This window comes from Oryctolagus cuniculus, chromosome 15 (genome assembly GCF_051225735.1).
Source record: "Oryctolagus cuniculus isolate XC-2025 breed Fujian yellow rabbit chromosome 15, ASM5122573v1, whole genome shotgun sequence".
NCBI lineage: Eukaryota > Metazoa > Chordata > Mammalia > Lagomorpha > Leporidae > Oryctolagus > Oryctolagus cuniculus.
The window spans coordinates 50,417,604-50,561,782 of record NC_142881.1 but is presented as its reverse complement, the minus strand read 5'-3'; the positions used below and the strand labels follow the sequence as shown (position 1 = coordinate 50,561,782).

At 42.5% G+C, this 144,179-nt stretch overlaps 3 protein-coding genes, 4 long non-coding RNA genes and 1 other non-coding gene across 12 annotated transcripts in view; 3 read left to right on the top strand and 5 right to left on the bottom strand.

Moving 5' to 3' along the window:
- Positions 1-15,046, bottom strand: part of LOC149121989 (uncharacterized) — a 473,114-nt gene extending 458,068 nt beyond the window's left edge. Inside the window, exons 1-3 of one of the 3 annotated variants that reach the window (XR_016222198.1) lie at positions 14,705-15,046; positions 13,036-13,148; positions 12,517-12,733 (exon numbers count right to left, since the gene is read on the bottom strand). This is a non-coding gene — a long non-coding RNA (uncharacterized LOC149121989). Of the gene's footprint in view, positions 1-12,516; positions 12,734-13,035; positions 13,149-14,704 lie in introns of those variants that run through there. The other 2 variants (XR_016222197.1, XR_016222199.1) reach the window with 2 other exon arrangements.
- Positions 15,047-26,637: 11,591 nt separating this feature from the next.
- TFAM (transcription factor A, mitochondrial) lies at positions 26,638-39,333 on the bottom strand. The gene is made up of 7 exons (XM_017348769.4): positions 39,117-39,333; positions 38,428-38,546; positions 36,746-36,816; positions 35,710-35,859; positions 34,167-34,262; positions 30,568-30,624; positions 26,638-30,056 (listed from the first exon to the last, which is right to left on the bottom strand). The coding sequence occupies exons 1-7, from the start codon at positions 39,215-39,217 to the stop codon at positions 29,910-29,912; spliced, it is 741 nt and encodes a 246-aa protein (XP_017204258.1). The 5' UTR covers positions 39,218-39,333; the 3' UTR covers positions 26,638-29,909.
- A 327-nt stretch (positions 39,334-39,660) lies between these two features.
- On the top strand, positions 39,661-51,630 carry LOC149121988 (uncharacterized). The gene is made up of 2 exons (XR_016222191.1): positions 39,661-39,797; positions 51,429-51,630. It is a non-coding gene; the product is annotated as an uncharacterized LOC149121988 (long non-coding RNA).
- Positions 51,631-66,227: 14,597 nt separating this feature from the next.
- UBE2D1 (ubiquitin conjugating enzyme E2 D1) lies at positions 66,228-110,629 on the bottom strand. Of its 2 annotated transcripts, XM_002718482.6 has the most exons (7): positions 110,420-110,629; positions 76,025-76,088; positions 75,901-75,932; positions 73,581-73,658; positions 72,434-72,539; positions 68,950-69,043; positions 66,228-68,245 (listed from the first exon to the last, which is right to left on the bottom strand). In XM_002718482.6, the coding sequence occupies exons 1-7, from the start codon at positions 110,441-110,443 to the stop codon at positions 68,200-68,202; spliced, it is 444 nt and encodes a 147-aa protein (XP_002718528.1). In that variant the 5' UTR covers positions 110,444-110,629; the 3' UTR covers positions 66,228-68,199. The 2 variants fall into 2 exon arrangements, with proteins under 2 accessions (XP_002718528.1, XP_089170990.1); XM_089314864.1 differs by lacking the exons at positions 75,901-75,932; positions 76,025-76,088; positions 110,420-110,629 and adding an exon at positions 73,787-73,849.
- LOC127484330 (small nucleolar RNA SNORA74) lies at positions 70,793-70,996 on the bottom strand. Its single transcript, XR_007911196.3, has one exon. It is a non-coding gene; the product is annotated as a small nucleolar RNA SNORA74 (small nucleolar RNA).
- On the top strand, positions 105,985-122,233 carry LOC138845360 (uncharacterized). 2 transcript variants are annotated; one of them, XR_016222190.1, is made up of 3 exons: positions 105,985-111,040; positions 112,782-113,013; positions 122,114-122,233. XR_016222190.1 is itself a non-coding variant. In XM_089314863.1 (2 exons), the coding sequence occupies exons 1-2, from the start codon at positions 110,113-110,115 to the stop codon at positions 111,445-111,447; spliced, it is 936 nt and encodes a 311-aa protein (XP_089170989.1). In that variant the 5' UTR covers positions 105,985-110,112; the 3' UTR covers positions 111,448-111,759. The 2 variants fall into 2 exon arrangements, 1 of the variants encoding a protein (XP_089170989.1); XM_089314863.1 differs by lacking the exons at positions 112,782-113,013; positions 122,114-122,233 and adding an exon at positions 111,223-111,759 and having other exon boundaries at positions 105,985-110,823.
- A 5,777-nt stretch (positions 122,234-128,010) lies between these two features.
- On the top strand, positions 128,011-129,385 carry LOC127484210 (uncharacterized). The gene is made up of 2 exons (XR_007911035.3): positions 128,011-128,293; positions 129,170-129,385. It is a non-coding gene; the product is annotated as an uncharacterized LOC127484210 (long non-coding RNA).
- Positions 129,386-139,296: 9,911 nt separating this feature from the next.
- LOC149121987 (uncharacterized) lies at positions 139,297-143,010 on the bottom strand. Its single transcript, XR_016222189.1, has 3 exons — positions 142,881-143,010; positions 140,187-140,389; positions 139,297-139,867 (listed from the first exon to the last, which is right to left on the bottom strand). It is a non-coding gene; the product is annotated as an uncharacterized LOC149121987 (long non-coding RNA).
- Between the last annotated feature and the right edge of the window lie 1,169 nt (positions 143,011-144,179).

Here is a 144,179-nt window from a genome sequence, read left to right as displayed (position 1 = left end):
TATGATATGATGTAACATAAAGCTTTTTAAGAAGTCACCTTGGGACCAGCGCTGTGGTGCAGCGGGTTAACACCCTGGCATCCCATCAAGGCGCCGGTTCTAGTCCCAGCAGCTCCACTTGCAATCCAGCTCTCTGCTATGGCCTGGGAAAGCAGTAGAAGACAGCCCAAGTCCCTGGGACCCTACACCCATGTGCGAGACCTGGAAGAAGCTCCTGGCTACTGGAGCCAGCTCCGGCTGTTGAGGTCTTCTGGGGAGTGAACCAGCAGATGGAAGACCCCTCTCTCTGTCTCTCCTCTCTCTGTATAACTCTGACTTTCAAATAAATAATAAAATCTTAAAAAAAAAAAAGTCATCTTTTTGGGGCCGGTGCTGTGGCATAGTGGGTAAAGCTGCCATCTACAGCGCCGACATCCCATATGGGCACCAGTTTGAGTCCTGGCTGCTCTACTTCCGATCCAGCTCTCTGCTGTGGTCTGGGAAAGCAGTTGAAGATGGCCCAAGTCCTTGGGCCCCTGCGCCCCTCTGGGAGACCTGGAGGAAGCTCCTGGCTCCTGGCTTTGGATGGGCCCAGCTCCAACCATTGCAACTATCTGGGAAGTGAAACAGCGGATGGAAGCCTCTCTCTATCTGTAACTGCCTTTCAAATAAATAAATAAATCTTTTAAAAAAAATGAAAGTCATCTCCTTAGACATGCTACAACATGGATGAGCTTTAAAAACATGATGCTGAGTGAAGCAATCCAGACACTCCATGGTTCCACCTATAAGATTACCGGAGAGGCTGGTGCTGTGATATAGGGGGTAAAGCTTCCACCTGCAGTGCTAGCATCCCACATGGGCACCAGTTTGAGTCCCAGCTGCTCCACTTCTGACCCAGCTCTCTGCTATGGCCTGGAAAAGCAGAAGATGGCCCAAGTCTTTGGGCCCCTGCACCTGTGTGGAAGATCCAGAAGAAGCACCTGGCTCCTGGCTTCAGATTGGTGCAGCTCCGGCAGTTGCGGTCATCTGGGGAGTGAACCATCAGATGGAAGACCCATCTCTCTTTCTCTCTCTCTCTCTCTCTCTCTCTGCCTCTGCCTCTGCCTCTCTGTAACTTTGCTACCTTTCAAATAAATAATCTTTAAAAAGAAAAAGAAATTACTGGAGCAGTTCAATTCATAAAGGCACAAAGTAGACTAGAGGAGAGGAGGGATGATATAAAAGTTCTAGAGATGGATAGAAGTAATGGATGCACAACAGTGAGAATGCAATTAATGCCACCAAACTGCACATTTTAAAAGAGTTAAACTGAGCAATTTTATGTATATATTTTATCGCAATAAAAATTCATCTCACAGCAGACTCTTCTGATCACCATATATACATAGTACTTAACATATAGATTCTCACTAAACATTTGATGAAACAACAAATTTTCCAGGTGATGTGAAAAGTTATGAAGCACTTTTACAATTCTTCTATTTTCTTCTTTATTTCTCCATCCATCCATCCATTCATTCTACAAATCTTGGTAAGCATTTGTATACATATTGTGGGGTGCTCAAAAATGAAGTGAAGCAACATGTTCTTCCAGAAATGGAACTAGCTCTTGCAGGTAGCAATGCATGGTTAGTTTTTGGCTAGCTCTTACATGGAAACTAGATGAGCATAGCACCATAGATTTCAATTTAATGTGACATACCATATTGTTTAATATGAGCTGCTTCCAGAGTTTGATAAAAGGATTTGGAGGCCCATCTGGGCTCAACAGAGAAATAAACATCATAATGAATTAGTGATATCTACCATGAGCCCTTGAGAGACATGCCTAGAAGAGCTACTGTGGATCGTGCCATCCTTGGTTCTGCTGGTCTCTCATGAAGGGAGCAGTAAATATGAATCAGGGGAAGGACCAAACCTGAACTTCCAGATGACTTCAGCCTTGGAGCTCAGGGGCCCAGTAATGAGTCCAAGTGCTCACTGGTCCTTATGGAGCTAAATAATGGGCTACTTCTTCTCTTTCCATCAAGAAGGGGGATTATTACTGCTACTTTAATGTTCAGGCTTATAAACATATCATGGAGATAAAATCCCAAAGTTTTAAATGAAAACATACTTGGACATCATGTGAAGCCTTAATGAGAGCAAAGGGAATATACAAAAGATAAGAATAAGTACTATGGGCTGCACCTTGGCTCACTTGGTTAATCCTCTGCCTGCGGCGCCGACATCCCAGATGGGCAACAGTTCTAGTCCCAGTTGCTCCTCTTCCAGTCCAGCTCTCTGCTGTGGCCCAGGAAGGCAGTGGAGGATGGCCCAAGTGCTTGGGCCCTGCACCTGCATGGGAGACCAGGAGGAAGCACCTGGTTCCTGGCTTCAGATCAGCGCAGCGCTGGCTGTAGTAGCCATTTGGGGAGTGAACCAACAGAAGGAAGACCTTTCTGTCTCTCCCTCTCACTGTCTATAACTCTACCTGTCAAATAAATTTTTTAAAAAAGAATAATTACTATACCTGATATTTCTTGAGAATTTACCATGTTCCATGCAATACATTAAGTACTAATGTCCATTTTAGAATTTTTATCTTTACAACAAACTGATTAAGATAGGAAGATAGGAACTCTCATTCACATTTTATAAATAAGAACACTAAGTCACAGAAAGGTTTAAAAACTTGCCCCAAATCACACTGTCAATAAATGATTGATTGCAGATTGAAGCCACGCCTTTTTTGACTGCACAGCATTGTTCAAAGGACTTGGTACAGTGTCTGACATTTTAATCCACACAAGGGCAGGGTAAGACTTACTAGTAAAAAAGCTGGCGCCGCGGCTCAATAGGCTAATCCTCAGCCTGCAGCGCCGGCACCCCGGGTTCTAGTCCCAGTCGGGGCGCCGGATTCTGTCCTGGTTGCTCCTCTTCCAGGCCAGCTCTCTGCTGTGGCCCGGGAAAGCAGTGGAGGATGGCCCAAGTGCTTGGGCCCTGCACCCGCATGGGAGACCAGGAGGAAGCACCTGGCTCCTGGCTTCAGGCTGGCACAGCACGCCAGCCGTGGTGGCCATTTGGGAGTGAACCAACAGAAAAGGAAGACCTTTTCTCTGTCTCTCTCTCTCTCACTAACTCTGCCTGTTAAAAAAAAAAAAAAAAAGTTGCAAGCACTTCTCTGAAGACCTCTCAATTCCTGTGCTCCACCACCCATCACATTCTGCCTGTCTTTGTTTTACATGGTGGGCTCCTGTTAAGCTGAACCATGGGAAATTACTGTTATTCAACCATTTTACTCACAAAAATATCAATTTCATATAATTCAACCCAATCCATAAGTGTTTCTTTAAACAGAGTTCTACAGCTAAATAATTGGCAAACCATTGCTCTAGGCTTGTCAGGGGCCTGACATTTTCCTTGGCCCATTAACGCTGAACTCTCTCCCTTCCCAGACATCTCCAGTGAGAGTGCAAATGGGTCCAAGCCCTTTTCATGGTAATTTGTCAAAGTACGTTTTTTAAAGACTTTCCAATTCTTCACATTTATTGAAGCAGAAAATTTACTCCTAGGCATTTATTATGAGGAAATAGCCAAAGAACTAAAAATATTTAGCTACATGAATGTTTGCATCCTTGTATTAACAATGGAAAAAATGAAAAACACACCCACCCACACAACTAAAAATGCCCATCAAGGGACCAGTTAATTAACTTATGATCTTTGTTTATAACATAGTGCTGTACTTGCATGAAAAATAACATACTGCCAACAAGACAAGAATTCAGTGAAATTAACATTGAACCATATAACTAATAGCTTTACTACTCATAAATGTGAACCAGATAGAATATATTGTGACGAGATCTCACTTAAAATAATTACCAAAAGTACCCAGGGAAAAAACTCTAACAAGAAACATAAAAGTCCTATATGAGGAAAATTCTAAAGCACTTCTGAAAGACACAGGGAAATATGAACAAATGGAACACACACTGTGCTCCTGGATAAGTAGATGCACCATCATAAGCATGTCAGTTCTCCTAAAGCTAGTCTATTCATTTACTGCTTCCAACAAAAATGCCAACAAGAATTTTCATCAAGACAATATTATTCTCTTTTTATTAAAGAGGCAGATGGAGCTGACAGACGGAGCTCCCACCTGATGTTTCCTTCCCCAGATGCCCACAGTGGCTGGGGCTGGGCTTGCCAAAGCTGGGAACTTCAGCTGGGGTCTCCCACATAGGTGGCAAGGAAACCCGCCATCACCATTGCCTCCTAGGGTTTGCATTGGCGGGAAGCTGGGATTGGGAGCCAGAGCTGGAAATCAAACCCAGGTATTCTAACAAGCAGTTTAACCACTACATTAAACATCCACCACAACAAGATTATTGTAAAGTCACAAGAAAAACAGGAGCCAAGAGCCAGGAAAGACGAGGGCAATGTGGGGCAGAGGGGCACAGCCACATCAGACATGGAAACAGCACAAAGCCTTTATAATTAAGTCAGTTACTGCACAATTAGACACATCACTGGGATAGTATTTTTAATTCCTAAGCTAGGCCCAAACACCTACATTAATGTAATATATACTTCATAAATGTAATACACACATCTCAGATCACTAGGATTGTGTGATAAAGATAGAGAGAACGGACATTCGAATGCACTATTAGAACAAATGAATGCTACTGAAAAAAAAATAAACTCATACCTCATACCATGCACCAGTGTAAACTCCAATTCAGATCACTACATGCGAAAAAAAAAAAAAAAAAAAAACTCACTCCAAGAAAATACAGGTAAATTCTTTTACAACCTAGGAAGAAGGAAAACTTTTCAAATCATGAATCAAAATCCATAAACAACAAATTATTGAGAAGTTTCACTACCTAAAAAAAAATTTAAATACTTTTGCATGTCAACAGTTACCTAATCAAAATACAAATTCCCAATAAGCAAAAAATACTGGCCACTTAAAGCACAAAGGACTCATCTCCCTAACATAAAGACCTCTTAAAGCATTAGGATATAAAAGCTTGATAGAAAAATGTGCCAAAGAAAAGAACTGCAGTTTACAGAAAAAGAAGTAAAATGGCCCTCAAATATATGGACAAAGAGTTAATCTCTCTCAAAATAAGAGAAACGTAATATAAAAGTCATACTACAATTATTATTTCTCACTACCATAGTTGGAAAAATCCAGTTTTGATTATAAGCTATTATTGGAGCTATGGAGAAACAAGTATTTTCATATACTGCTGCTGAGAATATTGAAAAAAAAAAAGCACAGTCCTTACAGAGAGGAATCGAGCAACAGCTAAACATGTGCATATAATATAATAGGTAGCAATTGCATATGCTCTTTAACCCAGCAAAGCCACTTCTAAGAATACATCTTGATGATCAACCTCCACCAATATGAAAAACATATTTTTAAGGGTTTTCCTTGTGATTTTACAACAGCAAAATACTAGAAACAATCGAAACAATCTAAATATTTGCCAATAAGAGACCCAATGTGTTAACAATGATAGAGCTACACAATGGAAGGCAGAGCAATTTTTAAAAGAATGAGGAAGTGGGGCCAGCGCTGTGGTGCAGTGGTTTAACGCCCTGGCCTGAAGTGCCAGCATCCCAAATGGGTGCCGGTTCTAATCCCTAGTCCTGGCTGCTCCTCTTCCGATTCAGCTCTCTGCTATGGCCTGGGAAAGCAGTAGAAGATGGCCCAAGTACTTGGGCCCCTGCACCCACGTGGGAGACCTGGAAGAAGCTCCTGGCTCCTGGCTTCAGATCGGCACAGCTCCACCCACTGCAGCCATCTGGGGAGTGAACCAGCGGATGGAACACCTCTCTCTCTCTCTCTCTCTCTCTCTCTCTCCCTCCTTCCCTCCCTCCCTCCCTCCCTGCCTCTCCTCTCTCTGTGTAACTTAGACTTTCAAATAAATAAATAAATCTTTTTAAAAAAAAAAATGAGGAAGTTATCTGTTTTAATCTGAAGTAATCTCCATGATTTTTAAAACTTTTATTTATTTGTTTTTTATTTATTTATATTTGAAAGTACACACACAGAGGATGGGATGGGAGCAGGCAGGGCTTTCATCCTTCAGAGAGAAAGAGAGAGAGAGAGAGAGAGAGTCTTTCATCCTTTGGTTCACTCCCTGAATATCCACAACAGCTGGGACTGGGTCAAGCTGAAACCAGCAGTCCAAAACTTAATCTGGGTCCCCCAAGTAGATGTCAGGACCCCAAGTACTTGAGCCATCACCTGTTGCCTCCTAGAGTTGCATTAGCAGGTAACTGGAACTGGAAGCAGAGCAGGGACTTGGATATGGGATGTAGCCTTCCCAAGTGGTGTCTTGACCCTATCCCAAATGCCCACCCTGCTCCATGATATATTAAATAAAAAATGTACTTTATCAAACAGCACATATAGTTTACTATTATATTTTGTGTTAGAAAGGAGAGAAATAAAAACATGTATTGTGAGTGTGGTATAGCAGTTGAGAGGCCTGCATACTATAAGTGTGTATCTGGGTTCCTCACAATGCAGAGTCCGGGAGTCAGCAGTGATAACTCAGGTGATTGGGCCTGCCACCCACATGGAAGACCTGGGCTGCGTTTCTGGTTCCCAGTGTCAGATAGGCCTAACCCTGGCCATCGTGGGCATTTGGAGAGTGAACCACCAGATGGGAGATCTCCACCCGTCTGTCTGTCTGTCTCTCCCTCTTCTCTGGTTCCCAGTGTCAGATAGGCCTTAACCCTGTTGTCATTTGGAGAGTGAACCACCAGATGGGAGATCTCCACCCATCTGTCTGTCTGTCTCTCTCTCTCTCTCTGGTTCCCAGTGTCAGATAGGCCTAACCCTGTGGGCATGTGGAGAGTGAACCACCAGATGGGAGATCTCTACCTGTCTCTCTCCTCCTTTCTTTTTCTCTGTGTGTGTGTGTGCATGTGTGTGTGCCTCTCAAATAAATTGATGTTAAATATATATGTATATTTGCTTATTTTTATAAAAAAAAACTTCAAGGATAAACCAAAAAAAAAAAAAACACCAAAACACCAAGAATGATAATCTATAGAAGTGGGAGGTAAGAGAGAACAAGAAAGCAAATAAAGTGGATAGGCATGGAACTAAGACTTCTGCTACTATAAGTTTTGACTTTGGAACCATGTAAATATCTTATATGTAATAGATAAACACGAGGGGGAAAGAAGCAAAAGTCAAATTTGAAGATAAGCTGAAACAAATGAATCTGGTACTCTTTAGGGACATTGCTGTTAAAGTGTTTTGCCCACTGCTCTTTTTATGAGGCTGCCTTTCTCCTTTCTGTAAGAAAATAGGACGACTTCACATACATGGGTGAGTCCTTCATGGAGCATGTGCCACTGCAGACATTCTCTCCCAGACTCAAGCTTGCCTTTACATGCTCCATGCTTTTTGCTTGCATGTTTTGAAACCCTAAATGCTTAATTTTATTTAAGTCCAATTTATAAGTATTTTCCTTTTTGGTAAATATGTTGTTGCTTTTTAAAGAAATCTTTGCTAATTGAAAATGAATCTTGATGTGAATGGAATGGGAGAGGGAGCGAGAGATGGGAGGGGTGCAGGTGGGAGGGAAGTTATGGGGGGGAAAAGCCATTGTAATCCATAAGCTGTACTTTGGAAATTTATATTTACTAAATAAAAGTTTAAAAAAAAGAAATCTTTGCCTACTCCAAGGCATCAAAAATATTATGTTTTCTCCTGAGTTTTACATCTTATAATTTACATATAATCACATATAATTCACATTAATATAATTCACATACAATCACATATAATTCACAATAATCAATAAGTAATCTGGATTTATTTTTCAATATAATTTGAGGAAGGATCAAGATATATCATTTTCCATATGGATATCCAATTGAGGAGAATCATTTATCAATAGGATCATCTGTTGCCCCCTCACTGTACTGCAGTGCCATCTTTGTCATAAGTCGGGGGACTACAGATTCATATGTTTAGAGTTGTTTTTAATCTTTGCACCAATCACACTATCAACCTGTATTTTTACAAGATTGGCACAAATAATATTGTTTCTCTCTGTTACTTCATCTCTGGAAGAGAGCTAGATGGCATTTTGATCAGACTTGGGACGTATGGCCTTGGAGTGCCTCACCTCATGGAATTCTACACAATATAGGTCTGATCAGGAAACCCACTGAAGGTATAGAAGAGAAGGAAGTATAAGAGTAAGCCATGACCAGAAGACCTACTGGTTGTATCACATACTGCCCCATGCAGGGGCTGTCAGCCTGTGCAGAGAATGACAAGTTTCTCACTCACAGATAATGCTCTGCCAGGATGGCTACTACTGAACAAAATGCAGTGGACACACCAAATCAAACAATTCCATAGGCTGCTGTCTCCAGCAGGAAGAATGAATGGGTTGAAGAACCAATATGTTGGAGAAGAGGTTCCTCTTAACATCATTTGCCATGTTCCATTAGGGAATTTTGTGCTTTCTGTCCCTATAACTCTATCATCTACAGGATTGGAGGTCCTGGTTCCAAAGGGGGACATACTCTTGCCAAAGAACATAGCAAGGTTTCCTTTAAACCAACACCCACTGCTTCTCTCTGGGCACTTTAGACTCCTTATAACCAGGACAAGCAGACAAGAACAGGAGTCAACTTGTAAATATCAGGAGGAGGTAAGACTACTGTTAACACAACTGGGACAGGAAGGAATATGTATGGAACTCAGGAGATCCACAGGAGCAATTCCTGCTCTCTGCTTGCCCAATGACGACTGTGAATGGACAAGTACAGTCACTCTGACGTGGGAAGAGTATGGTTACCAGGGGCTCTGACTCTTCAGGATGAGAGAATGGATCAAACCAATAGGTAAGCCACTGAGGCCAGAGATGGTAGCTAAGAAGCAGGAAATTTAGACAACAGGTAGGAGTGGCAGGGAGAGACAATGAATACCAATTGGAGCTGCTAGCCCTCCTCTCTCAGTTTCCCCTTAGGAAGAGAGGCTCATTGGAGCCCTGGAGGAGCTACTCCACAATCATGCGGAAAAGCAGAGCCAGGTAGTTCAGCCACATAGTCTGGGGCAGCCATGAAGGTTGACCACTCGTTATGTCCTTCAAGGAAGAACTTGCTGGCAGCCTCAGCTGTTAATGCTTCTAGATCTGCCTTAACTCTCGAACCCAAACCACACTCTTCCAAGGTAGCCCCAGCCAATGATGGGGCGCAGCAAGTCCCCAAGGACGAGGCTGCTCCTGCATTTCCTCTGGGAGCAATCACCAGGTGGGCTGAGATTGTCAGATCTTCACCAAGGTCTGAGGCTGTTCCCAATCCTGCTTCTTCCTCCCTCCCTTTAAGACTGTCAGAGCTACATCACAGTGGCGTGAAGGCTCTCCCTGCTGGATCCCACTCTTCCTGTTTTATCTTTCACAGACATTCCTCCCCAATAAACTTCTTGCTCTCCTCACTTTTTCTGATGACCTACTTCCTCTGGGATCCAACTGAAACAAATGGTTTCAAGTATAAGCTCCATATTTAGTGTCACAAGGACAAACCCTGCAAATCACAAGTGTGATGAATTGGAAAACTATTTCATCAACAGCTCTATGTAGTGGACTCCAGAATAAGGGGCAGCAGGGATTTATTTCTTTAGTGATTATTTACAATTTTTTGAGAAGTACATGGAAAGCCAGCTAGAAATGAAATATAAATACAATCTATTGAAGAGTTACTATGTGCCCAACTCTCCACATGCAATTTCCCACTTTTTCCTCACAACACTATTTGAGGTGTGTAATGTTTTTATTATCCCTTTTTATAGATGAGAAAATGGAGATTAATTTGATTGCCTAGCTGACAGAATTAGTAAGCCAGAGTCAGAATTTTTCCCTAGGAAGGTCTATTAACTATTGCACCTTGCTGATTCTCCAGAATTGATTTATGTATGTCCTTTACAACTGAAGAATCCTAAAAGATGAATACTGATTCCCAGGAGCAAGTCAAGTCATAGGGCAAAGAATTGTGCATGTGTGGCAACAAACGTAGCCCTATCTAAAATTGTCATCTATGCTCCTGGGCCAGGTTGCCTAAAAGTACTGGTCCAGGGTTTTTTCTGATGCAAATTAGCCAATACTGCAACGTTTTCAGAACATACATTTTTCTCTTAAAGTGTCTGGTTTTGTCAATGACCCCAGAGGGGGAAAAATGGGATGTGGTCCTAGTCCCCAGCCTGTGGACAGTTGGCAGGAAGGCATAATTAGCTTCTTCCTGAAAGACAGCTCCCAGGACGGAAAGAGAAGTTTCTGTAGATCATGATGGTGGAACCACCCTTACGCAGCTAAATTTCAGTGAGGAGGATGAGAACACTTGGAAATCTCTGATCCTTTTCCAGTTCTTACAGCAATCATAGCCTGCTGCTGTAGGAATTAGGGCTTCTTGTAGCATGTTGGTCACAGAAAATTGAGAAATTTCTCTTTGTAACTTCCTAAAAAATAACATTCCAAGGCTGATTGGTTATAGATTGAATTTCTCATCTTGCCAAATACAGAAAAATCTGGACATGTATCAGGAGAGTTCACTATACAATATACCATTCATGAAAGTGGACATTTAAGAGTGGCCAATAAATTGGGGATCCATGGGAAGGGTCCTTGGACTTCAAACACCCCAGGGGGAGCTGCTGAAAGGCATAAATCAGTGGAATACACCCTGTGACGTCAAATGGGTTTAGATGTTTCTCATGCTAATGTGAGAATAGCATCAGGAAACAGACCAGCTAACACAGGAAGGACTCTAGTAGAATTAGCTCAGCTGCCAGCAGTCATCCTCAGATCTACAGGGCCCTTGGGCCACTGATCCAGGATCCATTAGCCAGTCTGTCCCTGAAGGACCAAGGACACCACACAGCACTAATGTCAGTTTGGGCTATTCCTAATTAGCCTTTCTAACCTGTCTCACTGTCATCTGCTATGGAAATGCTTGTTGAATGAATTATGGCTCTTAGCTTGTGTTCAGCCTGCCATCAGCATTCATCACACATCTGTTATACAAGTAGCAGCGATGGGATCATAGCCATGTACTTTCAAAGTGGGGCAAGGCTCTTGGAAAGAACAAACTTGCTACACCTGAGGTTTCATGGTACTTTCATTTTATTGACAGGCAGAGTTAGAGAGAGAGAGACAGACAGACAGACAGAGAGAAATGTCTTCCTTTTCCGTTGGTTCATCCCCCAAATGGCCACTATGGTCAGCGTGCTGTGGCTGATTGAAGGCAGGAGCCAGGTGCTTCCTCCTGGTCTGCCATGCGGGTGCAGGGACCCAAGCACTTGGGCCATACTCCACTGCCTTCCTGGGCCACAGCAGAGAGCTGGACTGGAAGAGGAGGAACCAGGACAGAATCCAGCGCCCCAACCGGGACTAGAACCCTGTATGCCGGCGCCGCAGGCAAAGGATTAGCCTAGTGAGCCACAGCGCCAGCCTCGTGGTACTTTCAAAGTGGGGCAAGGCTCTTGGAAAGAACAAACTTGTTACACCTGAGGTTTTATGGCTCGTTTCTTTGCAATTCACCTGTAAGCTATGAAAATTAGATGGGACAGTAGCTTTGCTTATCTTCAGCCAGTATATCATACAGGGGTCAGTTTTAGAAACAGAAACCACTTTGCCAATTTTAGGCAAGAAACCGTTTAACAAATGCAAAGGATTGGGTGTGTATAAAATAGTGGAAGGGGGCCTGAGCTGTGGTGTAGCAGATAAAACCGCCACTTGCAGCACCAACATCCCATATGGGTACTAGTTAAAGTCCCAGCTGCTCCACTTCCAATACAGCTCTCTGCTATGGCCTGGGAAAGCAGTGGCAAGTCCTTGGGCCCCTGCACCCACGTGGGAGACCCAAGGGAAGCTCCTGGCTCCTGGCTTCAAACCAGCGCAGCTCCGGCCGTTGCAGCCATTTGGGAAGTGAATCAGCGGATGGAAGACTTCTCTCTCTCTCTCTGCCTCTGCCTCTGTAATTCTGCCTTTCAAATAAATCTGTCTTTAAAAAAATAAAATAGTGGAAGGTCTAAAGAACAAATTTGATCCTGAGCCTCCAGAAGCAGCTTTCAGAACAGTATTACCGACTGACCTATCTAGGAACCTGCTACCCTCACCCTAATCAAGAAACTGGAGAGGGCCAACGTTGTGGTGCAGTGGGTTAAGCTGCCACTTGAAACACCGGCATCCCACGTCATCCATTCTGCTCCACCTCCAAACCAGCTCCCTGATAATGACCCTGGGAAAACAACGGAAGATGGCTCAAGTGCTGGGGTCCCTGCCATCCATGTGGGAGATACAGATGGAGTTCTAGGTTGCTGGTTTTGGCCTAGACTAACTCAAGCCATTATGTTCTTTTTGGGAAACGAACCCGTAGATGGAAGATTTTCTGTGTGTGTATGTGTGTGTGTGTCTCCCTCACTGTCACTCTTTCAAATAAGTGAATAAATCTTTTTTTAAAAGATTTATTTATTTATTTATTTATTTATTTGAAAGTCAGAGTTACACAGAGAGAAGGAGAGGCAGAGAGAGAGAGAGGTCTTCAATATGCTAGTTCACTCCCCAATTGACTGCAACGGCCAGAGCTGCGCCTATCCGAAGCCAGGAGCCAGGAGCGTCTTCCCAGTCTTCCACGTGGATGCAGGGGTCCAAGCACTTGGGCCATCTTCTACTGCTTTCCCAGGCCACAGCAGAGAGCTGGATTGGAAGAGGAGCAGCCAGGACTAGAACCGGCACCCAAATGGGATGCCGGCGCCACAGGCAGAGGATTAACCTACTGCGCCACAGCAACCAGCCCCAAATTAATATATCTTAAAAATTAAAAAAAAATTAAGAAACTGCTACTTGAACTGAAGCTCCAAAAAACTCACAGCCCACACAGAAATGCAGCCCCACTGCTGCTGTTCCCACCAACACCCTGCACCTTGACCCCATGGGAGCTGGTGACCAGAGCACATGAAGCTACACAACGCCTAGCCCTCCCACATCCAGCTTGCCCACAGTAACAATGCTCCTCCATGCCTACCTGTCTTCCAAATGTCCCACGAGCCGGTGTGATTGGCCAAACTTAAATCACATATGGGACCTTAACAATAAAGGAACTGGGAGATGAGGCGTTGGCTCAGTACGTGATGTATCCTGCAAGGGGAACAGAGACTGAGCAGTAACCCCCTGCGTACCTACATCGCTGGAGAAAGAAGGGACTAATGGATTGTGGAAAAGCCCAGGTGAAGGCACTTCCTGGCTTAAAAACAGAAGAAAAACCAGGAAAAAAAAAAAAGAGCGAAAAGCAGACTGGTGAGCATTCAGGCAGGTCCAACGTGAAGACCGGGTTTGTCTTTTTGAATCCCTATCAAATGCTGCCCTCTGATGTTTGTGGAATAAACTACGTTTGAAAAATCCTGAAACACAGGCTGCCTGATGAGAGAATGCACCCGGGCTGTTGTTTTCTGAGATTAAATAGCTATCGATGTCTAAACCTAACAGAAATATTGGAAAATTCACTAAACTAGACACCAAAACTACTTCCAAGTTATTTGGTCAACTGACATCCAGATCAATTTGTGCCAAGGTGTAAGGGACTCAGACATTTACATACAAGTTGTTTTCCTTCATGATTAGAATGGAAAAATGTTTTACATTAATTAATTTCTTTTTGAAAGGCAGAGAAAGAGACAGAGATACCTGCCATCTGCTGGTTCTCTCCAAAACTATCCACAACAGCTGGGACTGGGCCAGAGCCAGGACCCAGGAAGTCAATGCAGGTCTCCCATATGACTGGAAGGACCCAAGTGCACAGGCCATCACCTGCTGCCTCTTAGGGTGTGCATCACCAGAAGCTGGACTTGAACCCATGGACTCCAGTATGGGATGTAGGCATCAACTGATATCCTAACCACTGTGCTAAATGCCTACCATTAGGTGGGAAAGATTTATGCATACCTTATTGTTCATGAAATTATGGGAAAGCTTAAGTGGAGATTTCCAATAAAGTATTGCCAGTATCGTTCACGTGACTTCTTTGTAACCTATAGTTACAAGCACTGTCTTCCACCCAACCCAAGCCATACCACCATAGTAGGTGACAATTAGGAAGAGTGACATTCCTGATTTTCTTAATTTTATGTGCCAGTAGGTCATAAGTATGTCAACAAAACAAATTTCATACATAAAATATTAGTCCAACCAAGAAATGCATGTCACTATGTTAAAATTAATAAATACACAGCTATCAATTGTTTTTTTTTTTTTTTTTTTTTTTTGACAGGCAGAGTGGACAGTGAGAGAGAGAGACAGAGAGAGAAAGGTCTTCCTTTGCCGTTGGTTCACCCTCCAATGGCCGCCGCTGCAGCCGGCGCACCGCGCTGATCCTGGCAGGAGCCAGGAGCCAGGTGCTTTTCCTGGTCTCCCATGGGGTGCAGGGCCCAAGCACCTGGGCCATCCTCCACTGCACTCCCTGGCCATAGCAGAGAGCTGGCCTGGAAGAGGGGCAACCGGGACAGAATCCGGCGCCCCAACCGGGACTAGAACCCGGTGTGCCGGCGCCGCAAGGTGGAGGATTAGCCTATTGAGCCACGGCGCCGGCTACACAGCTATCAATTGAAATCCAAAACACCTTCCAGAATTATAGCCTAAACGGTAAAATCCAAGGCTCATGCACTCCACCTTGGCCATGACAGGCTCAGTGCCCTTACCCTTCTCCACAGAACAAACTTTCCCCCAACAACATATCCCCAACAGCACAGTTCTCTTGTGTGGTCCTCTGCACTGCTATTGTGGTCTGAGATCACAATTAAGTAAACCTGAGTCAGCTCCTCTTCTCTCGTCTTTCCTTAGGTCAATTTGTGGTCATCTGGAACTCTGGTTTGAGGTCTCTGGGTGCATGGAAGTGGGTTAGGTCTCACTTTCTGACTTAGCATCTGAGTTGCCAGGATCAGAGGTCAAAAGCACATTTATAAAAAAGAAAAACACATTTATCAATTTTCCTACGCTAGCCTTCCTTTAGTTAGTAAATGCCTTCCTTTGTTAGCAGCATTTAAACATTCACAGTCACTGGCCCAATTAACTTCTAATAGAACCTCAACTGATTTCCGATGGGATTCAGGATAGAGAAGTTGAGCATATTAAGGAACAAGGCCATCGTGGTTGGAACTGTAACCCTCCTCCTGAGAACTGTCTCTACCTAAGACCACCATGTCTGAGAACCTCTAAATGTTTGCAAACTCTCTGACAAACAGTATCAAACCTTCCAAGTTTGAGGCTAGAGTAGTAAATAAACTACAACTAGCTGGAGATCCTCAGCAGAAACCAGTTCTCACATTCTGCTTACGCAGCTAAACCTTCAGCTTCCAGGTGCCAGAGCTCATTACATTCCAACTTCTCCTAGCACCAAGGGAAAGGCACTTACAAACAAGACAAGGCAGAGATCAGAGTGTCCCCCTCGGTACAGCCTGGGGGACGTGCATCATGCTCAGCCACTCTACTGTTTGCTTTCCCACTAGGGAAGAGATGGACTCATCTTCAAGAGGCCAGGATGAAAGGCTGCAGTAAACAAGCAGCTTGGAGCTATGTGTGGGGTCAGCGCTATGTGTAATCAGTCATTAGGGGGCCCCGATCTGCTGGTCTACTTCAAGGCCTTGGAATTTGTGTTAAGAGAGGTCATCCTGCTGTGTTCACAGAAGAAATTCCCAGGGGCTAGAGGTGAGGTCTAGCCACAAAAATGAGATCATAGATGTAGAAACACTTAGAAAAAGGGTTCATGGTGCTGTTGTTATGATAATGAGAACAATAATAAGCCAACCACAAGGATCCTCCCAAGACAGGCCAATCTCCCATGTCAAGTACTTTAGTCATATGACAATAAAACAGTGTGGTTTTGAGAGCTAAATAAATGTAGGAGAGAGAAACAATTACAACGATCACAAGCAGAAGATAGGTTAAACCAATTATGGTAATCCCTACAACAGAGTAATTTGCAGTCATTAAAACATCATGCAGTCCACACGCATTACTAGATGGTATGTGATTAGTACACCTCTGTGGAGGACAACTTAGGACTACAGTTCAAAATTACAGATGTATATATCTCTTATCTAGCATTCTGCTTTAAGGAATTAACTTACAGATATATTCAGAGAGGTGCAAATGATTGGACGGGACTATTTGTCACAGCATTCTTCGTAACACCAAGATTTTGGAAACCATCATTAGGCAATCTGTTTTTAAAAAGTCATGGTATAAGCCACACAACTGAATACAATGCAATCTTTAAAAAGGGAAAGAAAAAGAGAAGCTGCAATTATGTCCTGATCTAGGAGTATAAACCAACAACAAAAAAATCAAGGACTGTATGTTATACTAGATCAGAGGCTAACTCAAGAGCTAGCACCTGAGGTGAACTAAAGCCTCCACACTGAGTTGAAATTGGCTCCAGAATCCAGGAATCTACTCAGGCCACTTGGCCTCACCCTCAGCTAAATTTCTTTATGGAAGCAAGACACTGTCCCACAAATAGCAACATTCTGGCCTTCTGATTGTGAGGACATATATCTGCATCATTTTCTAAGAGTTACAATAAAACTGCAGCAGGGGCAACTGCTGATCGCCGTTATTCAGATGGAAAGCTGGATGTACAAGAACAAAATTGGTTGTCTAGTTACGGCTTAAGGATGTTTCATCTACTTCTATTTATACGGTGAAACCTTTCTTCACAGAGAGCAACATAGATAGATATTTCTTTAAATGATCATTCATGTAATTCCATACAATTCCATGTATCCAGTAGTTCAAACCTACCTTTACTTCTTGTAGTTTACTCTGGTAATAGCTGTCTTTTGTCATTTCCATATTTTTGTTTTCTTCTTTTGTTAATTTTAGATGTAATTCAGATAAAATAGGAGTGGGAAGATACCTGCAATATTTATACATTTTTCCCATGCCAGTATTTATCATGCTTTTCATTAGTTCTGTTGGTATATTTCCAAAGTGGGGCCAGCAGGGTGGCATAGTGGGTAAAGCCACTGCCTACAGTGCTGGCATCCCATATGGGCGCCAGTTTAAGTCCCAGCTGCTCCACTTCCGATCCAGCTCTCTGTTAATGGCCTGGGAAAGCAGCAGAAGATGGCCCAAGTCCCTGAGCCCCTGTACCCGCATGGGAGACCCAGAAGCAGCTCTGGCTCCTGGTTTCAGACTGGCCTAGTTCCAGCCACTGGGCCACCTGGGGAGTGAACGAGTGGACGGAAGACCTTTCTCTCTCTCTACCTCTCTGTAAATCTGCCTTTCCAATACATAAATAGATCTTTAAAAAAAAATTCAAAGCTACCAATATTAATAGTTGCACATATAATTTTAAAAAGTTGTGATTACTGGCTTTCTGAAAATTTTAACTTATTCAGGAAAGTATTTGTAACCTTCGTTACATATTAGATAGGTAAGATTTAGGAGCCCAATTTCACTAAATTTTGTTCCAAGACATGGAACAAAATTTATGTTCCTTATACATATTTAATGCTTACTGTGTAACATGTTGTTCTAAATGATAAATACTAACTTTTTTTTTTTTTTTTTTTTTACAGCCAGAGTGGACAGTGAGAGAGACAGAGAAAGGTCTTCCTTTGCCATTGGTGCACCCTCCAATGGCCACCCCGGCAGGCACGCTGCGGTTGGCACACCACGCTGATCGAAGGCAGGAGCCAGGTGCTTCTCCTGGTCTCCCATGGGGTGCAGGGCCCAAGCACTTGGGCCATCCTCCACTGCACTCCCTGGCCATAGCAGAGAGCTGGCCTGGAAGAGGGGCAACTGGGACAGAATCCGGCACCCTGACCGGGACTAGAACCTGGTGTACCGGCACCGCTAGGTGGAGGATTAGCCTAGTGAGCCGCGGCGCCGGCCCCTAAGGATTTAATCTACAAAATAAGACTGTAAAGTAGGGGCTGCTATCACCATGCCACATTGACTCTCTTTATTTTCTTCTATCTGAGATTTATTTATTTATTTGAAAGTCAGCATTACACAAAGAAAAAGAGAGGCAGAGAGAGAAAAAGAGAGGTCTTCCATCCACTTGTTCACTCCCCAGCAGGCCGCAACGGCCGGAACTGTGGATCCGAAGCCAGGAGCCAGGAGCTTCCTCCAGGTTTTCCCACACGGGTGCAGGGGCCCAAGGACTTGGGCCATCCTCCACTGCTTTCCAAGGCCACAGCAGAGAGCTGTATTGGAAGTAGACACGAACCAGCACCTATATTAAGGGATGCCGGCACCGCAGGCGGTGGCTTTACCCGCTATGCCACAGCGCCGGCACCCATGTTGACTCTCAATGCTGCTTTCAAGGTTGGACTTCTAATGCTAATCAAAATCCATCTTGAATTGAAATCTCTCTATACTAGTGTCTCCAACTCCCTTAATTCCAAGAGTAAGGGCTCTCAAAATCTGAATGTTTCCTGGTCTCCTAGTGCTCTCAGACTTCTTGACATATCTTACTACTCCACATCAGCTCCTGCAACTGCATGTGGACTTGTTAATTGCTGTCTGAGGTGGGGCCGCTAACAGAATCCTGGCCCCCCAGGCACCTCACAGTGCCTCTGTACTAGAAACCCTCCCTTAGGTGCTTGTCCAGTCTGGCCCCCAGCACGGTGAGGCATTACGGCTGCTTCTACTTGTCTGTAAGTATTGTCCAGGCCGGCGCCGCAGCTCACTGGGCTAGTCCTCCGCCTTGCGGCACCGGCACCCCGGGTTCTAGTCCTGGTCGGGGCGCCGGATTCTGTCCCGGTTGCCCCTCTTCCAGGCCAGCTCTCTGCTGTGGCCAGGGAGTGCAGTGGAGGATGGCCCAAGTGCTTGGGCCCTGCACCCCATGGGAGACCAGGAGAAGCACCTGGCCCCCGCCATTGGATCAGCGCAGTGCACCGGCCGCAGGGCGCCGGCCATTGGAGAGTGAACCAATGGCAAAAGCAAGACCTTTCTCTCTGTCTCTCTCACTGTCCACTCTGCCTGTCAAAAAAAAAAAAAAAAAAAAAAAGTAAATATCGTCCGTTGTCTGCTTCTCTGACCCCTGCACATCTGCCTTCACCCCATTCTTCACTGGGCCGATAAACTGAACCTCCTGGAGACTGTTATTCACTTTATCTAGTCCAGACTTTGCAGGCCCTTTAAATGCTGACAGTAAACACACAACCTCTTCTCAGTTCTGAGTTTCTGTCTCCATTTGTTGATTCAGGTGCTTAACTAAGCTAAGACACTAAGCTATGGCAATCTTCTGTCAAAGGTGCACATACTTCGATTTGGAAATAATACAGGCACTGACAAGCTAGGTGTCCATGATGTGTCTGAAAGCTCTCATGTTACCCAAGGATGGGGTTGAGATGTGTTAGCATCGATGGGAAGAGGAAGATTAAGCAGACATCTCCTTAACCCTGATTCAATTGCTTCCTATTCATTTTTTTTTTTTTAAAGACTTATTTATTGGGGCCAGAGCTGTGGCACAGTGGGTAAAGCCGCCGCCTGCAGTGCATCCTATATGGGTGCCGGTTCCAATCCCAGCTGCTCCACTTCCGATCCAGCTCTCTGCTATGGCCTGGGAACGCAGCAGATAGCCTAATTCCTTGGGTCCCTGCACCCACGTGGGAGACTCAGAAGAAGCTCCTGGCTTCAGATCAGCACAGCTTTGGCCATTACAGCCAGTTGGGGAGTGAACCAGAGGATGGAAGCTCGCTCGCTCTCTGCCTCATCTTCTCTGTGTAACTCTTTCAAATAAATAATAAATAAATCTTTATAAAAAAGACTTACTTATATATTTGAAAGTCAGAGTTGGAAAGGGCAGGAGCGCCAGATACAGAAATCTTCCATCTGCTGGTTTATTTCCCAAATGACCAGCAACGGCCAGAGCATCTCCTTCATGGGTGCAGGGGCTCAAGTACTTGAACCATCTTCTGCTGCTTTCCCAGGTGTTAGAAAGGAGCTGTATAGGCCGGCGCCGTGGCTCACTAGGCTAATCCTCCGCCTAGCGGCGCCGGCACACTGGGTTCTAGTCCCGGTTGGGGCGCCAGATTCTGTCCCGGTTGCCCCTCTTCCAGGCCAGCTCTCTGCTGTGGCCAGGGAGTGCAGTGGAGGATGGCCCAGGTGCTTGGGCCCTGCACCCCATGGGAGACCAGGAAAAGCACCTGGCTCCTGGCTCCTGCCATCGGATCAGCGCGGTGCACCGGCCGCGGCGGCCATTGGAGGGTGAACCAACGGCAAAGGAAGACCTTTCTCTCTGTCTCTCTCTCTCTCACTGTCCACTCTGCCTGTCAAAAAATTAAAAAAATAAAAAAAAAATTAAAAAAAAAAAAGGAGCTGGATCAGAAGTGGAGCAGGGGCTGGCACTGTGGCGTAGCGGGTAAAGCTGCCACCTGCAGTGTCAACATCCCATTTGAGTGCTGGTTCGAGTCCCAGCTGCTCCACTTCCAATTCGGCTCTCTGCTGTGGCCTGAGAAAGCAGGAGAAGAGGGCTCAAGTCCTTGGGTCCCTGCACCCGCATGGGAGACCCAGAGGTAGTTCCTGACTTCAGATCAGCACAGCTCCAGCAATTGTGGCCAGCTGGGGAGTGAACCAGCAGATGGAAGACCTTGCTTTCTCTGCCTCTGCTTCTCTCTGTGTAACTGACTTACAAATAAAAAAAATCTTAAAAAAAAAAAAAGTGGATCAGCTGAGACTCCAACCAGCACCCATTTACCCTCTATGCCACAGCACCAGCCTTGTTCTAGTCTGATCCACATTTCATCTACTCTATTTAAAGAGCCATCTAGGCAGGCGCCACGGCTCACTAGGCTAATCCTCCACCTAGCGGCGCCGGCACCCCGGGTTCTAGTCCCGGTCGGGGCGCCGGATTCTGTCCCGGTTGCCCCTCTTCCAGGCCAGCTCTCTGCTGTGGCCAGGGAAGTGCAGTGGAGGATGGCCCAAGTGCTTGGGCCCTGCACCCACATGGGAGACCAGGATAAGTACCTGGCTCCTGCCTTCGGATCAGCGTGGTGCGCCGGCCGCGGCGGCCATTGGAGGGTGAACCAATGGCAAAAGCAAGACCTTTCTCTCTGTCTCTCTCTCTCACTGTCCACTCTGTCAAAAATAAATAAATAAATAAAAAGAGCCATCTATACAGATGCTGAAAGAATTGTCTCCCCCTACCCCTCAGACAATGGCCCTACATATGTACATCCTTCTAGTTGGGCCACTGAACACAACAGGCCAACCATCCTAAATTACTGTTCCTCCTAGGTATGGCATTCTCATAGTAAAAGAAGAGCAAGTGCTTAGCTCTATATCATCTAGTCTCACATTCTAGAGTCTGTGTTATCATTCGAGTTACAATACTCAATGTTCCTGAATTCCAGAGTACTTATAACCTGCTAGTTTTTTCTCAAAAACACTTAAATTAGCCTCAGAACTGAAGGATTTTTGTTTCTATTTCAGATGAGGTACTCTCACAGAGGCCCCTAAAAGGGTCAAGTTTTTAATGAGTGATCTTACTGATCTACATAAACACTAACATGCAAAGTCTTCAGTTTTAAGGCTAATTTCATTGATTTTTTTACTTGACTAAGTACCAGACACAATTCTAGGTGCAGGGGTACAACAGAGAACAAAGATTTCTGTGCAGAGTACACATCCTAATGGCAACGAATTACAACCCGAATGGGAAAATCATGTAGTATTTAGATGTGTGAGGATCTATGGAATGAAGAAAAAGAAGTAATTTCACTGGAGGAAAGAGATAAGAATGTGGGCAAGGAAGTACAAATTACCATGTTAAAGGATGCTCAGAGAAGCCCCACTAGGAAAGAAGACATTTAAAAAAAAACAGTAAGGAATGAAGAAAAGCATGTGGCAACTGGGGAACAATTTCAGGAAAAGCCAGAGCAAAGGCCCAGAAGTGAGTACCTAAATCTGGCATATGTGAGAAATAGCAAAAAAGTGGAAGGAATGAAGTCAGGGACAGAGTAATAAAATAACAAGGTCACTTTTGGGGAGGGAGAGTGAATTTTTAGTTCTCATAGCTGTGGTTCAAAAACAAGTAAAAGATTTTTACTCCTTTGGGTAGGGGTTTGTTCTTCCATATACTTCCAATAAAAATTTTATTTGATATTTATAAGAACCTGAATCCTGTTTTTATCAACTTCACCCAAATATAATTTATGTACAAAAAGATACATTGATTGAAACCGTGCAACTCCTGAATTCTGACCAATGATTACACTCATGAACTCACTGCTGCACTCAAAAACAGAACAAAATCACCACCATGCCTAACAGTTTCTTCCTAACCTGTGCAATCTGTCCCTTCCTCCACCACCAATTCCAAGGAGCAACTTGTCTGCTTTTTGTCACTACACGTTGGTTTGCTGTTAATATAAATGGAATCATACAGTATATACTCTGATACCTGGCTTCTGTCACTCAGTACAACACTTTCAAAATCCACAAATGCTCATGTGTATATAAATAGCTTGGTGCTTTTTATTGCTGAGTATTCCATTGTATAAACATACCATATTTAATTTTTATCATCTATGGAAGGAAACTGGATTTTGCACCCCCACACCACTGTAATACATTACTGTTGATTTTAGTGACTGCATTCTAACAGTAAATTACAGTGATTATATATTCCAGAAATTTTAAGTACTTAAAGATTATGGACATGGAAAATTTTAAAAGTTCAATTCAAATTTATGTACATATTTCTGCTTCAGAGAATTACAACAAGGTAATAAATAAAGAGGCATCCAAGCACAAAAATACATTAGTAGATAAAATCCTGTCGAGGTTGTGAAATGGAATGGTGCAAAAATTTCCCATTAAGTTTGTTATACTATGGTGTTCAGAAAGCATTATATACATTTGTTTTTAAAATAAATATTTATTTCAAAGGTAGAAAGAGAAATCTAAAAACTGGTTTACTCCCCAGATGCCTGCAACTGCCAAAGCTGGGCCAAGGCTCAAATGCCCATTTTATGTATACACACACACAGACACACACACAAAGTGATGTAACTTCCACTTTCTAAGTCTATATTTACTATGTTAGAAGTGTAATTCCTTTTTTTTTTTTTTAAGATTTATTTACTTTACTGAAAGTCAGTTACACAGATAGAGAAGGAGAGGTAGAGATAGAGGTAGAGGTAGAGGTAGAGGCAGAGGCAGAGGCAGAGAGAGAGAGAGAGAGGTCTTCCATCTGATGGTTCACTCCCCAACTGGCCACAAAAGCCGGAGCTGCGCCAATCCGAAGCCAGGAGCCAGGAGCTTCTTCCCAGTCTCCCATGTGGGTGCAGGGGCCCAAGGACTTGGGCCATCTTCTACTGCTTTCCCAGGCCATAGCAGAGAGCTGGATCGGAAGTGGAGCAGCCAGGACTAGAACCGGCACCCATATGGGATGCTGGCACTGCAGGCAGCAGCTTTACTCACTACACCACAGCGCCAGCCCCTGAAGTGTAATTCTTCATAACCTTTTAAAGTTGTTCTATCAACTTATATTTATGTATTTTAGAGGTAGAGACAGATAATGAGCTTCCATTCAACAGTTCACTCCCCAAATGCACTCAACAGGCCAGACTGAAACTGGGAGTCAGGAACCCAATGACTTAAGTCATTATAGCCAGCACCGCGACTCAATAGGCTAATCTTCCGCCTAGCGGCGCTGGCACACCAGGTTCTAGTCCCGGTCGGGGTGCTGGATTCTGTCCCGGTTGCCTCTTCCAGGCCAGCTCTCTGCTGTGGCCAGGGAGTGCAGTGGAGGATGGTCCAAGTCCTTGGGCCCTGCACCCCATGGGAGACCAGGATAAGTACCTGGCTCCTGCCTTCGGATCAGCACAGTATACCGGCTGCAGTGCACCGGCCGCAGTGGCCATTGGAGGGTGAACCAACGGCAAAGGAAGACCTTTCTCTCTCTCTCTCTCACTGTCCACTCTGCCTGTAAAAAAAAAAATAAAATAAAAAAAGTCATTATCATCGGAGGATCTGCATTAGCAGGAGAGTCAGAGTCCTGAATCCAGGCACTCTTAAACCCCTAAGCTAAATACCCTCCCCTTTACATCAATTTTAAGATATGAACTTAAAAATAAAAAATAAAAAAATAAAGTTATTTGAGGACCCCTTCTCTCAGGCCCCTCATTAACAGGTCTAAGGTAGACAGGAACATCAATTTTTAAAAATCGCCAGTTATCAGGGCTGACATCGCGACACAGCAGGTAAAGCTGCTGCCTGCAGTGCCAGCATTCCATATGGGCGCCAGTTTGAGTTCCAGCTGCCCCACTTCCGACCCAGCTCTCTGCTATGGCCTGGGAAAGCAGCGGAAGATGATAAAAGTCCTTGAGCCCCTGCACCCTCGTGGGAGACCTGTAAGAAGCTCATGGCTCCTGGCTTTGGATCAGCCCAGCTCCGGCTTTTGTGGCCATTTGGGGAGTGAACCAGTGGATAAAAGACCTCTCTCTCTCTCTCTCTCTTTCTCTCCCCTTCTCTCACTCTGTAACTTTCAGATAAATAAATAAATTTTAAAAAATAGAGAAAACAATAAAACCAGAAGTTGATTATTTGGAAATATCAACAAATTTGTCAAACTTTTTAGCCAGACTGACCAACAGGAAACAAGATACAAATTACTAGAATCAGAAATTAAAAGAGGGAATACTATGAACTATATACAGAAACAAAAAGGACTATACAGGAATACCATGAACAATTTTATGCCAATAAATTAAGATAACTTAGAAGAAATGGACAAATTCCTACAAAGACACATGTCACTGAAATAATGATACAGCTGATAATCTGGCAGCTCAACAAAGAAGGTAGAAGGAGCAACAGGCACAGTATCTTTTGGAGTTTAGAGATATTTTCTAAAGTTGATGATCAAGGAAAAAATTTAAACATTCAAGTTATTCGGCCTATGGAAAAACTAAAACTCAGAAAAACTGCAGAAAGTAGTAGTGATAAAAATATTCACCTTTTATGGAAGCAATGTTTATATATAAATTATAGAGGTAGAATCATATTTCAGAGTTGTAGATGTAATCCATCATTAACAAATGAAACCTGAAGTCAGGATTAGTTCATATGACAGGGTAGAAACGGGAAGGAGAGCAGGAAGTATTAAGTACTTCAAGTTCATAAATTACTTACATTAATTTATTTATTTACTCCTCACTACAACCTGGTAATGTGGGTGCTATCATTTCCATTTATTGCAGATGAGAAAATGGAGTTACCAGATGTTGAGTGACTCTCTTAAGAATGGCAGAGAGGTGGGCATTTAGCCTAGCAGTTAAGTTGCCAGCAACCCACCTGGGTTCAACTCTCAGCTCTGGCTCCCTCTTTTACCTTCCTCCCAGTGCAGACTCCAAGATGGCAGCAGGTAATGGCTCAAGAAGTTAGGTCCCTGCCACCAATGTGGGAGACTTGGATTGAGGTCCTAGCTCCTGGCTTCAGGCCCACCCAGCCCAAGCCTGGCTGTTGCAGGTATTTGGGGAATTAACAAATGGGAACTCTGTCTCTGTGCCTCTCAAGTAAACACAGTTAGAAATTTACAATGACAAAGCCACAATCTGAATCCAGCTGACTCCAAAATCCTTATTCTTAGTTATCATTTTGAAAATGGACAAAATTTCAAGATGCCAACAATAATTACTGTATATAAAACTAAAATTTCTTGACAAGTACATTTGTCAATCCAAAATTCATCTTTAGTATTATTTTTAGACCCGGAAGGAATCTACAATTTCATCTACTACAATATGAATATATTTCTCCTTGATTTGGTATGTAAATCTGTTACCTATACATAAAGGTGATTTAAATGATGTCAAAATGATTTTAAAATGTTTAGTTTATTTAAAATTCTTGTTTAATGGGAAAATAGTAGAAGATGGCCCAAGTGCTTGGGCCCCTGCACCCACATAGGAGATCCGGAGGAAGCTCCTGGCTCAGGGTTCCTGTCTTCGGATCAACAAAACTCCAATCATCTGGGGCGTGAACCAGTGGATGTAAGACTTTTGAATCTTTTAAAAAATAAATAAAATAATAATAATAATATTAAAAAAAATAAAATTCTTGTTTAGGATCAATCTTTGTATTTAGCTCCTCAGTAAAACATTTGGAAATGCACTAGAGAATGGTTTTTAAGTATTTCACATTAAATATAATCAGTGATTTAATAAGTTACCTGAAGTACTTTATTTGCAAAAAATGTAAGAAGGATGACACTAGTCTTTAGTAGTTCTACTTCCTGTTTAGAAAGCTTCACATAGTTAAAGTAATAAATATATTCATTTTCTTATACTTTCCAGAAGCTCAATTTAAAAAAGTATTATTGTTATAAATTTTCAAAACATATAAGAGTCTGTGCTTACAACACTTCTATGGAGAAGAGGGACTGTAGCTGTGAGGTGAAGGATATAAGATTATTCTTGAAGTAAATATTAGTAAAATTTAGAGAAATAAGGGATACTATCACTTCATTATATACAAATTGCTGTTTTAGCACAACCTTGTGTTGATAAGTTATAGGTAACAGTAAATGTCAGAAAAATCACTACAATTTTCTAGTTACTTTAAATCCACTTACAGTACAGTAATATCAATTCTTAAATTCAAAAATCCAAACAGAGGCTCATATATTAAATTTTCATATATTCAAATATTGATTCAGAGAATAACATATGCCTTTTAAAAAATTGAACTTCCAAAAAAAAAAAGAGCGACAGCAAAATTATACAATTATAGCATATTTAATTTGTACATAATATTCACTAAGTAAATATCAGAGAGTAAAATAAACATAGAACCTTCTCTCCCCTCATCAAATTATTTCAAGAAACCTAATATTGGCACACCAATGAATTAAAGTATAAAAATCTTTAGGACTGATTACTCCTCTAAGAGCATACACCCTGCTTTATTTCATTTCCTCATTATCTTTCCCTCTAACACTCATTTTAATTCACTCATCAACTACTTTGTTAAGTCAAATTACGAAAACTCTAAAGAGCAAAGCCATATTATGTCTACTGGTTTTGATGTGGAGTTTTTAGTCTTCATAGCAAAAAATCTGTGTATTGGTGCAACTGGAAGGAATTTTATATAAGGGTTGAATCTCCAATCTGTACCAAAGTTTTTAAAGAAAGGCTTGGAAATCAGATTATTCTGGTTTAAAGTACTAACAACAACTTATTTTTAAAAACAAAACCAAACAGAATTCGATATTATCATTTATGCTTCTGCTCTCTTTTGCTGTTTTATACCTTTCCCTCCTATATTAGGTTCTAACTACTTGAGAACCTACTAACCTCAGCTCCTCAGTTTATCTTGGAAGGTACGATTTGAATGTTAAGTATAAAATCGTCCAGGTATTTAAATGCTGAGAGAGTTCAGAGGAATTTCCCCTGCAGAGTAACTACAAACATATCTCTTATGCTACATTGTCCTGTAGATATTTACATAACTCATTTTTCTAATTCAACAATCCACAATGCTCATTATATACACTGACTTTGTTTCATTCCCTGAGCATCTGAAGTAACAGTCAAGGACTTGAGCTGCAATTTTCTACACTATCCTGAGATGGCCCATGATCAAAATCATTTCAGATGCCATGGGGTGTTAGGTCATTATTCTCTCCTGCAAACCTACTTCAGACTATGACAGATACTGGCACACCTCCTCTTTCCCCTTACCTCTAAACTACCCTGGCCACAAACCTCTGGTTGTCTGTTACCAATAACAGACTTTCTTCAGTACTCATATCTATAAGAGAAAGTTTTATATATTTAAAACTTTATATATTTAACTGTACATCTCCTCTTAAGATATATTTTTCTCTTCAGTTCCTATCTTTTGTCTAATTTTTAAAATTTTTTTCTTAAGATTTTTATTTATTTGAAAGAGTTAGAGGGGTCTTCCACCCGTGGTTCACTCTCCAAATGGCTGCAATGGCCAGAACTGGGCCAATGCAAAACCAGGAGCCAGGAGCTTCTTCTGGGTGCAGCTTCCACTCAGGTGCAGAGGCCCAAGCATTTGGGCCATATTCCACTGCTTTCCCAGGGACATTAGCGAGGAGCTGGATGGGAAGTGGAGCAGTCTGGACATGAAGCAGTGCCCACAGGCAGCAGTTTAACTGACTGAGCCACAGTACTGATCCTCTTTTGTCTAACTTAACATATAAGACAACATCTTTATGACATTTTACTTGTTTTCCATCCACAAACAACAAAAATCTTCCAAGTCTTTCTGGAGGGCTAGAAGCTACAATTCTTAAGTATTACGCATAACATACTAAGTACACATAAATTCTGAGTTGTCCTATACCTGCAAACTCATGAGGAAAGATTATTCTGTTCAAAAGGTGGTGTGGATTTTGAAAACCTTTGCTTAACTGTCCTCAGAAAATAAATAAATGGTAAAGAATGAAGATTCCCAACTACAATGAGGTTTCTGTGATAAGTACTAGCAGAAAAACTTTTAAGGTACATTTTACTGAACACAGCAAATATTAAGAGAATCTCATTCCATACTATGTGATCTTTTTCCTTATACTCCAACATAATTTGAGACTCAAGATTATTTTCATTGTAACATTGAGAAGCAACTTTTTGCCTTATGTAGTAGCAACCTTTTTCTCTTAAGGAACACAATGATTCACCTGAAACAGATGAAAAAAAATACTCCAACCTATCAGTTCATTGGAAGGGTAGTCACACTATACTATACTACCAAACACAAACTGACAAAGTTGATCTGTAAAAGGCCAGATATATATTTTAGGCTTTGCACACTACAGTCTTGGTAACAGCCATTCTGTCACTGTAACACAAAAGCAGCTACAGATACTAAGAATGAACAAAGCTGTGTTCTAATAAAACTCTGCTTATGTGCACTAAATTTCCTATTAATTTTCATTTATCATAAATCTTTTTTAATGATATAAAATAAACAATTTTTATCTCACCGTGAAAAGCAGGAAGTAGGTTGAATTGTCAAGACCATATAGTGGCTATGTTTTACAAAGGCCTTTATATGTTAGGTAAAATTTTTGACATTCCCAAGACTTTGGAGACTTAGGTTTTATTAAGTTTCTCATTTAAAAATTTACACAAGTTTTCTTTGTGCTTAAATATATTCATACAAGAGAAAGAAAATAATCCAGAAAAAGATGAAAGATGTAAAATAAATGTTTCCCCTTAAAATGTGTAATTCACAAGCATAAAATTAAAGATTAAAATGTTATTCTATGCAATATAAACAACATGCATAGGTCTGGTACAGAATTTCTTAGTTTTTAGGAAAAAGAAAAAGATGAGAAAGGTTTATAAATTTCTCAGTCCCTTTTATAAAAAGCAGCAACTGAAAACAATGATCAACTTGCATGTACAACCATCCACTCAAAATGCTGTATGAATTATACTGCGGAACTGCAATTGACCTCGTTGAGTTCTGGTTGCTTTTTTAAAAATGCACAATTGTATCATAGAACACTATGGCTTCTACAATTTGTCACAATTTTGGAAAGGGAACTCCTGTCTCCATAATATAAGGAAACAAGAACACTCTTCCCATCATCATCATACAGATAAAAAACTTCACAGTCTGGTGTACCTTTATCAAAGGTAGAATGATTCACTGCTACACTTGCACGGATTATTTTCATCCTCAGTAGTTCTTAACATAAAATAAATTTTGTAAGAACTTTCATCTATTTGGGTTTCCCAAAGAAAGATACTAATACAAAATGAATTAAACTGGCAGAAGTCCATGGGCTAAAGAAAAAGGATTTGAATATAAAATGTTTACCAACTTTATCCTTTCTAATCTTACAACAGCATCAGGTATTATGACTTAATCAGCTTCTCAGGCCTATCCATCATGAATGCAACTCAATCTTCTATTTTAACTCTCCTCAGATCCATCTTTTGCATGGTGCATCATTTTGCGACGTATAAGATCACTTCGTCCAACTTCAACCATTTGTTCTTCCCAAGATTTCATTTCATTATCATAACGAATTTTATCATCTTTAGCAAGTTGAATATATACCTGAGAAAAAGGGTAATTTTTAAAAATAATTTATTCAGAAAAGAGCAATTAATTTCCAGAATGCTTCTATGTATACTTTAGAAACTGCATCACTATTCTACATATATAAAGGGGGATTGGAGAAGAAAAGTTTCTGTGAGATAAAGTTAGATGAGAAAAAGCACAGATGAGACAAAGAGATAAAAATTTAAGTATTAATGAGATCGTTACAAATTCAGGGATTAGGGTGTGGGGAGAGGGTGGAATCAAGATAGGACTATCACTCAATACAATAGAAAATCTAAGCTTAAAGATACCAATCTAAGCATCTAAATACCAATTTTACTTACAATCAAAAACTACCAGGAGAATAAGAGCAAAACTGGGTCTAAAGACCTGAAAATAATTTTAAATTACTTTAATTGTGCTATCATTGATACAAGGCCGTTTTCATATGAATCAACCTTGCCTAAATATGCCCTCTCACAGACACTCTAATTGCATGCTTGAGACTAAAATCTGTAATACTTACTTGTTTTTGAGAACTAGGCAGATTTTTCCAGTTATCATTTACAGCCTTCAGCTTTGCCTGCAAAACACATGTTTAAATAACAACACAAATGGGGATTCAAGGTCTTTTATTATTCATTCCAACAACAAAAACTCAGGTATCAATAACTTACAGGCAAAGCCTCACCAATTCTCAACATGTTTGCTTTCTAAACAAAAGCTATTAAACCATTAAAATCTCCAAAAATGGGAGCAAGCATTTGGCTTAGTGGTTAAGACACTGGTTAAGAGACATGTATCAGGGCCAGCGCTGTGGCCTATGGAATAAAGCTGCTGCCTGCAGTGCCCGCAGGATGCTGGTTTGATGCCAGTTCGAGTCCTGGCTGCTCCACTTCCAATCCAGCTCTCTGCTACGGCCTAGGAAGCAGAAGATGGCCCAAGTGATTTGGTCCCTGCAGGATACCAGGAAGAAGCTCCTGACTGCTGATCAGCTCAGCTCTAGCCATTGCAGCCATTTGGGGAGTACATCAACTGATGGAAGATACCTACCTATCTCTCGCTCTCTGCCTCTCTGTAACTCTGCCTTTCAAATTCAAATAAATAAATAGATCTTAAAAATAAAATAAAATAAAAGCATGTGTCCCATACCAGAGTGCCTAGCTTCAAATTCCTGGCCCAGCTTCCCATCAATGTAGACATTAAGAGCATGGGACACGTAGATTGAGTTTCTAGCTCCTGGCTCCAACGCTGGCCCAACCCTGGTCATTGGGCATTTGGGGAGCCAATCTGTAGATGGGAGCTCTCTCTATCTTGTCTAGCTGTCTCTCTGTCTCTCTAAAAGTAAGAGACAATCAGTGGATGGCAGCTCTCTCTGCTTCTCAAAAAGAAAAAAAAATCACAGAAATGAATTGAATGAAAATATTTTGTGATTCAAAAACATTAATATTGTATAATCCACATTCTGTTAGACTAACTTTAAAGATTTTTTATTTCTTCCTTGTAGCTTTTTTTTTTTTTTTTTAAGATTTATTTATTTATTTGAAAGTCAGAGTTACACAGAGAAGAGAGGCAGAGAGAGAGAGAGGTCTTCCATCCTCTGGTTCACTCCCTAGTTGGCCACAACAGCTGGAGCTGTGCCGATCCAAAGCCAGGAGCCAAGATCCAGGAGCCAGTAGCTTCCTCCAGGTCTCTCACATGGGTGCAGGGGCCCAAGGACTTGAGCCATTTCCACTGCATTCCCAGGCCATAGCAGAGAGCTGGATTGGAAGTGGAACAGCCGGGACTTGAACCAGCACCCATATGAGATGCCAGCACTGCAGGCAGCAGCTTCACCAGCTATGCCACAGCGCCCGCCAGCCCCTTTATATTTTATTCAAAAATTTGGACCTATGCATTTAGGTGTAGTCACAGGAATAATGCAACAAAAGTCCCTAATTCTGGTTAATTAAACTTGATTATGTGATCTTGGAAAAAGGCCATTTTACCACCAGTTCGCTTGGTCCTTCTATCCATAAAATTAAAATGACAGAAAAAAAAATTTACTTTTGCTATCTCCAAAAACCCTATTAAACAAAGGTAGAATGATTCACTGCTACACTTGCATGGATTATTTTCATCCTCAGTAGTTCCTAACATAAAGTTATAAATCCACATTGACAAAAACAGCAAGGGAAGGGAAAACCAACAGAAAATTTGAGAAGCTGAAAAGCAGATGGAGGAGTTTTAAGTGATTCAACTAACCCAAGAAACCTAATTCCTAATTTGGCACTCAGGAAAACCTAAAAACAACTTGATTTACAATGCAGAATTCCCAAACAGTACAGAAAGTGGCAACACCAGACAGAGGTGAAGATAAGACTAAACATAGACAGACTGGCTGAAAGACTGTTTAGAAAGGTTAAATTCCCACTATGGCAGATTCTAGGACATTTTATCCCCTTTAGAGAATAAAATAGAATTATTCTATAAAAACCAGGTATAGCTGAGAGCTATGGTACTGTGTTAAAAACAGAGAGTAAGTCAAAGTATATACAGTATAATAGGAGGAAAAGAAAATTAAGAGAACCAGTTCAGAAGAGCTATATGTAAATATCAGGATTCTAACAAGTGAGAAGAAAAAGAAGCAGCGGGAAAAAAAGAAGTCAGATCACACTCAAAGGACCAACAGCCAAAACTGTTTTGGGATGGATGCTCAGCACAGCAGTTAAAATGCTGATTGGGCCGGCGCTGCGGCTCACTAGGCTAATCTTCCGCCTTGCGGCGGCCGGCACACCGGGTTCTAGTCCCGGTCGGGGCGCCGGATTCTGTCCCGGTTGCCCCTCTTCCAGGCCAGCTCTCTGCTGTGGCCAGGGAGTGCAGTGGAGGATGGTCCAAGTCCTTGGGCCCTGCACCCCATGGGAGACCAGAAGCACCTGGCTCCTGCCATCGGATCAGCGTGGTGCGCTGGCTGCAGCGCGCCAGCTGCGGCGGCCATGGAGGGTGAACCAACAGCAAAAGGAAGACCTTTCTCTCTGTCTCTCTCTCTCACTGTCCACTCTGCCTGTCAAAAAAAAAAAAAAAAAAAAAAAAATTCTGATTGGAATGCCTATATCCCTTACTGGACTATCTGGGTTCAAGCCTTGGCTCTACTTCCAATCCAGCTTCCAGCTAACACATACCCTTGGAAGGCAGCAAATGACAGCTCAAAGTAATTGGGTCCCTACAGGGACCCACTTGAAAGAACCACACTGAATTCCAGGCTCCTGGTTTGGGCCTGGCCCAACCCAACTGTTGCAGACATTTTGGGAATGAACCAACATATAAGGGATCTCTCTCTCTCTCTCAAACAAATAAAAATTTAAAAATACACAAACACACTTACATTTCACTAATGTAGAGCCACAGAAATTGAATTTAAAATCTCAGGGGGAATAATTAAGTGAAAATATGTAGCCAATGAAGACTATGTCACATAAACACCTTTATTTAATCAAATGTTAAACAGGATTTGTGACATGAACTGCAGATACAAATGACCCCAAAAAGAAAGAGTGCCAAACACTTCATCTTTTCAGACTAAGGCTAAAGATCTGAACATCTTCTTCTTGTATCACAAGAAAAAAAATACAATTACCCATTTAGAACTAACTCCTAAGAAAAATATGAAAAAGCTAAGCTACAGCAGTGACTGACAAACTATCTGACACATTCACATTATGACATTTACATGTGTAACACATCCCACCTGCATACCCAAAATTTTCCTGAAGGACTCAACAGGAAACAACACGTTACATTAAATTTCTAGCTCAAAACATTATAGCTCTATTCTCATTCCTCCCAGTGACTGTAAAACAGAAAAGTCTCCAAAAGAACTTCAATAAATTTGAAAATATTACGTTTTTTAAATTTAAAAAGCTAGCAATGTATTGACAACAACATACTCAAATTAACTGTATATGGTAACAAAAAAGGATTTTTCTTTAAAAGAAACCTAATAAAGAAGACCCTATCAACAGCTTTAACTTCTGTAAGTCACTACTTTCTTTCACCAGTTGACATGACATCCCTAGAATTTCATCTCTAAATATTTACTAAGTTAAATTAAGCAAAAAACTAAGAAATAAACACAGTTCTGTTTACCTGTGATGAACCATCTTTAGCTTCTTGGAAACTTTCAGATACAAAAATGTTATAAGCTGAGCGAGGTCTTTTTGGTTTTCCAAGCATTGTTAACTCCTGAATATCGACAACAGAAAGGTAAAATAAAGCTTTAACCTCATGTGATTAACTTTACCCACAGAAATTTATTCACTACTATGCGTTATAGAACATAATTTAAACTGAATGTTACAATTCTTAACATAAAGTATGGAATGCTTATCTCTTAGGGTATGAATTTTTTTAACTGTACTATGCTTTGAAAAATAAAAGATTTCATCAACTATTTTCCATACAAAAACATTTCCTTTAAATATTATTTTCAGAAACTGAGTGGGCATAAATGAACAAAATCTTTTAAAAAGACAGACTGTGGGCATTTTCATCTTTTTGTTAAACTTAACTATTCCCCCCTTTATTTCCTGAACTACTGCCAAGGATTTTCTCCTAAATGCTTCACTTGCAACTTTCTGGATCTCAGGCTTCTCAGCTGATCTCTGAATTAAAAGGCACTGGGAGCCTTTAATGGGAAAAAAATTCAAGAAAGTGAAAATTAAAAGATCTCCTATATATCTGTCCAATTCTCAGTTCTGCTCCTCTTCACTCAGCAAGGCTGAGTACTATAAGGATAAAAGGAGAATGAAAAAGGGAGAAAATGCTACAGTAATTACCCCTCCAAATGCCATCCCCACTTATACTTTCTCACTGTTACTGTAGCTTCTGGCTCCTGTGGGTCAGCAGCCCTGAATTACCACTACTGGCTTAGAACTAAGTTACTCTAGTGCAGGATAGCTTAAAACGATGTGTTATCTCACATTCAAGGCTGGAATCTATTTTTTTCAGAAAAACTGCTTTAACCCTGATGACCATTTTCTTACAGTATATGTACTAGTCCACAAGCTCACCACCTCACAACTGTACTAATATCAGATTCAATAGAAAAACAATGGCATATACATAGATTAATATTTTAAATGGAACAACAAATTTCAAACCATGTAACGGTTTTTAAAAGATATTTCCTTGAGGAAAAACAGAATACCATCCTAAAGGCATTTCTTCCTTGATTAGATAAATTAGCACTTTCCCCTGATGTCCTAATGAGTGAATTCAGTCTATTCAGCAATTCAGTATCAAATTTACCTTATCTAATTCACCATTACCTATAAAACAATTCAAATTACTAGGTTATTCTACACAAGACTCAGAAGCAAAGATTCTTACTATTCTTGATTAGGCTGTTTCCTAATTGTTCCTGTAGCTTTCATGCTAGTCCTGTAAATTGTATATCCGAAATCTGGATACATCTGAGAGCAGTTAAGAATCAGCAAGATTCTCAATAGCAAGCAGTTCTATGGGCAGAAGACAGTACATCTTTGTCCATCTTTGCCTAACTGAAGTACACCTGATGATACCTAACACATCATATCTATGTATTATCAAAATAAGGGAAATCTACATATAGTCATAGTTATATAAACCTCAGTTCTTTGCAATTAGAAAAGAGTATTTCAATGATACTCACTCTCTTTTTCATTAATGCTTTCTTTTTTAAACGTTTTTGCATGATTTCTTTTTCCATAGATAGCATCTGACTTGGAGTTAGATGTTCTTGAATTCTGCTAATCTCTTCTTTGTAGGCCTCCCACTCTACCCTGTAAGCATCTTCATATACCTATAAACAAAAGAAACCCAAATAAGAAGTCAGTAAATTGTTGCTAGCAAATTCAACATAACACATCTGCCAGAGAAAGACAACTGCATGACTTCAAATAAAGGCAGGCGGGACCACTAGATGAAAAATGTGCTCTTAGATGAAGTATGCAGAGATTAAAGTTTATTGTGGTGCAAATAAAACCAAAATTCATGCACAGGTGTCATTAAAAATTTCACAGAAAATACACAGTATGAAAAAACTACAAATAGATTTCAAATTTTTTGCACCAAAATAGTTTTAATTCCATTTTCTACGAACTTTAAAGTATTCTCATGCTGACCAATGTAAGAATCTAGCAATTAGCTTCCATTTTCTAATGGCTGCAACCTCTCATCTCCACCCCCATACATCCATATGTATCACCACTTAAGGATATCAGAAAGTATAAAGTTCCTTTGTAGATAATTAATGTTTAAAAAAAAAAAGCCCCTGGGCCAGCTGGTTCTAAGACATGGAGGCAGGCGTTTGGTGCAGCAGTGAAGCTGCCACTTGGGGTGCCTGCCTCCCACTTGGGGAGGTACAGGCGGCTAAGATGCCACTTGGGGAAACCCAGAGTGCCTGGGTTTGAGTCCCGGCTCTGCTTCTGATTCTAGTTTCCTGCTAACACATACCCTGCAAGGCAACAGGAGACGGTTCAAGTACTTAGGTCCCTGACACCCTGGTGGGAGACCTATATTGGGTTTTGGGAACCTGGCTTTGGCCTGGCCCAGCCCAACCGTGGTGAGCATTTGGGGAGTGAATCTATGGTAGAAGATCTCTCTCTCTGTCTCTGCCAACTGTCTCTATCTGTCTCTTCCAAACTGTAGAGTAGCAACTGCAGGTATCTGAAAACCTGTGTGCTTACCTTTTTCTCTGAATCAGGAAGTTCCCTCCACAGCTCGGCAATTCTTTTAATTAGCTCTGAATTTTTTGCCTCTATGGATTGGAATATAATGAAAAGAGATGTCACAATTTTATGGCTCAGGATGAATTGCTATAGATTTCCAAGAAAGCACAATCCATGAGCTCAACAAAGCAAGTTACATTACACACACTTAATACAACAGGTTAACTTCATCCCATTAACTTAAATATTATAAATACTGGGACAGCGCTGTGGTGTAGTGCGTAAAGCTGCCGCCTGCAGTGCTGGCATCCCATATGGGTGCTGTTTCAAATCCCGGCTGCTCCATTTCCAATCCAGCTCTCTGCTATGGCTGGATCGGAAAGCAGTGGAAAATGGCCCAAGTCCTTGAGTCCCGGCACCAGTGTGGGAGACCAAGAGGAAGTTCCCGGCTCCTGGCTTTGGATCGGCGCAGGCCCCTCCATTGTGGCCAATTGGGGAGTGAACCAACGGATGGAAGACTCTCACTCTCTCTGCTTCTCCTTCTGTGTAACTCTTTCAAATAAATAAATAAATCTTAAAAAAGAAAAAGACCTGATTTGCAATCTCTAAAAAAAAAAGAAATACTTTACAATTTTGTCCAAGTTTGTTAAAAGCCGATTATCCAATCAGAAAGGAGTATTTTCTATACTACCCAAAATTGTCCTCAGAAATTACCAGTTTAAATAGGCAGATAATTAATTGCTTAAGTTTTTTACTTCCCTATTTCAATCTTAACATTTTTCAAGTCTTTCAGGAATTATTAAATTCAAAAAATCTGACTAAACTATATTATAGTCTTGATTCATAAAACACGATCTCATATTGCATATTACAGAACAATATCTGGAAACAAACTATTCTAAAAATCAATCCATAATCTCCACTTCTTTCCTCACATTAACTGGAATGTTGGAGTGCAACTGATTTAACAAACCATCTGTTAGTTCCAAATCTGACATTTAAAAGATGTGGGTACTTGAGTATGTCTCTTAAACTAACTCCTGACCTAAAATGCAAGGATTTTTATTGTAACTAACTTGCTTTTCACAAGTCCCCTATGACTTATTTGATGTAAAGGGGCTTCGGAAATCATAAGCAGAAACGAACTCTTAATCTACCTATTACCTTTATACCATAACCCCCAAATCAAAGTCCTATAGCCTTTTGAAGCAGTCAATAAACATCCTAGCTAGAAATCTTTTTTCAAGAACTCTAAACAAGCAGAATTTTCACTCAAGAAAGCTCTTGAAATGAGCCTAAGTTGCACAGAACTTTACAGACCATTCCCACATTATGTTATTTCATTAGAGCTTTGTGAACAATCCTCCAAGGCACAAAGAGCAGCAGCTATGCACGATTCATAAGCAGCACTCCAGGCCTAAGAAAGACAATCAGACCCAAACTTCGGCTGTTTCCTCCTCTGCCCAGGGAGCTGTCCGCTCCACATGGTATCTTTAAAATACCTTTCATCCTTCCTCATTTACAACTAAAGCATTTCTGTTAGGTATAAAATGCTGCACTTCGTTTTACAGACATCACACAAAATGACAGCTCCTGCAAACGCCGGAAGCTTTGAAAGTGCAAAGCCAGTATTCACCTTAACTGTTTAGTGGCCTTTTTATTACATCAGAGAAGAGCAGAAGCCCCCCCAAATTCCTCACCTGGGTTCTTAGCTTTAAATATGGGTAACTGTTCTTTAGAAAATCGAAGGTATGAAGTCATAGGTTTCTTTGGATAGCTGCCAAAGGTGGATGAACACCATCTCGGAATATACGAAAAACTACACAGAAATACAAAGAAAACAAGCAAAGTCAAATATGGAACTCCCAACATTTACATGCATATAAACACGGCTCTCAAAGAAAATGTCATCAAGATGCTTTCTACCCGTCTCCTTTGATAAGAATGCTTAGGCCTTATTTAAAACCCTGTCCTACCCAGAGGGAAGTGCCTGTAGGGCTCAAGTCTCAAAGCCCCGACTTCCCAGGAAGGACAGAGAACGAAGCAAAGCATCCAAACGCTGGCTCTGGAGCCCCGCCTCCTCCACACCTATAGGATGGCGGGAGACGAGGCGCGATTTCGCAGAGGACCCCGCCAGGTGCGCCCAGGCTGGACGGCAGGGAGGAGCGGCTGCAGGGGTGGGGGGAAACAGGAAGCAGGGCACCGGGGACTACCGGAGGAGGGCCCGGGCTCGCAGCCACCATCTCCTCCGCAAGGTCGAGGTCTAAACCAGAGGGCCAAGGTGGCCCTGACCGCCTAGCAAGAGCAAAGAGTAAGGGACGGAGTCCCCATTGCATGCCCAGGGACGTCCAGGGCCCCCCCCCCGGGGGGGGCAGGTGAGTGGTCCTACCTGAAAGGTGAGCGCAGTCGACTCCCACAGCCCGCGCACAGGTCCGCTCCAGACTTCCCCAGGGTCCTCAGCGCGCCCCACATGCCCCGGAGAAGCGCCATCGCACCGGCGGACTAGGCAGTGCCCGTACCCCAATCTCCGAAAGAACAGGCACAACAACAGCAACAACCCGAACCCGCGTGCTACCCTCCTGGATCTGTTATCATGCCCGCCACTCGCGAGGTACTATGGGAAGCCTGCTGACATCCGGTCGGGAGACGAGGGGCGGGCCGGGGCAGAACGTGCGCAGGCGCTGTAGTCAGTCCGGGGTGGGCGGGGCTGCGACGAAGCAGGAGGGGTCACCGGGGCGGGCGAAGGGAAAGCGCAGCCGGCTGACCTGCGGAGGGCCCTGACCTCGAGGAGGCGCTGCGGCGCCGCCTCTGCCCCCGGCCGCCTCCCGCAGTCGCTTCCTCCTCCGGTCCAGGAGGCTGGTGGAGAGCCGGCGCAGGCCTCACCCCGACCGGGCACTGGCAGGCGCGGCGTCCGCACTGACGGCCTGGACGGCCTGTACGTAACAGACAGTCCGGCCACGGGGACGCGGGCCTGGTGTGCGTGGTTCTGGCTGTTGTGCGCCGCAAATGGTGGTCAGAGCGCTGGCGATTCGCAGATCCCCGGGCCTTCCCTCAGAGCCTGAGCTAGCAGGTGTGTGGGGCCCCGCGTCTGCGTTTTTAACACGAGTTCATTGCCGGTGGGGCTGGAACCACACTGAATCTAGGTTTAGACCAGCCTCCCATCTAAGGCACACAAGCGTCAACTCTGACCTCCAACCCTGCCTGCTTTGAGTGGCGAGGACATAGTCCGCCCAGTTAGTTGTCCCAGAATCAACCTGAAGGTCTTGCCCTGGGACTGTCACACCCCCGACATAAGATTCCTTTACCCCCTCACCAAGTGAGAATGTTGGACTGGGGCAGAATTTTCTCAACCGAACTCTTGAGACCATGTGAAAAGAACGTCTGGAGTTATTGAATGATGGGCTGTACAGTTTAAAAAAAAATTATAGGCCTGCGCCGCGGCTCACTAGGCTAATGCTCCGCCTGCGGCGCCGGCACACTGGGTTCTAGTCCCTGTCGGGGCGCCGAATTCTGTCCCGGTTGCCCCTCTTCCAGGCCAGCTCTCTGCTGTGGCCCGGGAGTGCAGTGGAGGATGGCCCAGGTCCTTGGGCCCTGCACCTGCATGGGAGACCAGGAGAAGCACCTGGCTCCTGGCTTCAGATCAGCGCGGTGCGCCAGCCTTAGCGGCCATCTGGGGGGTGAACCAACAGAAAGAAAGACCTTTCTCTCTGTCTCTCTCACTGTCTAATTCTACCTGTCAAAAAATTATTTATTTACTTGAGAGGAAGAATTGGAAAGAGAGGCAGAGAAATCATCCATGCGCATGTTCACTCCCCACATAGCCACAGCGCCAGAGCTGGGCCAATATGCAGTCAGGAGCTGCTTCCGGGTCTCCCACGTGGGTGCAGGGGCTGAACGACTTGAACCATCTTCCCCTGCTTTCCCAGGACACAGCAGAGAGCTGGATCTGAAGTGGAGCAGCTGGAACAACCGTTGGCGTATGGGATGCTGGCACCACACATGGCAGCTTTACCTGCTATGGCACAGCGCAGCCCCACAGTTTCTGTTTTGTGTTGTACGAATTCCATTTTTCTATTTAGGCAGTGGTGTGAAAAATTATGAAGATCTAAAGACATCGAGGCTCTCCCAGATTTTAAATACTAGATATTTCCAAGATATCAGTTCTTCTTTCTGGCCTTTCTTCTTTCCGACTATAATTGTTAGAAAATTCTTCCCAGTGTAATATAGAGCTCGGAGACCACACCTTTTTGTAGTTTCAGAACTGCCCCTTTTGAGCTACAAAGGGCACAGCCCACTTCTTTTACGTAGTAAATAATAATCAATCACCATTTCCCTTTACACGGAATCTCAGGGCTAAAAGAGACCTTGGAGATCATCTGTGTAAACCTGCCATTCTGTCATGGAAAAAGCATTTCTTCATTTATTTTTTATGACCATATACCATGTTCAAATCCCAAAATGTAGATTCATAATATCTCTCCCTGCCCCCAAAATCTAGAGGCAGAGGCAAAGAAGTAAACAAAAATGACTCCGTGCCAAGATAGACTTAAGTATGGGCTGGAATGTCTTAGTTACGTTTAAGGTGATTTCTAAAATAATGCATTTCCCCTTCATTTCTCTGGAATGTTTTTGGTATTTCAGGTGTTTGATATAAAGTTAAACTTTTGGATATTTAAGCAATATTTTGTGATTTTCAAGGGTCATTTTAATAAATTTTGCTGTTAAGTTCTTATAAATCAAATGTGAAACATTTCAGGTTTTTTTTTAATTTTATTATTTATTTGAAAGTCAGAGTTACACAGAGAGAGGAGAGGCAGAGAGACAGAGAGAGGTCTTCCATCCGATGGTTCACTCCCCAAATGGCCACAACAGCTGGACCTGTGCCAATCCGAAGCCAGGAGCCAGGAGCTTCTTCCGGGTCTCCCACGTGGGCGCAGGGGTCCAAGGACCCGGGCCATCTTATACTGCTTTCCCGGGCCACAGCAGAGAGCTGGACAGGAAGTAGAGCATCTGGGTCCTGAACCGGCGCCCATATGGGATGCTAGCACTTCAGGCCAGGGCGTTAACCCACTGCGCCACAGCGCCAACCCGAAACATTTCAGTTTTTATCAGTTACCAGTCTAGTTAGAACTCACTCACATTGCCATGAAATTCTATTGTAAATGCAGTATTACAAAGACATATCTCTGCCTACTTACTCAAGCTATTTTTGAACAAAAAGACATATGGTTTCATTTATGTCTATAAAACATAAAGACACTGCAGCCTTTCCCAGGGTTCTCTCCCTTTATTTTAAAAGTTTATCCACTCCCATGACTTCAACTATCAGTCATAGCCTCATGATTCCCACCATTTTATATTGAATCCAGACCTTGCCTTTTAGTTCTATAGCATACCAGCATTGTCTAATGGATATCTTCATCATCGTGTCCCAGGGGTACTTCAATTTCAGCATTTCCTGAACAAATCTCATTGTCTTTCCCCTACCTTGAGCTCCTCTCTAAAAAAAAAAGAAAAAAAAACACCTGTTTCTCTCTTCAGTCGTTTGAGTCAACTATTGATAAATCATTCTGGACTCTCCCCATTGGTACTCTGACTCTGTCAACCTGGTGGTGCTGACTGTTGCTGATTTCATCTCATTAAACCACTCTACTATGTATCTTGTCTTTACCAGGTTCATTGCTGTTGCTTTTGGTCAGGACAGTGATATACTAGTACAGCAGCTCCCTAAAAAAGAAAGCCCTAATTTGTAGTTTTTGCTGATGTCAGTGATATAAATACTCCCACCATGGCTAATTTCAAGCTACCAAGTTACTGAACCTGAAGATTGGAAGGGCTGAGCACATCTGGCTTTCTAGCTGGCTCTGATATACCGTTGGTTCAGGCTCTGCCATCTTTTCACAAACTCTTAAGTAATTTTCCTGCTTCTAATCTTACTTCCCCAAAAACCTTATTCCAAAGTCATCATGTCAATTTTTCTATAAGGAAAATTGTGGTCATTCACTTATAGGGCAAGGCAGGCAATAATCACATTTCTGTACTTGAAACTTTGAATGGCTCCTCATTGTCCACAGAATCAAATTCGGATTCTCATAAATGGCATACAGGTCCTCCAGAAACTTGCCTCTAAAGCTTTATTCCTCACTTCACCTTTTCTTGAAAGGGCTTATGTAAAATATCTATTTCTTTTGACTTTATGGATGCAAACCATATATCAAACCACTTCTTATGCTGGCAAAGATAAGGAGAAAGGAGGAACTCTTATACACTGTTGATAGGTACGTAAATTAGTATATCAGTTATTGAAAATACTGTGGAAGTTCCTCAAAAACCTAGAAGTGCGATTTCCATATAACCCTGCAATGCCACTACTGGTTACATATCCAAAGGAAAGGAAATCAGTATGTTGAACAGACACCTGCACACCCATGTTCATTCCAGTGCTACCCACAATAACCAAAATAGGGATTCAACCGAGGTGTCTATCAACAGATGAATACATAAAGAAGATAAAATAATAGAATATTAGTTAACCATTAAAAAAGAAGGAAACCCTGCATTTGTAGCAACATAGAGGAGGCTGGAGGACATGATGTTAAGTGAAATAAGGCAGGCATAGGAAGACAAATGCTTCGTGTTCTCACATACAATAGTTTAAAAAGTTGATCTCCTAGAAGTAGGGAGTAAAATGGTAATTACCACAGGTTTGGGAAGAAGGGGCGGGGTAAGGAGAGAGGATGTTTAATGGGTACAGAGGTATAGGTGAATGAAAGGAATAATTGTATATATCATAACAGCTAGTAGAAAGGATTTTGAATGTTCCCAATATAATAAGAAATGTTTGAGGTGAGGTACATGCCAATTACCCTAATCTGAACATTATACATACATATATTAAAATTTTACACTATACCCCATAAAGATGTACAATTATTTTATATCAATTAAAATTTTTGAGACATTGAAAAAACATGTCATTTGCCAATAGAAGGGACAGTTATGTGTAGAGACATGTAACATTTTGGAATATGTGAAAGTAATGAAATATATGAAAGTAATGATCACGGTTCATTGTGACCTAACACACTAGTAAAGTTGCAGGTAGCACCAATAATAAATACCAATAACCTGGATAATTCCTTGCTATATAATGGAGTTAGAAGCATGGTGTTATGGTTTGAATAGGATTTGGCCCTCCAAAATGCATCCATTTAAACCCCGAAGTCGTTTGTTAACAGTTAATGGATTAATGGCTGATGGATGAAGGGAGGAGGCTTGATCCAATTATGGTGCTTGAAGATGGGGCTTTTGGGAAATGATTGAATTGAATTAGGTTGTTAGGGTGGAGCCTCAGGATTGAACCGTGATAGCTTCTATGAGGAGGATCCACATAAAAGGAATAAGAGTGTGCTTCCTGGTTTGCTAAGTGAGCCTCCCTCCACACACATTTTAGCACCCTCAGGAGACACCAGGGTAATGGGCTGTGTGATCTTGGACTGTGAACCTCCAAAACAAATTGTGTTTACTCCTAAGAAACTTCTCTTGGGTATTTTAGTTAAAGAAAGAAAAGCTGACTATAACACATGAAGAGCAATTGAAGAAAGAATATTCCCAAGAAAAGCAATCTTTATATTATAATTACAGTGGATATATGATTTATGATAGGAGCAATCACCTAATAGGTTGAACATGATAAATAGATGCAATTCTGAACTTAAAAGTAAATACATTTCTGGAAATAAGATCATATTGTAAATACTATAATTAAAGATAAATGGTACTGTGATAGGTAATAAAAGGGTACAAAAATGGTAAGACATTGCTCCTGTCTCAAAGAGGATACAATCTCATTGGGAAAACAAAGTATAAACATAAAAATTATAAAATATAAACAAAAATTATGAATGTATAATAATTCATAGAAACAATATGAGAACAAAATTCACAATTTGAATAACTATTTCCTAGCTTATCTTTTTGTATAAATCAAGACTTTAATAAGTGACAAGTATAGAAACTTACATATATAACTTTTTCTTTCAAGCTATTTTCAGTCACTTAGTATCACCACATCATTGGAGTTTATCTTTAAAAATCAGGAAAGAGAAAGACACAGAGAAATTATAATAAAGACCTATTACATGTAAATAGTTCACAACTATCCAAATCAATTTATGAATTATTTCTCAGTTATAACCAAGTCTGTAACCAGCCCTAATTATTAAGAGCATATGAGAATTATTTTTAGGCATTGCTTTAGCAGCGTTATGAAAAATAAATATAGCTTTTCTATTTTAAAGCCAATTCTATGAGTCATCAGGAGGTAGGACAAGTGAAAAGGACAGCTATAATTTTATTCAAATATATAAAACCCCAATTCATATTACTGGATGCTTCTGAAAGCTGACATAGAGATTGGAAGAAATATAAAATGATTATATTGATGAAACAATACTATTAATAAGACAATATAACCTATTATATTTGCCCTTATATTACATCAAAGCACCTGATAAACACAAAAGATTATATAATTTATTGCTTAACTACATACCAAGCATTTTATATACATCATCTCTAATCCTTTCATAAATCCTACAAAATGGTATTATAACTATTGTACAAGTTAGAAAACTGATATTCAAAAAGAGATTTAGGAAAATATCTTGCTTGTTAATATCTTCATAAAAATTTCCAACCCTGAATCCAAAATCTGCACACTTGAAATTGTCTGATTCTATGTGGGTTCATTATACGCAAATCAGTCATGAAGTTGTAGTTTCTTTTAAATACTTGCTCACGTTCTATTGTTTCTTTTTTTTTTTTAAGACTGATTGATTGATTTGAAAGGCAGAGTTACAGAGAAGCAGAGGCAGAGAATGAGAGAAAGAGAGAGAGAGAGAGAGAGAGAGAGAAAGAGAGAGAGAAGTCTTCCATCTGCTGGTTCACTCTCCAATGGCCACAATGGCCAGAGCTGCGCTGATTGAAGCCAGGAGCCAGGAGCTTCCTCCAGGTCTCCCAAGTGGGTGCAGGAGCCCAAGGGCTTGGGCCATCTTCTATTGCTTTCTCAGGCCATAGCAGAAAGCTGGATTGGAAGAGGAGCAGCTGGGACTCGAACTGGTATCCATATGGGATGCCGGCACTGCAGGCGGCAGCTTTACCCGCTACACCACGGCACCAACCCTCTATTGTTTCTTTACTTTTTAGGTTTTTATTATTTTCATCTACTTGATAGGAAGAACAACAGAGAGATAAAGATCTATCTTCTGATTAACTCCCCTGTTAACCCCTACAGCCAAGGCTGGGCCAGAACAATGCCAGGCACCCAGAACTCAATTGAAGTCTCCCTTGTGGATGGCAAGAGTCAAAGCACTTGTTCCATTACCATCTGCCCCCAGAATTTATTACCAGGAAGCTAGATCGGAAGCAGAATTGCCAGGACATAAACCAGCACTCTGACATGGGATATAAGCATCCTAAACAGTGGCTTAGCCCACCATGCGACAACAACCACCCATTGTTTCTTTGCTATCCCCATAAATACTCTTTCTTGAGCTCTTTGAGTAGATTTTTTTTAAAAATTTTTTTAGATTTATTTTTTAAAGATTTTTTATTTAAAAGATTTAAAGATTTATTTAAATATTTGAGGTTTTAAAATTTTTTTAGTTTTTTTTTTTAGATTTTAAAGTTTTTTTTTTTTATTTATTTGAGAGGCAGAGTTGCAGATAGAAAGAGGGAGAGGCAGAGAGAGAGGTCTTCCATCTGCTGGTTCACTCCCCAAATGGCCGCAATAGCTGGAGCTGGGCTAGGCTGAAGCCAGGAGCCAGGAGCTTCTTCTGGGTCTCCTATGTGGGTGTAGGGGCCCTCTGCTGCTTTCCCAAGCCATTAGCACAGAACTGGATCAGAAGTGGAGCAGCCAGGACTGGAACCGCAGGTGGAGGCTTAACCTACTACGCCACAGCACTGGCCCCTTTGAGTTAGATTGTTAAAAATAATATCTTAACTTCCTTTATTGACTCATTGATTTAGTTATTCCAAAGCACTTTATTTTATTTTATTTACTTATTTATTTTTTACAGGCAGAGTGGACAGTGAGAGAGAGAGCAGAGAGAAAGGTCTTCCTTTTGCCGTTGCTTCACCCTCCAGTGGCCGCCGCGGCCCACGCACCGCGCTGATCTGATGGCAGGAGCCAGGTGCTTCTCCTGGTCTCCCATGGGGTGCAGGGCCCAAGTACTTGGGCCATCCTCCACTGCACTCCCTGGCCACAGCAGAGAGCTGGCCTGGAAGAGAAGCAACTGGGACAGAATCCGGCGCCCCGACCAGGACTAGAACCCGGTGTGCTGGCACCACAAGGCGGAGGATTAGCCTAGTGAGCCATGGCGCCGGCCGCAAAGCACTTTATTTTAAATGAAACTACCACATACATATACATGAGTGTATGTGCATTAAAATAGTTCAGAATAATGCACACAAAATTTGGTTAATAGTGATTAAAGCCACATACTGAAAGAGTAGGTGGTTTTTTTTACCATATAAATCTTTATATATATGTTTACATATATAAATAGGTATTTTTGCTTTATACATTTTTTACTTTATATAAATATATCTTTATATTGTATTTGTAACTTATTTTTCTGAAATACAATAGTAATCATGATTTTTTATAATAATCTTTTAAAAACTCGGTTCCTAGACGAGGCCAGTACTATGCTAGACACTGTAATAAGTTCTAAAAATACAAAGATGACTAAGGCATAACCCATCTGTTTAAATCTGCCAGGGAGAGTAGGGGATGACTTCATAGAGTGGGTGACATTTGAACTGTTTTTTCAAGTGAGGAGAGCTGGAGGAGGTGCTTTCCAGAAAAAGGACATAGTATTTGCAAGTCGCAGATAAGCATGAAGGCATGGCATTCTTAAGAAAAAATACATGTGAAAAAGAGTGCTATGAAACAAACACAAAAAGAGGTTAAGTCTTAAAGGACTATGTATAATAGTACGCTAAGGGTTAGCAAAAGATAGCCACACAATTTTTAGGGCAGGTTAGAGGCACAGTTAAATTTGGATGTGACTATGAGTGAGGCGACTGAAAAGATCCATAAGGAGCCTATTTCATGGTGTTTATAATTGAGTGGTGCAGGAATGAGTTGGTGGTACTGAGTGTATGTGTGTGTGTATGTGTGTGTGTGAGTGTGTACATATATATATGTATGTATTTGTGACTACTGCAGGACTGACATGTGGCTCCTCCAGTAAGACTCATGAATAGGTGATCAGCTGTATGTAATATTGCCTGTTTGATGACAGCTAAAGCTATAGGTTCAATAAATACACTAATTATTTTATAATAATTATTATAGAGATTAGTAGGACTGACATTCCTAGAGGGAGGAAATGGATGACATTTTTGTTTTATGACAAAAGCCAGTAATTACTGCTCTTGATCATAATGGAGTAGCTACGTCTAAATTTGTTGATAGTTGGCCGGCGCCGCGGCTCACTAGGCTAATCCTCTGCCTTGCGGCGCCGGCACACCGGGTTCTAGTCCCGGTCAGGGCGCCGGATTCTGTCCCGGTTGCCCCTCTTTCAGGCCAGCTCTCTGCTGTGGCCAGGGAGTGCAGTGGAGGATGGCCCAAGTGCTTGGGCCCTGCACCCCACGGGAGACCAGGAGAAGTACCTGGCTCCTGCCATCGGATCAGCGTGGTGCGCTGGCCGCAGCGCGCTGGCCACGGTGGCCATTGGAGGGTGAACCAACGGCAAAAAGGAAGACCTTTCTCTCTGTCTCTCTCTCTCACTGTCCACTCTGCCTGTCAAAAAAAAAAAAAGAAAAAGAAAAAAAAATTAAAAATTAAATTTGTTGATAGTTGAGTTGTATATGTAAATGAATGGTGTAATAACCCTTTGTACATTTCTTAAGCCAATAAATATAATAAGTGAGATTAGTATTAGTGATCTGATTTGTATTTTATTATTATTCATTATTATTTAACTTGCACTAGTTGTCATTGAATGGCAATTAATTACCTAGGTGGCTTGGAGAGGGCAAGAAGATATTAGGAAATAAAATGATGGGGCTGAAGCTCTGGGTAAAACCGCCGCCTGCAGTACCAGCATCCCATATGGGCGCTGGTTGGAGTCCTGGCTGCTCCACTTTCTATCCAGCTCTGGCCTGGGAATGCAGTAGAAAATAGCCCAAGTCCATGGGCCCCTGCACCCACGTGGGAAACCCGGAAGAATCTTCTGGCTCCTGGCTTCAGATAGGCACAGCTCCGGCCGTTGTGGCCAACTGGTGAGTGGGTGAGCGGATAGAAGACCTCTCTCTCTCTCTGTCTCTCCTTCTCTCTCTGTGTAACTCTGACTTTCAAATAAATATTTTTTAAAAAATGTTTCAGTGGCACTAGTTCAAGGATGATGAGTATAAAGCTGTGATTTTCAGGGTGCTGACATCTCATATGGGCACCAGTTCAAGTCCCCGCTGCTCCACTTCCAATCCAGCTTCCCCTGCTAGTGTGCCTGGGAAAGCAGCAGAGGATGGCCCAAGTGCTTGGGCCCCTGGCACCAATGGAGACCAGGATAAAGATCCTGGCTCCTGAGTTTGGCCTGGCTCAGCCCTGACCGCTATGACCATTTGGGGAGTCAATCTTTGTATGGAAGCTCACTCTCTCAGTCTGTCTCCTCCCACCCTGCCCCCACCCTAGTAACTCTGCCTTTCAAATAAGTAAATCTTAAGAAGCTACTGGGAGCCAGTGCTGTGGCACAGTGGGTTAAAGCCCTGGCCTGAAACGCTGGCATCCCATATGGGCACTGGTTCTAGTCCCGGCTGCTCCTCTTCCAATCCAGCTCTCTGCTATGGCCTGGGATAGCAGTAAAAGATGGCCCAAGCTCTTGGGCCCCTGCACCCACGTGGGAGACCCGGAAGAAGCTCCTGGCTCCTGGCTCCTGGCTTCGGATCTGTGCAGCTCTGGCCGTTGCAGCCATCTAGGGAGTGAATCAACAGATGGAAGACCTCTGCTCGCTCTCTCTCTCTCTGCCTCTCCTCTCTCTGTGTAACTCTGACTTTCAAATAAATAAAATAAATCTTTGAAAAAAAAAAAGAAGCTATGATTTGATCCACAGACTTCAGAGTGTTGACCATAATTTAATCCTGTGAAGGATGTTTGACTTACGCATCCTGGGATGGTGTCTGTTTTTAGGACTAAGGACAGATTGGCTCATGAGTGAAACATCTTCCTGTGAGATTAACATACAGAGGGGCTAGCATCGTGGCATAGCGCTTAAGCCACTGCTTGGGCCACTGGAATCTCATATTGGAGGACTGGTTTGAATCCCAGCTGCTCTGCTTCTGATTAGCTTCCTGCTAGTGTGCTTGGGAAAGCAGCAGATGATGGCCCAAGTGCTAGGGTCCCTGCTACCCCCGTGGAAGCATGATGGAGCTCCTGGTTCCCGGCTTCAGCCTGGCCCTAGGCCTGGCAGTTGTGGGTATTTGGGGAGTGAACCAGTGAAAGGAAGATACCTGTCTCTCTCTTTCACACTCTTTCTGTTACCCTGCCTCTTGAATAAATCTTGTTAAGATATTAACATGCAGGCTGGCAGTTCTAAAGGTAGGACTACACAATTGTCTACTTCAAACAGTTGTAACTCTCCTGGTTTTAAATCTGTTGTAGGGATTTTACAGGGGTCAAAGTTGAAGTCTTCATAATCCGCATATTCATAGCTTCAGTATCAATGGCCTATAGTTTTCCTGTTGGGAAATGGTTGTTAATTTCATCATGTATATATATATAATATCAGATCATAAGGATATGGTGGCAATTAAGATTAAAATAATAGTACAATGGCTCATATAGTTTCTGCCTCTTGGGCACCTATAGTACTTGTGTGTGTTAATTTAGTTAAGACTAAATTTAAAAACCTACACAGCTAATTAAGATTACAATCATTAATGTGTGATCATGAAAATGTAGTTCTTTTGTATTAGGCAATGTTGATCTTAAAATCCTGGTTGGAATGGACATGTCATAAAGATGTAAAGGATTTAAACCTATAAGTTAACTCTGACAAAGCTGTAGGGGGTTATTTTTCTTCTTTTTTAGTCTGAGCTTTCATATAAATCAGTTCTTCAAATATATGATGTGTCGGGAGGCAGTCGTGAATCATTTGAGATTTGTGGCTGAGAGTTCAAATGTTGAGACTTCTGATTTTTAGGTGAAAACTTCTCAGATTAGGAAGATTATAACTGTAACAGCTGTCCATGAAATAAATGAGCCTGTGTGGATATGATATTTCATTGTTATGTACAAAGCAGGACAGCGGGGGTATCATGGTGACACAAATGAAAGTCCAGGAAAATGTTGTCAGGAAGAATGTTAGGCTTACAATACAAATAATTATACAATTTTAGTATATCCTGAAAATAATGGGAACCAATGAGCAAATCCTATGGTGGAAATACAGCTCTTAAGGATGACACAGTTGAAATGTGCTACTATGTGGTAAGTTTGATGAACAAAGTTTGATCATAGACAGCAGGATTCCGTTGATTTTCTATATAAATCATGAGATTGCACTGACTAGTTAAGAATGACTTTAGGAGCCGGTGCTGTGGTGTAATAGGTTGAGCCTTGCTGGTATCCCATATGGGCACCAGTTTGAGTCCCGGCTGCTCCACTTCTGACCCAGCTCCCTTCTTATGTTCCTAGGAAAACAGTGAAAGATGGCCCAAGTGCTTCCCATGTGGGAAACCTGGCTCCTGGCTTCAGATGGGCCCAGCTCTGGCCATTGCAGCAATTTGGGGAGTGAACCAGAGGATGGAAGATCTCTCTCTCTCTCTCTCTCTCTCTCTGCCTCCCCCTCTCTCTAACTCTGCCTTTCAAATAAATAAAAATCTTAAGAAAAGAAAAATGACTTTAAATATTCTAATTTTAGAGACTATTCCAATTCAAAATGCATATTCTGTTAAGTAAATGCTTTCATTATGTTCTTTTTCTGGAAAAGAACGTATCCTGACTTCACAGGCCACCAAATCAAGGTTGCACATCTGGTAGATCTGACTTCTTCACCTCATGTTTTTGCTTATTAATTGCACACAGACCTGCCAATGCCATTCTCACTTATTTCTACTTTATTATTTTAGTTGGGTTTCTCTTATGCTCATTAATGCCATCCCCATTTGCTATGCCAATTAAAATCCCAAGTACCTTCGAGGGTTTAGCTTATTCCCTTATTAACAACCCTTTTGAGTATTTGTGTGCCAGATACTGTTTCTAGGTCCCAGGGAGTCACAACTGGAAAGAACATTGAGGATCTCACAGTTAATCATACCAATAGCTCAGTGTGGGATGGGTAGTTATAACGATGAACAATGAGTATGGTGGTAACACTGGTGAAGACTACTTATTTGCTCAACAGGCAAGAAAAAGAGAAGTGATCTTGAACTAGAGATTTAAAAGTTACAGCAAGGGGCCAGCGCCGTGGCGCAGTGGGTTCGTCTTCTGCCTGCGGCGCCAGCATCCCATATGGGCACCGGTTCTAGTCCCGGCTGCTCCTCTTCTAATCCAGCTCTCCACTGTGGCCTGGGAAAGCAGAAGAGATGACCCAAGTGCTTGGGCCCCTGTATCCGCATGGGAGACTAGGAAGAAGCACCTGGCTCCTGGCTTCAGATCGGTGCAGCTCGGGCCATTGCGGCCAATTAGGGAGTGAACCAATGGAACAAAGACCTTTTTCTCTGTCTCTCCCTCTCACTGTCTGTAACTCTACCTCTCAAATAAATAAATAAAAATCTTTTTAAAAAAAGTTTGAGCAAGAGGACATTTTATGCAGAGTGAACAGCAGGGAAAGTTTGGGAGCCAAGGAGAACCAAAGAAGTTTGGTGGGAGGCAGGGAATGGCAGATGGATCTGGAGATGCAAGTCATATCATGAGAGTCTCAAAGATTTAGTACTTTATTCTGTTGATTGATGGTTTAAACATAGGCAAAGCAGTTGAGAATCCAGGGGAAGGAACCTGACACACACATCAGATAAACATGAACTTCACTGTTGAAGTAGAAACGTGGCATCTAAAGGTTAACCATTAGCCTCTCCCTTCTCTCTCCCCCAGACCCCTCTGCAAAAGCACTGCTGAGGCTTTGAAGAGCTATTTAGAATTTTTATAGCTGATAACACACAGGGTCAGATTTTGTAGACAGAATCTTATGGTAATTCTGTGGAAGATGGATTCGAGGGCACCCTGAAGGTATGAAAACGTTAGGAGGCTGAAGTTGTAATGTCAGGTAGGGATTTCTGCTTCCAGATAGGTGGTCCCACAGAGGATTCAGATTGGATAAAACATTAAAATTATAATGGAAAAGGTACAAGAGACCTCCAGAAGCTGTAAGAGTTTCAGATGTGAGCTCTGGATGTCTGCAGTCATTTCTCTCCTGGAGTTCAGACTCAGCTCAACACAAGCAGAGGGCCACGGCCAGGAGACAGAGAAACAGTTTTCTGTGGTTGACCAGTGCTACAGTGACAGAACTGGAGACTTTTAAGGGACCTTGGCATGCAACTAGTTTTCCCCTCAGGACATGTGCCAAAATCTTATTCCAAACTGGACAGGAAACTAAAGAACTAAACTTTTAAAACACACAGTGGAATTTCCTGCAGTTTCTCTGTACAGAGGAAACCGTCCCAGAAGGCTGTGCCCTGTATCAGGAGTAAAGCAGACACAGTTTGGGCTTGATAAAACTGCAAAACAGTCTCAAATAAGCACAGGCCTTGAGTGCACCAAAGTGACCATCCTCACCCTCTATTTGACAAGCAAACCAAGGCTACATCCTCTCTGGTGAAGATTACATCATCTGGAGTCTCTGCAGTTTTTATACACAACATCTAGCATCAATAAAAGCAGACATGAGTGATCCAGATACGGAAGTTAGCAAGAACCTCAAGACAACTATGATTAAGAAGTTCAGAAAACAGAGAGAAAAAAGGGAAATAGAGGTGAAACAATCTAGGAACTCATAAAAAAAAAAAAGAATGAAACATGTAGGAAAAAAAACTACATATAGGTCTAGAACTGAAAACTACATGTGGAATTAGCTATAATATCCAAAACTGAATGCATGGGTTTGAGTGCATATTGAGCACAGAAAATAGGAGGTGTGAACTGGAGGAAAGGTCAATACAAAACTTCTACACTGAAGATGGAGAGTAGGAGAGGAAAATACAGAAAATAGGTCTGGAAGCAGTGAAGAGGCCCAATAGCTTTTATACTGAGGTCCAAAAAGGGTGTGTGTGGCGGGGGAGTAGAATGGGGCAGAAGCAACATTTGATGAAATTATGGCTGGGATTTTCCATAAATGGTGAAAATGTATCAACCTACAGACTGAAGCAGCATTATGAACCTCAAGCAGATCAAAGACAAAAACTATACCTTGTAATATCAAAGTGAAACATCTAAAAACAAAAAAGCAGTAATCTCAAAAAGCAAAGGGGTGGGCACTGTGGCCTATGGAAAAAAGCCCATATGAATGCCAGTTCACAACCCGGCTGCTCCATTTCTGATCCAGCTCTCCGCTGTGGCCTGGGAAAGCAGAAGAAGATGGCTCAAGTCCTTGGGCCCTGCACCTGCATGGAGATCCGGAAGAAGCTCCTGGCTCCTGGCTTTGGATCAGCCCAGCTCCGGCTGTTGCAGCCATTTGGGGAGTGAACCAGCAGATGGAAGATCTTTCTGTCTCTGCCTCTGCCTCTCTGTAACTCTTTCAAATAAATAAATAAATCTTTAACAAAAAAAATGGGGGTGGGTGGGCAGTGCTGTGGCATAGTGGGCTAAGCCTCCACCTGCATTACTGGCATCCATATGGGCACAGGTTTGTGTCTCAGCTGTTCCTCTTCCGAATCCAGCTACTTGTCTGTGGCGTGGGAAAGCAGTGGAAGATGGCCCAAGCACTTGGGGCCCTGCATCAACGTGGGAGACCCAGAAAAAGCTCCTAGCCTTGGATCGGCTCAGCTCAGGCTGTTGCGGCAATTTGAAGAGTGAATCAGCAGATAGACGACCTTTATCTCTGTCTTTCCCTGTCTGTAGCTCTACCTCTCAAATTACAAAATAAAATCTCAGAGAAGGCCGGCACCATGGCTCACTTGCTAATCCTTCGCATGTAGCGCCGGCACCCCAGGTTCTAGTCCCGGTTGCTCCTCTTCCAGTCCAGCTCTCTGCTGTGGCCCTGGAGGGCAGTGGAGGATGGCCCAGTGCTTGGGCCCTGCACCTGCATGGGAGACCAGGATAAGTACCTGGCTCCTGGCTTCAGATCGACGTAGCGCCAGCCGTGGCGGCCATTTGGGGGGTGAACCAACGGAAGGAAGACCTTTCTGTCTCTCTCTCTCTCACTGTCTATAACTCTCTCTCTCTCTCACTGTCTAATTGCCTGTCCAAAAAAAAAAAAAAATCTCAGAGAAAATGGACATATTAGTTGTAAAGCAGCAATAAGACTGACAGCAGATTTCTCAACAAAATTAGGAATCCAGACACAATGGGATGGCATCTTTAATTTGCTGAAAGAAAATACAAATCCAGAATTCTGTTCCCAGGGAAAATATTCCACAAAAATGAAAGGAAACTTAAGATATTTTCAGAAAAACAGAATATATGTCACCAGAAGATATGCACTAAAAGAAACAGTAGTGGCAGTTTTTTTTTTTTTTTTTTTTCAGAAGGCAAATGATCCCACAGAGAAACAGGAAAGCAATAAAGAGCTGGATGGAAATTAATAAGTGGGGCTGGCGCTGTGGCGCAGTGGGTAAAGCCACCGCTGCAGTGCTGGCATCCCATAAGGGCGCCGGGTTCTAGTCCCGGCTGCTCCACTTCTGATCCAGCTCTCTGCTATGGCCTGGGAAAGCAGTAGAAGGAAAGCCCCCCCCCCCAAAAAAAAAAAAAAGAAAGAAAGAAAGAAAGAAAGCCCCTGCACCCACATGAGAGACCTGGAAGAAGCTCCTGGCTCCTGGATTCGGATTGGCGCAGCTCTGGCCATTGCAGCCAATCAGGGAGTAAACCAGTGGATGGAAGACCTCTCTCTGCCTCTCCTTCTCTCTCTGTATAACTCTGACTTTCAAGTAAATTAAATAAATCTTTTTAAGAAAAGAAATGAATAAAAAGGTGGGGAGTATAATGACATTAACATATGAAACAATAACATTATGTCTTGTGAAATTTAATATATATCAAAATAAAGTATACGAAAATAAGAATGCAAAGGGCTGGATAATGGAGTCCAAGTGATCGAAGCTTCACACATTACAGGGAGGACAGTAAAAGTAGTAATTTGTATTCAGTTGAAGTCAGTTAATAATTCTCTCTCTCTCTCTCTCTCTCACACACACACACACACAGAATGGATAAAAGAATATCTAACCAGTTGTCAGAGGGGAACAATGGGACTATATAAAAACTGATCAATCCAAAAGACAAGTGGGAAGGGTGCGGGGAAACCGATGGCTTAAAAAAAATGCAAATACAGTTGGTATAAACCCAATTGCATTATTAATTCTCCTAAATGGAAAAGAATTAAATACTTCAATGAAAAGACAAAAATGATCAGATTGGATAAAAACTAAAACAAGTCAAATCAAATCACCTAATGAGTGCAGAAGACACACATCTTGGGAGAAGTTACATCATTCAGTGCTTCCAGCGACTGAGGAAAACCAGCCTGGTGGCCTGGGTGTTGCTCTGTACGTATCTGTCCAAGATAAGTCTTCAGATTCTACGGTGTGGATTTTCAAGCAGCTTATAAACCTCCAAGTAAGATGGAGAAGCTGAGGTGCAGAGAGGTTCAGGAACCTGCTTAAAGTTACACAGCTATTCAGTGCACCAGCTATGATACGAACACCAAATCCAAAGCCTAGGATTTGAAGCTTAGAAGACATGGGTTTGTATCCTGCCTCTGCCACTTTCTTGTTTGGTTTACTCCTCCATAAATGGGAACAATAACATCCATCTCACAGGATTTCAAGGGGAAAAAAATCTAAGAAAGTATGAAAACATGTTGAAAACTGGAAATGTGCTATGATGATTGTTGTGGTGTCTGGGCCCCAGTTCTGGCTCTGCTGCTCCCAATTCCAGCTTCCTTGCTAATAATGTGCACCCTGGAAGGCAGCAGATGGTGGCTCAAGTAGCTGTGTCCCTGCAGTCGACAGTAGAGACCTGGATTGAGTTCCAGCTCTGGACTTCAACTCTAGCCCAGCCTTAGCTATTGCAGGCATTGGGGGAGTAAACCAGCAGATGAAAGTGCTCTCTCTGCCTTTAAAAATAAATACTAAAGGGGGGGGGGTTGGCACTGTGGCACAGCAGATAAAGCCACTGCCTGCAGTGCCACATCCCGTAAGTGCTGTCAGTTCAACTCCTGGCTGTTCCATTTCTTATCCAGCTCCTTGCTAATGCACCTGGGAAAGCAGCCGAAAATGGCTCAAGTGCTGTGGACCCCTGCACCTACATGAGAGACCTGGATGAAGCTCCTGGCTCCTTTGGTTCTTGGCTTCGGGTCCACCCAGCTCCAGCCATTGTAGCCATCTAGGGAGTGAACCAGTGGATGGAAGATCTCTCTCTCTCTCTCTTATTTTTGTTTTTATCTGACAGGCAGAGTTAGACAGTGAGAGAGACAGAGAGAAAGGTCTTCCTTCCATTGGTTCACTCCCCAAATGGCTGCTACAGCCGGTGCTACACTGATCCGAAGCCAGGAGCCAGGAGCTTCCTCCTGGTCTCCCATGGGGTGCAGGGGCCCAAGCACCTGGGCCATCCTCCACTGCCTTCCCGGGCCACAGCAGAGAGCTGGACTGGAAGAGGAGCAACTGGGACTAGAACCCAGTGCCCTTATGGGATGCCAGCACCGTAGGCAGAGGATTAACCAATGAGCCCCGGCCCCGGCCTGATCTCTCTCTCTCTTAAAAACCTCAACACACCTCTTTTAGTGATTGTGAGAATAAGAAAAATCGTAGGGGCTGGTGCTGCAGAATAGTGGGTAAAGCTACCACCTGAAGTGCTGTCATCCCATATGGGTGCCAGTTTGAGTCCTGGCTGCTCCACGTCTGATCCAGCTCTCTTCTATGGCCTAGGAAAGCAGTGGAAGATGGCTCAAGTCCTTGGGCCCATGCACCCATGTGAGAGACCTGGAGGCAGCTCCTGGTTCCTGACTTCAGATCGGCCCAGCTCTGGCCATTGCAGTCATCTGGGGAATAAACCAACAGATGGAAGACCTCTCTCTCTCTGCCTCTCCTTCTCTTTCTGTTTATCTGTGTAACTCTGACTTTCAAATAAATAAATAAAAATCTTTAAAAAAAAAAGTCCGTGGAAAATGCATATTATAAAAAAACTAAACACAATGAATAAACTTTATCTAAGACATATATATATATATACACACACACATATATATATAAATACTATACCTAATACAAGACTTCAAGAAGGTCTGTGGAAATGTGTACTTTTAATTCCATTTTCTATGAGGGTTTTAAAACTCTTATAACAGAATTCATAGTCTTTTCAAATGCAAACAGGACATTTATCAAAATTTCCACATACTGGGTCATAAAACAAGTTTCAACAAATTTCAAAGAATTGAGATAATTCAGATTATTCTTTCTGGCTATGGAAAAATTAAGCTGCAAGTCAATAGTAAAAACAGAATTTTTACAGAGTTCAACCAATAGTACTAGAACAAAAAAAATACTAAAATGGATAAAGTATTAGATTGTACATCAACAGTCAGGACAAGAGCTGATCAAGTCACTGTTTCTCATAGTGTCCATTTCACTTCAACAGGTTTCCCCTTTGGTGCTCAGTTAGTTGTCGCCGATCAGGGAGAACATATGATATTTGTCCCTTTGGGACTGGCTTAGTTCACTCAGCATGATGTTTTCCAAATTCCTCCATCTTGTTGCAAATGACCGGGTTTCATTGTTTTTGACTGCTGTATAGTATTCTATAGAGTACATGTCCTATAATTTCTTTATCCAGTTTACTGTTGATGGGCATTTGGGTTGGTTCCAGGTCTTGGCTATTGTGAATTGTGCTGCAATAAACATTAATGTGCAGACTGCTTTTTTGTTTGCCAATTTAATTTCCTTTGGGTAAATTCCAAGGAGTGGTATGGCTTGGTTGTATGGTAGGGTTATATTCAGGTTTCTGAGGAATCTCCAGACTGACTTCCATAGTGGCTTAACCAGTTTGCATTCCCACCAACAGTGGGTTAGTGTCCCTTTTTCCCCACATCCTCTCCAGCATCTGTTGTTGGTAGATTTCTGAATGTGAGCCATTCTAACCGGGGTGAAGTGAAACCTCATTGTGGCTTTGATTTGCATTTCCCTGATTGCTAGTGATCTTGAACATTTTTTCATGTGTCTGTTGGCCATTTGGATTTCCTCTTTTGAAAAATGTCTATTGAAGTCCCTGGCCCATCTCTTAAGTGGGTTGTTTGTTTTGATCTTGTGGAGTTTCTTGATTTCTTTGTAGATTCTGGTTATCAACCCTTTACCTGTTGCATAGTTTGCAAATATTTTTTCCCATTCTGTCGGTTGCCTCTTCACTTTCCTGACTGTTTCTTTTGCAATACAGAAACTTCTCAATTTGATGCAATCCCAAATGTTAATTTTGGCTTTGACTGCCTGTGCTTCTGGGGTGTTTTCCAAGAAGTCTTTGCCAGTACCTATATCTTGCAGGGTTTTTCCAATGCTCTCTAGTAATTTGATGGTGTCGGGTCGTAGATTTAAGTCTTTAATCCATGTTGAGTGAATTTTTGTGTAAGGTGAAAGGTAGGGGTCTTGCTTCATGATTCTGCATGTGGAAATCCAATTTTCCCAGCACCATTTATTGAATAGACTGTCCTTACTCCAGGGATTGGCTTTGGATCCTTGATCAAATATAAGTTGGCTGTAGATGTTTGGATTGATTTCTGGTGTTTCTTTTCTGTTCCAGTGGTCTATCCATCTGTTTCTGTACCAGTACCATGCTGTTTTGATAAGAACTGCCCTGTAGTATATCCTGAAATCTGGTATTGTGATGCCTCCAGCTTTGTTTTTGTTGTACAAGATTGCTTTAGCTATTCGAGGTCTCCTGTGTCTCCATATGAATTTCAGCATCATTTTTTCCAGATCTGAGAAGGTCTTCGGTATCTTGATTGGTATTGCATTGAATGTATAAATTGCTTTTGGGAGAATGGACATTTTGATGATATTGGTGTTTAAATTTTAACTGAAAAGTGGGCCGGCGCCGCGGCTCACTAGGCTAATCCTCCGCCTAGCGGCACCGGCACACTGGGTTCTAGTCCCGGTCGGGGCGCCGGATTCTGTCCCGGTTGCCCCTCTTCCAGGCCAGCCCTCTGCTGTGGCCAGGGAGTGCAGTGGAGGATGGCCCAGGTGCTTGGGCCCTGCACCCCATGGGAGACCAGGAAAAGCACCTGGCTCCTGGCTCCTGCCATCGGATCAGCGCGGTGCGCCGGCCGCAGCGCGCCGGCCGCGGCGGCCATTGGAGGGTGAACCAACGGCAAAGGAAGACCTTTCTCTCTGTCTCTCTCTCTCACTGTCCACTCTGCCTGTCAAAAAAAAAAAATTTTTTTTAACTGAAAAGTGATCCCTGTTAGGAATCTGGAAAACATTATGCTGCATGAAATAAGCCAGTCCCAAAGGGACAAATATCATATGTTCTCCCTGATCGGTGACAACTAACTGAGCACCAAAAAGGAAACCTGTTAAAGTGAAATGAACACTATGAGAAACGGTGACTTGATCAGCCCTTGCCCTGTTGATGAACAACTTAATACATTATCCATCTTAGTATTTTTTTTGTTTGTTCTACTTAATACTTTTGGTTGAATACTGTAATTAATACACAGTTATTCTTAAGTGTTGAAACTTAACTAAAAAGTTATCCCTGTTGAATATAAGAGTGGGAATAAGAGAGGGAGGAGATGTACAATTTGGGACATGCTCAAGCTGACTTGCCCCAAGCGGTAGAGTTAGAAACCTACCAGGGGATTCCAATTCAATTCCATCAAGGTGGCACGTACCAAGGCCATCTCACTAGTCCAAGTGAAAATTTCTGTTCACAATTGATCATAATGATAGGACTAAGAGCCAAAGGGAGCACATAAAGAAGACTAGTGTCTGCAAATACTAACTGATAGAATCAAAAAGGGAGAGAATGATCCAACATGGGAAGCAAGATACACAGCAGACTCATAGAATGGCAGATGTCCTAAAGAGCATTCCGGCCTCAGAATCAGCCCTTAAGGGATGTGGATCTGGCTGTAAAGCCCATGAGAGTATTTCAGGCATGGAAAGCCAAGACACTCTGGCAAAACAAAATAAAACAAACAAAAAAAACACCCTAAATGAAAGATCTCTGAGATCCCAGTGGAAAGAACGGGTCATCAAAGAAGGAGGTACCTTTCTCTGAAGGGAGGAGAGAACTTCCACTCTGACTATGACCTTGTCTAAATATGATCAGAGTCAGTGAACTCAAAAGGCTTCCATAGCCTTGGCAACTCATGACAAGAGCCTAGGGTGATTACTGATGCCATAAACAAGAGTGTCAATTTGTTAAGTCAACAACAGGAGTCACTGTGCACTTACTCCTCATGTAGGTAGGATCTCTGTTCTTAGTGTGCGGTACATTAAGATTTAATGCTATAACTAGTACTCAAACAGTATTTTTCACTTTGTGTTTCTATGTGGGTGCAAACTGTTGAAATCTTTACTTAATATATGCTAAACTGATCTTCTGTATATAAAGAGAATTGAAAATCAATCTTGATGTGAATGGAAGGGGAGAGGGAGAAGGAAAGGAGAGGGTTGTGGGTGGGAGGGAAGTTATGGGGGGGGAGCCATTGTAATCCATAAACTGTACTTTGGAAATTTATATTCATTAAATAAAAGTTAAAAAAAAAACCAGAATTTTAAAAAAACTGCTTAGAAACAGAACTGTTTTTAAACTGTAAGAACTTAAAACAAGAACTAGAAAACATTTTAAACTAAATGATAATGAAAATGCAATATTTCAATGCATATAAACTGGTGCTTAGGGGGAAGTATATAGTATTCAAAGCCTATGTTACAATAGGAGAAAGGCTGAAACTTATTTTTCAATCTCAGGAAGCTAGAAAAAATAAAACAAGAAATAGGATAGAATTAAATGAAATGGAAAACAAATGTATAAAGAGAAATTTTAAGTTGAACACTGACTTTTTAGAAAAAATAAATTAGTTTCTAAAGACTAACTTAAAATTAAAATCAAAGGAGATTCAAAGGTATTTACTACCTTAAAAAAGATGCTATGAACAGCTGTGTGCCAAATAGATTGACATCTTGAATATACAAATTCCTTGAAAAACACAAAACTGAGAGTAACAAATATATACCCAGTTCTATAGTTATAAAAAACTTAGCATTGTTAAAATCTTTCCATAACTCTAGGTCTAAAAAGAAAAGAAAACTAGACACAAATAACTTCAGTATGTTCTTTCAAATACTTAAGGAAAACAGCATAAATCTTATACCAAGTCTTTGCAGAAAGAAAAGAAAGAATGCTTCCCAACTCTTTTTATGATGCCAGCATAACTTGAGGAACCAAACTTGACAAAAATATTTAAGAAAGGAAATTATGAGCCACCTCCTTTCATGAATATAGATGGAAAAAGTCCTCAACAAAATATTAGCGAATGGGGCAGAGTATTTGGCCTAGTAGTTGACACCAGTTGGGATGATCACATCCCATATTGGAGGGCCTGAGTCTGATACCTGTTTTAGGCTCCTGGTTCTGGATTTCCCTTGGAAATCAAGAAAGGATGTTTCCTATCACCATTTCTATTCAGCACGATTCTGCAGTTCCATCTAATGCAAAAAAGAGAAATGTGGCTTACATATTGGAAATGGAGAAATAAAAATATCTATTTGATGGTAATGTGTATAAAACTTTAAAATTCTACAATTTTTTAAAAAGTTAATTTCGCAAAGCTGCAGAATACAAGGGGATTATAAGTTTTCTATCCATCAAAAAACATAGGAAATGAAATGACTTTTATAATAGGTTTGAAAAATTGGATACCAAGGAATTCAATGAAAATTGTGCAAGAATTCTACACAGAAAGTTACAAATGTAATTATACTACAAAACACAATTAAAAACTAAAGACAACCTAAGTACACTGAGTGATGCATATACTCATGCAAGTTTTTTTCTCATGGAAAGCTGAAAATCCAAAAATATGTCTACTTCCCTTGAATTTGAGTGAGCTTGTGACTATTTGAACCAAAATATAGCATACATGACACTATATGACTTCCAAGGGCAGCTCTGAAAAGGTCATGCAGCTTACTCCTCACTCTCTCGGAAGACTTGGTCTCCCAATGTTCTCTCTTAACTGAAGCACCAGGTTGCAAGAAACCCAAGCCAAGAAAGGTCATTAGGAAGTGCTCCAGAAGAACGCAGGTGCAATACATGCGTGGAGCTGTCTTCAGATGATTTCAACCCCAAGCCATGTGAGTCATCCCCAGCTGACACTCTTAGCACCAAGGAGCAGACAAGCCACCCCCACTGTACTCACCCAACTCAATCCATCAGCATAATGGAATGACTGTTCTCACACCATTTAGTTTGGAGTGGTTTGTCACTCAGCAAAATCAGAACAAAAGACATCACCTGTACCAAAGTTGCTTTATAGATTCAGTACACTCTCAAATAAAATCTCAGCAGGAAAAATGGAGAAGCTGATCCTCAAATGCATAAGGAATTAGAAGGGACCTGAATGGTCAGAACAATATTGTAAAAGAGCAAAGATGAAGGACCCACACTTCAAGTTATGCCAAAGTCACAGTAGAAAGCAAAAGAAAACAAACAAAAAAACAGGGTGCTACTGGCATAAGGCTATACTGCGAATCCAGAAACAAACCTTTATGGCTAGTTGACTTTCAAGGGTACCAAGACCACTCAAGGGGAAAGAATATTCCTATTAAAAAATTGTACCCACCCCCATCTTTAGAAGGGCCTGTCCTCAGCTGATATTTAAGAACTTGGCTTTTGTTAACTTTCCCTAAGTGATAAGGCTGTGCCTGTTAGCTATCCTAACCAGAGATTTTAAATGAACACGATTTATTGTGAACACCCTTCCTTCTAGAAGACTAGAATTTTGGCGGACAAAGGATGCCTGCAAGATTAACCTCTAATAAAAACCCTGGACTTGGGGTTTCCAACTAGCATTTCTGGGTGCAAATATACAGAACACAGGTAGGTTGCAGAGGAATTCCTCCTAGACTCTGCCTGATCTGTTCTTTTCCTCTTCCTGATCTAGCTATGCATCCTTGCTGTGTTGCTATAATCAGTCTTAGCTGTGAGTATGACCGTATGCCGAGTCCTGTGAATTCTACTGCCACACCATGTGTGTGGGTGGACACTGACTGCAAAAAGTGTATCAGAAGTGCTAACACAAGTGGTATCACAACTGCTCCCCATAAGATATACTGAGTTCATATAAAAATATTTCATAGACAACTCACAGTATTCTTTGGCACTAAAGAGATCCTCACAGCTTTTTTCCTTTTTTCCATGAAGTAAATTATATGGGGAAAGCATATTTCAGACTTTATACATGTGCCAGTGTAATAAAAGCAGCTCCTCATAAGGTAAAACACATCTCTCCCTCTACAAGTAGCAGGACCCAGACAAAGCTGAAATAAGTTTCAAAAGAAATGTATCTTATACAAAAAGCTCCCCAATATTCATACTAATACTAATACTAATACTTTTCTCATTAGTTCAGTTCATTTATAATTTAAGGCCATTTTCTTATACATAACAGGATATGGCAGCAAAAATTTAACAAAATAAAAGTGGTGCAACATCTATTAGACAATTACACAAGTGGTATCACAATGTTCCCCACAAAATATTAAATTATTGCATTACAAAGTATTTCTACAACAAAAATACCACCTGTCTACACATCTTTATTTGCCACCATTACTGGGAAACAACAACAAAAAACAAACCTTGGTGAAAGCCTGTGAATTACATGGTTGAAGAGCCTACAGACATCACCAGAAAAAAATACATATATATGTATATATATGCATATATAAAAGAACAGACATTCTTACAAATAAAATTAACATCTTCCTGCTGCCTTATTTGTGCAATACAAAGGGCAGTATAATAAGGGAAGCATTTTTTTCAGAATAAAAGTACAAACTTTCACCAATAATCTGAAGCACATTTTAGGGGTATTAAATTGTGATTAATCTTTAAAGAAAATAACAAGAAGTCCTAGTTTAGAGTTGGTAAGGTGACAGAAAATTTTTAAAAATTCAGATTTGCTACTTTGTAAATAGCCACTTAAAATGTTAAAACTAAGGAAAAATTATAGGCAAAACAGTCAAGACCCAGATGCACTGAAACTCTATTATACAACCATGGTCAAAGCGTCAATCATTTTCCAATGATGAACAGAACTGCTGATTCTACTGCAGAACTCCAATTTTACAATACCATCAATTGGACTGCAATTTGAGTCCAGTTCACACTGACCACCAATAAATAGCTATGATATGAATAACTTTGGCTTTTAAATCTGAGACAAAAATTAATATCCCTCATCTTCTCATCTTAAATAAGAACTGTGGGAGAGCAAGTTATTGTTCGTCAATTACTAAAACAAGTCAGATAACACGGTGACAAGAGAAATGAAAAACTATAATGTGGTATTATTTCTCATTTTTTTAAAAGTACCTGTTCTAAATGTCTCAGAGTTGCCCTTGTACTCTGTCCCCCAGCACGATTTTGTCCTTCGAAACTGATGTGCAAAGTAAAATGTTAATCTTCCCTGAGTTTAGGGGGTAGATGAACAGGGCAATAAAGAAAAAAATGAAGAGTTGTATGAGAGAACTTCATAAAGTCTGTTTTGGTGCAAATAAATCTTGAAATCAATGCATTTTTTCATAATACATATTTTTCATGAACTTTATGAATATCAGTTACATATATGGATTCCAAAGCTGGTTTGCACCAGAATAAACTTTTTAAATTTCATTTTCCACAAACCCTTTGACATCCCTGGATATATAGTTTACATAAGCAAATAAATGTATAAAGCTTGTACTTCAGAAATGGTATTTTTGAGACAGCTGAGGAATGATGATGAGGCTGCCCTGACAACGTGTATCACTGATCATCATATGTGTAACTTTGAGTCCAGAATCCAATCTGAATATGGTTTTTTAAACTATTCTTCAAAGCATTCAGGACTTCAAGATGTGGGATCCTAAACTGCCAAAAGACTGCTGCCCCCTCCCCCGACTTTTGAATTTACTATTTTAAAGGGCAACTGATGCTGTCAGAACTAAGCAAAAACAATATGCCCAAAGTGGTGATCTGACTATTTGGCCATTATCAAACTAAGATTTTTAGTTCATTGTGAGAATTTGTGCTCTATCCTCAGGAGTCTGGTTGTACAATTCAGAGGTAAGCAAAGGCAAACAAGAGTTAGGCAAGTTTCAAAAACTTTAATAAAGAAAAAAAGACACTTTCAAAAATAAATGCCACACAAATGAAAAGTTTAAAAAAAAGAGTGAAAAGATACTCAAGAAACAAAACCCTTTACTATCAAAATATACTAAATACTTAAATCTAAAGATGTTGAGTGTTCAAATTCAGGGCAAATGTAGCTTATATATATAGCCAGTGAAGTAGTATTTTTCACATTATGGCTATTTCAAGACATCACTTAATAAAGTTGCTTTTTAAGACTATATGTTCTTAAACATCCATTTCACAATTCATTTAATTATTTTACATTCATTTTTAAAAACACATAATTTCTAACAACAAGGTTATTTTGTGCTTTAATAAAATAGTGAACCATGATCAAATACTCAAGTGATTTAAATCCTTTGTTAACAACTACACCCATCACAGATTCCTGCACACTTACACAGCTACTACAATAATCAAGAGCTACAACTGTTCTTAAAAATGACACTCACTCAAGTTTGATAAGCATGCTAAACACTAAAGAGATGTATTTTTCTCAAGTTAAAACATTGGAGCTTTCTAGATTTTCTAAAATCTACAATCTGCTAATTTAAAGCATTTTTAACTGGCAATTTATAAAAACAGAAGGAAGCATCTATTTAGGATTTTCTTTGTAACTTCTATAATAAAAAATGTTTTTCAAATTGTGATGGCATTAAAATTCTGCTTTAGAAATTTCAGATTTTAAAATGTTAAGAATTACACTGCCTATTACATCTAGAAGAGCATTTTTTTGAATTAATCTAGTGATTCCTCGGGTCTACAAACACAATTTTCTTCATGGTGGGTGACACTGCCTTATACTCACTTAAAGACCTTTGCAATAATCCAATTTAGATGTGATTTAAGACAAACTCCATCTTCTAAATTCTCCTCTACAAGAGACGAAAGTATACTATCTTATAGATACACAATTTAATAAAGAGATACTAACCTAAAGCAATAAAGTTTATAATTAATGGTGATTAATGCCAAACACAACAAACTTCATAGTCACAATTTGGAAGTAATTTTCATGCAAAATTTTACACAGAGCTTTAATCCTTACTTATAAAGTAATTTTCACTTTTTTAAGTAATCAAGACAAATAGTAGAAAAAGCATTTTATTTATATGGAAAAAGCTACAGTAAGATCTGTAAAAGGTGTCAATATAATATTGCCTATACAGAAAAAAATTCAAATGTGAATAGCAACAAATAAAAGTTATACATCTTCCTACTTAGCAGTGCAATTAATTCACATTGCAATAAAGTTAAGTCAAGTATACAAAATCAAAACAAGTGTTTCTCCATAATCAGTATACTCAAAATTACAGTGTAAAGATCATTTCAGGTTTAAGAAATTTGCGATCAATCTACAGAATATCCTAAGACAAGGGAGACACAGTTAATTCATTTAATTATCAGCTGTTGGGTTTTTTCAATACTGTTCACAGGAAAAAAGTAATGAGTTGACACACATGTAAATAGAATATATTTAGTCTATACAGTAAAAAAATACAAATTATAAAGTGAGCTAACAAAGAATGAAATCTGAATACAGATTTATAAAAGTGACGACATCTTAGACAACACATACAGTATTTCTCATGTAAAAACATCTAGTTTCAGCAAAAAATAATTTGGTTGCTTTTCAGCTGCATTGTAGATCTTGTAAGCTGAAGATGCAGATGTCCAAGTATCTTAAATACCATAATAAATGTCTTTCTCAATGCATACAAAATGATAAATGCTCTCATCACAGTCTTAAGGGTATTTTTGGAAGTTTGTTTTGTCTTGCTTCAGAAAACACACTTAAGATGGGTAAAAATCAAAGAGTTTCATGGTACAATGAAACAGTAAACAGTGCTCAATTTACTGCTAATGATGAAAAAAACCTAGATTTTACAGTACTCTGGTATATATGAAAAAAAATTTTTTCATTTTACATTGCATATTTCTGAGTCCATTCTCTTGCATGTCTGTTGTATCTGTAGGCACACAAAAGGGATACAGTAAAAATATACAAATTTAATCTTTCAGAAGCATTTGTGAATAGAAATGTATATTCTATTTCTCTTGCTTAACTGCAATAATCACACATACACTAATTGCTGGGTCAATGTGACTTACAGTCGTACATAAATAAAACAGAAAACTAAATCACTTTTTAGCTCATGGCTTTCTGTACAACCTATATCAAAAAAGCTAAAATATAAAAAACACAATGTAAAAACCAAATTCCAACAACAATCTGTAAAAGCCAACTCTGAAAAGGATTACTTGGAAATTACAAATGAACCTACAGTCCTAGCAAAATGAAGCAGCTTGAAAATTAAGTCAATTAAGGCAGTTTGGGTGAGTATGGAAAGAACTTCTCTTCCTGGCATAAGATAGGGAATATAATATTCAATATTTTCCAGTGGTTGAATTCTTTCATTTTTAATTTATCACCTAGAATTATATATGTTCATAGTTAATGTGCAAACACAGAACACGTTCTGCTAACAGCAACTGGAAGGAACTATGTATTTTGCAAAAAGACTTGGAGTTTAAAAGGAAAAGTTTACTACCTCAAAAAAAGATAAACAAAATAAGCACAATTAAATGTTCTTAAAAAATATTGATAAACCTCATATTTTGGCAAACTATTAGAAATGCACCCAAGTAGAAACCAATATAAGTAAATACTTACTTTTCTTTGTCTGATTTATATATTTGTGCAATATCTGGTACTAAAGGGTCATCTGGATTAGGATCACAAAGTAGAGAACATATGGACAATAAAACTAGATTTAAAAGAGAATAGCATGTTAGATAACAGTCTTCTACTTTATACAAATTATGTTTGTGAAAATAATTTTACTGAATACAGCTACTGAACTTATAAATACAAAATAAAATGAACACATCAACTACATTTTATACTAACTTTGCTTGATAGCACAATATCTTTAACTTTTAACTACCCCAGAATGTATATAACATAAAATTATACCATTTGCAGTTGTAAACTTTATCTAAAGGTGACAGAGTTTAATGTGAACCTCTGGAATACCTCCTAACAATCTTTAAACTCAAGAGTTCTCTACAAAGCAATCACATTACAATTAACAGTTCAAACTAGTTTGGATATTGTACTTGTGTGCTCTCTTTTACTCTGGCTCTGTACTATCAACAAAGAAGGAGGATTTGTAAGATTTTTTCCAATGAGTCTTTCATTCTATGTACCTTATTTGTATTCTGTTATTTAAAAATAGTAAAATAAATGTATATACGAACAGCTATTTTTAAATAACTTGGTACGACATAAATGAAAATTAAAGCACTAGTGCAGATAGATGGCTATGCTCTAAAGAAATACAAACATCTAAGTATCTGAAACTGGAGGAACAGGGATGTAGGTTCCTCACTTGCTTCTACTGCTTGCCACCAACTCTGAGACGGTGTGTGGAACCTTTCAAACAAACCCCATTCCCACCTTCCCTCTTCTACTACCATCCTTTATCTTTTCTTACTTTTTTCAAGTCTAAAGGTGGGTATCTGCAGGGTCTTCAAATAGTTCAGGGAAAATGTGCATTATATTTTAATTCCATTCCCCATGAATTTTTTGAAGTACCCTTGTATAGAGCAGAGCTGACTCCTAAATGACGAGAAAAGGGGGTACTAAGGACTAAGGGAAAAAAACTAATATTTTATTCATCTTCCTGATCTTCTACCTACCCAGTGAAACTTGAAGATTTTCTGGGCTCACTTACATCTCCAGAATACTTCCAGACTAGACCCACGAGAAAAAGCCAAACAAGATATTTAAAATACAGGACAGTGAAAAATGTACAATTGAGCAAGTCAGGAGCTATCCTGTAAAATAAGCAAGAGTGAAAGAAGTTCTTCCACAGTCCACCACTGCTGCCAGGGGCCTTCTGCTCGGGCTTCATTATCATGCACACAAACCAATTGTTTAAGATAAGGAAAAAGGTAACAGTAAACACTGATTTCAAAGTTTGTTATTTGCCAGGTGCATAGTGACCCTACTACAGCACAGTACTATTTGAATTTTCGAAGGACAGATTTCCAGAAGCCAACATTCTATTCTTTGTAGAGAAAGGTATTCAGCATCCTGGCGGTCTGCCATTTCTTTCAAATGCATAAGGACTTAGTTATTCATGCCAAATAACACTCATTATGTGACACCACTCCAGAAAACAGTTTACCAATTTGAATAACCTTTTGACACAGAAGCATTGGTATAACCAGTACATGACACTTACACTTTGTGAAAGGTTTTAAAATGGATACTGGAATCCATCTGAATATTTTAAATGAGCATTTTAGGTCAGAAAAACAACTGTACATAAATAATTGACCTTAAGGGCCATTATTTTTCTAATACTTGAAACAGGTTGTTAACTCTGCTTCCTATAAAACCTCATCACTTTTTTATAAAAACATTTCAATATTCAGGTAGGATTTATTTATTTAATTAAAAAAAAAAGAAATGACCACAAATTCTTTCCATGACTTTTTTTTTTAAATAAATTGTTTGCACCCAAACTAGGAGCAACTCCACAGGAGGAGACATTCCACTCTCAGAGGCACAAAACACTGCCCAAGGGTTCTTGCCCCTAACACACCAAAACAGTGCTTAGAGCCAAACCTCAACAAAAACAGTGCTTGCTCTTCCAACAGTGTAACACCATCACAGGCATCATACAAGCCTGGACAGCTTGACAGCTGCTGGATTCAATGACTCTTTTAAGAGAAACAATTTAATTTTTTAAAAAGGGGAAATGTGGTAGTTACTTCAGGGGCAGATGTTTCTAATGCAAACTATCAGACTCTCTTCTGTTAGAGAAACAAGACAGAAATACAAAGTGCTGCTACAGTGAACACTACTAGTTAATGAAACAAAAATGGCTTCAGAGCTCCTATGTACTCTTATGTATCTGGCAATTGGGGCCAACTCTGTGGCACAGCGGGTTAACACCCTGGCCAGAAGCGCCAGCATCGCATATGGGCACCGGTTTGAGACCCAGCTGCTCCACTTCCCATCCAGCTCTCTGCTGTGGCCTGGGAGAGCAGTAGAAGATGGCCCAAGTCTTTGGGCCCCTGCACCCGCATGGGAGACCCAGAAGAAGCTCCTGATGGGGGCAGCTCTGGCCATTGCGGCCAATTGGGAGTGAACCATCAGATGGAAGACCTCTCTTTCTGCCTCTCTTCTCTTTGTGTAACTCTGACTTTCAAATAAATAAATAAATCTCAAAAAAAAAAAAAAAAAAAAACACAACAACAACAACAACCAGATCTGGCAATTAAGCAGAGAATCGTGCTACAGATCTGGGAGAGTCAAGAATCAGTCTGGATGTCATGTCAGTCATTATGATACTATCATTTATTCTAAGTTTAGACTGACATGCTCCATGTACTGATTGCATTATTCTAAAAGGGAAATAATGTCTGTTCAAAATTTCTTATTTTATCAGCCAAATATAAAACTTTTTTAAGAGGTAAAACAACCATAAAACTTAACTCATTATTGTCAATAGTTCTAGTTAATGAATGGCATAATTGGTTCCAGAATATCCGTGCTACTATCTCTTACCCTCTCTCTTTTTTTGTAAGACAAACTCCAAGCTAAGAGAGTAAAATCTCTATAGGCTTATCCCCAAATTTCTAGTTCTATTATTGTTACTATCATCTTATTTCATCACTTGGATTTGCACATCCACATCTGCCATCCACCCCCATCCCCAAGCTAAGTGCTAAAAGTCAGAGCAACAGAAGAGCCGTGAGAGTGAACCAAAAATCAAAACAGGAGAAAGCGCAGCAGATCAGTTGTTTAAAGCTTTGATCCTTAGGTGCAGGCACTGTGGCACAGTGGGTTAAGCCACCGCCTGCAATGCTGGCATCACATCTGGGTGCGGTTCATTTCCTGGCTGCTCCACTTCTGATCCAGCTCCTTGCTAATGGCCTGTGAAAAGCAGTGGAGGATAGCCCAAGTGTTTGGGCCCCTGCCACCCATGTGGGAGATCTGGATCCTGGCGAGTGAACCAGAGGGTAAAAGGCTCCTCTCTTTCAAATAAATAAATAAATCTTTAAAAAACACTTTGGTTCCTAAATACTTTAATTTTTCTGGTCTTACTTTTATCAAGCTTTTTAAATCTAATAAATGAAATTACCTTTTGATACAGTCAGGGCTGGTGACCACTGCGACCTCAGGATATCGAGACAAATACTTCCATTACTGTTTATATTTGGATGGTAAATTTTTGTTGTGAAAGCAATCTAAATATAAAACAAAACACAACAACAAAAATGTTACAATCCATATGCTAGGAACAAAACAGAAATAGCATGCTCTGTGGTAAAATACCCACAATTTTCATGGCTGTGGAGGAGAAATACGTTCAACAGAAACTGAGCATCTACATGGTGCTGTGTGATGTTCTAGCTACAGGAAATTTAAAAACAATTAAGTCAGTTTCCCTCCACAACAAATTACCAAGTACTTGCAGAGTGTAATCAGTAAGTCTGTAATAGCTGGTATGACTGGTTGAGGGGCAGCTAGAATCATTAACCAAGGCTTTCATCAGACCTTGAAGTAGTAATTCTTCTCTTGATTATCAGTGATACTTGGAAGGCACACTAAAAACAAGACGCTGATTCTGTTCTAGGGAATGGTCAAGAGGCCTCAGCTTGTCCTAAGAAACCCACCAAGAATCCTAATCTTCCACAAGGGTTACTGTCATGTCATTTTATATATACAGTGTTAATCAGGCTTTTAAAAATCGGAAATAGTTATATCCTGAGTGAAAGAATCTGCTTACTTTTTCCCCCTCCTTTATATTCTCACCATTTGTTTCTTCTTTAGATCTTCAAAATTAAGTGTTTAAATAAGAATGTGCTTTTACCTGACCCACTAAAATGAATAAAGGAACTGGCATATTTACTTCTTTATTCCCCAACGTAGCAGAACATGGCAGGCACTCAATAAATATTTGTTGAAAACTAAGAAGGGTTGAGCTTGGAAAGAAAAATCCCATGAATAGACAGGTCTGATCTCTGACCATAAAACTTCCCGAACTACAGATAGCTATTAAGCAAGGAAAGGAAGGCAAGGAAGTTAACGTATAGCATAACAGACAGGGCCTTCTGTTTTAGAGATAATACAATTTCTGAGTAAGAAATTGTATGTAAGATTCAGTAGCTTTAAAAATCAGTTTGAGCATGTTAATGTACCCACAGTCTTTGACATCAGAAACTATTTGTGGATACAGAATAAAACACCTGACACTAGAGCCGTATAAGTCATAAACACAAACATACCTTTGGTGGTTTAAAAGGATAATCTGTTGGAAAATGTACGGTGAGGAAGAAGACTCCACCTTGATATGCACTATCGGGCTGCAATGATACGACACTGGCATCAGTAATTTGATTTCTGTATTTAGTTCATAATTTACAATGATTTCTCTAAATATTTTCAGGTTGACAGAAATGCAATCACTGTGTCACACATTCAAATCATTTACCTTGAGGTTTTCCTTCACAAATATGAAGAAAAATTTTCCAACAATCATGCTGACATCACAAAGTATAAGATAAAACAAAATTAGGACACACACAGTGCTGTGACTCGTCCAAACAAATCTATTTATTAAAAATATTTTTAAAGATCAATATACATACAAGAATACTGTAAGGAAAGAGAATTTTCTGCAGTAGTAAACAATATGAAAAGAGCTGAGGCTAGTATTTACCTTCTTATATATATAAAATTTAAGTTCTAATGTTCCCTTAAGGGCCAAGAATAGAGGTGAATTGAAGAGACCAAATTACACAATTTATCCTTCCATTCTTCATTCAGTAACAGTTTATAATTAGCTATCAACTTTATAAGAGGAGTTTGGCTATCTATCTTTATGACCATCATAAACTATAACATTCCAAGCAATTAAAAAGAAGTTGAAAAAAGAAAAATGGTAGCAAAATATACCTAAAATTCTAATTTGACTCTTCATATTTAATTAAATACATCATGTTATATTAACATTTTAGTAACCACAGCAAAACTATCATTACTTCCTTCTTAAGTTTCTGCATATAAATTAGAGGACTATACCATGCAATTATTCTTACTTATACATGTTGTTTAGTTCTAGTTCACCAAAAATCATAAGGAATGAAGAAAATATAAGCAAATTACAATGACAGATATGGTTTGCTTAGATATTCAAAGGGTACTACACACTTTACTAAAATAAGGGACATATGAATAGTTATAAGCATTTACCAAAGGTATTTGTGAAGGGCTACAACTCAGATGGTTAGGGTGGCCCTTTAAATGATAGTATTTTGATGGGTCTCAGTAACTAATGAAAAACAAACAGAAATCATTGGATTCTTATTTGAAGGTTGTTATATGATACACTTTACCTTTTAAAAAACAATGTAACAATTAGTAATTTGACACAATTGCCCAGGAAGCCTGCACTAAAATTCAGTAGTTTTATTTTTTAAAAGTTAAACACAAGGTAATAGGATAAAACTCTGTAATTCACTAGATAAAGCTCCTGCAGGGGAGGGCGGGATACGATGCTCACAGAAACATGTTACTAATGTATCTCAGCAGATTAAAGTCATCAGTGCCCATTCTTGACAGTCAGGTTTTTGCTCACAGAAATGCCTGTTTCAAGTCACAACTGTCTCTCTGGTAATGCAAGAAGTAATTTATTTTATTTTATTTTTTTATTTTTTGACAGGCAGAGTGGACAGTGAGAGAGAGAGAGACAGAGAGAAAGGTCTTCCTTTGCCGTTGGTTCACCCTCCAATGGCCGCCGCGGCTGGCGTGCTACAGCCGGTGCACCGCGCTGATCCGAAGCCAGGAGCCAGGTGCTTCTCCTGGTCTCCCATGGGGTGCAGGGCCCAAGCACTTGGGCCATCCTCCACTGCACTCCCTGGCCACAGCAGAGAGCTGGCCTGGAAGAGGGGTAACCGGGACAGAATCCGGCGCCCCAACCAGGACTAGAACCCGGTGTGCCGGCGCTGCAAGGCGGAGGATTAGCCTAGTGAGCCGCGGCGCTGGCCGAAAGAAGTAATTTTTAAAAGGAAATAAATATTAAGAGGAGTCAGCTATAAAATACTAAATAATTCTGAGTTCAGGACAAACAATAAAATTAAAAGCTGCACATAAAGAAGTGGTAAAGACAGACCTGTTACACTATTTATCAATTTTCTTCCACAAAAAAGAACAATGACGAAACAAACTGCAAATTGATGCTTGTCATTTGTAGAAATTCCATCACTGGGTTAATTAACTTCTAACCTACTGTGGATGTGAGATAATTATGCTTAGTTATGAACAACTGACTCACTGCATTTAAATGAAATAAAAAAGCATACACAAAGCCTGCTTGTAAATACCATCTATAACGATCAAGGATTTGGCAAAGAAAAACATCACAGTGATCCTGGCAAGTATATGCTATAGAATGCTATAGAAAATCATCATTAACTCCTTTTTGCTTCTTGGGTGACACAGAGAACAAGGAAATTCAACCTTAGTTGCAAACATCTGACAAAGGTGAAATGGCAACAGTGAGGTATGGCTGAGGGGATTAATTTCACAAATATGAATCATACTTACAGGCCCCATAATAGTTGCTTGCCAGTGGAACACTGAAACAAAGAAAGAAGTTTGGGAGTCATTAACAAACATTCAAAGCTGTATTTTTAACAGTAGCAAATCTTAGAAATAGAGTAAAGCTTACAGTCATCTCCCACAGGGCCAGCGGAACAGTGAGCCGGTGGATCACGCTGTAGATCACTTAATTCCTGAGGGAAAGCAAAAATATTTAATTTTTTCCCCAACAAAACAAGTATGATAATCCATTAAGACACACACTACTAACTTTCCTTTAAAATATTTTAGGCAGTTTTCTTATGCACAATAAGAAAACATAAAATGTACTTTCATTGGTAGAGTATAGAATAAGGTATTAACTTCTTTTGTATGACAGCTTCAAACCTTGAAAAGATTAAATGGATTAAAACACTGTCTTTCTTTAACAACCCTAAAACAAAAATATTTAATGAGCATCCTTACGTCTTTGTGAACAGTGAGTAGGTAACTTATTTAAAATCCCTAAAGCTTATAATCTAATGAAGCAGAGTAAATGGCTACAAGAGGTGGATATTTAAGGTAAATCTGAAGGTTAAGCAGAAGGAGACAACAGAAGTCAGGCCATGTTTTCATATGCCGTTCCCTGCTCTCTCGGAATCACAGAAGGAGCTGGCCAGTCCTGGGTTGGAATTCCCAGTCCCAACATAACCAGCTTCAGGGCTTTGGGAAGTTCCTTAACTTCCTTGGTGTCAGCTGGGAAGAAACTGATCATCCTCAAATAGGAATGTATAAATTCAAAATACAGGAATGTAACTGAAGAACCCAATTTAGCCTGGAAAATCAAGAAATGTCTTTGACAAAGTAGTATTTCAGCTGAAATCTCGATGACTAGGAGGTTAGTTCTGGGGGAAAATGAGGGAGATTGCACGGTAGAGTGACCTCAGATGAGGTTGGAAAGCTTAACAGGCAAAAGCCATGTAGAAAACACAATGACCAATACATACTGTGTTTAAAGATTTGGGGTTGTATACTGTGTGCACCAGGACAGGTTTTAAGAAATGGCATGCTAGCTGGCGCCGTGGCTCAATAGGCTAATCCTCCGCCTTGCGGCGCCGGCACACCGGGTTCTAGTCCCGGTCAGGGCGCCGGATTCTGTCCCGGTTGCCCCTCTTCCAGGCCAGCTCTCTGCTATGGCCAGGGAGTGCAGTGGAGGATGGCCCAGGTGCTTGGGCCCTGCACCCCATGGGAGACCAGGAAAAGCACCTGGCTCCTGGCTCCTGCCATCGGATCAGCGCGGTGCGCCGGCTGCAGCGGCGGCCATTGGAGGGTGAACCAACGGCAAAAAGGAAGACCTTTCTCTCTGTCTCTCTCTCACACTGTCCACTCTGCCTGTCAAAAAAAAAAAAAAAAAAAAAAAAAAAAAAAAAAAAAAAAAAAGGAAATGGCATGCTGTGATTTAAAGAACAATTCTGGATGGATTAGGAATGGAAAACGCAAGAAGTGACAAGACTAGTTACTACAGGCAAGAGAAACAGGGCTTACAGTGGAAAAGAGGCCATGAGATCAAAGTGGTGGATCTGAAATACTTTGAGGGCCCGCCTATCACTGCTTTGTATGATGAGAAATTACATACGTAGCGTGAGGTCACAGAGAAGTATGATGACCAGTGAATGCTAACATTTACCCAGTGTTAGTCATCCCAACAACCCTCAGAGGGAGATGTTTGGTTTCCCATTTTACAGATGAAGAGTAAAGGTCATGTTGTATGCTCATGTGACTAAGGGTGGAAATGGGACTTAAGCCCAGGCACTTAAGCTATGTACTCATAGCTTCACATATGTACAGCATGCCATTTATTGACAGGGAACACTATTAAGACGAGCTGATTTGGAGGATAGACATACTGAATGTGTGTGATTCCTGTGACAGCAAGAAAATAAATGTATTCAACATACAGGTCTGGATATTAAAAAGGATGAGGTTAGAAATCAGAAAATATTGTAGACATTTGGTATTTAAAACCGTGGAAGAAATGGGATGGGATAGGGAGGACATTTACCTGTGTCCCAAATCATAGTGCCTGGGTTCAATACCTGACTCCAGCTCCAGACTCCAGCTTCCTGCTAGCATATACCCTGGGAGGTGACAGGCAATGGCTCAATTTATTGGGTTCCTGCCACCCACATAAAAGACCTGGATTTTAATACTGGTTCGGCTCAGCGCTAGTCATTATGGACAGTTGGGGAATGATCCAATGCATAGATTCTCTTTCTCTCTGTCTCTCTCTGCCTCATAAATAAACTCATAGAGGGAATGACATAAACATTTTTGTGGGAATATTTAACGAGGGTACTTGAAAAAATTTGTGGAAAATAGGAATTGCGGCCGGCATTGTGGTACAATGAGTTAAGCCCCTGCCTGTGGAACTAGCATCCTATATGGACACCAGTTGGAGTCCCGGCTGCTCCACTCTGATCCAGTTCACCACTAATGCACCTGAGAAAACAATGGAAGATGTCCTGAGTACTAGGGCCCCTGCAACCCACATGGGAGACCTGGATGGAGTTCTAGGCTCATATCTTCAGTCATTGTGGACATCTGGGGCATGAACTAGCAGATAGAAGATTCTTTTGTCTCTCTAACTCTGCCTTTCAAATAAATAAATAAATCTAAAAAAAAATAAAATAAAATAACAGGCCAGCGCTATGGTGTAGTGGGCTAAGCCTCTACCTGCATCCCATATGGGCACTGGTTCATATCCTGGCTGGTCCTCTTTCAATTCAGCTCTCTGCTATGGTCTGGGAAAGCAGTAGATGATGGCCCAGTCCTTGAGCCCTGGCACCAGCATGGGAGACCCGGAAGAAGCTCCTGGCTCCTGGCTTCAGATCTGCCCAGCTCTGGTTGTTGTGGCCATTTGGGGAGTGAATGAGCGGATGGAAGACCTTTCTCTCTTTCTCCTTCCCTTCTCTCTGTCTTGTAACTCTGCCTATCAAATAAATAAATAAAATCTTTAAAAGAAAAAATAAAGTAAAATAAAATGGGAAAATGGAATTAAGACGTTTATTTTGCTGTTAGAGCTGGGCTAGACCGAATCTAGGAGCCTTCCGATGTGGGCGGTAGGGACCCAAGGACTGCTGCTTCCCTGGGGGTGGGAGGGGGTGGGGGAGATAACAGGAAACTGGACTGGAACAGCCAGGACTCGATCCAAGCACTCTGATACAGGATTTGAGCATCCCAAGCAGCCACTGCTCACTGTGTCATATACCTGCCCCGCCATGAACTTTTTGAAGACCCTTAGTATAAAGTAAATACTGCTTTTTATTAAATCAAAGAGTTTTTATTTTTATTTTTTTTATTTTTTGACAGGCAGAGTGGACAGTGAGAGACAGAGACAGAGAGAAAGGTCTTCCTTTGCCGCTGGTTCACCTTCCAATGGCCGCCGCGGCCTGCACGCTGCGGCCAGCGCACCATGCTGATCTGATGGCAGGAGCCAGGTACTTCTACTGGTCTCCCATAGGGTGCAGGGCCCAAGCACCTGGGCCATCCTCCACTGCACTCCCTGGCCACAGCAGAGAGCTGGCCTGGAAGAGGGGCAACCGGGACAGAATCTGGCGCCCCGACCGGGACTAGAACCTGGTGTGCCGGTGCCGCAAGGCGGAGGATTAGCCTAGTGAGCTGCGGCGCCGGCCTTTCAAAGAGTTTTTTTTTTTTTGACAGATAGAGTTACAGACAGTGAGAGAGAGAGACAGAGAGAAAAGTCTTCCATCCACTGGTTCACTCTCCAAGTAGCCACAATGGCTGGATTACTCTGATCCTAAGCCAGGAGCCAGGTGATTCCTCCTGGTCTCCCATGGGGTGCAGGGCCCAAGCACTTGGGCCATCCTCCGCTGCCTTCCCAGGCCACAGCAGAGAGCTGGACTGGAAGAGGAGCAACCGGAACTAGAACCTAGTGCCCATATGGGATGCCGGCACTGCAGGCGGAAGATTAACCAAGTGAGCCATGGCGCTGGCATCCCCCCCCCCCACCTTTTTTTAAGAGATTGTTGACAGTAAATCACATTCTTATTTTATACACTAGTAATGAAGGAAAAATGTTTCCAATTAATTTTAAGACACCATCCAATTCTAAGAAGCACACAGACTTCAAAAATGCTAAAATACGAAAGACGTGCACTTTAGAATCACTGCACTTTGGTAATTATAGCAATGAGTTCTGTGCTCTGATACAGAAAAACAAGGGAGACGACATGCTTGGGAAAGGCTTTCTTAAGAAAGTGATATGTGAGCTAAGTAACTGAGCCAAGTGCAAGCTCAGGTCTCCTCTTTCCAAGTCAGGTCTTCTTTTCCAGTGTACCTTGGGACTTTCATTTTTGTCATTTTTTTTTAACAGCTAATGCTATATTTTCCTTCCTAACAAGACTAACACAATTAGCTATGTCTTCTGTCCATGCACAATTAAGCACAAATGTGTTTATTTTGGTACAAAAAATTTTAAATCAATGCCTAGTTTCTACAGACTTGTATTTAAAGACCCCTTATACAGGAAAGGATGCGAGTCCATAGTGATTAAAAGCAAGGCTTTGAAGCCTCTCCCCACCAAAAAATAAGAACAGACCAGTGGGAAACCTATGTTTTGAAAGTTTGCTTGTTGATTTATTTATTTTTTATTTGAAACAGAGTTAGAGAGGGAGAGGCAGAGAATCTTCCATTTGTCACTCCTCAAATGGACCAACACCTGGGGCTGGGCCAGGCCAAAGACAAAAACCTTGAACACCATCCAGGTCTCCCATGTGGTTGGCAGGGGCCCAACCACTTGGGCCATCCTTCACTGCCCTCCCAGACACCTCAACAGGGAGCTGGAGCAGAAGAGGAAGTGAAGCTGCTGGAACTCAAACCAATACTCATGTGGGATGCCGGCATCACAGGCACAGCTCAATCTACTGTGCCACAAAGCCAGCCCCAAGGATCTGAAGTTCAAGTTTGGGTGTTACCATTCTCTTGTCACATGATTTTGGGAAAAATCATTATTTTCCCTCTCTAAAGCTTAGCTTTTTTTTTTTTAAGATTTTATTTATTTATTTGAGAGGTAGAGTTATAGACAATGAGAGAGAGAGACAGAGAGAAAGGTCTTCCATCTGTTGGTTCACTCCCCAAATGGCCACAATGGCTGGAGCTGCACCCATCCAAAGCCAGGAGCCAGGAGCTTCTTCTGGGTCTCCCATGTGGGTGCAGGAGCCCAAGAACTTGGGCCATCTTCTGCTGCTTTCCCAGGCCATAGCAGAGAGCTGGATCGTAAGAGGAGCAGCCAGGACTAGAACCGGCACCCATATGGGATGCCGGCGCTGCAGGCGGAGGATTAACCTACTGCACCAGCCTCAAGCTTAGCTTTCTTTTATGTAAACGGCATTACTAATTTCACTCATAGCTTTTATGACAATAACATAAAATAATACATGTCATGTGTATAGCACAGTTGTTAACACACAGTAAATAGTCAAATGCATGTTGAGATAACATGGAACTCATCACAAACATGATTGCCTAGTTAAAGAATACAATTATTTAAATAGGCTAAAAGGTGGGGGGGGTGCAGATCCTAAATCACAGTCCCACTTTTGAATGTGCCTTAATACCAGTTTTCTAATTTAAGATTTTAAGAGATTGCTTCTGAGATTATTCAGCATGTTGAATTTCCAAAACACAGTACTAAATGGGACTTCTTTGCCCTCCCTTTTTCTTTGAATCAGAAAATGACAGTCTGTGATTGTGGTTTTAAAAAAATCATTAGTGATGTGCATGTATACATTTTCACAGAAACATTATGTGAATAAATCATACTTAAACAAAAATACATATAAACCATATTTGTTTACTGACAAAAAAAAAACACATCTTAGAATAGCCTCAAGCCATATTCAAATTTCAAATATCAGAATGTTTTACATGTCTCTTTTTTTTTTTTTTTTTTTTTTTTTTTTTTTTTTTGACAGGCAGAGTGGACAGTGAGAGAGAGAGACAGAGAGAAAGGTCTTCCTTTGCCGTTGGTTCACCCTCCAATGGCCGCCATGGCTGGCGCGCTGCGGCCGGCGCACCGTGCTGATCCGATGGCAGGAGCCAGGAGCCAGGTGCTTTTCCTGGTCTCCCATGGGGTGCAGGGCCCAAGCACCTGGGCCATCCTCCACTGCACTCCCTGGCCACAGCAGAGGGCTGGCCTGGAAGAGGGGCAACCGGGACAGAATCCAGCGCCCCGACCGGGACTAGAACCCGGTGTGCCGGCGCCGCTAGGCGGAGGATTAGCCTAGTGAGCCGCGGCGCCAGCCTACATGTCTCTTTAAACATCACACATAGGAATGGGTGTTCGGTACAACAGGCTAAGCTGCCACTTGGAATGCCAGTATCCCATATTGCAGGGCCTGGGTCAAGTCTTAGCTCCACTTGATTTCAGCTCCCTGCTAATGTGGACCCTGAGAGGTATTAGGTCATGTCTCAATTACATGAGACCCTGCTATCTATGTGGGAGATGAAGATTGAATTTAAGGCTTCTGGCTTGGTCTGGCCCAGCCCTGACTATTGCCTGCATTTTCTTTCACTCTCTCTCTCTCTCCCTCCCTCTCTCTCTCTGCCTGCCTTTCAAATCAACAATAGCAAATAAAAAATGTAAAAATAAAAAAATATATATTTTAAAAGTTACCTTGTTATTTCTTATGTCTACCTCTGTTGGAAGTTAGGACCAAAGAAAAGAAAGCAAACAGAAAAACTCCCATAAGGCTAGGTTCTTGTCTACATAAAAGCTCATCTGCTATAGGAAAGAGGCAGATGATAGTACATCAAACATACTTAACAATCACACTTTTCAGTAACTAAAAACTACAGTAGTGCTTTGGTAAACAGATTTACCCTTCCCAGACTTTTTAGGAGGGCCTAGATTCCTGATGTGCCATTCCTTTACTCTTCGTGTGTCTGGAAAACATGCCCCATTGTATGGCTTGGAAATATGGGGCATATGTGCAGACCAAATGACCAACAGAAAACAAAGGGCACATGACACACTCCTTAGTCTTGAATGTGGGAAAAAAAAGAATTGTAGAAAATTCTGATAAGTACTAATGAGTTAAAAAATAATTAAAAAACAAAAACCCCACCTAAATAAATCGAATCCCACTCTTTCTGCTCTTAGTCTATTCAACAGCCAAGTTTTTTGGTAACAAAAGAAGTCAGGGATCATTTATATTTTGTTAATTTTCCCTTTTGATTTAGTTTACTCTTTTTTCTGAAACTGCTGTTTATATGTCTTATGCTTTCACTGCGGTAGCTGGCATTCTTATCTATCTACTTCTCATACAGTCACATGAGGTATTAAAAATGATTCAGTGATTCTTCCAATTATCCCAAAAGGAAATGGTAAGATTAGTTGTCTCTTCCCTTGCTCCTCTCCTCTTTTAAGACTGTAAGAATTAACACGGAATTATACAACTTGCTCAAGACCAAAGGATCCTCACAAAAGCCAAGGCTTAATGCCTTATTCCTTGATGCTAAGAAAAGTATCTCTGAAGAAAATGTATGATGCCTAGACTCCACTTCCTGAACACTACTTCCTATTCCACCACTACTCTGAAATCTTAGGTGCACCTTATAAGACAGCCTCCTAACAACTGATTCTTGAGCCCCTTTAGGCCTCTTGCCTCATCCTCTTCACGGCCATGTTTTTATAGCACGCTAATTAAAAGATCTCAAAGACAAAGCATTTAAATATCTTACCTATCTGCATATGTGTGTGTGTGTGTGTGTTACAAAAGCCAAACAGTGATTTGTAGGAAAAAACAGAGGCAGTGGGGCCAGCACTGTGGCGTAGCAGGTAAAGTTGCTGCCTGCAGTGCCAGCATCCCTACGCCCAATTTTACCTGTTCTTTTTCACAGTGGCCATGTTCTCAGGGCCACTTTCAAAAACATGAGTTTTAGAATTAAATCTGGAGCAAATCTGGTCTTGTTATGAATCTCTACTAGCTGTGTGACATTGGGCAATTTACAAAGCCTCAAGCTTGCCATTTGTAGTATGAGGATATTACTGATTACTCTGAAGACTGCATTGAAAATTAAAGAAAACACAGGCAAACCATCTAGTTTAATACTTGTCATGTATAACGGATACCTAATAAATGCTAATTTTTTTCCCATTCTTTCTTATTCTATCAAAATGTTTTTGAAACCAGAACTTTTAGGGCTGGCATTGTGGCACAGCAGGTTAAGGCACCACTTGCAATGCTGGCATCCCATATCACAGTATCACTTTGAGTTCCAGTTACTCCTCTTCTAATCCAGCTCCCTACCAATGTACGTGGGAAGGCACCAGATGATGTTCCAAGTGCTTCAGCCCCTACTACCCATGTGGGAGACTTGGAGGGAGTTCCTGGCTCCTGGCTCCAGCTTGGCCAAGCTCTATCTGTTGTGGAAATGCATTGAGTGAACCAATAGATAGAAGATTTAAATCTCTACTCCCCACTACCCTGCCCTCTGTTACTCTGCCTTTCAAACAAACTAATTAAAAAAACAAACAGAACTTTTATAGTTTATTTAGTAATTGCTCCATAATACTTAGCACAATGACTTTCATATAGGTATTATTTGAGCCAAGTAATAAAACTTAATAATGTGATCAGCAGAATATATTTCTCAAATTTCAATCTTTTAGAAAGATATCTGATCAGATTTGTTCCCTTATACAGATAAGCAGATAAATATATAATTAAAATGTAACAGGTATTAAAAGGGAATCATGTACATCACTTAACACTGGGGTAACCTTTTAAACGACATGTGACAACTAAAAATGAATATCAAAAGAATAAATCATGAAGATCCTATGCCATTACAATTATTTTCAATTCACAGAATGTATAATATATTCTGGCAAAATATCCAAAGCATACAAAATTCTAATCAGAATTTTTTTTTTCTAGTTTAGAAGACCTCAAAACTTTAAATATTTCAGGCTGTGGTGTAGTAGGTTAAGCATCTGCCTGCAGCACTGGCATCCCACATGAGCGCTGGCATCCACCAGTCCTAGCTGCTCCACTTCGAATCCAGCTCTCTGCTATGGCCTGGGAAAGCAGTGGAAGATGGCCCAAGTGCTTGGGCCCCTGCTCCGGTGTGGGAGACCCAGAAGAAGCTCCTGGCTTCAGATTGGCCCAGTTCTGGCTGTGTCAGCCATTTGGGGAGTGAACCAGTGGATAGAAGATCGATCGATCAATCTCTCTCTCTCTCTCTCTCTCTCTCTCTCTCTGTCTCCCCTTCTCTTTCTCTCTGTAACTCTGGTTTTCAAATAAATAAATAAACCTTTAAAAATATTTCATGCTTGTTGTTTATTTAGGATGCTGCTGATGTATTTTTTGGGACACAGCTTTGGACTGCTTTTCTAAGAGGAGTTTGGAGTTTATGTTGAGCTCATCTGGTGTCAAAATAAGTTGTAGTTGTCTTCTAACTGCTGGCAATCCTCAGTGACAGGGCTACCCACAGACAGGCCTGCTGCAGTCCATAGCACAGGATTTTATTTTTTATTTGTCTCATGCTCAGTTTAACCAGAAATTCCACATCCTTTTTAACAGGCATCTTTTTGATTTTATACTTTTTTTTTTCAAATATTTTATTTATTTATTTGAAAGGTAGAGTTACAGTGAGAGGTAGAGACAGAGAGAAAGTTCTTCTGTCCGTTGGTTTACTTCCCAATGGCCACAACGGTTGGAACTGCACCGATCTGAAGCCAGGAGCCACGTGCTTCTTCCTGGTCTCTCATGTGGGTTCAGGGGCACAAGGACTTGGGCCATCTTCTACTGTTCTTCCAGGCCATAGCAGAGAGCTGGATTGGAAGAGGAGCAGCTGAGACTAGAACCCGTGCCCATATGGGATTCCCGTGCTGCAAGCAGAGGATTAACCCACTGTGCCACGATGCTGGCCCCTTGATTTTATACTTTCATCCTAACTCTACTGTTTAGAAGGTTTTGTGTGTGTGTGTGTGTGTGTGTGTGTGTGTGTTTGACAGGCAGAGTGGACAGTGAGAGAGAGACAGAGAGAACCTTTGCCGTTGGTTCACCCTCCAATGGCCGCCACGGCCGGCCCGTTGCGACTGGCGCACCGCGCTGATCCGAAGCAGGAGCCAGGTGCTTCTTCTGGTCTCCCATGGGGTGCAGGGCCCAAGCACTTGGACTATCCTCCACTGCACTCCCTGGCCACAGCAGAGAGCTGGCCTGGAAGAGGGGCAACCGGGACAGAATCCGGCACCCCGATCAGGACTAGAACCCGGTGTGCCGGCGCTGCAAGGCAGAGATTAGCCTAGTGAGCCACGGCGCTGGCCTTACTATTTAGAAGTTTTAAAAACTTCACATAATGGTATCAGATCATGATACCTGCCTGCATTGTGATGTAGGGGGTAAAGCCATTGCCTGCAATGGCAACATCCCATGTGGGCACCGTCCACGTCCCGGCTGCCCACTTCCAATCCAGTTCCCTGATAATGGTCTGGGACAAGCATCAGAAGATGGCCCAAGCTTCAGCCTGGCCTGGTGCTGGCTGTTCTGGCCATCTGAGGAATGAACCAAGATAGAACTCTGACTTTGGAAACAAATAAATCTTTTGAAAAAGATTATGATAGTAAGAAAAACCCTTACAAGTCATCACTCAGGCCTATCTGCTAAAGATTTGCCTGGAATATCAATAAAAGAGAACTCATCGGCGAAAAAAAAAAGTTATCTTCGTAAGATGTAGTTTAAAAGGTACAGGAAAGAAGCCTTCCGCGATGTTAGAAGATATACCAATAGTATCTCCAGGAAATCCATTTAAGAGTATTAATAAGCCCCCAGGGTCACCTTTTGAACATGTTCATCAACATTAAAAACATTCCCTAGGGCAGGCTTGGAAAGAAAGTTTCTCCTTAGACAAAAGTATAACTGAGTTACCTAGTAAGAAACTAGCACAAAAGGTCTTAACTTATACAAACGATCTACTAAATAACAAACACTGATAAACGAAACACTAAGAAGTAAAATTATAAGACCAAGTAAAATCAGGAAAGTCACAAGAGTTTACATCCACCCATTTAACTTATGGCGTACTTTAGTGCTTGGGGCTGGCACTGTAGTATAGTGGGTTAAGGCCGCCATCTGCAGTGCTGACATCCCATATGGGCACCCATCTGAGCCCTGGCTGCTCTACTTCCGAACCAGCATTCTTACTAAGGTGCATGGGAAACCCAAACAATGCTCCTGGCCCCTGGCTTCAGCCTGGCCCAGCCCTGGTCACTGTGGCCATTTGGGAAATGGACCAGTGGGTGGAACATCTCGGTCTCTCCCTCTAATTCTGACTTTTAAGTAAATAAATAACTCATATATAAATGTGTATATATATGTATATGTATAAACTCTTATTTGTTAAAAGGTCAAATGTTGGAAACAGAAAAAAATAATTCTTTATTACTATTTATTAGAAATGCAAATGCCAACAAAGACAAATGCCAACAAAAGCTGGGGCTGGGAAAGGCTAAGCCAGAAATCCAGAACTCAATTCAGGTCGCCCACATGGGTACCTGAAACCCAAATACTTGAGCCATTACCTGCTGTCTCCCAGGGTACACATTAGCAAGAAGCTGAAATCAGAAGTGGAACCAGAACTGGAACTCAGGCACTGTGATACAGGATATAGGCATCCCTTAGTGGTATCTTAACTGCTGTGCCAAATGCCTGCACAATGATATTTGTGGTTTTCTTTTATTTATTTATTTATTTATTTATTTTTTTATTTGACAGGTAGAGTTATAGACAGTGAGAGAGAGAGACAGAGAGAAAGGTCTTCCTTCTTTTGGTTCACCCCCAAAATGGCCGCTACAGCCGGCGCTGTGCAAATCTGAAGCCAGGAGCCAGGTGGCTCCTCCTGGTCTCTCCATGTGGGTCCCATGTGGGTGCAAGCAATTGGGCCATCCTCTACTGCCCTCCCAGGCCACAGCAAGAGCTGGACTGGAAGAGGAGCAACCGGGACCAGAACCCAGTGCCCATATGGGATGCTGGTGCTGCAGGCGGAGGATTAACCAAGTGAGCCACGGCGCAGGCCCATGATACTAGTTTTCTAAAAAAAGATTTATTTTAAAGGCAAGGTGACAGTAGGTGGTGGGGGAGAAAGGGGAGACACAGAGAGAGAGAGAGAGAGATCTTCCATTCATTGATTCACTCTGAAAAAGACTTTAACAGTCAGGTCTTGGCCAGGAGCCAGGAGCTTCTTCCAGGTCTCCCACGTGGATGGTAGGGGCCCAAGCACTTGGGCCATCTTCCGCTGCTCTTCCCAGGCCGCTAGCAGGGAACTGGATGTGAAATAGAGAAGTTGGGACACAAACCAGCACCCACATGGAAATGCCAGCATCATAGGTGGTGGCTTTACCTGCTCTGCCACAATGCTGGTCCCCAAATAGCACTTCTGATGTGGAAGCAAAAGTGATGTTGTCTGACATCTGAGCAGGACCATGAATACTTAAATTATTTTTACAATGTGGTAAAAATGGAGATAAACAAAAGTAAACCTGGAATTTAAAAATTAAAATGTGCAAACAGCAAACTGTAGTAGAGGAAAAGGAAAAAAAAATATCAATAAATAAACAGGATCAACTAAGGTATCTTTAGGGAGAAAATTGACTTTGATCTCTTACAACAAAACATACAAAAATGAATTCTAAATAGATTATAGGTTTAAATGCAAAAGGTAAAATGATAAAGCTTTCCCTTTTTAAATTTTTATTCATTTATTTTATTTATTTGAGAAACTGACAAACAGAAGAGATCTTCCATCTGCTGGTTCACCTTCCAAATGCCTACAATAGCCAGGGCTGGGCCAGGTCAAAGCCAGAAGCTCAATCAGGGTCTGCCACGTGGGAGGCAGAAACCCAAAATCCGAGCCATCACCTGCTGCCTCCCAGGGTGTGCATTAGCAGGAAGCTGGAAATGAAAGCAGAGCTGGGACTTGAACTGAAACACTCTGATAAGGGATGTGAGTACTCCGAGCAATGTTTTGTTCTCTGTGCCCAACAACCATCCTTAGAGGGTTTTTTTTTTTTTTTTTTTTTTTTTTTTTTAAGATTTATTTATTTATTTGGAAGGCAGAGATACAGATGGGAGAAGCAGAGACAAAGAAATCTTCCATCTGCTGGTTCACTCCCCAAATGGTCACAATAGTCAGGGCTAGGCCAGGCTGAAATTGGGAGTCTGGAAGTCCAACTGGCTCTCCCACATGGGTGGCAGGGATCCACATACTTGAGCCATCCTTTACTGTTTCCCAGGTGTATCAGCAGGGAGCTGGATTGCAGGTGGAGCAGCCAGGACTGCAACTGGTATTCATGGGATAATGGTGTTGTGGGCAATGCTCCCTCTCCATCCAAAGCTTTTAAAACAAAACACAGGGGCATGGGGGCAGGCATTGTGGCACAGCAGGTTAAGTCACTGCTTAGGACACACACATACCATGTCAGAGTCCTGGTTTGAGTCTTGGCTAACTCTGTTCTCATCCAGCTTCCTGCTGATGTGCCTGGGCAGACAGCAGAAAATGACCCAAGTACTTTGGATCCCTGCCAATCATGAGGGACACCTGAATGTAGTTCTGGATGGCGCTTTGGGGAGTGAACCAGCAAATGGAAGATCTTTCCCTCTCTGTCCCACTCTGCCTTTCAAATAAATAAATAAAAATAAATCTTAAAAGAAATGTTCGAGGTAGGCATTGTGCCCAGAGGTTAGGAAGCCTTCATTCTATATTGGAGTGCCTGGGTTCAATTCCTGGCACTGGTTTCTGTTAACACAGATCCTATGAGCAAGCAGTGACAGCTCAAGTAGTTGGGTTCCTGCCACACACATGGCACATCTCAACTGAGTTCCAAGCTCCCAGCTTTGCCTGTTGTAGGCATTTGGGGAGTAAACCAGCAGATGAAAGTAGACAAGCAGGTGAGAGTTCTCTCGCTTTGTAATTCAGATAAAGACTTTTTTTTAAAAAAATTTAAAGAAATTATAAAATATCTTTGGGGCTGGCATTGTGGTATAATGAGTTAAGCCACAAGCCTGCAATGCTAGCATTCCATATGGATAGTGGTCTGAGCCCCAGCTGCTCCACTTCCAATCCATCTTCTGCTAATACACCTTGGAAAGCAACACAAGATGGCCCAATTCCTTGAGCCCCTGCACCTACATGGGAGACCCAGATGAGGCATCTGGCTCCTGGCTTCAGCCTGGTCCATCCCTGGCCATTGCAGCCAACAGAACCACTGTGAACCAGCAGATGGAAGATTTATTTCTCCTCTCTCTCTCTCTCTCTCTTGCTCTCACTCTCACAAGATGTAAGATATAAAATATCTTCATGATCCCAAGAGGCAGAGATTTCTTTTTAAACAGGACACAAAGAGCACTAAGCATGAGAAAAAAATGGAAATTTGGACTTGATTAAAATTAAGAACATCTGTTCATCAAGAGGCACATGAAATGTGTGAAAAGGGAAGCTACCAAGTGGCAGAAAATATTTGCAATACATATATCTGACAAAAGACTCATCCAGAATATGTAAAAAATATTCCTACAGATCATTTTTTTAAAAAGGCAGCTTAAGGGCAGGCATTTAGTGCAGTGGTTAAGCCACCACTTAGAAGTACCCTTATTCTGTATCAGAATGCCTGAGTTAAGTCCCGACTTCACTCTGGATTCTAGCTTCCTGTTAATATAAATGAGAGGCAGCAGGTGATGGCTCAAATAGTTTGGGTCTTGGGTTGGCATTTTTTTCTTTCTTTCTTTCTTTTTTTAAAAAAAGACTTTTATTTATTTGAGAGGTAGAGGTACAGACAGTGAGAGGGAGAGGAGACAGAGAGAAAGGTCTTCCTTCCGCTGGTTCACTCCCCAAATGGCTGCAACGGCTGGAGTTGCGCCAATCCAAAGCCAGGCACCAGGAGCTTCTTCCTGGTCTCCCACGCAGGTGCAGGGGCCCGAACACTTGGGCCATCTTCTACTGCTTTCCCAGGCCATAGCAGAGAGCTGGATTGCAAGAGGAGCCGCTGGGACTCGAACCGGTGCCCACATGGGATGCCAGTACCGCAGACAGAGGATTAACCTACTACACCACAGCGCCGGCCCCAGGCTGGCATTTTTGATGCAGAGTGGTAAACCCACCGTTTCTAACATCCCATACATGAGCACTGGTTTTAGTCCCAGTTGCTCTGCTTTCAATGAAGCTACCTGCTAAATCCATCTGGGAAAGCAGTGCAAGATGGCCTAAATACTTGGGCCCCTGCCACCTCTGTGGGAGAGCTGAATGGAGTTCCTGACTTCCAGCATGGTCCAGCCCTGATTGTTGCGGGCATTTGGGCAGTGACCAGTCAATGGAAGTTCTCTCTCTCTGCCTTTAAATAATGATAATCATAATCATAACCATAAGAAGCAACAGCAGCAGCAACAGCAGTAGTAGTTGGGCCCCTGTAACCCATGGGGGAGACCCCAGGTTGAGTTCTGAGCTCCTGGCTCTAGCATGGCCCAGCCTGAGCTACTGCAGGCATTTGGAGAATAAGGCATTTGGAGAATAAACCAGCAGACAGATCTCTGTCTTTCAAATAAATAAAAAAAATATGTTTTTAAAAATTTATTTATTTACTTGAGAGGTAGAGTTACACAGAGAGAAGGGGGGAGAGAGACAGAGAGAGAGAGAGAGAGAGAGGTCTTCCATCCACTAGTTCACTCCCCAAAAGTCTGCAATGGCCAAGGTTGGGCCAGACTGAAGCCAGGAGCCAGGAGCTTCTTCAGTTCTCACACATGTGTGCAGAGGCCCTAGCCCTGGGCCAACTTCTACTGCTTTTCCAGGCCATCAGCAGGGAGGGTTCCAACTAGCACCCATATGGGATGCTAGTGCCACAGGTGAAGCTTAACCTACAACGCCACAGCAATGGCCCCAAAATAAAATATTTTTAAAAAGTCAGCTTAAGCCTAGCCTTCTCCCTGGGGGCAGTTTAGGAGAATCTCATCAGCCTTTTATCAAAGGGTCTGTTATGAAAGTTCTGGGAGGGATTCCACACCCAGAAAGCCCTCCACCCAGCAATATCCCAGAAAGGCCAGAGAGGGAGAAGGAACAGAGGGCTCACACCCAGCATCCATAAAAACTCCAGTCTAAATGCAGACTGGGCTCAGTTCTTCCCTGAAATGACTGTCTTGTGTGACAGGTGTACTGTCTTCATTATTTCTTGTCATTAAACTTTGCTAGCATTCTTACCACTAAAAAAAAAAAAAAATAGTAGTAATCAGTCACCTTAAATAGACACTTTACAAAAGACACTAGTCAAATGCTTGTCTCAGGGCCAGCGTTGTGGCATGGTGTAACAGGTTAAACCAGCATCCACAATGCCAGCATCCCATATGGGTGCCAGTTTGAATTCCAGCTGCCTTGCTTTTGAGCCAGCCCCCTGCTAATGTGCCTGGGAAAACAGCAGAAAATGGCCCAACTGCTTAGGACCCTGCACCTACAAGGGAAACTTGGATGAAGATCCTCACTCCTGGCTTCAGCCCGGCCCATACTAACCATTGCGGTCATTTTGGGAGTGAACCAGCAGATTGAAGATCTCTCTCTCCTTCTCCCTCTCCCTCTCTCCCTTTCTCCCTCTCTCTCTCTCTCTCTCCTCTCTGTAATGCTGCCTTTCAAATAAATAAAATAAATCTTTTTTAAAAAAGGTCTCTCATATAAATATTATATCTCAGAAGGGGCTCAGTTTCATCAGTCATCAGAATATGCAATTAAAGTCAAATGCTATGCCACTACACACCCAAAAGAATAGTGAAAATGAAAAAGAAAAAAGTACAAGTATGGGTAAAGATGTGAAGCAACTGGAACTCTCAAACACTGCTGGCAGAAGAAGAAACCGATCAACAGTAACCACTAAGGTTACTAAAGGTAAACCTAGAAATAATGAATGACCTAGCAGTTCTACTGTCATGACATTACATACCTAACAGAAATGTGAATATATGCTAACCTCAGCAGCACAATTTCTAATGGCCCCCAAACCAAAACAATCCAAATATCCCCAAACAGAATGAATAACTTATAGCATCTTCCTGCAATGAGAATGGATGAACTAGCTCCATGCAACAAAACAGATGAAATCTCACACACATGAATCTCACGAGTATGAGTACATTTAGCAAAACAGAACAGAAAAAGTTTTTTGAAGACTGCAGTGACTTTATTATGGATTGTAATCAAGCGCATGGCCTGGTATCCTGCTCACACCACTCTGCCAGCAGGTGTTCCATCAACAGAAACTAATCTCTGCTGCAAATGGGGGAACTTCTTTGTATTATGAATTTCATACTTCCTTAACATGAAAATATTGATAAAATGTTTGTCTTTCAAGGATTTTAGGTTGATGCTTTCTTCTGACTTGACTGACTTCATTTGCTGAAGGACTTGTGTGTTGTTTAGGATGATGTGGCTACATGGAGGTCCTTTCTTTCCAAGTCCAGATAACTATGGCTAGGAACAGCCTCGGTGCAGGCCAGCTGTGAGCAGTTCTGGGGAAGGGTGGGGACGTCTTTCAGGGGATGCACAGCTGACTGAGCTGCATGATCCCACTTTAAAAAAAAAAGGCCCCTCAGATACACCTCATCTCTAAACTTCGATTACTGTTATTGTATTTATTTATTTTTTAAAAAGGATTTATTTATTATTTGAAAGAGTTACACAGAAAGAGGAAAGGCAGAGAGAGAGAGTGTGGGGAGCAGGGTCCGTCTCCCGCAACATGGCGGGGCACCCAGGAGAGAAATAAGCACTGAAACTGTGGACTGAAACTAACTCTATGCGTCTGATCTCCCATCATATGGCGCTGAGAGGGAGTAAACAAATCTTACACAGCTGCTTAGTCAATTAGCTGATTCCTGATCCAACCTCTGATTGGAAGAGAGCGGCGTGCTCAGCACGTGGGCAGCAGAGCACGGATTGGTGGGAGAGGACTATAAAAGGGGGAGAGAGACAACATGCGAGGCCCCTGAGAGTCAGTCGGAGAGCTCGCTGGTGCCGCTCCGGGGGGGGAGGTGCGGCAGCAAATCCGGGAAGGACCAAAGGACCAGTGTCCTTCCTCCGCCAGTGGGGGAGGGGGAGCAACAGAGAGAGAGAAAGAGAGAGAGAGGTCTTCCATCCGATGGTTCACTCCCCAATTGGCCGCAACAGCTAGAGCTGTGCCGATCCGAGGCCAGGAGCCAGGAGCTTTCTCTGGGTCTACCATGTGGGTGTAGGGGCCCAAGCACCCAGGCCATCCTCTACTGCTTTCCCAGGCCATAGCAGAAAGCTGGATTGGAAGTGGAACAGCTGGGTCTTGAACCGGTGCCCAAATGGGATGCTGGTGCTTCAGGCCAGGGCATTAACCCACTATGCCACAGCACTGGCCCCGTATTTATTTACTTTTAAATTTATTTATTTGAAAGGCAGAGAGAGAGAGAGAGAGAGAGAGAGAGGAAGACAGAGGGAGGGATACAGAGAGACAGAGACATCTACCATTCGCTGGATCACACCTCAAATACCTGCAACAGCCAGGTCTGGGCCAGGTGGGAGCCAGGAGCCAGGAACTCCATCCAGGTGTCCCACATTGGTGGCATGAACGCAAGTATTCAAGCCGTCATCTACTGTCTTCTTGGGTGTGCATTAGCAGGAAACAGAGGTGTGGCTTGATCCCTGGCATTCTGATACAGGATGTGGGCATCTAAGTGGCAGCTTAACCTGCTGTGCCACCATGCCCTCATCTGGACGACCCCCTTTAAACAAAGTTCAAAAACAGGCAAATCTATGGTGATAGAGGTCAGAAAAGTGTTTTACCTTGAGAACAGAGGTGAAGCTAAAAAGGGAAAAGAAAGGGCTTCTAGGGTCACTGCAATACTATTTCTTTGAGCCAGGGCAGATTTTACAAGTGTTTTCTCTTTTGGAAAACTCATCAAGCTTGTATGTTTTATGTATGCATATTATACTACAATGAGCAGTTTACATTTGTACTTTTAAATGGATCTTTCCAAAGTGAGTAACACTAACAATAATATCAAAAGGTAGGCTATATAGAATCTACATAATATAAAAATGGCTATCAAGTAATGAGACTAGTTGTAAATCCACCCACAAAAACAACTCATTACAGTATAGATACTAAGAGTGTACTAGAGGGTCAGTGTGTGTGTGTGTGTGTGCATTTCAATATCAGTTCCAGGGACTTTAACCTAAAATTTAAATGCACTGCTGATATGATTTTATCTCTCCCCTTTGATAAAAAGCTTAAAACCAATCCTGCACCTACAGAGCTCAAGCAATAAATATAATCAAGAATGACCTAGACAGAAATAGCCTGTGCCAATGAAGCAACTTTCTATTCCAGTGTGATTATCTCCCAAATAATAGTAATAAAAAAAAAAAACTTGCCGGGGTATCTAAACATCAAAATAAAAGTATACTAATGAGCACTGCATACAGGACAGTGTCCTTATATCACGCCTGGAACGATAAAAGCACTTATAAGGCCACAAAAATGTGTACTTAGTGGATTTATATAGCCTTCATGGCTAAGCACCTCTGTTCTAGTTCACAAAGAAAAGTACTGAAAGGTCTGAAACTGAATTTTAAATTGGCACAGATGGCATGTTTATAACACCCCCACAATATGCTGAGTGTTCTCCATAAAACTAACCGAGACACAGCCCCTGCCTTAGGGGACTTAAAATCTAAAAGTAGATGAGGCAGTCTAATTCAAAGAAAGTAAACAAATAGAAGGAAACAAAGAAGGGAATGTAAGAGAGCAGCCTGTGTCAATCCCCCAGCTCTCAGACCCAACAGGGGAGAATGAAGGCGAACAAGTGAGTGCTGCCTTATTTAACATAAGACTTTGTATGACACCATGCTATAAAAATGTCCTGAACGATTATGCTGACCAGACTGAAAATGCTTTGTTGTTTTTTAGCTTCAACAGCCAGAAGATCTAAATCTCTGTAATAGAGATCATACATACCCCACTTGGTGTTTGTAGAGGACATTAAACAGTCATGCAGATTTACAGTCCAAAATTTAAATTACTAAAATCTAAAGCACATGCAAGTATTATTTCAAAAGTCTTGGTTCAACTAGCAATTAATTAATGTGACAAAAACATTTTCACGTCAAAATTCCTAAAATGAGACAATGATTCTTACAAGATCGTTTTTTTGATGTTGTCTCTACAGGGATATGTGAGCTATATTTGGTTTGTCTGTAAATAAACATTTCCTAGGCTTCCAGTTCAGGCCCTGATCTCCTTATCCAGCTGACTAGAGCAATTTCAATAAGATGTCAAAGGACTGTCAGAAATGTCTTCCAGGGCCAGCACTGTGGCAAAGCTGGTAAAGCTGCCACCTGCGGTGCTGACATCCCATATGGGCGCTGGTTCAAGACCCCGCTGCTCCACTTCCAATTCGGTCTCTGTTATGGCCTGGGAAAACACTGGAAGTTGGTCAAAGTGCTTGGGCCCCTGTACCCACATGGGAGACCTGGAAGAAGCTCCTGGCTCCTAGCTCTTGGCTCCTGGTTTGGATCAGCCTAGCTCTAGTCATTGCAGCCATTTGGGGAGTAAAACAGTGAATAGATCTCTCTCTGCTTCTGCTGCTGCTTTCCCTCTGTAACTCTGCCTTTCAAATAAATAAATCTTTAAGCCTCTGAATTAAAGAATATCTAGATTTTTAAACTATTTACATTCTTCCAGGTGGACTTCAAAATGCTGACAACATCCAATTAATTAAGTTATAGGAACCAAACTCACTTGACAAATGGATCTTGATGTTTCCCTGTCTCTTTGGATCAGGTATCTCTGGCAAAGCCTGTTTTTAATCTGCCAAATTCTACACAGAAAGATGGCAAAAGCGATGACTTTGCTGTATCAGAGTAATATCTATTAAATCTGAACTCTAAGGACTACAATTTAGAATAAAAGTCTAAGGTCAGGATTACGGACTTCATCTATCCAATGCCTCATATCTACAGCTACCCAGTGATCTTTGTGCCAGCCAATGACTCAGTTTCCTAAAATGCTATTTTTGCTTCTAATTTCAAGCATGTTTCCTTTTAAATAGAAGACTCCCACTTCCCTGTATACATAGTATATGCATCAGAGGAATTACATAAATAAAAATATATTTTAGACAAATATAAGGTAGCTCCATAAAAGCTGTATTTGAATATAGTTGATGAAGTCTTATAGTAAAAAGTATTTTTTTTTTCATTCCAGTAACCCAAACTTTATACCTTGGTATCATCATCTAGTTCCTTCTCCCCTTCATGTCCTATTGTACCCTATCACTCCCTCACATTAATCAGTACCAAACCATTCAGTGTCCTGCCCAGAGTCTCTGAAAGGGTCCTAGAAGACGGCCCATCATACAAGACTGCCGAGACCCAAAGGGCAGAGTCTGAGAAGAGCTAGAAGAGACTTTTCAGGATAAGGAGCCAGGCAGGCGCTATTCAGGCATCCAGGATCAGACTGCACAATGGAAGACTTAACTCGACAGGCCAAGCAGGGTGAAAGACAGTGGATCAACCAGACACAAAAGGGCTCAGTGGGACAAACGCCCCATAATTTTTCTCACATTTTCCCCTTCAAGGTACCTGCTCTCACGCTAGTCCCACCCCTCCTTGGAACTCATCTGAACAAAGCAATGGTTTAATTGACTTCTGGCCTTCCATTTCTCTAACTACACACACACTGCTGCTATCTTCTTAAAGTGCCCTATCAAGACTTTTCAATGTTTTAGCCTCAAAGTAAAACCTATCAAACTTCAAAGTAGCTTGCCAGACATTCCAGGATCCGATTCCTTCTCTCAGCTTTGTATCTGCTACCTGACATAATGATTCTCAGTTCCCAAAATGCTATCTACATATTCTTTTGCTCATTTCACCTCTCTACATACCTTCATGTCTCACCTCAAAGAGGTTTTCCTTTAATTGGATCCCTACTATATTTCCAGGGTCCTCTGTGCTCCCCTTGCCATTGCATTCAAAATTATCACTATAAGCAGTGAGCAATCTTGAGCTCAATGAGGACAAAAATGGACACCGAGGACTGTGAGCAAGAATGCTACTGCTTACTCGAAAACATTCCATGCCACGCTTCTTCATTAAGTACGTATTTATTAGCAAGGGACTTCAAGGACCTCTGGGTGAAATTTTATGGACTATCACTCCAACAGCTTGCAAAGTCAGGATTATCTGCTTCTTTCCAAATAAGCCTCCCTCTTTCTAGTGTCCTAATTTCCAAAGCATCCTGTGTAAGCCTGGGCTTCCCTGATATGCCTGGCATTCCTGAGACTTTCAAAATGCTACCTATTCTTCCCAACCTATATCTCTACGGCATCTTTCCTGATTTCCTTCAAATAAATTTGGCTTCTCCCATCTATGACTTCTTTCCTGTTCAAGTAGATTTTCCTCACATCTACTTTCCTAAGTCACTGATTTGCTATGTTACTCTTCTCGCCTTTATTAATTTTAAACTTCTTCGATAACTGTCATACCTTATCTTTCTACATATCTCCTTATTGCATTTAGCGTGTGCCTTCTGTCAGAAGGTGCTCCTTAAGTGCAGCAACTTGAATCTTTTTTTTTTTAAGATTTTATTTTATTCATTTGAAAGGTAGAGTTACAGGAAGAGGTAGAGACAGGCAGAGGTCTTCTATTCACTGGTTCACTCCCCAAATAGCTGCCATGACCAGGGCTGGGCCAGTCCAAAGCCAGGAGCCAGGAGCTTCCTCCAGGTCTCCAAAATGGATGCAGGGGCCCAAGCACTTGGCCCATCCTCTGCTGCATTCCTAGGCTCATCAACAGGGATGCTGGATTGAAAGTGGAGCAGCTGGGACTCAAACCAGTGCCCATGTGCGATGCCGGCGCTGCAGGCCCATGCTTCAACCCACTGCCCCAGTAACTTGAATCTTAAAAACCTATCATGGGACCAGCTCTGTGGTAAAGCAAGTTAAGCTTCCTCCTGCAGCGCCAGCATTGCATATCAGCACTGGTTTGAGTCCCAGCTGCTCCACTTCCAATCTAGCTCCCTGCTAATGTGCCTGGGAAAGCAGTGACCCTGCACCCACATGGGAGACCTGGAAGAAGCTCCTGGTTCCTGGCTTCAGATTGGCCCAGTTCTGGCCGTTATGGCCATTTGGAGAGTGAACCAGCAGGTGAAAGATATCTCTTTCTCTCTTTCCCACAACTCCCTCTTTCTCTCTCTGTATCTCTACCTTTCAAATAAATATTTAAATATCTTTTAAAAAAGAATTTTAAAAGACCTTATCACATATAAGACAGCTGTATCAGAAAGTCTAAAGATGTGGCTAAAACTAAAGTACAAAAGACACCTGTGAAACAGATGGAAACTGAATGGAATTAGAAAAGCATGTTATGTTACAAGTACAGTAACAGAAATACAAGTACATCTTATTTGCATCACAAATCACTGCTCTATAATCAAGAGTAAGACTTATTAACCTTATGTGATACATTAAGATGTCAACAATTCTGATACCACAAAGTGAACAAAATTTTCACTGAAATCTTACATGGCTGCAGAGCACAGAACCAGTATTCAATGTTTGTGACCAGTTTTGCTGTTTCTAAACATAAACAGCAAAAACATTCTTTAAGTTTGCTTAAAATTATGAATCAAAAGGACCTATAGAAATGATCAAGTTCAACCCATTAAATTTCCAGATGATCCCAAAGCTTCAGCATTAAAAGAAAACAAATCCTAAGGTCTGGCATTGTGGTACAGTGCGTTAAGCCACCACCTAAGAAGCCAGTATCTCATATGAGCATTAGTTTGAGTCCTGGCTGTTCCACTTCCATTCCAGGTGCCTGCTAATAAGCCTGGGAAAGCAATGGAAGATGGCTCAAGTCCTTGGGCCCTTGCTACCCATGCAGGAGATCAGGATGGAGTTCCATGTTCCTGGCTTCTATATGTTCTATATGGTTCAGCCCTGGCTACTGCAGCCATCTGGGGAGTGAATCAGCAAATGGAAGATATCTGTGTGCGTGTGTGTATGTGTGTGTGTGTCTCATTCTCTGCCTGTAACTTTGACTTTCAAATAAATAAATAGATTAAAAAAAAAAATTAAGGGGCCGGTGCTGCAGCGTAGGGGATAAAGCAGGCCCCTGTGATGTGGCGTCTTCTGTCCTTGTTGCTCCACTTCCGGTCCAGCTCCCTGTTAATGGCCTGTGAAAAGTAATGGAAAACAATCCAAGTCCTGGGGCCCTGGCCAAACATGTGGGAGACCATGATGAAGCTCCTGGATTCAGGCTGGCCCAGCCCTGGCTGTTGCGGCCATCTGGAGAGTCAATCAGTGGATGTAAGATATCTCTCTCTCTCTCCCTCCCTCCCTCCCTCCCTCCCTCCCTCTAATTTTCAAATAAATAAATCCATCTTAAAAAAAAAAAAAAAAAAAAACAGAGCATTCTGGGAATTTAACCACATCCATGCAGTCTTTAAAGAAAGAAAATTCCAGATGTAGAAAACAGACACTATGAGTTTCTCAGCCAAGGTCACAAAGCCAAAGCCAGGACAATGGTTCAGATCATCTGACTTCTACTCCCACAGGGTGCCTACCCTGATTCAATGCTCACCTCAAGACCATAATAAAACTGAAGTACATAACTCTCAAACAACATTCAAGCCAACAATTCTGCAGTACTGAACTCAGGCTATTTGCACATTTCTAATCATGTTCAAGAAAAACAAGAGTGAAGAGTGAAGGAATGAAAAGGAATTTTGTCTTTTCCCAGGAGACCTGTATCTCATAAAAAGTTAGAAATGAACACTATTTCATAAGCTCTGAGGAGAGTGTGTTCAAAGACACTCTGAGAGGCAAGAAAAAACATGATAGGAAATTACATACAACTTCAAAAAATACATAAAATTGACACATTATGGAATATGCTACATAGGGCACTGTGAATATATTATAAAAATTTACTATTTATGTCACAGTAACCAAAAAAAAAGATTGTGCTTCAGGGGAAAGAAACATACCTAGCTGCCTGTTTCTTAAAATGTACATAAAACCTGAATGTACCTACCAATACCGGCCAAATATTTATTATTTCTTAGAGTTTTATCCCTAATTAAGCAACATACATTAGGTACTTCGTCAGTGCTTACATAAAACTCTTAGTATCTATTATCCAGTGCTATTATTAACTGTTGTAACTGTATATCAGTGACTATAAAACTTATAGTAAAAAAGTGAGTATTGATAGTTTGTATCAAATAGAAATGTATCCAAAGCGGGAAACATTTTACATTATGTGTAGGTATGTACACACAAGTACTTTCATGTTCATGTGTGTATGTGTATGCTCATCCACCCTCTCTTATAATACACATATATGTATGTATGCATAGCATGTATTCTTTTTTTTTTTTGACAGGCAGAGTGGATAGTGAGAGAGAGACAGACGTCTTCCTTTTCCATTGGTTCACCCTGCAATGGCCGCTACAACCGGTGCGCTGTAGCTGGCGCACCGCACTGATTTGAAGCCAGGAGCCAGGTGCCTCTCTTGGTCTCCCATGTGGGTGCAGGGCCCAAGTACTTGGGCCATCCTCCACTGCACTCCCGGGCCACAGCAGAGAGCTGGATTGGAAGAGGGGCAACCGGGAGAGAATCCGGTGCCCTAACTGGGACTAGAACCTGGGGTGCTGGCACCACAGGCGGAGGATTAGCCTAGTGAGCTGGGTCGCTGGTTTCATAGCACGTATTCTTGATCAAATTAATTTTATCTGTGGCTCTTATGCTATGGAAGTGATTTTCAAAGTTTCCTTACAGTAATTTATAATAAGAAAAACATTTTACATCATGAGCTAGTACATTTATGCAGAGGGTTCCCCCTAGAATAGGAGTGGGAAACATTTTTTCTGATGAGAACCATTTGTATATTTACATCATTTCATGGGCCACAATGAAATTACTAACTTAAAAATTAGCCTGCTTTAGATTTATCAAATTTTGAGTCCCACCTGAGGCTGCTTGGGCAGGGTCAGACCAAATAATTTCAGTGGTCCCTATGGGGTGGACCTTCCCCATCTGTGCTCAAGCCCATTAGATTATGCCCAATCTCTGCTCACCTCTAGAAGGTGGCCACCTGAGTAAGAACAATCAGACTATTATTTGAGGAAGCTTAAGGTGGAAGGAACCAACTCCCCAGCTCTCCCCTGTTGCAGAGTCCTGGGCATCTACATAAGCCATGCACCTTGGGAGGTGAGACATGCACACAGGATCATATAGATAGAGACCAGCAGGAGGGGGCCAGACAGGAGGCTGCACAGCACAGAGGTGGGATGGGCAGCACAGACTGTATGCTTGCCTTGATGCTAATTTCCTCTACATACTTAGAACAAATCCTGGAACTAGTAGCCGCTTGCTACTGAGTAATGTATAAAACCAAACTCTCAAAGATTCACCTCAGAACCTAATTAAATGCAGAAAAACGTCAGCTACTCAGAGGCCACCTGCACCAAGAAATATCAGAAATAGAACCTATCTTGCCATTACACACATGATCTTAGGGGACCTGAGACTCCTCCAACCCTCCAGCTCTACAAATCAGGGCCATGCTAACTATTCTATAGTATTTACTCCAGCATTTTACAGGGGTAAGAGGAAAGGGAACAAATATTTAAATCTATGTTTTCAATTTAATATAATATAGTTCATCCACTATTTTAAAAAGATGGGGGGAGATAGGCATGTAGCCCAGTGTTTAAGAAGCCCATGTCCCACACTGGAGTGCCTGGGTCTGAGTCCTGGCTCTTGCTCCCAATTCCAGCTCCCTGCTATTGCAGACCTGTGAGACAGTGGTAACAGCTCAAATAACTGGGTTCCTGTCACCCATGCTAGAGACCCAAATTGAATTCCCAGTTGTAGGTTCTGGCTGCAGCCCAGTCTCAGCCACTGAGGACATTTGGAGAGTGAATGGGTGGGTTGGAAGTATTTTTCTGCCTCTTAAATACAAAATAAATAAATAAAATTTAAGAACATAGAAAGAAGGACAGAAGGGAGAGGGGAAATATTTCATTAGACAACCATTAACTGAGTTAGATGGCTAAGTATTAGGTGTATCATTTTCAGCAACAGTTTTCATAAAACAAAAATAAAGGGCCTGTATGTTTTCTATGTGTATCTCAGGGAACTACAGCAAGTAAAGATGCTACTCTGCTTTACTGGAGGCAATCCCACATCCTGCCAGGTTTGGTTTTCACATGTGCCTGGCTTCCTAAAATAGGCATGTACAGTCTTATTTAGTTCTAAGCTATTTATTTCCACAGAGAAGGATCTCAGAACTTCTTAACTATAACATATCATCTCGCCTTTTTACACCTTCATTGTAAGGAAGAAAAAAAGTACATACTAGGGGTAAAAGAAAAACTGAGCTTAATTACAAAAATTTAAAAGCAAATAAAATCATACAGTAGTTTAGTAGAAAAAAAAACACTTCATTGCTCTCATCTAAGAGCAAACCGTTAAAGAATCCAAAAGCAAAAATATGTGCTTTTCCTTTAAAACACAAAAAGTTATAGCCTTCTTTCTCAAAAGAACTAGTCTTGAAGTTGATCTTGTAATCTGAGCAGTTTACTTTTCAAGCCACAAAAGAACCAAACAATTATATCAATTCATAAAGCTATCTAAAATGAAAACTCCACATGAAATGAAACTTTTGACCAAACTTTTGTGAAGTCCAACAAATTTTTCTAAATCTCTTTGGACAGGAGATTTTTAAAGTGACAAAACACAGATGCACAAAGTTATAATATTTTTACAATGTTAAATGATCCAGTATATGTTACCTTGGAGCAGAGATTTACAATGTATAATCAACACAATGAGCAGATGTAGCAGTGAAAATGATTAAATATGTCATGGTCTTAATTATATTATCACTTTACATTTGAATAGAACATCCCAGTTGGCAAAGCACTTACATCCACATACTCACTTAACTCTACATGTCTTTCAGTTGAAACACAATAGCTGGACTACATGAGTCCATGTGTATGGGAAAAGCTATGACTGCAGCAGTTAAGAACATAATCTGGAGCCAACTGTCTGGTTTGGAATCCTAGCACTATCACTTACTAGATACATGATCTGAAAAATTGGTTTACTATTTCTGTGCTCAGTTTCATCATCTGTAAAATGGGAACAATACTGTTTCTATTTCTTCAGTATTAAGAAGTAAACAAATTAATATATGCCAATTACTTAGAACACATGGCAACAGTTATTTATACACCAGTGGTTGTTAGCAGCAGCAACATATGGATAAGAAAACTGAAGCTAGAAAACCACAAAGCCAAAAATAAAAATTGGGCCTCTAGGCAGGCATTATGTCACAGTGGGTTAAACTACTAGTGGGATGGTGGCATCTCTTACCGCAGTGATGGTTCAAGTTTTGGCACCCTCTTCTGAACCAGTTTCTTGCTAATACATCCTAAGAGGCAGGAGATGATTGCTTAAGTGCTTGGACTCCTGCCACCCAAATCAGAGACCCAGATAGAGAGTAACAGGACTCTGGGCTTCAGCCTGGCCCAGCCCTGGCTGTTGTGGACATCTGGGGAACGAACCAGCAGATAGAAGAGCTCTCTGTCTTCAAGCAGATGAAAATAAACATTTTAAAAGATGGCTGATTTCTTTTGTAATGGACCTTCTCCCATTTGATGCTCCATCCACAGAGGAATGGATTTTTTTTTTTTTTTAAAGATTTACTTATTTGAAAGTCAGCTTTACAGAGAGGCGAGACAGAGATATCTTCCATCTGCTGGTTCACTCCCCAAATGGTTGCAACAGCCAGGGCTCAGCCAAGCCAAGGCCGACAGCTTCATCCAGGTCTCCCACGTGGGTGACAGGGGCTCAAACACTTGGGCCATCCTCCGCTGCTTTCCCAGGCTATTGACAAGGATCTGGATTGGAAGTGGAGCAGCCGGGACAGCAACTAGCATCCACGTAGGATGCTGGTGTCACAGAGGCTTTACCCTCTACACCACAATACCGGTCCCTAAAGCTGTATTTTAATCTAGGTTCATATGTAGCATTCTAAACTAATTAATTTTGGGGACAGAACTGTATATGAAGGAATGGTTATCTGCATTGCTATATTTATAAAACACAGCTCCCCCCCCCCCCAGTGGTCAAAAGGTAGACAAAAAGGCAACAAAGTTTATCACATCATATATGTTAGCAAGATGCTCACTACCTTAAATTCCTAACCAAATAAAAAAAAATAAATGGAAATCTACTAAGATGATAATGATGACTTTATTAGAATTTCCTTTTTTTCCCATTTGGGCTTTCAAGTAATCAGTATTATATTTGTAATTTAAAAAATGATTTCTCAAAAAATAAGTGTGCCAAAGATTGAAAAATAGTTCTGATGGACAAATACTTAGAAAATAATGCTAGAAAATAGTTGCACAACTGGAAAACTGCTCTTTTATTTCACATGTTTTTAGGTACCTATCCTCAGACTTTGTTCAAATTTTTTCCTTGTTACTGATTTAGGTGACTGTGATAACATCCTTCACTGTATCTAAAAATAGGGCATGGGTGTGTAAATTTATGAGCTGAAATGCAAAACTGGCACAGGATGTCTAAATTAGAGCATTAAATGACGTAGTATTCTCTAGTACAAAAATATATTTTAAGCATTTGTACATACAAGTGCTTTGTACATACACACAATTTTTATTTTTAATTTTATAATATATTTTTATTTATTTCAAAGGCAGAGAAAGAGAGAAATCTTCCATCCACTGCTTCATTTCTCAAATGCCTGCAACAGCCAGGGTTGGTGCAGGCTGAAGCCAGCAGCCCAGAACTCAATCTGGAACTCCTACATGAGTGGCAAGGACACAAACACTTGAGCCATTACCTGCTGCCTTCCAGGGTTTCCATTAACAGGAATCTGGAGTCAGAAGTGGAGCCAGGACTCAAACCCAGGCACTTCAATGTGGGATGCAGGCTTCCCAAGCAGCGTCTTAACCACTGTATACCAAATGCCTACCCACACATACATACATTTTTTTTTTTTTAGATTTATTTATTTATACGAAAGGCAAAGTTACAGAGAGGCAGACAGAGAGAGGTCTTCTTCCATCCGCTGGTTCACTCCCCAAATGGCCGCAACAGCCGGAGCTGATCCGAAGCCCAGAGCCAGGAGCTTCCTCCAGGTCTCCCACGTGGGTGTAAGGACCCAAGCATCTGGGCCATCTTATACTGCTTTCCCAGGCCATAGAAGAGAGCTGGATCAGAAGTGGAGCAGCCAATAGCCCAGCCTGTGCCCATATGGGATGCCAGCACTACAAGCGGCAGCTTTACCCACTACGCCGTAGCACCTGCGCCCATACAAACAATTTTAATTCAACCATCTTTTATCCTTCTCATAGTGAAAAAAGGTGAAACTGAGAATTTTCTAACATCCTCAAATATTCCAAATCATTCCTTTTTTAAAAATTTCTATTTATTTATTTGAAAGACATAGAAAGAGAGATGGAGATCTCCAATCCTATGGCTCATTCCCACAAAGGCCTGCAAGAGCCAGGGCTGGGCCAGACCAAACACAGGAGGCAGGAAATCAACCAGGGTCTCCAACACGGATAGCTGCCCAACCAGGTGAATCATCACTTCTGCCACCCACGGTGCACATCAGCAAGAAGCTGGAATCGGACGCAGAACCAGGACTCAAATTCAAGGATTCTGATTAGGGATATAAATGTCCCAAGAAGTGTCTTAAGGGCTACAACAAACATCTGCACTTCAAATTACTTAAGAGATTGACTTTACGCAGAGCAGGGCTCAGGTTCTTTTTGAATAAGGATAATAGGCTAGCATATCGTTAGTTTACAACCTTCTTCCCACCCTAGTCCACCTGATGGATTCAATACCACTCCAGTTACAGCAGGGGTACAAATGCCCCACAGGTGATCCTGATGCACTGCTCTAGCAGCTGTGCTGCTGGGGCCTACTGCTGTACCACTGCAGACTTCTCTGCGGTTCTACAGAGCTCGAACCAGCCCTGCTGGTTGAGGGACAGAGAAATTACAATCCAATGACCTGAAAGTTATGACAGTGTTACTTTAAAACATTTAAAAATAAAGGTAAAAAGTTAATACATACCTTCATTTGTTGGAACATGTAAGATTCAAATAAGATTTTGTATACTGATGTTATCAAAGAGAGCTCTGTTAACTGTTCCAATGGCAGATAGCATATCTGACCTGGAACTGGTTTCTGATCAACAAGATAAGTAAGGGAGGAAAGTGGAGAATCTGTCAAAATAACCACCCTCGAGGTCTGAGGGAAAAGCCTGAATGTGTGAGCTATGGAAGAGATCTGTGCAAGTCAGCTTTCTGATAACAGAAATGGGAAGCCAAAAACTGGCACACAGTGATGTGATGTCGTGTGATCACCAACTTTTTCTGTAAAATATCAATGGGGACAAGGAGGGGGACTGCACTGTGGCACAATGGGTTAAGCCGCTGCCTCCAACACCAGTGTGAGAGACCAGGCTGGTGTTTCAGACTCCTGGCTTTCAGTCAGGCCAGCCCAGTCAGTTGCAGCCATTCAGGGAATGAACCAGCAGATGGAAGATCTCTCTCCCTCTCTGTCTCTCCCTCTCTCTGTAACTCTGCCTTCCAAATACATCAATCTTTAAAAATTTTGGATATTCTGAAATCAATTTATGTAAGTGATATTTCTGTGCTAATAATTGTTAAAAACTAATAATAGGGGCTGGCACTGTGGCACTGCAGGTTAAAGCCCTGGCCTGCAACACCAATATCCCATACGGGTGCCAGTATGAGCCCCGGCAGCTCTACTTCTGATTCAGCTCCTTGCTAATGCACCTGAGATAGCAGCGGAGGATGGCCCAAGTCCTGGAGCCCCCGCACCCACATGGGAGACCAAGAAGAAGCTCCTGGCTCCTGCCTTCAGATTGGTTCAGCTCCAGCTGTTGTGGTCATTTGAGGAGTGAATCAGTGGATGGAAAACCTCTCTCTCTTTCTATCTCTACCTCTCCCTGTAACTCTTTCAAATAAATAAAATAAATCTAAAAAAAAAAAAAACCCACTAATAATAATCAGTAAGTACTTTACAAAGGTTGTGGGGGTGGTGGGGGTGGCATTGTGACATAGCAGGTAAAACCTCTACCTGCAACGCTGGCATCCCAAATGGGCACCAGTTCATGTCCCAGCTACTCCACTTCAGATGCAACTCTCTGCTAATGGCCTGGAAAAAGCAGTGGGAGATGGCCCAAGTGCTTGGGCCCCTGCCACGCATGTGGGAGACCCGAAAGAAGCTCCTGGTTCTTGGCTTCAGCCTGGCCCATCGCACTGCAGCCATCTGGGCAGTAAACCAGCAGATGGTTTCTTTTTCTTTCTCTCTCTCTCTCTCTCTCTCTCTCTCTCTGTGTGTGTGTGCGTGTGTGCGTGTGTGTGTGTGTGTGTAACTCTGACTTGCAAATGCTAAATCTTAAAAAAAAAATTGGTACATATGATGTACTATAGTTACAGTATCCATATTTTACGTGTCTACTTAGATGAATTCCACAGTATTTAAAAGCTATTGTAGGTGTAAAGTCTTGTGAAAAATTCTCACAAGTAGAAAAACAGGAAATAAAATTTGAAAACTTCCTTGAAACGTGTACTGTCTGATCCAAATGTGAACCAATATTACATCACCATTAGTAAGGATTCTAGGGATGGTAAAGACACTGGTGACTCAAAATGTATATTATTTATATTTTTAAAAATATGTAAACATTATCAAGTAGTAAGTACATTCTTTAAAAAATTTATTTATTTAGTCATTTATTTATTTGAAAGGGAGAGCATGAGCGAGTAGGATTGTGCATATGCTGGTTCACTTCCCACATGGCCACAATAGCCAGGACTAAGCACAGCTGAAGCCAGGGGTTAAGAACTTCATCCTGGTCTCCCACATGGATGGTAGGGCCCAAGCAAGAAGGCCATCATTCTCTACCTTCTCAAGTGCATTAGCAGGAAGGTGCATCAGAAACAAGGTAGCTGGAACCTGCTCCAGCACTCTAATACAGGATACCTGTGTCGCAAGCGGTGGCTTAACCTGCGCACCACAATTCTACATCTTATAGTGAGATAACTCTAAATTGCACAGTGATCCATGGATTTAGTATTTGAATCAAAAGGAAAAAAAATAATTGGCTGGATATAAAAGTTGCTGTCCTCTGTACCTGACGATACCACCAATGTTGAGTCAGAACACAATGTACAGACCTTCTCTTACTGCTCTAACACATACCATGGCATATAGACTCATGGTTAACAAAGTTGATAACATTTTTGGTATGCATCAATTTCTTCTAAAATCAATTATAAAACACACTGTCCATCGTTGGCTTAACTTGCTGAAAGCATGCCCTATTTAACAGACAAATTCTCAATGGTCCCAAAATGAACTGTAACCTCTAAAAGTTGGGTCAGTGAACAGACCAAATCAGCCAATGAGAAATACAAGCAAACAAAAAACAATGCCCCAGATCCAATTTCATAAGATGTTGACATCTGAAAGGTTGCAGGGAAGACTATGAGGACAATTCCTTACACAGACTTGCGATGAGTAACTATTTGGTCCATGAATACATAATATACCTTTCTTCCTCATTCTACACCCATATGTCAAAGCATCAAAACAATCTAATTTGTGGCAGTTTGTGTTGTGTCCTCAACTTTACATGGAAGTTTATCATGCGGAGGGGTATAAAAAAAAACCTGCTTGGCTTGATTCACTGTGAATCACAGCCAGGAGGTCATCTTGCTGTGGATCAGCAACTATGTTTTCACTACAGCTATGTGACCTGAAGTGGCAGCAGCAAAGGTACCAAAATAGAATGGGCAGGAGCCTTGTCCTGGCTTCTCAGCCCCAAATGGGCTCTTGCAGCCCATTCGGGCAACCGAGCAAAGAGCCAACCGCAGAGCACAGAAAGAACAAACCCGACAGCCCAGAGGAGAAAGGCTGTAGGCCCACCACACCTTCCCTGCCCTCCTGGGGAGCCCGCGGGAACAAGAACATAAAAGAGGGCAGGCTTGAGGGACAGCACGGAGAAAACACGGCATGACAGAGGCTAAAACCAGCCCTGGGAAGGGCAGAGAACCCAGCTGCGGCCGAGGAAGCACAGATGTGGGCAGGGTCTGGACACCGACGGAGAATCCCCACCCAGAGGCTGCGAGCGCAGCTCCGGCGAGGGCGCGCGGAGGGGCCCGAGTCCTACAGCACCTCCGGCCACCAGGGACCTGTCCCCCGCTCCCACCTCACCTGCCGGGTACCTGCTGGCCCGGTCGGCGCCTCCAGCCCTCTGCCCCCGCCCCGACCCACCCTCACACCCCGTGCTCTCCCTGCGCGTCTCTCGGGAGCCTCGGCCGGGTCAGAGAGGGCAGGGGGCCGAAGCCCGCCCAGTAGCCCCAGGCCCGGCCCCGGGCACTCACTTTCTGAATCCGCTTCAGCGCCATGGATCAGGGAGGGCAGAGGGGACACCGGCTGGCGGGGGACGGCTGTGGGGCTCGGGGGCGTGGGTGGTCGCGGGCTCGGCTCACGGGCTGCTCGGCTGGATCTGCCCGGTGCGTCCCCGGCTCGCCGCTGGCTGGCTCGCTCCGGGAGCCGGTGGCTGCTCCGAGTGCGCCCGAGCGCGAGTGTGCGGGCGGGGACGCCGGCGAGACTCTTTTGTTTCCGCTTTTGCTTCTGGGAAGGAGCGTGCGCCCTCCCCGCCGCGCCGCGCCCCGCCTGGCACACTGGGAAGTGTAGTTCCTGCGCGCGGCCCGGCCGCCGGGGCTGGACCGCGGGCACCCCGCGCCGCGCTCTGCCCGGCCGCCGAGCTCCAGCGCAGCCTGCGGTGAGCGCGCCTGCCCGGGGTCTGGAGGGCGTCTCCGCGGCTGGGTTTGGAGCGAGTTACTGCCGCTGCGGCTGCGAATCCGTCAAATGGGGACAAGGGCTCTTCCAACACACATCTAGGGATTTCCAAATCTGCAGTTAACCGTTCGATCCTGGTCCATCAGGTGCTAGGGCGGAGCGTTCCTTTTATCTCCAGAGATTTCACTGTCTTCTCTCAAGTACGAGTGGCCTATATTTCCCACCCTTCGCCTATGCACAGGTGTATGGTTAGCTGGGTCCCTCAGCGACCTCGTTAGTTATTTTAGAGGGAAAGGTGCCTGCTTTGTCCGGTGCAAAGCGTGTTCTTCCTCGTAAGGACCCCTTCTAACTCCAAGCTCCTTCCCTTCCCTTCCCTTGACAGCACCTGCCCCAAGGTCTACTCACGCTTCGCGCTCCCACCAACTCCCTGAAACTGCGCTCATCAACACTTGGCCTCTGCTTGCCGCCCGGGCAGAGTCGGGTTTCACCAACGTCGCGCTGGAGCTTCAAACGACTGAAGTCAACTGGCTCCTTGCTCTCCGCTCGCGTTTGGACGCTTGGATGGGCTAGCCGCACCTTCGCCTCCAGCGGCCACAGCACCGGTTGAGGCTTCTGTATCTTTCCCAGCTCCGGCATTGGAGCATCCTAGGGTTGCAAGTCTTGCCCTCGCACTGTCAGAGGTCGCCCCGGTGTGCTCTCTCTTGAACGGGGCAGGAGGGGGAGGCCAGCACAGCGTGGGCTGCAGAGCAGGCGCTTCGTCGATGGACCTTCTGACCGCTACCGACTGTGTTACTTTGGCCAAGCCTCTTAACTTGGAAGCCTCAGTTTCCTCATTTGTCAATAGAGATAATGATTTCTAGATGTACTGTTCAAAGAATCAGCTAGTGCATATGTAATGTGCCCGATGCAGCACCCGGTATGTTGCAAGTGCTCTGGATTTGTTATTTTCCTATTTGCAGTTCAAACTGTTACATTATAGGTTTCATCTTTTTTTTTTTTTTTTTTTTTTTTTTGGACAGGCAGAGTGGACAGTGAGAGAGAGAGAGAGAGAAAGGTCTTCCTTTGCCATTGGTTCACCCTCCAATGGCCGCTGCAGCCGGCGCACCGCGCCTATCCAAAGGCAGGAGCCAGGTGCTTCTCCTGGTCTCCCATGGGATGCAGGGGTGGGCCATCCTCCACTGCACTCCAGGGGCCACAGCAGAGAGCTGGCCTGGAAGAGGGGCTACCAGGACAGAATCCGGTGCCCCCACTGGGACTAGAACCCGGTGTGCCGGCGCCGCAAGGCGGAGGATTAGCCTAGTGAGCCGCAGCGTCGGCCTCATCTTCTATTTTCAAAAGCTGAGCATACCTTTCTTTCCTGTGAGATGGAGAAAGGATTGGGTGCCTATTGGGTCAGGATCCATGTTGGGGGAATTTGAAAAGAAAAATGGAAAATATTTCAAGTGCAGTGAACTTGTAAAAAAAAAAAAGAGGAAGAAGCATATTTTGAAAGATATAGCTGCAAGACACAAAACCAGGAAGTCCCAAACAATAGCTACCATAGCATCCCAAAGGCTTTCACAGAGCAAGGAACAAAAATCCAGTCAAGTTAAAAGGAAAGAGAAAATGTCCAAGGGTATGGGGTAGTCCAAGAAGGAGGCAGATAAGTTAGGGGACCTAAAACTTACCTTGGAAGTCACCTCCTCTCAAACTAAGACCAATGTGAGACCATGCCACTCTTCCTTTCCTCTGCACAATGGCTCACCCTCCTTTTCCCAGTTTTCTCTTAGCTTCCTTTCATACATAGCGTGTGCTTGCCACAGCCCTTGGTCTGCTTGCTGATGCTCTTCCTAGCAACTGCTCCTGTCGCTACATGGCCAAGCCTTTTTGTGCTTCTTACTCCCTCCTCCTTCTCCCACAAAGGTAGAATCTCACTGATGCAACTCACTGTTTTCATTCCAGTCTATAAACTGTCAGCTACTGAACAAACTATAGATTGACTACTCTTGGGTTAAGCAACCACTCATGGTCCAATCAGCTGTGGAAAGTTTGGAAAACTCTTGGGCCAATGGACTTCCTGAAAATACTAGCAAAGGCTTGTCATCTGCAGAGGTATAGCTGGGCTAGCTGGAAAAATGATTTCTGCACACCAGAAAGAGAGGCGCTACCTCCACGGTGCTCTTCCTTTTTTAAGGTAAGCGTGAGGCTGTCCTCATAAGTGGGAGACAAATAGGATGGTGTTGCGCACCAGCTGCTTTGGAGAGTTGCATTCCCATGCTGAAAGCATCTGGATATCATGTCAGAACTAAGGCGGAGCCAGCGTTGTGTTGTAACAGGTAAGGCCAACGTCTGCAACTCCAGCATCTCATATTGGCTGCCAGTTTGTGTCTCGGCTGCTCCTCCTGGGATCCAGCTCTCCACTTATGGCCTGGTAGAAGAAGTGGAAGATGAGCAAAGTGTTTGGGCCACTGCCACCCATGTAGGAGACTCAGATGGAGCTTCTGGCTCCTAGTTTTGGTCTGGCTCAGCCAGGGCTGTTGTGGCCACCTGGGGAGTGAACCAGCAGATTGAAGATCTCCCTCCCTCTCTCTCTCTCTCTTTCTCTGTGTGTGTGTGTGTGTGTGTGTGTCATTCTCTGACTCCCCTTTTCTCTCTGTAACTCTGCATTTCAAATAAATAAATAAATATTTAAGAAAAGAAGAAGAAATAAAGCTTTGTTTACCTGCTAGCCACTATGGGGAAGCACTAACTGCAGGTATCTCATTGCTAGGCAACGCAAAGAAAACTCCAGGGCTGTTCACTCCATAGGTAACAAAAAATACACACTCTAACAGGGGTTATGGACAGAGTGGTTTTGTTCAAAAGGCATAAGAGCATTAGGATAAATTGGTTTCTTTTTTTAATAGGATAAATAAGCTTCTCCTTATTTTAAGATACCTTCTATACTACTGAAAGATGCACTTATCATAACAATGGATTGCTAAATCTTTCTGTTGGTTTGTGTCTTGGAGGCCCAATGCCTCAATTACTGAAAAATGCCCTAAGTAATTTGCTCTTAAGCTCTTCCTTTTCACTTCTACCCCACATACTATAGTTAGTTAATATCATGCACGTGGCAGGCACGGCAGCTCAATAGGCTAATCCTCCGCCTTGCATTGCCGGCACACCGGGTTCTAGTCCTGGTCGGGGCGCCAGATTCTGTCCCGGTTGCCCCTCTTCCAGGCCAGCTCTCTGCTGTGGCCCGGGAGGGCAGTGGAGGATGGCCCAAGTGCTTGGGCCCTGCACCCCATGGGAGACCAGAAGTACCTGGCTCCTGCCTTCGGATCAGCGTGGTGCGCCGGCCGTGGTGGCCATTGGAGGGTGAACCAACGGCAAAGGAAGACCTTTCTCTCTGTCTCTCTCTCTCACTGTCCACTCTGCCTGTCAAAAAAAAAAAAAAATCATGTACGTTTGCATGTCCATTTGCTTTGCATGGAAGGACCTCTTAGGGGCTGGCGCTGTGGCATAGGGGGAAAAGCCAACGCCTATAGTGCCAGGATCCCATATGGGCGCCAGTTTGAGTGCAGGCTGCTCCACTTCCCATCCAGCTCTCTCTGCCTCTGCCTCTCTGTAACTCTGCCTTTCAAATAAACAAATAAATCTTTAAAAAAAAAAGACCTCCTACTATCTACTAGGCAAACTCCTATCCATCCTTCAAGACCCAATTTGTATATCTTCACTGAGATGGATTTATTAATATTTTTATTATTATTTGAATTCCAGAAACAAGATGTTCATACTTTAGGGATATCACTTATGTCGTTCATGTCTCATTATATCATTAAAACATGAATTCTAAAACATGGTAAATCTCTTGCTTTTTTTTTGTAAAGTAAAAATTACCTTAAATGAAATGCCCCCATCTAAGTGTACAATTTAATAAGTTTGGACAAATGAATACACCTGTGTGACAACACCACAATCAAGATATACAGCACTTCTATCACCACAGAAAATTCCCTTGTGACTACTTCCAGTCATTCTCCACCCCACCAGAAAACCACAGCTCTGCAATACATACTCTTTCATATTTTATTTATTTAGCTTAACACAATTTTTAAAAAAAGGTTTATTTATTTGAAAGGCAGAGTTTACAGAGAGAGAGTGAAGAGATGGAGAGGGAGATCTTCCATCTACTGGTTCACTCCCCACATCTCAGCCCAAAGCCAGGAGCTAGGAGCTTCCTCTGGGTCTCCCACATTAGTGCATGGTCCCAACAACTTGGGCCAACTTCTGCTGCTTTCCCAGGTGCATTAGCAGGGAGCTGGATCAGAAGTGGTGTATTAGGGCCAGCGCTGCATCCCATATGGGCACCAGTTTGAGTCCCAGCTGCTCCACTTCCGATCCAGCTCTCCGCTATGGCCTGGAAAAGCAGCCGAAGATGGCCCAAGTCCTTGGTCCTGCATCTGCTTGGGAGACCCAGAAGAAGCTCCTGGCTCCTGTCTTTGGATTTGTGCAGCTCCAGCCATTGCAGCCAATTGGAGAGTGAATCAGCAGATGGAAGACCTTTCTCTCTCTGCCTCTGCTTCTCTTTGTGTGTAACTCTGACTTTCAAATAAATAAAAAAAATCTTAAAAGAATTCTTTAAAAAAGGGGGGGAGCAGGGAATGGAGCATCTGGGACTCACACTGGCACCTGTAAGGGTTGTGGGCATCACAGGCAGCAGTTTTACCTGCTATATCACAATGCCAGCCCCTTAACACAATATATTTGGATTTGTATTTTTTTCTTCAAACATTTATTTATTTATTTGAAAGGCAGAGTTGCATAGAGAGAGGGAGGTAGAGAAAGAAGGATCTTACATCAACTAGTTCACTCCTCAACTGGCTACAATAGCTGGCACCTGGCCGTGCTGAAGCAGGAGCTTCCTCGTGGGTGCAGGAGCCCAAGCATTTGGCCATCTTCTGCTGTTTTCCTGGGCACATTAGCAGTGAGCTGGATCAGAAGTGGAGCAGCCAGTGTCATCAGCAGCTCAACCATTGTGCCACACTGCCAACCTCAATTTGGCCTCTTCTTCCACTCTTCCTGATCCCTGCAATGGGTTGTTTAGGAGTCTGATGTTTAATTTCCAAATACAGGGGTGGGCATTGTGACACAGCAGGTTAAGGCAATGCTTGGTCTGCCCACATTTCATATCAGAGTGTCAGTTTGAGTTCTGGCACCTCTACTTGGGATTCCAGCTGCTAATGAATTGAATATTTGTATTTTATTGTAATTCCTTGAATAGCTTTTTTCTTTTGCACTAACTGCTTTGCTTGATCAATCTAATAACCCTTTAAGAGTAGGTACAACAACCTATACAACAATCTAACAACCCTATAAGATAGGTACAAATTTCATTCTCTTAAAAATAAGAAAAATGAGGTCCACAGAAATTTAGTTATTTGCCCAAGGTTTCACAAACAGAGGAGCTGGTATTGTAATCTAGGCAGTATGGTGAGGCCATTGTTTTGGTTTTCTAAAAAAAAAAAAAAATCTCATGCTTAACTAAAAGATAAAAGTACAGTCTAAGCTTTTTCCTAAATAATACCAAAGGAAACTGCCAACATGAATTCCATCACCCATGAACACATCAATGTGTGACTCCAATGAACAATAAGAGTTTCCTGGAGTTGGCATTGTGGCATTGTGGTAAAACCACTACCTGTGATGTCAGCATCCCATATAGGCACAGGTTCAGGTCCCAGCTGCTACTCTTCTGATCCAGTTCCCTGCTAATGCACCCGAGAAAACAGAGGAAGATGGCCCTAGTACTAGGGCTCTTGTACCCATGTAGAAGACCCCGATAAAGCTTCAGGCTTCTGATTTGGCCTGGCCCAGTCGTGGCCATTTGGGAAGTAAGCCAGAGGATGGAAGATATCTCTCTTTCTCTTTGTCTCTTATCCTCTCTTTCTGTAAATCTTTCAAATAAATAAATCTTAAGAATTTATATTTTGTAATATAATAGCATAACCTTAAAGATCAAGGAATTGATACTGATGTATTACTACTATCTAATCCTCTGATTCCAGTCAAAATGTGCTGATTGTCCCAAGATGTTCCTTATATCAAAAGGGTAAGATGGGGCTGGTTCTGTGGCATACTGGTTAAAGTTGCTGCCTGTAATGCTGGCATTCCATATGGGAGCCAGTTCTGGTCCTGGCTGCTCCAGCTCTCTGCTATGGCCTGGGAAAGCAGCAGAAGATGGCCCAAGTCTTTGGACCCCTGCACCCATGTGGGAGACCCAGAGGAAGCCCCCGGCTCCTGGCTTCTGAGCAGCACAGCTCCAGCCATTACAGTCAACTGGGGAGTGAACCAGCAGATGGAAGACCTCTCTCTGTGTGTCTCTCCTTCTCTCTATGTGGTTCTGATTTTCAAATAAATAAATATATATTTTTTTAAAAAACATAAGATTAGAATCTTGTGGTCCCTTTAGTTGTCATGTCTTTTAGCCTTCTTCAAACTGGAATCATTCTTCAGTCTTTTCTCGACTTTTCTGACTTTGACACTTGAAGATTATAGGCTTTGTAGAATGTTCATTAATTCAATATCCTGTCATGATTAGATCCAAATCCTACATTTTTGGCAGGAATGTTACAGAAGTGGTGCTGTATGCTTCTTAATCAATTTGAACTCTATCCATTACTAATGTTCATTTTGATCCATGGATTAAGACAGCATCTAGAGGCTTCTCCCAGAGAAGTTTAATTTTTTAAAAAAGATTTATTTATTTATTTGAAAGTCAGAGTTACACAGAGAGAGGAGAGGCGGGGGGGGGGGGGTCTTCCATCCGCTGGTTCACTCCCCAATTGGCCACAATGGAGGGGCCTGTGCTGATCCAAAGCCAGGAGCCAGGAGCTTCTTCTGGGTCTCCCACGTGGGTGCAGGGTCCCATGGACTTGGGTCTCAAACCAGCGCACATATGGGATACCGGTGCTTCAGGCCAGGGCATTAACCCATTGCACCACTGCGCTGGCCCCAGGTTATTCATTTCTATATCAATGTAAACTCATGTTTTCCTATTTTATTCAGTGGTTATATTCTATTGCCATCAGTATTTATTTTGATGCTTAAATTCTGTCACATTGGGTCAGTGGTCACCCCTTCAATATGACCTCTTTGTCCTTTTTTTTTTTTTGGACAGGCAGAGTGGACAGTGAGAGAGAGAGACAGAGAGAAAGGTCTTCCTTTGCCGTTGGTTCACCCTCCAATGGCCACCACGGCTGGTGCTTCTTGCTGATCCGAAGCCAGGAGCCAGGTGCTTATCCTGGTCTCCCATGGGGGTGCAGGGCCCAAGGACTTGGGCCATCCTCCACTGCACTCCCGGGCCATAGCAGAGGGCTGTCCTGGAAGAGGGGCAACCAGGGCAGAATCCAGCGCCCCAACCAGGACTAGAACCCAGTGTGCCGGCGCCGCAAGGTGGAGGATTAGCCTAGTGAGCCGCAGCGCCGGCCCTTCTTTGTCCTTTTGATTTATGCTCTCACTCTTTGTTACTTTCCTTAGAGTCTACACAAAAATTACTTCCAGCTCATCTACTTTGTCTACTTTGTCTCCCCCAACCTTGGAATAAGTCATTTCCTTCAAGCAATTCTAATTCCTTTCAATGGCAATATTATTTAGATACCAAAATCTGAACATCTGGTAGACTCACTGTTATTGGGTATAGCTGTTCCCAGACCCTGTCAGTGGACAATGCTTGAAAATACATGCGTGGGTATATATGCACATACAGATGTTTATGTTTATAGTTGTTCTTATAGCCATCTAGATATATTGAAAACTAGGGATTCACAGCAGTATCTCCAATCTGATTCCAACACCATGGGGTTGATTCTAGTTTTGTCCTTTCCGTGTTTTAAACTTTTTCTTAGCAATGAGAATATGTTTCCCATTATATTCAAAATATTTCCCTTTTGCCAGCACCACGGCTCACTAGGCTAATCTTCCACCTACGGCGCCGGCACCCCAGGTTCTAGTCCTGATCAGGGCGCCAGATTCTGTCCCTATTGCTCCTCTTCCAGTCCAGCTCTCTGCTGTGGTCCGGGAAGGCAGTGGGGGATGGCGAAAGTGCTTGGGCCCTGCATCCGCATGGGAGACTGGGAGGAAGCTCCTGGCTCCTGGCTTCGGATCCGCACAGCACACCAGCGGTAGCAGCCATTTGGGGAGTGAACCAATGGAAGGAAGACCTTTCTCTCTGTCTCTCTCACTAACTCTGCCTGTCAAAAAATATATATTTCCCTTTTTAGTGAATTCCTCTGATACAATTTTCCATCACCACTGTTCCTGTCCTCTGAACACATTCTCTGCTTATTCCACTTGGGTTCAACACTCTGCCTGGGGCTGCAGCAACCCACACCCCACATGAGTGGCTTTTTATTCCATCCTTGTTCCATCTCCTTGTTCTGGGCTTGTCTCACTTGTGACAACCCTCTTCATTAGTCAGGCCTGAAAATCTTGCTTCCAGTTACCCTTTCCCTGGCCAAGGTCCCATGGATGCTTTCCTTACCCTGTTTAGTTTCTGGGCCCCCATGTTGGATTGCTGTCCTATGTGGATACTGTGTTCTACTATCCTGGGCTCTGGTACCACACCAACTGCATTCCACCAAGATACCTTTCTCACTCCACTTGCTCCCTGAGACCCTGAGTATGGCTACTCCCATTACCCATCTTGGACTGACTTACCTGACACTGAGCCAACTTTTTACACAAATACCTTCTCACCCAGTTTTGCTTCTCACAACTCCCATTAGTCTGCCCCTGGTGTGTACACCCTCCTCACTCAGCTCAGGCTCCAGTTCCTCACGTTCAGCCACCTTTCTCCCACATGGATACCTCTCTACTCCACTTAGGCTGACAAGTCACCAGCCCTACCCTCCTACACTGATGCCCCCAGGCACATATACACACAAACACACACACACATGCACACACATATGCACAGGCACTCATGCATGCACACACATTCCAACAAGCACACATATACACATTCACACACACTGACACAAGCACACAGGCACGCACAATGATACCCCGTGCTATGTTACCCCATATTCAAATACCTTCCTAACTCCACTTGAACTCCAATAACCCAGGCTGGAAGGCCTTCCATGTGGATGCCCTCCTCACTCCATTTAGGCTCCTGCACCTTGCACCAGGCATTGTTACTTTGTAGACACTTTCTGTATTCATTTTCTATTGCTGTGTAATAAATTACCACAATCTTAGCTGTTAAAACAACACCTATTTATTATCTTATGGTTCCCCTAAGTCAGAAATCCAGGCATGTCATGGATGGGTTCTCTACACAAGGACTCACAAAGTAGTTAAGTTATTAGGAGGTAGGAGTTAAGGGGATTGCAATGGATTGACTACTATCAACCCAAAATTCGTATCTGCCCAGAACCTCAGAACATAACCTCATTTAGACATAGGGTCTTACATACGTAATTAGTTAAGGATCTCAAGACGAAATCATCCTGAATTCAGGGTGGATCCTAACTTCAATGTGTGTTTACAGGAGTAAGGACAGGAGGGTGGGCTGGGCATTTAGCCTAGTAGTTAAGACACTCATGTGCCACATCTGAGAGCTTCAGTTCAATTTCTAGCTCTGGCTCCTGATGCTAACTTTCTGTTAATTCAGATCTCAGGAGGTAGCAGTGATGGCGCAAGCGATTGAGTTCCTGCAGCCAATTTGGGAGACCCAAATTGTGTCCCCGGCTACTGGTTCTGGCCAGGGCCCAGCCTCAGTTGTTGTAGGCATTTGAGGAGTAAAACAGTGAGCGGGAGCTCTGTCTCTGTCTCTGTTTCTCTGCCTCTCAAGTAAAGAATTTTAAAATAACCATTTTTAAAAAAGATTTATTCATTTATTTGAAAGGCAGATTTACAGAAAGAGAGTAAGAGACAGAGAGAGAAATTTTCCATCCATTGGTTCACTCTTCAAATGGCCACAATAGCCAGGGCTGTGCCAGGCAGAAGCCAGGAGCCAGGAATTTCATTCGGTCTCACATGTGGGTGCAAGAATCGAAGCACTTGGAACATCTGCTGCTGCTTTTCTCAGGCCCTTCTCAGGGAGCTGGTTTGGAAGTAAAGCAGCTGGTACTCGAACCAGTGCTCATTTGGGGACCCAGCATCACAGGCAACAGCTTTACCTGCTACACCCTGGCATTTGCCCCCACATACTACCGTTTTGATCCTTTTTATTTCTTTGTGTAGACATGGGTTTTCAATTGGTGTCATTGCTTTCTTTGTCTTGAAGAACTGAAATCAAGGTGTTGGCTGGGCTTTATTCTCATGTGGAACTTGGGGTTTTTTTCTAAGCTCATTCAGGTGGTAGGCAGAATTCAATTCCTTATAATTATAGGACTAAGATCCCTGTTTTATTGCTGCTTGTCAGCCAGCTGTCACGCTTAGCTCTTGGAGAGACCTCCCTCCGATTGTAGCCATATGGCCTTCTCACAATCCAGCTGCGTATGTCTTCTAAGTTAGCAGGAGAACCTCTCTCTCCAACCTACTAAAACAGAATCTTATATAACAAAGCAATCAAAGAGTGATTATTGGATTGTATACACAGGTCAGATCAAGACTCCAGAAGAGGGGACATTGTGATTTGCAATGTGCCCCCAAAAGTCCATGTGCAAAAATCTTGATCCCCAAAGTCTAAAGTTAGTGGTTAATGGATGAATGAAAGGGAGAGGTCTGACCCAGTAACAGTGGGGATGTACCCTTGGAAGGTAGTTCTCTTAAGAGAAGTGGTTATGAAAGCCTGTTTCAGCCTAGCCTCTCTCCCTGATTCGTGGCCTGCCATGTGGTCCTTCTGCACACATTCTCCACCCATCACCTTCATTGGACATCAGACCAACTGGCCCCCTGATATTGGGCTGTGAATTTTCAAAACCGTGAGCCTGGATATGGGTATTTAGCGTAGTGGTTTAGTTGCTGCCACAGATGCCTGCATCCATCATTAGAGGATGGATTTAGTCCCAGCTATCTGGCTTTCACTCCAGCTTCCTGTAATGCACTCCTTGGGATGCAGTGAGTGATGGCTCAAGTGGTTGGATCCCTGCCACCCAAGTGTGAGACCCTGATAGAGCTTTGGATTCCTGGCTTCAGCCTGGTTCAGGCCTGGCTGTTGCAGGCATTTGGGAAGTGAACAAGCAAGTGTAAGTTCTCCATCCGTCTGTCTCTGTTTCTCTGACTTACAAATGAAATGAAAATAAATAATAAACAAATAATTTAACAACAGAATGGTGAGCCAAACAACTTTTCTTCCTTCATAGATAGCTGTTGCTGTGGATTTCTTCTGAGAGGATTCGTTCCTGAAAGGAGGAGCGTGGTGGGGGCAAGAGGCGCGGAGTCACCACACAGACCCCGGGAATCAAGTGAAAGCGGGCCAGAGGCGAGCAGCCTGCAGACTCATTTATTTCAGTTGGTACAATAGCTTATATAGCCAAGACAGCCAATCCGGTCAAGGGGCGGTTTATGCCCTAACCAATTACAGCCTGTTGCCAGGCAGGCTTCGTTGCCAGGTGGATTTCAAAGCCATTCCTGAGTAACTGACGCTGGCTTGCCAGTGGCCATCTTGGCATGACCTTCTCATTCCACCACAGATAGCCTACATCAGATATTTAATTTTAGTAACAAAAAACTGACTAATCCAGGGATTAAATTGGAAAGCAAAAGAAAATTAATATATAGGCTAACTCCCACATTCTCTCTGAACTAGCCATTTTCTTCTTAGCTTATGGAGTTTGACTATAGGAACTTATAGTTTGATGGGAATCAAAATATCAACCTAGAATAAAATTTCAAGAAAATATTAACTAATCACCTACACAGGCTTAGTAGGAATTTATTACTAATTCTTTCTCTGATAAAGAGGGTAAACTTTTTTTTGAGGAAATTATGGTGGTGGTAGGTTTGGTAAAAGGTGACATTGCTTAAAGGGGAGATTAGATACAACTATACTCTCACAAGCAAAGAGCTAGAAAATCATAGTTTGACCTCTTCCCATGGGTACACCAAGAAATGCCTTTCCATTCTTAGTTGAGCCTTTGCCTCACAGATCAGAGGAGCATCGTAGAGCCATGGCTTCCAGCAGATGGCAGATCTCCGTCTGCCACTGTCTTTCTCTCTGTATTTCTGCCTTCTAAATAGGGTGAAAAAAACTAGACAAAATTTCTTAAAGTCCAAATTTCTGTACTCTAACACAGACTTGGAATCTGACTCTTCAAAAACCTCCTTTGTGGAGTGATTCCTTCCTTCCACCCCTCCCCACTCTCTGTCCCTGTGTGGAAGTTGGGGCAAGGTCTGTGACATTGTACAGCAACAACTCAACACAAGAAAGTATTCTGAAGAGTTGATGTTTAGCAGACATAGGGAGAGTGAAAAGTAAATGTTACCAGGTGATAGCTAAAGTACTTGGGTCCCTACTACCCACAAGAGAGACCCAGATTGAATTCTGGGGCTCCTGGCTTCAACACAGCCCAGTCCCAGGGGTTGCAGTTATTTGATGAGTGACCCAGTGGATCAAAGATCTCTATTCATTCTCTCTCTCTCCTTGTCAAATAAACTAAAAACAAATGTTGTTCACTTTGTTTTTTTTCAGGGTGGGTTTTTTTAAATTATTTATTTATTTGAAAGACAGAGTTACAGAGAGGCAGAGGCAGAGAGAGAGAGAGAGAGAGAGAGAGATCATCCATCTGCTGGTTCACTCCCCAGATGACCGCCACAGTCAGAGCTGCACTGATCTGAAGCCAGAAGCCAGAAGCCAGGAGCCAGGAGCCAGGAGCTTCTTCCGGGTCTCCCACATGGGTGCAGGGGCCCAAGGACTTGGGCCATCTTCCACTGCTTTCCCAGACCACAGCAGAGAGCTGGATTGGAAGAGGAGCAGCTGGGACTCAAACCTGCCTCCATATGGGATGCTGGCACTGCAGGTGGCAGCTTTACCTGCTATCCCACAGGGCCAGCCCCCAAATTATTTGCTTTAATTTAAAATGTCACCATCATGCAAAAGAGTTGGGTCTTATTGCTTCCTAGGGCAATGCCCTCTTCACCTAGCTAAGATTCCACCTTCACCCTAACATTGCTTCTCTTCGAGAACAGATTGCCTTGCCATCAAAAGTTTTCCCTCTAACTAACCAGACAGAACCAGTGAGGCCCAATATGGCTGCCTGAGCAGACTGTAGGAGATCTAAAACTTCATTCTAATTTAATTTCTGTACTACATAACACATCCATCAGTGCCATGACAGTTGACATTTGCCATGACAACCACCTGAAGAGACCATAAGAGGACAAAAAAGAGGGCAACTCCCTGCTTCCAACAATTACACCACTCCTCTTCAGAAAAACCATGAATATTCCTTCTACTTATTAGCATATTCTGCCCTCTAATTCTTGTTGCTCTATATCTATGACTCCTCAGTCCCCATAATTGAGAAGCTGATTTGTGAACAAGGCTCCCACTTGACTATTCTTTGGCCACTAAATAAAGCTTGCGCTGTTGAGACTCAGCATCAGTTTCACTTTTGGTTTCATGACACCAAAGAAAGGATCATACATTAGGGTCCTTCCCACATAATGGGAGCCTAGGAAGTGTGACACTATTTAGAATACAAGTACCACCCTAAACTGGTAATTCTAACTACAGTGTTTAGTCTTGAATTGATATTAGAATTAACTAAAGAGCTTTCAAAAAAAAAAATACCAGGGGCAGCATTGTGGCACAGCAGGTTAAGTCACTGCTTTTGAGACCAGCATCCCATATCAGAGGGTCTTCTGGATTCCCTGCTGCTCTGCTTCTGATCCAGCTCCCTGCTAAAGCACCTGGGAAGGCAGCAGAAGATGGCCCAAGCATTTGGGCCCTTGCCACCCATGTGAGAAATCAGGATGTAGTTCCAGGCATTTGGCTTTGGCTCATCCCAGGCCCAGCTGCTGTGGCCATTTGGGAATTGAACCAGAGGGTGAAAGATCTCTATCTCTCTGTGTAATTCTGTCTTTCAAATAAATAAAAATAAATCTTAAGAAAAAGAAAGATGAAACTTGCTCCTACCTTCCATAAACTCTTTTTTTTTTTTTTTGACAGGCAGAGTGGACAGTGAGAGAGAGAGACAGAGAGAAAGGTCTTCCTTTGCCGTTGGTTCACCCTCCAATGGCCGCCGCACCATGCTGACCCGATGGCAGGAGCCAGGTGCTTCTCCTGGTCTCCCATGGGGTGCAGGGCCCAAGCACTTGGGCCATCCTCCACTGCACTCCCTGGCCACAGCAGAGAGCTGGCCTGGAAGAGGGGCAACCGGGACAGAATCTGGTGCCCCGACCGGGACTAGAACCAGGTGTGCCAGCACTGCAAGGCAGAGTAATCGATTAGCCTAGTGAGCCGCGGCGCCGGCCCTTCCATAAGCTTAAAATCTATATGTAAGGGTGTGGTCAAAAGATATATGAAGTAAATAAATAAGTAGTATGCATGCATTCATTCATTCAACAACAACAAAATTTCCTGAGTCAAATAAATGGTGCAGGGGGTAAAAGCTAAAAGTGCTCAATAAAGGCATTGCCATGAACTGGAGAGTATGGGAAATCTTTGAAGGGCTAGTAGAACTTGAGTGGAGAGAAGCATTTGGGTAAGCAGAGGAATGGATGAAAAACTCTTTAAGACAACAAAACGTACATTGAAACGAGTGTGAACTGTCCACGTGGGGGCTCAGGTTCCTGCTGGAGACTAGCATCTAGCTGGGGATTTTGACTCGTGTTGACCACATCCGAGATTCTGCTTCCTAAATGTTACTTTCTGGAATATCCCCTATCCTTACCCTGATGTCTAGTACTGAACCTTGATCTCCATTTTCTTCCTTCTCTATCATCACTGCTTCTCCCCTACCAAAAGTTTCCACCCATTTTTCTCCTGGACCTTTTTTTGAAAACTATAGTAGATTTCCTATTTGTTTCTTTCACTTTGCTAACCTAAATTCACAGACACCTTTACTTAGACACTTTTCAGAAAGCATTTTAATGCTAGTAACAGAGAAACTGATGAGGCTAACACACAAAATCAACAGCAGTGGCACTGAAAATTTATAAAAGTTCTTTAAAAATAATATATGACAAAAGCATTATGGGTAAATTCTCATCAAGAAAGTGAAGAGGGGCAGGTTAGGGCCAAGTTAGGAAGTCACTTGGAACATCAGCATGCCATATTGGAGTGCCTGGTTTGAGCCCCAGCTCTGCCTCTGATCTAGCTTCCTGCTAATGCACACCCTGGGAAGACAAGAGATCATGGCCTAAGTGCTTGAGTCCCTGCCCACCATGTAGGAGCCACTGTCTATGGTGCTGGCATCCCATATGGGCACCAGTTTGAGTCCTGGCAGCTCCACTTCTGATCCAGCTTTCTGCTATGGCCTGGGAAAGCAGAGAAAATGGCCCAAGTCCTTGCTCCCCTGTGCCTTCATGGGAGACCCAGAGGAAGCTCCTGGCTCCTGGCTTCTGATCAGCATGGCTCCAGCTGTTGTGGCTGTCTGGGGAGTGAACCAGTGGATGGAAGATCTCTCTCTCTCTCTCTCTCTGCTTCTCCTTCTCTCTGTGTAACTCTGAATTTAAAAAAAATAAATAAATCTTTACAAAAAAATGAAAGTGTACCAGAGGATGAAGAATCTTTCTCTGCCTTTCTAATTAAAAAATGAAAATTTTTAATAGAGAAAGAAAGTGAAATGGTAACTCACAAACTTGAAAAAACATTGTGCATCACCTATCTGATAAGAGACTTGTTTTTAAGGTAAGTAAAGAAGCCTTATAACCTAATAATATAAAGAAAAATAAAGCAATTTAAAAACAGGCAAAGGGCTTGAACTGACATTTCTTCAAAAAAGATATACAGGTAGGTAATAAGCATGTGAAAAGATGCTTAACATCAATAGTCATTAAGGAACTGCAAGTTAGTTAGATAATACTTCACAAAGTTACAAAATAACCCAGCGATTTCACCCCTAGGTGTCTATGCAAGAGAAATGAAAACATATATCTATGCAAAAGTTGTATGAGCATGTTCATAGCAGCGTTATTCATAATAACCAAGAAATGGAAACAACCCAAATGTCCATCAACTGGTGAATGGAAACATAAACATGGTGTAAGTATGCTATGGAATATTACCCAGCAATCAAAAGGAATGAAGTACTGATGTATGTTCCAACCTGGATGAACCTCAAAAACATTATGCTAAGTGGAAAAAGACAGTCTCAAAAGGTTACATATTGTGGGATCCCATTTATATAAAATGTCCAGAACAGGCAAATCTATCAAACTGAAAAGTGACTGAGTGGTTGCCAAGGACTGGAGGCAAGGGAGCAGTGAGGTTTGAGGGTGAATGAACAGTGACTGCTAATGGATGTGAGGCTTCTTTCCGAGATGATCAAATTGTTCTAAATGGGATTATAGCGATGGCTACAGAACTCCGTAAATGTAATCAACACCATTGAATCGTACATTTTAAACTGCAAGGTATGGAACCGAAGCTCATCAAAGTTTTCTTTTAAAAAGTCAGTTGTGAGGCTGCTGCTGTGACACAGCGGGTTAAACTGGACCCAGCCCCCTGCTGATAATGCTCCTGGGAAAGCAGGGGAGGACGGCCCACGTGCTTGATCCCTGCATCAACTAGGAGCCCTGGAAGAAGCTCCTGGCTCCTGGCTCCTGGCTTCGGATGGCCCAGCTGGGGCCATTGCGGCCATTTGGGGTGTGAACCAGCAGATAGAAGACCTGTCTGTCTCTCCTCTCTGTAACTCTACCTTTCAAATCAATCAATCTTAAAAAAAAAAAAAAAAAAAAAAAAAAAAGCGTTGTGCCTGCGTGAAATTTGACTCCCCCAGCGTCTTACTACCACGCTTTGCCCTGGCAAAAATTCCTGGGGTCCCTCTCTGCAGCTTCCAGCTCAAGGTTGCTGCTTCTGCTTTTCAGTTCCTCCAAGTAAGAAAGAAAACAAGATCTCTGAATTCTTCAGCTCCAACATCCACCTTGGCTTTGCGGCGGAAACCCCCGACTAGGGCTAGGAACGCGGCCCACCCAGTGGCCAGACCCCGCTGGGAAGTCGCAACTGCGGAGCCCAGCCTAACCGCCCCACCCGGTCCCGGTGGCGAGGGAGGGAGGGCCGTGGGGGCTGGGCGGGACCACGTGAGCCCGGCTCCACGTGACTGTCACCCGCCGCTGAGAGAAGCTTGACCTTCCTTTACCCGGAGCGGTGCGGCGGGGTGCCAGCTCGCTCACACCCGGCCCGGGGCATTGCCTTTCAGAAGTTCAGGTTTAAAGGGCAACCGCTGCCAGGACGCCGAGCAGCTGTGGTCAGCGCTTGGCCTACAGATGGAGGCTGCATCGTGATGCGGAGGAAGAATGGTGGGGAGGGAGAGCTTGAATGAAGGAGATTGAAAGAGTTGGAGAAGCCGTTGGAGAGGGTCGCTGACCAAATGGCAGAGGTAAATGAAGAGCTCCTCCCCTGGGGTCGGAGTGCCTGGGTTCGAGTCCCCGCTATGCCTTTGATCCCCCTTCCTGCTAATGCACACTCTATGAGGCAGCTGGTGATGGCTCAAATACTTGAGTCTCTGCCACCCGGCAGAGACCCAGAATGAATTCGTGACTCCTGGCTTCAGCCAGGCCCCATCTCTGCTGTAGTGGGCATTTGTGGCGTGAATCAGCAAATGAGAGGTCTCTGTGTCATTCTGCCTTCCAAATAAATACAAATAAATTTATTAAAGAAAAAAAAAGGGCCTCCCAAGACCAGACACATGGGACAAAGCACCCACTGTGCAATTTATGAAGAATTTGGAGGGATTAACACACTGATTCGGCTAAAATTTCAAATAAGGTAGAGTGAAAGGAAAGGTCTGGCAAAGACTCGGGCATTCTTGGCCAAGTGTGACCTGATGCAGCAGAACAGCCACCAGAGTCCATAAACTGGGTTCTGGCTAAGGGAGGTCAGCCAAGCACCACCAGCAGCCCTGCCACGCCAGGAGAGAAGTCACCTGATTTCTCAGGTGCTGCTGGAGATGGTCCTCAGATCACCCGGGTAGCTTTGCCTCTCCCTGTTCTCTGTAAAGGAGTGTTTGTCCGAGCAACAGAAGGGTGCCTCTCTATTCTTTGTTCCCTTTGAGGCTGTGCCCTCCACCAGTCATCCTCCTTGTCTGGAAATGTCCACACTAGCCATGTGTTCCTAAATCTTTTCATCTGTGGGGGTTTTCTTTGGACTAGTGGATCTCTCATGTGTTCTGGGGGTAGTTCTGGGCTGAGAGGCCACCAAAGTCCTCAGGTACAAAGAGGTCTTTTCTTCTTGTGATTCTGTAACCATAAACCAGGAATCACCAGGAGGTGGAGCCCAGTCTGCAGTGATGGAAACAGCTCAGAACAGGTGTTTGGCAGACATGTTGGTCATGGATGTATTTTCTGAACACTGATTCCCCCCCACCCCCCGCCTGTATCTCTGTGACTCTCAAATAAAAAGAAAATGCACAGTGAATGGAAGATCTCTCTGTAATAATAATACTAATAAATAAATCTTAAAAAAAAAAAAAGAACCCAGTGTTGAGTCTCTGAAGATTGGTCCAGGCCCAGTTGGGGAGGGCAACAGAGCAGAGAGCCTCGGCAGTAGTGGAGCTAACAGTAACCTTCTCAGGAGGAACACGTTCTTCAAGAGCATTTTTGTGATGTTCACCCTCTGATGCCTGTGTTTCCTGGAGTACTGATCCTGTCCACTTCATAGCCCACCTCCCTCTTTCATTGGTAATAAAGACCAGTTTTGAGTACCAAAGAGCAAGCAGAGAGGGTTTAAAAAATAACAAGAAAAAGTGTTTTTTTTTTTTTTTTCAAAAACGTTTTTATTTATTTGGAAGGCAGAGACAGAGATTTTCCACCTGCTAGTTCACTCCCCAAATGCCCACAACAGCCAGGACTGAACCAGGCCAAAGTCAGGAGCCAGGAGCCCAATCTGGATCTCTCACCATGATGGCAGAGACTCACGTACATGATCTGCTGCCTCCCAGGGTGCCCATTAGCAGGAAACTGGAGCTGGGAGCAGAGCTGGGACACGACCTAGGCACTCTGATATGGGATGGGAGCATCCAAAGGATTGTCTTATCCTCTGTGCTGAATGTCTACTCCAGCGAGAGTGCTTACACATTTTTCTTTGATAAGAGATGAGAAAGAAAAGCCCTCTGTGGTTCTAGTCATAGTTTATTTTAATAAAATTTTGAGCAGATTTGGGTAGCTGATGTTCTTCTTAAACAAGACAGCTGTGTCATTTCATTCTTCAGCACAGTGTCTAGGGCACAGGCTCCTAAAGGGCCACTCTGAGGCAGAGAGGACTAGGATTGTCCGATTTGGGATGAGGTGGTGATGAGGGTAGACAAGTGGAGGGTAATGCTTGAGGCCCCTCTCACCCCAACTGGTATCAGAACAGTACAGTGGCACCTGTTTTCCTAAACTCTCTGAGTGGCCTTGGCAGCTTCTACCATATAGGATCAATCAAACAAGGTGACTCATACCAACTGCCACAGGGTGAGAGACATGCTGCTGGGAGTAGCTCTGCTTGGATTTTCTGATGTTGTCTATTAGAAGAATGGCTTCCAGCCCTTGTGAAACGTGTGTGGAAACCACTGTTTTGGCTCATAGTCCTTGTTAGATAAAGAAAAACACACTTAGATGAATTTTATGAATACTACATGATTTCATTTGCATAATAATTTATTTTTTCATTTTTGGGGGGCGTCAAAACACTTTGTTGGGGAGCATGGGAGTTGGGGGAACTTGAGGATATACTGAGTTTGAATGAAATCCAAGTCCTCAGTCAGAATCTCAGCATCACAGTCCCCAAAAGTGTATCAAAATTTGTAAAAAGAGCAATGGCAATTTAGCAATTTCTCCCCACGATTTCTTCTCCAAAATGAAAAACATTTCTTTGAGAAAAAACCCTACTCAACTCAATTCTGTCTTTTGATATAAAAAGGTAAAATGGGATGGGTGTTTGGCCCAGCAGTTAAGATGCTGCTTGGGATACCTGCATCCTGTATCAGAATGCCTGAATTGGAGTCCCAGATTTACTTCTGCACCAGTGGATGGGAGACCTTTCTCTGTCTGCCTATCTCTGTCTCTCTGCTTTTCAACTAAATAAATAAGATTAAGGCAGTAATATCCCGAGAGCAGAAAGTTATATGAACAGAAACTTTTATTTCCTTATGAGATGTCTTATGCTTTTTCAGAGTTTCTCCTTTGTGGATCTTTTTAGCTTTGCAAAGCCATTTACAATTTTGTCTTCTGTCTGGAAACCCTGTGAATCTCCACAAGCCTTTTCAGAAATGTAGTCCCTTCCTTCTTTGACAGAAAATTGTTACTTTGGGCTGTGCTCTAAGTGTTCTGAATGGAGCCCTTCAACTGCACCCTCTCACTTGGTCACTGAGGATTTTCACTGTGTGTTACAATTGCACATTTTGCATCTGAGGTTTTCATCTTTTCTGTAAAGACATAAACGAGTACCCCACTATGTCATTTCTTTAGGTAATGCAGGAAATCTATTGCAATTTGCTGAGAAACAAGGATGGTTCTAATTCTACTCCCCAGTTTATTTTATTTTTTATATATATATTTTATTTTATTTAATGAACATAAATTTCCAAAGTACAGCTTATGGATTACAATAGCTTCCCCCCCCACAAAACTTCCCTCCCACCCACAACACTCCCCTCTCCCACTCCCTCTCCCTTTCTATTCACATCAAGATTAATTTTCAATTATCTTTATATACAGAAGATCAATTTAGCATATATTAAGTAAAGATTTCAACAGTTTGCACCCACACAGAAACACAAAGTGTAAAATACTATTTGAGTACTAGTTATAGCATTAATTAAACACCTAAGAGTAATTGTGTATTAATTACAGAGTTCAACCAATAGTTTTAAGTAGAACATAAAAAATACTAAAAGGGTAAAGTATTAAGTTCTTTTTTTCTCTTTTTCTTTTTTTTGTTTGTTATATAGTTTTTTTTTTATTTAATAAATGTGAATTTACACAGTGCAACTTTTGTATTGTTGTGGCTCCCCCCCCACCTCCCTCCCTCCCGTGGCCTCCCCTCTCCCACTCCCTCTCCCATCCCGCCCTTCATCGAGTTTCATTTTCAATCACCTTCATATACTGAAGATCAACTTAGTATATACTAAGCAAGAATTTCAACAGGCTGCACTCACACAACCACACAAGGTATAGGGCATTGTTCGACTAGTAGTGTTGTTTTTAAGTTTCATACTACTCCCCAGTTTAAACAGTGTTAAATAAGTTAATGCTATAAAAGTTGCTAAACAAGTCTACGTCATACAGCCCTTTAACAAACAAACTTATTTCTGAGAGCCCTGCATCCTGGTTGGTTGTATTTTCCTACAAAGCCTAACAGGATATAATTAGAGGCAGTAAAGGCAGGGCCAACTTTATAATCAATTAAGAGTGATAAGGACTCCAAAAGCCATCTGCCAAGGAGGATCTTCATATCCGTATTGTGAAAAACCAGAAAGATGATACTTCTTACCACCAAAGGGAGTTTAGCCATTGGGCTCAATCTGGGCAAAACTGTGTGTATAAAAATGCAAAAACAGGCTGGCACCGCCTGTTTTTGTCCCAGTTGGGGTACCAGTTCTGTCCTGGTTGTTCCTCTTCCAGTCCAGTTCTCTGCTGTGGCCCAGGAGTGCAGTGGAGGATGGCCCAAGTGCTTGGGCCCTGCACCCACATGGGAGACCAGGAGAAGCACCTGGCTCCTGGCTTCGGATCAGCGCAGCACACTGGCCATAGCAGCCATTTGCGGGGTAAACCAATGGAACAAGAAGACCTCTCTCTCTCTCTCTCTCTCACTATCTAATTCTGCCTGTCAAAAAAAATGCAAAAACAGATGTGTAATCATATTCCTAACTACTTTCTGTATGTCCTTCTACTTTTCAGAATATTTCTTCCCCAATGTTTTTCTCCTTCCCTTCCCATTTCCTCTGTTTCCGATAACCAGGACTGCAAGAGGCACTTTGCTTAACCCCAAGGATAATAAATACAGCATTCCTTTGCCTTTAACAATCCATGCCTTGAGCCTTCAAAAGGAAGGGAATTCTGAAGTATGCTACGACAGGGGTAAACCTTGAGGGCATTATGTTAAGTGAAATAAACTACTCACAAATGACCAATCTTGAGGTGGGCATGTGGTGCAGTGATTAAGATGCTGCTGGGGATGCCTGCATTCCAAATTGGAATGTTCAGATGGAATCTCAGCTCTGCTTCCCTTTTTTTTTTTTAAGATTTATTAATTATTATTTAAAATGCAGAGTTACAGAGAGGCAGAGAGAGAGAGAGATATCTTCCATCCACTCGTTCGTTCCCCAATGGCTGCAATGGCAGGAGCTGGGCCGATCCAAAGCCAGAAGCCAGGAGCTTCTTCTGGGTCTCCCAGGAGGGTGCAGAAATTGTTAAGATGGGGGCCATTGCTGTGACATAACGGGTAAAGCCACCACCTGCAGTGCCGGCATCTCATATGGGTGCCGGTTCAAGTCCTGGCTGCCCCACTTCCCATCCAGCTCTCTGCTGTTGTGTTCCGGATTGCCCAGATAGAAAGAACCAGCAAGACCCACTGAAATGCAAAGAACAAAGGGACTTTATTTGTAGATCCAGCATGCTGGGGCCCCGGCCTCCTGTGCAACCCAGTGCTGGGACACCAAGACCCCCTTCTCTTTGTTTCCAGGGTTTTTATAGTCCCAGAGCAAACAAGTATTATGTCTCCATTCCTTCCTTTCCCTGGCCCTACCGGACCAAGGACAGCCCACCTTATTGGTTGCCCCCACATGGTACTGCCGGACCAAGGACTGCCCGGTGTCAAGTTTCATCTTGTACCAGGTGCATCCTGGGCCTAGCCAGTTCCTCTGTCTTGTGAGAAGCCTGTGATGGCGGGACTCTGGCCTCTCACACTGCTATGGCCTGGGAAAGCAGTAGAAGATGGCCCATGTCCTTGGGCCCCTGTACTCATGTGGGAGACCCGGAAGAAGCTCCTGACTCCTGAATTTGGATGGACACAGCTCCAGCCATTGCAGCCAGTTGGGGAGTGAACCAGTAGATAGAAGACCTTTCTCTCTCTCTCTCTCTCTCTGCCTCTCCTTCTCTCTTTGTGTAACTCTGACATTCAAATAAATAAACAAATCTTTAAAAAAAAAGAAATTGTTAAGATGGTTACTTTTATGTCTTTTGTTTCTTTTTAACCATAATTTAAAAACAAAGAAACTGGTCTTATTAAGAAGACAAGTACTGGAGAAACTATGGAAAAACTCGGAACCTTCAACCACTGTTTGTGAGACTGTAAATAACACCATCATTTTCAAAAAAACATTTTGTCAGTTTCTTTAAAAGTTAAACATAAACATATGACCCAGCAATTGCACATTGAACAATGTACCTCAGAGAAATGAAACATATATCCACACAAACATAGGTACATAAATGGTCATAGCAGTATTATTCATAATAGATAAAAATTGAACAAAACCCAAATGTCCCTCAACAGTGCACAGATAAACCGAAGTGGTATGTCCATATGATGGCATATTAGTAAATATTAAAGAGGAACAAAGTACCAAAAGGAACGTGCTACAACATGGATGAACATCAAAAACATTATGCTGGGATAGGCATGTGGTGCAGTGGTTAAGGTGCCTCAAGCCCATATCAGAGTGTCTGGGCTTGAGTTCCCCACTCTGCTTCTGATTCAGCTTCCTGCTAATGTACACTCTGGGAGGTGTAGGTAGGCAGTAAGTACTTAGGTCTCTGCTACCCACATGGAAAAGACCAGAATGGAGTTCCTGGCTTTTGGCTTCAACCTGATCCAGCCCTGGCTATTGCAGGCATTTGAGGAGTGAACCAGTAGATGGGAGATTCTCTCTCTCTCTCTCTCTCTCCCTTTCTCTCTCTGTCACTTTTCCAAATTCAAAAAAGTAAATAAAACTTTTTTTTAAAGACCTCCAGCATTAACTCCCATACAAGTCAGACTTCAGGATCCTCCCCCCATCCACCAATTTTCCCCATCAAAAACAATATAATCTCTGTCCAAAGATAAAAAGAAGCTTTGAGTCAATCATTAATGGCCTCCTTGAACAGGGAAAACTTAAGGAATGTTTCATCCTCTAAAATTCACCAATCATGGGCATCGAAAGGGGGCTGGATAGGTGGAGGATGGTCCAAGACCTGAGGCTCATTAATGAGGCAGTGGTCCCACTCCATCCAGTGCTCCCCAATCCTTATATCCTCCTGACCCAAATACCCAAAACTGTCAATTTCTTTTCCATGCTAGATCTTAACAATGGCTTTTTCTGCATACCCCAGACCCAGAAAGCCAGCCACTCTTTGCTTTTGAAAATCCATTGACTTGGGGCCGGCGCTGTGGCACAGCGGGTAAAACCGCTGCCTGCAGTACCAGCATCCCATATGGACACTGGTTTGAGACCTGGCTGTTCCACTTCCAACCTAACTCTCTGCTATGGCCTTGGAAAGCAGTGGAAGACGGCCCAAGTCCTTGGGCCCCTGCACCAGCTTGGGAGATCCAGAGGAAGCTCTTGGTTCCTGGCTTCGGATTGGTGCAACTCTGGCCATTGTGGCCATTTGGGGAGTGAACCAGCGGATGGAAGACCTCTCTCTCTCTCTCTGTCTCTCCTTCTTTTTCTGTGTAACTCTTTCTTTTCTTTTCTTTATTTTTTTTTCTTTTTTTTTTTTTTTTTTTTTTTTTTGACAGGCAGAGTGGACAGTGAGAGAGAGAGACAGACAGAAAGGTCTTCCTTTGCCGTTGGTTCACCCTCCAATGGCTGCCGCGGCCAGTGCACCATGCTGATCCGATGGCAGGAGCCAGGTACTTCTCCTGGTCTCCCATGGGGTGCAGGGCCCAAGCACTTGGGCCATCCTCCACTGCACTCCCTGGCCACAGCAGAGAGCTGGCCTGGAAGAGGGGCAACCGGGACAGAATTCAGCACCCCGACAGGGACTAGAACCCGGTGTGCCGGCGCCGCAAGGCGGAGGATTAGCCTAGTGAGCCGCGGCGCCAGCCTTACTTTCAAATAAATAAATATTTTTTAAAAATAAAAAAAAGAAAATCCGTTGACGCCGGGTTTGACAGCTAACCAGGAGAGTATTGCCAAACAAAGATTTATGGACAACTCATACCTATTTGGATTGGTCCTTTGTGGAGAGTTTGAAGGACAAAGCTCTTGTGGGAGTGGAAAGATGATTTAAAATGTAGATGGTTTGCTAGTCTGTTTCCCACCTGAGACTCCAATTTTGGGCATTTGGCTAGCACTTTTAACTTCCTAGCAGAACGTGGCTACTGGGTATCCAAGAATAAGTACAACTGGTATATCTGAAAATAAGCTATGAGGAGCTCATCCTCACCTCTGGAGAATGGAAACTGACCCCCAGAAAGAATACAGTCCATGAAGCAGATTCTTGACCTAAAACCTTTTTTTTTTTTTTAATTTTAAAAAAGATTTATTTAGGGGCCAGAGCTGTGGCACAGTGGGTTAATGCCCTGGCCTGAGGTGCTGGCATCCCATATGGGTGCCAGTTCTAGTCCCAACTGCTTCACTTCCAATCCAGCTCCCTGCAATGGCCTGGGATAGCAGTAGAAGATGGCCCAAGTCCTTGGGCCCCTGCACCCATGTGGGAGACCCAGAAGAAGCTCCTGGCTCCTGGCTTCGGGTCGGCACAGTCCCGGCCGTTGCGGCCAACTGGGGAGTGAACCAATGGATAGAAGACCTCTCTCTGCCTCTCCTTCTCTCTCTGTGTAACTCTCTCTGACCCTTGGAAAAAGTTGAGAGGGAGAGAATCTCCCATCTGCTGATTCACTCCCTAAGAAGCTGCAACAGCTGGGGCTGAGCCAGGCCATAGTCAAGAGTCAGAACTTCTGAGTACCCAATGTGGAAGCAGAGTCCCAAGGACTTGAGCCATCTTGCTGATTTCCCAGGCACATTAGCAGGAAGCTGGATCAGAAGTGGAGCAGCTGAGACTTGAACCAGTGCCCATATGGGATGCTGATACTGAGGCAGAGGCTTAACCTACACCACAGTGCTGGCCCCACCACCCTTAATCCAGCTCCAACTAACAGATTATGGATCCCTAGGTAAAGGAAAATAGCAAAGTTCCTATAACAGGCTCTGTATCAGGCTTTCAAGAGCAAGTCAGAGCAGGGGCCCCCTCCTTTGGGAAAGAACAAAACACAGCCTTAGCCCAGTTAAGGGCTGTCATGAGTGGGGCCCCTGCACTAGGGCTGCTAAACCCAGTCCTTCAAACAGGTAGGCAGTTAGACAAGCTAACTGTTGCCCAAGGGGGTGTCTATATCATGCTTTAAAAAGATTTTGAGGGAATGTGGTCAATCAAACTGTATAAGTACAAAACCATGTTCACTGTAAGGCCAGGACCAGGCTGAACAAGGCTGGAAATTTAGGCCTAACATCTGGTCATAGAAATTCTGGCTATTGCCCCTCCTTGGCCCTTTAACTTTCATACTCTTGCTGCTTCTCTTTGGACCATGTGTCTTTCTTTAATGCTCTTGTTCATTTTGTTTCTAATAGAGTATAAGCTGTCCAACTCCAGATGGTCATGAGACAGGGCTCCCAGGCTATCCTTTTGGATGATATAATCAATCCTCTGCATCAGGCAAAACAATCATTTCCCAGGCCACCTCTGAACACTCTAGGACAGCTAGCAAGAAATACCCATAAGCAGCTCTGTGTCCATATGTCAGCTCTGAATAAAACATAGAAGGTGAACTCTCATCCATGTTACCCCCATAAGATTATGGATTACTTCTTGGGGTGGAGAGAAATATTAAGGCAGCTGGGTAGACATGAGCCTATGTATGTGTAAGGGGCTGAAGAAAAATGGGAATTTCTGTGTGATGGGACAAGGAAGCAAGCTTTGGCAGCAAACCATAATTTATATATCTCAAGTCTTGCCATTGTTCAAAAACCCGGTTGGATGAGTCCCTGTCTTCTCCCTAGGGGCAGCTTAAGGGAATCTCATCTGCCTTTCACCCAGGGGACTGTTATGAAGTGCTGGGTGGGATTCTACATCCAGAAAGTCCTCCACCAGGCAGTATTCCAGAAAGGGTATTGGGGAAGGAGAAAGGCCCACACCCAGCATCTGTAAAAACTCCAGTCTGAATGCATACTGGGCTCTCTGTTCTTTACTGAGATGCCCACCTGATCTGCCAGGTGTACTCTCTTCATTATTTCTATTGCTAGCACGCTTACCACTTAAAAACAAGCAAACAAAAAACCACAAGCCTTAACAAAATAATGGTAAAACAGCCCAAATACAAAAACCCTTCATATTGTATGATTTCATTTATATGAGATGTGCAACAAAGATGAATTTATAAAGACCAAAATAAAGCAGACGAGCATTTGTTTAAGTTTGAGAATGCAAGTGGAGACTCACTGCAAACAAACACAAAGGAATGATTTGGGGTGAAGGAGCTGTTCTAATTCTGGATGATAGTGATGTTTGTATTGGATATATTTACTAAAAGAAATTATTGAAATGTACATTTTAAACTGGTTGGTTTTATGATGCATAAGTTATAGCAAAATAAAATAAATGTTGAAATTTTAAAAACTTTTAAAAATACCACAGCCCGCATACAGGAGAGCCACTTTGGAAGCTGGTCCTCCAGCCTACTCACGCTTCTGGGTCTGGGGCCTCCTGGAACAGAGATGAGCTGTCTCCACTAAGCCCTGCCCAGGTTGAAGACTTGTGAGTGAAATGAACACACACACATACACCTCTGTCCCACCAACACAAACATCATTTCCCTTTCCCACGGATTCTAACAGGCCTTCCTTTCCTTCCTGCAGACAAAGCATCTGCACTAGAGAAATCCCCACCGATGAAGCGCATTTTACAGGCACTGTCACCTGTAAGCCTCTCAACAACCCCAAAAGGAAGTCACTAGGATACAGACAACCAAAACCAGCACGGATTGAGGGGTGTCCCAATTTCATAACCAGTGAAATAGAAAAAAAGATCCTGCCTTTCATTGAAGAAAATACTTTATTAGCCCATTTTACATTTATAAAAACTGATATTTACAGAGAAAAAGATCATTGCATGAGACCATATAGCCTGCAAGTTGCTGAGCTAAAGGCTGTGCTACACACCTTGCACTCCATTATAATATACATTTTCAAATAACCACCCTGTTTTTGTTTTTACATTTTATTTATTTATTTATTTGAAAGGCAGATAGAGATCTTCCTTATTCTGGTTCACCACCAAAAGGCCCACAATAGCTAGGAAAGAATCAAGCCAGAGACAAGAACCAGGAATTCAATTCAAGTCTCCCGATCTCATCAGGAGTGGAGCTAGAACTCCAACTAACACTCTCTGATATGGGATACAGGTGTCTACAGGTGTCTGAAATGGTGTCTTTTTTTTATATATAAATTTTATTTATTTGACAGATAGAGTTAGACAGTGAGAAAGACATAGAGAAAGGTCTTCCTTCCGTTGGTTCACCCCTCAAATGGCTGCTACAGCCGGTACTACACCGATCCAAAGCCAGGAGCCAGGAGCTTCCTCCCGGTTTCCCATGCGGGTGCAGGGCCCAAGCACTTGGGCCATCCTCCACTGCTCTCCTGGGCCACAGCGAGAGCTGGACTGGAAGAGGAGCAACCAGGACTAGAACCTGGTGCCCATATGGGATGCCGGTGCCACAGGCAGAGGATTAACCCAGTGAGCCATGGCGCCGGCCCCTGAAAATGGCGCTGGCCCCTGAGATGGTGTCTTAACAGCTGCGCCAAATGCCCTCCCCATCCTCTTCTAAGAGTAGCTGATCTCAGAGTGAGAGTTGGCATTCTCTCAATGTACCCAGCTTGGTCCCTGGTTAGCCAGGCCAGGAAGTGCTGCTTCTTCCTTCCATTGTGGGGGAGCAGAGATGTCAGTCCCTTTTGTGGGTCTGTCTCTTCTGGATTTTATTTGTCAGAGGGCTCCATCCATCGCTGTTTCGGTGAAAAAAATGACAGACTATCATCAGATGATCAGGAAATGGAAGCAATGGGAAGAGATTGAAAATGAGGGGTGAGAGGAAGTGTTGTCAACTCTGCAAAAATTCAAAGTGAAGAGGAGTACAGCTGTCTGGGAAGGGGTGAAGAGAAAACATATAAGACAGGAGGAAAAGAAGCCGGAGACTTTAGGCAGAGACCCAGTGTTTGCTCAGATGCCCATCTGGGAATGGGAAGAAGGTAACTGAATAGAAATGGGGAGGCAAGCCCCACTTGCTGGATTTTGACAATTACACCCTATAAAGAGTTTACTTACATAAGTACTGCTGTTCTGAACTCTCCCCAGTCCATCACCCTGGCAGAGGATGCGAAGAACTGAGTCACATCTTCACATTAGCATCCCATCCACCTTTAAACAAAGCAAAGCTCTGGTGTCTGGATTGAAGTCAGTCTTGCCTTTGCAAGAAAAGGAGCTGGAATTACTGTGCGGGTGTTGTAGCTGCGCAGCTGTCTTCACACCTTGAAAAGGAACAATCACCTTATTGTTCTGCTGTGTTAAAAGCCTCGGGCCACCGACAGCGTTAAGAACATTAAGCCTCTTGGAATAATTTTCAGATATTTCTAACACAGAAAACACTAGAGAAGGGAAAGGCAGAGGAGGAGAGAGAGAAACAGATAAGGAACTGTATGACAGAAAATTCAGTATCGGAGGCAGGGAAACTGCAAGGTCATGTTCAAATATGTTCTTTAGTGCTGGACTATACAAGCAAGCCCTTGAACACTGCAGTTTTGCATCTGGGCGGCTATAAAAGGCACACTGTATGTTTGGATCCCTGCCCTGAGTTTGGAGCCTTCATGAGTAGAATTTAGTAACAACTGCATCATATAGAATTATGGATACAGTGATGTGCCAAGGGTAGGGTGCAGGCACACAGGGCTCATTCAAGTAGAATTGAAGAATAATTTAAAATTTCCAGCAATTTTAAAGAATGCTAGTGATGAGAGGCTCCTCTCCCCAAACATACATCACTGAAATGAGATCTACATAATTTCAGCAGTTTCTCTTGGAGTTTTCCTTTTATATGTATCTTTATTGAGATTTAATTCACATACCATAAAATTCACCTATTGAAAGTATAGAGCTGAATGATTTTTAGTATATTCACAAAGTTGTGTGGCCATCAGCACAATCTAAGTTCAGATTTTCATTGCATTGTTGAGTTTAGTAACACACGTGTAAGCTTCTAATTAGCACCTTTTTATTACTAATCCTTTAACAGTTCTGCACACTGCAGGGAAGTTACTTTGGATAATTTCCAGTTCTATTGTTGGTCCCTGACCCAGAGGAATTCAGTTACACACATTCGTGTAGGAGGCAAGTTCATAATGGTCTGGAATTCTCTCTGGCAGTTTTTGCCTCCAGTCTCTGTGATTTACAGGTTCTTGCATTTAAACAATAGGTTAAAAATAAACTATGATTGCTATAAGAAATTTTTTTTATTCTGGTATGAAATTTTTAGAAAAGATTAATCAGATCCAAAAATATTTGTGAACAGCCAGAATCAGATATAAATAATATTCAGGGAAACGTGATGCCTTAAAATTATTCCTTGAATATCTATCATAGAGATTGTGGAAAACGTTATACAACAACAAAATGTAAGGAAATTGCACATTTACATAAAAAAGAATAAAAGTTGGAAGAAGAATGCCAAGAGAAACAACAAAAGGTGCTATTTTTTACTGGTAGGAAAAGCCAATAGTCAGTGTTTGAATACCAACACTGGACACCCATTTTAAAAGCCAGGGATCAAAAAATGCCAAAAATATTTACTATTATTCAGCCATTTTCTAATATTTTTGTCTAGAATGAAAAACTTAAGGAAGTTTTTTTTACTAAATTATAAAAAGCAATTTCTGACAAAGACAAAATCTTTTATTTTTTTTTAATTTATTTATTTATTTACTTAAAAGTCAGAGTTACACAGAGAGAGAAGGAGAGGCAGAGAGAGAAAGGTCTTCCATCCACTTGTTCACTCTCCAGTTAGCGGCAAAGGCTGGAGCTTCGCTGATCTGAAGCCAGGAGCCAGGAGCCTCTTCCGAGTCTCCCATGTGGGTGCAGGGGCCCAAGGACTCGTGTCATCTTCTACTGCTTTCCCAGGCCATAGCAGAGAGCTGGATCGGAAGTGGAGCAGGGGGGACTAGAACCGGCGCCCATATGGAACGCTGGCACTGCAGGCAGCAGTTTTATCTGTTATGCCACAGTGCTGGCCCCAAAGACAAAATCTTAATAAAATTTTTTTCAGATATTGGAAATCTAGAATTGATCCTAAAGACACAAAGAGTACCACAATTTCTTGTTAAATCGGATCTTTATGATTATGCCAAACTCATCCTCATGCTTAAGCTTTCCCTAACTCGACATGTGTGTTGTTGCTTCATGTGACAGAAACTTTTCCATGATTAAAGCACATTTTTGCCCTGAAGATAGACTGGTAAATGTGGCTATCTAGAATGTGAAGGTGAAAAGATCAAATGTGAAGTCAAGGACAAATTTTTTCTAACACTCAGAAACTGCAAATGTAATGTTATTCAATACTGCTACAGATCAAAATATAGGTATTTCTCCTTTCAGAAAGCATAAATGAGAGGCAAGCATTTGCCCCAACCACTAAGCAGCCTATTGGAATGCCTGCATCACATATCAGAGTTCCTGGATTTGAGTACTAGCTCTGTGTCTCAGTTCTGGCTTCCTACTAATGTGCACCCTGGGAAGCAGCAGGTAACAGCTCAAGTACTTAGGTCCCTGCCACCCACAAAGGACATCTGGGTTGAATTTCTGACTCCCAACTTCATCCTCAATCAGATCTGGCTGTTGTAGGCATTTGGAGAGTGAAGCAATGAATAATAGAAGCTTTCTCTGTCTGTCAGATAAAATAAAATAAAATAAAATAAATTTAAAAAAATTTAAAGTATATAAATGAAAATGTTCAAAACATTAATGCTTTACCTTTATTAAAAAGCATTGAGGGGCTGGCGCTGTGGCGTAGTGGGTTAAGCCTCCGCCTTCGGTACCGGCATCCCTTATGGGTGATGGTATGAGTCCCAGCTGCTCCACTCCAATCAAGCTCTCTGCTATGGCTTGTGAAAGCCCAAGTGCTTGGGCCCCTGCACCCGCATGGCAGATCTCGAGGAAACTCCTTGATTACTGGCTTCAGGATTGGTGCAGCTCTGGCCTTTGTGGTCATTTGGGGAGTGAACCAGCAAATGAAAGACCTTTCTCTCTCTGTCTCTCCCTCTCTCTCTAACTCTACCTGTCAAATCAATAAGTAAAAATTTATTTTTTTTTTCAAAAAAGCATCAATGCCTTTAGTTAATACTGGATTATTGGGATCGGTGCTGTGGTGTAGCAGGTAAAGCCGCCCTGAAGTGCTGGCATCCCATACGGGCGCCGGCATCCACCAGTCCCAGCTGCTCCACGTTCAATCCAGCTCTCTGCTGTGGCCTGGGAAAGCAGTAGAAGATGGCCCAAGACCTTGGGCCCCTGCACCCATGTTGGAGACCTGGAAGAAGCTCCTGGCTCCTGGCTTCGGATCAGCGCAGCTCCGGCCGTTGTGGCCATTTGGGGAGTGAACCAATGGATGGAAGACTTCTCTCTCTCTCCCTGCCTCTCCTTCTCTCTCTGTGTAATGCCAACTTTCAAATAAATAAATCTTTAAAAAATACTGAACTATCATTTTTGTTCTTTTACAGAAGTGAATATATATATGAAACTAAAGAAAAGAAAATTTCTTGGGGTGGCGGTGTTGTGTGGTGCTTAAGGTGTCACTTGGGACACCTTCATCTCATATCACAGTACCTGGTTTGAGTCCTGGCTACTATGCTTTCTTTTTTTTCTTTTTTCTTTTTCTTTCTTTTTTGACAGGCAGAGTTAGACATGAGAGATGAGAGAGACAGAGAGAAAGGTCTTCCTTTTTCCGTTGGTTCACCCCCCAAGTGGCCGGTACGGCCTGAAGCCAGGAGCCAGGTGCTTCCTCCTGGTCTCCCATGCAGGTGCAGGGTCCAAGGACCTGGGCCATCCTCCACTGCACTCCTGGGCCACAGCAGAGAGCTGGAATGGAAGAGGAGCAACCGGTACAGGACCGGCGCCCCAACCAGGACTAGAACCTGGAGGGCCGGTGCCGCAGGTGGAGGATTAGCCTAGTGAGCCGTGGCGCCAGCCAGGCTACTATGCTTTCAACCTGACTTCCTTTTAATGCACCTGGGAAGGCAGTAGATAATGGCCCAATTACTTGGGTCCCTGCCACCC

Excerpts from the sequence above, each read along its gene's own strand:
- TFAM (XM_017348769.4), bottom strand. The coding sequence starts at position 39,217 with ATGGCGCTTCTCCGGGGCATGTGGGGCGCGCTGAGGACCCTGGGGAAG. Across the intron at positions 35,860-36,745 it reads TTCCTGATTCAGAGAAAAAG|GTATATGAAGATGCTTACAG; the intron begins GTAAGCACACAG and ends TTTTGTTTATAG. Across the intron at positions 34,263-35,709 it reads AAGCATTAATGAAAAAGAGA|GAGTTAACAATGCTTGGAAA; the intron begins GTGAGTATCATT and ends GTCGATATTCAG.
- LOC138845360 (XM_089314863.1), top strand. The coding sequence starts at position 110,113 with ATGTGGGCAGGGTCTGGACACCGACGGAGAATCCCCACCCAGAGGCTG. Across the intron at positions 110,824-111,222 it reads GAGCTCCAGCGCAGCCTGCG|CACCTGCCCCAAGGTCTACT; the intron begins GTGAGCGCGCCT and ends TTCCCTTGACAG.
- UBE2D1 (XM_002718482.6), bottom strand. The coding sequence starts at position 110,443 with ATGGCGCTGAAGCGGATTCAGAAA. Across the intron at positions 76,089-110,419 it reads CGCTGAAGCGGATTCAGAAA|GAATTAAGTGATCTACAGCG; the intron begins GTGAGTGCCCGG and ends GCTTTCCCTCAG. Across the intron at positions 72,540-73,580 it reads ATCCTTTTAAACCACCAAAG|ATTGCTTTCACAACAAAAAT; the intron begins GTATGTTTGTGT and ends TTTTATATTTAG.